Genomic DNA, 121896 nt, shown 5'->3' on the forward strand with positions numbered 1-121896 from the left:
ACCATAGTAACTCATTGTGTACTGCAATTCCCTGCAATTTATCAGATGCCTGGAAAATGGTGGTGTCAGATTTTGAAGCTCTGTAATGCCCATATTCACAGCCCTGGGCTACAGAACAGGGGGTCAGTGTTCCCATGTCTGCACAGGTCAGCTCCTGATCATCTAATTTACAGATACTTTTTGATATGGTTGCATCAGAAACACAAACTAAGCTCACAGACATACTTGGAGTCATTCCAAAGGCCTGTCACAGGTTGCTCTGCATAAAATAAACTCTAAATTGATTAAAGAAACAGCTCTGTCATGGATCTGTTTGACTGATGAAGGTGCAAAAGTATCAGTACCCTATCAGTTGACTTTCTTACCACTCCTGTATATGAGAATTCCACCAAGCATGTCATGTGTCCTTGCTATTTCTGATATTTCCTGCACTTCTGAACAGGACCCTCTGTCACTAAGCCAGCAATGAATAGATTCTCTATGGCTTGTTGCAAAATATTTGGAGGAGGAGAATCATATATTCACACAGAATTATCCCACAGTTATCCCACAACCATATGGCAGATGTTCATATGGTAAGCAGGCACCAGGCAAAACACATACTCTGCATGGATTAATTCAAAATCAGTTCTTCATTTCAAATCTCAGATAATGTTGCCACCAGACCAGAGAAGGTCTGTGATAACTTGTGTACCTGGAGTTCAACATCCACAGTCTTTGATGCACTGCAGAATCTTCTGCTCTAAAAAAATCTCTTAGAGGAACTTTCCCTACTCTGTAAAACCAGTCATTTTCTTGATGGACAGAATACTGCTATCTCTTTTACAAGGTCATTTTGGGAATTAATTAATCTGCAAAGTATTTTGATTGTGTGAATTAATGATACATAATAGCAATTTAACTACCAATCTTAACATTGTGGTTTTAGCAATTAATCAAATGAAGTAATGCTACCCAAGGGTTCAGTAACAGCACATTAATAAAGTCTGGTGCTATATTACAAACAATTTTTATCCAGTTGAGTATTTTAGGATAAAATCTAAAAAGAGGAATGCTAGTGTCTTTCTTCTAAATTTCCTGGCTTTGTTTCACAAATATTCTCCTCCTTGGCATTGTCTCTAGCTTTTAAATTATATTTCATCAATATTAGAAGTAAATAATTAAATGATGTGCACATTAGCTACTCTCTGTTGTGGTGAGGAATTCATCAATAAGAGGCAGGAAGATCGTTTATCTTGGCATTCCAAACCATGTTTGACAGCTGATCTCATAGTACGAAGATAAACTGCCATAGAAGAAAACAGGGATACAGAAGAAACCTTTACCAAGAAAGGAAACTGTGCGATAAACAGGGAGAGAGGAGAAAAAAAAAACCCCAAGAGAATATAGATGTTTTGCCATTGTCTGTTTTGTAAAGCATTTCAAAGTTTTAATTTAACATTTTATTTCCCTTTCAGAAACAAGTCTACAAAGTCCTAAAAAACTTTACACCCCTACCCATAAAACCTGTAATGATTTTCCTCTTAGAACTAGGCATCCAAAATATTAAGTAGATTTAACTTTATAATGTCTTGGTACTCTTTGCATGGTGGCTCTTTCTCTCTCTTCTATTTCTTTACCAGACTTCAAGTTGATCAGTAGCTAAAAAAACCCAAATTCCCTGTATTTTTTGAGGGATAAAAGAATTGGAGCACTCAGGCTTTAGTTATTAAATAGTGTACAAATATTCCTGTGAAACTTGCAGTCAAAATTTAGTGTTTTGCATATAGCCCTTGCTTCTGGAAAAAAGAGTTTATATCAAAATCTTTCAGGATTTTTAAATTAACTTTTCACACCTTGAAAAACTTGGTAATAAAAAAGAATTAGAACTCCAGAAATCAGAAAGCCTTCAACATACAAAATTAGTGTTTCTACTTAGCAAATGAAATTACTCTGGAACTCTACTATTTTTTTTTAAGTGTTAAAGAAGGGATAAATTACATAATAACCAGTGTCAGCTCTACAGCTGCAAGAGCACAATAGGGAAGGGGAGAAATGCACACATGGAGAAGAATGTAAAAAAAAAAAATCTTAAACCACAAAGAAAACAGTTAGGTGAAAAAAAATCAGACCCAAACTATGATTTTGAAAAGCTGTTCACATATTTAGGAGTTCTAGTGTCCCTATTTTTTTTTTCCCATGGTTTGGATTCCCCGGACAGCTCAGATGTCTCATCACACACTGCAGCCTGGGACACTCAGAATGAATTTATGTTGAGCAACGCAGATTTCCAATGATGTTATAGTTGTACTATAGTTATACAATTTCTGTCCTGCTAATAACAAAACCTATATGAAGCAATAGTTGGAGAGGATGCATAATGTCAGGGGAGCTGAGAAACAGTTACTTAAACACAACTGTTTGTCATAGAGATAGCCATGGAAATGGGAGATGATCATAGCCCAGTCCTTTTGAGTGTCCAAACTCCTCTTTAAGGTCTCTTCTTCAGGGCTCCCTATTTTCTGGCTCTCAAGCCTCTCCTTGTTCTTGTAACTGCTGCATAGAGAGAATTCCACATAATATTACATTTCCATAAGGCACTGTGCTGTCATTTCTGCTCTGCACTGACTTCCCAACAATACAATTCCAGTCATATCCCACTATGCCCTGAGGTTTTCAACAAGAAAAGGAATTATTGTAGCAGATTCAGGTAAGAAACAGAATGATTTAGAACTATAAATATATTTAATTTCAAACTTGAAGAAACCTGAAGGGATGTATAGCAGGAACTGACAGAGACAAGACTGTCAGGAAGATGCAGCACTGGGCAATATTGTGACCTCTATCAAGCAGAATTTTTCAGCAAAGTCTGGGAAGAAGTGAAGAAGGAAATAATGATCAGGACACTTTTAAAGCACATGTTGAGAAACCCAGCAGTTTGCAGGATAATGGGAAGAGTTAAGCTCACCAGTTCAGTGAGTTCTTAAGCTCCACTGTGACAACACTAACAGAAGTCTGGGAATTAGAAGCCTCAGAACATCTAAAGAGGTTTCACTAAGCAGTGTTTTGGGAATGGGAACCTTTCACAGGAGCTGAGGGATGAGAGGGAATTTCAGGGCATTCCTTCAGGTGTAAGAGCCACTAACCAGGCTGTGATGGCAGCGAGACAGTTTGGTCTGTGTCCCACCCAGACTAGCATGAACAGCTGATGGTCTGTGCTAAGCCAGCTTAATTTTCCACTAGCACCTCTCTTTTTCAACAGCGGGTTTAAAAATTATGAAAACATTTTGTGAAGTCATTTAATAAAAATCCTAATTTGTTAAACAGTGGCCCATTTAAAGTGTCAGAACTTGCTTTAAAGAAAAATAAGTATGAGCAGGGGTGAGAACCATGGGAGCCTTCCACTTGCTTAAGTGAATAAAATCGAAAAAACCTGTAGTTCCAACAATTAAAAAGAGGTATTATTTTTCTTAAAAGTGATTAATGCTCAGAGAATTACTCAGAGGCCTGAAAAGAAACTGTTCATGGACTTGGCTACTGGAAAAATTATTTTTTATAACTGACTAGCAGAACTGTTAAGCAGCTGGGAAATTAGCTACTTTTATATATTTTATTTCAAATACCATGGAACTTTTTTTTTAAAAACATATCTTTTACTTCTAAAACTAAAAAATGGTTTTGTTTTTTGAGGGGGAAATATAAATGCAAATATATAGAAGTTATTTTAATATTCTTTCATAAGAAAAGTTCAAAAGCCACATAATATCCATAAACTGATGTCCATCATTAAAGTCAAGGTGGGAAGCATCCCAGGAAGTGTCCACTAGATTAAGATTCACGTACAACATCAGGCATCAGTTTGTAGCAGTATAACAAACAAAAAGTGAGAATAAAACTTGAAATAGTCTTAAAGATTAATAACTTTCAGAGATTGTTATAAATCTGAGACAACATTTTTCTATTAAGATTCAATTTAGAAAATAATTATGCAATTCTGAAACACATCTTAAGATTTTAGATTCTGGTTCTGTTTTGCTCTCATTAGATGAGAAGTCTTTTAAAAGCAATTCCTTTGCTAATGCCAGAACCAGACAAGTACTGGCTTCAGAAAACCTCCACTGTTTTTCTAATACAGGCTTCCATTTAGTAAGACATACATGTTTTTTAATTAAATTTCCTATGAAAAACAGTGGTTTAAATTGAGGAAAACTGTGCCTCACAAAAACTCAGCAATATTATTGAAACCAAGAGCTTATTTGAGAAGACAAGATTTTTCACAAAAATCCTAAACACACTCGTTTCTCTATTTCTGAAGATAAACGAACCCTTCACTAATTCCTCCTCAGGTTTACCCATTTGGGTTTTTCTGGGTGAAGAAGAACAAACAGTGCTTGGTAGCACTGGGGCAGCCTGGAGAGGTGGCAGGGCTGGTCTGCTTGTCCATATTCCCAATCCTCCATGCCTCCCCCAGCCACTCAGAGAGAGCCCAGGCTCATTGTCTCTCCTTCCTGTCCTGGGGAGCCAGATAGGAGGCAAGGAGAAGGGAATGCAATTCTCTATCTCATTCTAATCTGGAGTGAGGATTTGAGTACCTGCAGCCAGGAACTGTGGAGTTCTCACAGACCAAGTTGCTCAAAGTTCAGGAAAAGCCAAACAAAAGAGCAGCAGAGGAAAACAACAATCCCTGCTCCACAGAGAGAACCACTGCATTTTACACCACAAACAGCCTGTGCACTTTGGTAACGTCCTGCCATGAGCCCCATGACAAGCACAGGCACCAAATCTCAAAACATTGGCTTTGGAATTCCAGCTGTCCACAACTCTTCAGAGCAAATGTGTCCAATGATATCTGTGTCAGGAGAAAACAACTGCATCTACCTCCAGCTGAAAACAATTGCTGTGTCTAACTCCTCACATTTCCTCCAGACAGCTCCCCAAGTAGCTCACACACCCAACACCACAGCCCAACATTTACCTTCTTCTCACTCACAGGAGCACAACCTCACTCATTCACATAGTAACAGCAATTCTATTTATTTTACTCCTTTTTAGTCAATAAATGCCTCTTTTTCTTTTAATTATCATGTTCCAAATGCATTGATGCCATGTCTTGAATAGGCAGTGTTGTTACCAATGATGAACAATCCACTTCCAAATTTCCTGCAGCCAAATTGGTACCTTAAATCAGTACAGTACCTTTGTAATACCTTAAACCATTTTGCTCATTTTGTTGCCTCTCAGCTCTGTACCCAATATCTTTTATTTCTTATGGAAATATGTAATACAGAAACACAGTAAACCTGAAGGCCTACAAAGCATTTTAAACCATCATAAATTGGACTTGACATGGGAGGCCACCTTGTCACCTCCATACAGCAAAATTATTTGGATTAATCCCATTGTCTACCTGTGATCCAGGTTAAACATGCACAGCTCTTTGCTGGGTTAGGCTTAACCCAGATCATAATTACACCAGATCAAAGTTGGAGTAAAACTGCTGTGGTAAAGTCAAAGTCACCTGTTGACGTGAAATCCAGATGTCCTTTTGATTCTCAGCCATCACCATCTAAAAAGCAGCACAGATATCTTGGCAAGAGAGTGGATAGGTCTTGCAGGCCTAACTACCTTCTCAGGTTACCAGATCTAGTAGAGCTCCAAGGTAATTAAGCTAATATTCTTCTAAATACAGGCATTTGCCCCCCCCCTTTTTGGGGATATTAGTTTTTAATGTGGACCTCCACTCTGTAAGGCAAATATTTGTAGTGGGTTCAAAGACAAGCATTAAGTTATAACACTGTTAGAACTTTTTATGCAAAATGAGGGGAAGATCTGTTTGTTTTCCAATGTGCTTTCTTTAATTTACATTGACTTCTTTAAATTGTGATGTCAACTTCAGAATCCACGTTTGGCAGTTCAGGGTGGGGAAATCAAGCTTACTACAGCAGGAAAACACTTCTTGTTTCATTAGCCTCCATCCAGGAAAACCAACACAGAGCAGAAAGGCCAAAACTGCCAACTCATGTTCCAGAATAGTTAACGGTAAATCATCAGATATGGGAATGGTGAGGGTGGAAAGAGAAAAGAATGGAGTTGTTTACTCTCTTTAATTGAATAAAACACCCACACCAAAAAAAAAATCTAGTTATAGCAAGACAAGAAAAAAATCTTGGCTTATGTCTGCAGCAGCCCTAGGTCTCGGACAGAAGCAATGTTATAATGTATAATTATATAACTTACTTGAACAGTTGCTTTCCATATGCGAAGTAACCGATTTGCCCAACTGCATTTTGGCAAAGGCTGAATCTACCATTATTCAGGGTATAACAATTTTGCTGAAATTGGGAAGTCTTACAAAGATATTTACACTGATGGTCTTTGACAATACTTCGCTTCCTGAGAGTAATACATGGTTTCAACCCCTTTTCCAGAGGTCCTCAGCCATATTTATCTCCCAGGATAGTCAGCACAATTGTGTTCTGACTACACATGACTGAGTCAGCACTACTTTCCTCCCATGATGAAAGAAAGGATGGAGCTCCAAGATTCATGGAAAAGGTACCTTTGAAAGTTTCATTTGGATTTTGGAAAATCCTCTAAATACGCAGATTTGGTTCAGCTGCTCTGTGATCTTCATCTCAGGTTATTTTGTGTCTTCCATATCAGTCAGGAACTGAAGCAAGGAAAAGCAACTCAGTCTTCAGGAGCCTCAAAGCAGCAGCCAGCATTTGCTGCTTTTTTCAGTAGCTTAGCTATGACCCTGAGGTTGATTATACTTCTTAAAATTCTGCAGAATACCAGACTTTCAATATCTGCGAACCTGAACTAACAGTGGTCAGGACTATTTTTTTTTTTCAAGAGTTCTTCTCCAATAGTTAGAACACTAATTGATCTCACCAGGTTCTCAGCCACCCATTCTAATGTCAAGAACTGGGAGATTTTCAAAATAACACAAAGGAAAGTAATAAGCACAGATGTTTGGCATGTGTAAGCAGGATATAAGTTGTTGAGTGTGAAACTCAGCAGAGAAGCCACAAAAACTGTCACAGTTTCACAAGACTGATGCCAAAGTGACCTAGTTACCAGAACATCTGAGTTCTCAAGTGTGAGTCAAATACATATCAATTGGAACTTTCCTCACAGCCAGCCTTTCAAATACTTGACAGGACATTACTCCTCCAAAAAAGTATTTATTTTACAGGTTCCTACTGTTGTAGGAAAAAAGCAAAGGTGTCCAACTTCAAAAAAGAGAATGCAGTGTGAATTAAGAGAGCACCAAGAAGTGGTTCCACAAGTGCCACTGCTGTCTCCTGGGGAGCACAGCAGCCGTGTAGCCTGTAATGTTTTCAGTATCCCAAAGGGAAATTACCTCAGATTTCCTGTGTTCTCGTTTGTCTGACACGTGTTTTTGTTACATTTTATATCTTTAAGTACTTTATATTCCATGAAATCCCTCCAAAAAGCAATTTACCCCATTATATTACTTTCTGCTATCTTTATGTATCATCAACATTTTGAGAACTAAAACTACTGTGGTTTGGAGAATCCATGGAAGGCATCTGGTACAATTAGCAGAGCTAAAAAAGAGAGTGCTTTTGTTGCCAGATGGTCCTCTGCATTTTGCACGAAACAGTTGTTGACTAACACACAGGAACAGGCCTGGGACATGGAAAAGAACTGAGGCATGTGGGTGAGAAGTTGGAATCCTCACAGGCAGACAAAGGAACTGCAGAAGTCTCCATACATCCTGGCCAGGTGCCACAAACCAGAAATGTACCAATGTCACCCCCAAAGGCAGCAGTCCTGAGTGAAGGTCTCAGGTGGGTGGGAAACCTCCTTGAACCATATGACAATTTAAATGCAGCATTCACCCTGTCTTTATCTGTCCCCCATGCCAGTGGTGGGGGATAGATTAGTGTGCTCAGCACAGGAGCTGCTTTGGATCCCCGTGTGTTACTCGGTTCTTTGGACACCAGTTTGGATACCAGCTACTAGCTTGGCTCTGATCTTTATTTTGCAGCTGAGTTTGGAATGCAAACCTTGACCATGACTCCTGGCTGTGGGGAGGAGAGGAAATTTGAGATGGAGGCATGATTTCTCCCAAATAGTAAATACAGTGAATTGTCCTGTGAAAAAACCTTCCCCACAGTGTGTATAAACAGAAGCAGCTCAGGACAGACACTCTTCTTTGAGGAAGAAACAGAAAGTGAGGAAATGCACCACAATTCATGCCTTAAGGAGCACCATTAAAGCAACTAAACAGCTGAACACATTGTCTTATTGAGACACAACACACTTCCTCTACAGAAGTCCTGCTGTACAGTCATTTTCTGAAGTGCAGAATTTTGCTGACTTGACATTCCAGCAAGTGATCTGGAGTAGCTTACAAAATGTTGCCATATTTATGCAGAGGGAATAACTTCAAACTGCCAGCCTTCCACAGGCCATGAAAACAAACCTTCCCCTCAACCCCGCAGTTCCTACTCAGTGTTTTGTGAACTTGAGGCACTGACAATGTATTTTAACCAGTTCCTCAACAACTGCTATTCTAACTTGCTGCCACTGTCAAAAATTGGCATCCTCTGTGTTTTCAAACAGTTGAAAGAAAACTTTCTGTCATTTGATTGTGTCCATTTGATACATATGAAGACAGAGGGGCACACACTCGTAATCAGAAGCTTTGAAAGCAAATAAAGCAAGATGATAGAATATGCAAACCATCCTCTGGCCAGCAATGGGTTAATGCAGTGCTCTGGGCTCTGCCCCCCTGTGCTAGTAATAGGAATCAGGCTTCTAGGGAAGGATTTCTTGGTGACTGGCCAGGAAGAGAGCCTATAATCTGCAAAAGATGGGCTCTGGGGCTGAGTCAGGAGCTGCCTGAGAGCCTTCTGCCTGTCAGAGCCGAAGTCTGCGTGCAACACCCAGGGGCTCTCACCGAGCCCATCCTTCTTTGTCATGGAGGCAGGGCTGTGCTGAAAGCCAGGAACAGCCAAACAAAACGTGCTGTGCCCTACAGCCCTGACTTTTGGGGTTGAGACTGTGGGGATTGTTATTCCAATTGCTTCTGAAGTGACAGTGCTCAAAGGCACACGAAGTGGGGACAGTTTTGTATAGTTTGGTTAACTCCAAACAATTGGCTGCCTTCACTGAAATGACCAAGCAGCGCTGGAATTGCAAAACAGTGAAAGAGAGACAGAAGTTTTGTTACTGGGGAGTCTGGTAAGGTGTAACTCACAGAAGGAAAGCACTTGGAGCAGAATCTCTTCAGAAGGGTCCATACCAACTCTAAAAACAGATTAAATAATCTGGCAGAGTGAGAAAGGCTCCAAAAAGTTCATTATCACTATAACCTGTCCACTAGGAGAAACTGGGATCAGTGCTCAGGTGTTCACTAGCTGAGTCAAAAAGCACTGCTATTTACACAGAGGTCACCAGCAAACCCCCAGAAAATGAGCATTTTGAAATGGGCATTTTGAAATTTAAAGCATTTTAGAAAACCCCCAGCATGAGCATTTTGTGTGTTCATTTCAGATGTCTCAATGAATACACTATTTCTATAAAATCAGAATGGCCAAATACACACAGAGGCAAATACTGAACACCATTCTCTGTCAAGTCAGGATGCTTTAAGTGAAGTAATTATTGTGCTTACTGGTAGATGTCTTTAAACAAACAGACAAAACAAAACAAAAAACTCTCCAAACAACCCCAAACTGTTGCTTCTGTGTATTTTACTCAATAGAATTGTCAGACTGACAGAGTCAAGAAAAATACATAAACTAGAAAATTCATTTGTTTTCATATCCAAAAAGTAACTGTCAGGAAAGATCCATGGTGCATCTTCCTATTTTACACATTTTACAAAATCAGTGCTATCATCTTTGTGCATAATTAATACCAAGATTGTTGATAAGCTAGAAAACATATACCTGTTGGTAATTTCTTCTGTAAGAAATAGATCTGCATTTTTCTTCTGAAGGTTTTATTCATTTTTGCAGTCCTCAGTGGTAAAAGTTTAGTAAGAAGCACTCAAAGATCCAGAGTGCCCTCTCGTGGTCCTGTATCATCCCTGTGACTTCATTTTAGGAACAAAACAAAACGAAAATTATAAAAAATAGAAAGGCTGGGTTGTGACTATTCCACACAGAAATCTTACAGCCATCAAGCCAGCATTCCTAAATGTTCTCTTAACAAAGATAATTTTGAGAGCTAGACAATTAAGTATGCAGATCCAGACTGCCAGATGCCAGTCATGTAAAACGAAGTCCAGAAAATAAAGCCCATGCTTTACCTCCACCAATTCCAGACATCACAACAAAGTGAAATGCAAACCACAGCTCAGATAAAGTTCTCAGTGGTTAACTTGGTTTGATAATATAAACACCACACTGGCATGACACAGAAGTGAGGAGAAGTAAGGAAAGAAGTAAGGCAAGTGAAGAGACACTTCCAAAATTAATTCTGCTGTAGCCAAGACAGAGGACTAATTCCTTCCAGGAGCTCCTGCTCCTGAAGTGGTACCTGCTGAGGCCAGGTTTGAGGTTGTGTTGTGCACAGACCTTCAGTCACATATTTTGGGCCCTATCACTGTCATGCCCCACAGCTAATACAGACTGGGATGAGTCAGTGTCCAGGGTATTTTTTCCCTGTGTTTCAAGAAGAAAGAAAGGATTTAATCCTTCAATTTGTCCATCCCTCAGCTGTTTCATGGTTCTTTGCAGGTTTACTCCAGTTTTCACTCAGGAATGGCAGCTTCTCTACAACAGCAAATGGAAAATTCAAAATTAAAAATGAGAGACTATTCCCCAGTTCAGAGGAAGAACATCCTGCAAGCAATCAAAAGCAGATGGGTATTTTACGCCTGGCTCCAGCAAGCTGCCAGTCATGGCTGGACCAAGAGCTGCATTGGAAGTGGTGCCACTGCGGGCAGAACAGTAAAATATTCTGATAAAGGACGTGAGCTGAGCTGCAGAACACGTGCTGCAAGGTCACCACTGGCACACCGCTGGTACAAAAAGAAAATCTAAACTTGCAGAACTAATTCAAGGATAAACAGATATCACCAACATCAAAGGCAACTAATCCAATGTCTGCTCCCAAGAGCAGCCCAGCAGAAATGCTCACTGAGAATGCTTTAGATCGTTTTCCATGGATCTCGAACTTTTCATACTAGAGGTCCAATAAACACTCCATTTCATTTTTCTAATGTGTCCAAAAGTAACAAAACTAACACTCAGTCTTCAATAAGACTACGAAACTAGTTGTAAAGCAAAGCAGAACTGGAATTAAGAATACATATTTTCTAAATATCAGATCTTTCGGTTCCAATACATTTCACCCTTGGACTATAAAACAATGATTTAATATACTACTGCCAAAGTTACCAAAACAGAGGAAAAAAAACCTCTCTGGGCAATGTGTGTGCAAATGGAACAGTTTATTAATGCTTGCTTAATTGAGAACAAGTAAACAAGGGTCTTAGCCACATTGAACCAATTTCTTGAGGCAAACTTCACGGTCTGAGTTTCCAGAAACACACTGGAAAATTAGCAAAAGGGAATGTCTTTCACTGCTTTGTTTTAAGCCACAGACAACAATGTCAGGCCACACTCACAAAAAGCTCCATTTGACTCCCTCTGGCTGTAAGAATAAACACAGCTTTCAGGGGAAAAAAAAATCAGGTAAAAAAATCTCTGTTTAGTACATATTCCAAACCATTATATGCGACAGAGAGACATCAATACCATTTTGTGTCCTCAAAGCCTCATGGTGGTTTTTACATTCTTTGTTGTTGTTACTGATTATCAGCATCATAATTATCCAAAATTTCCTGTTCCTCAGCTGAAAATCATCACCTCAATGGTGATCAACTAGCACAGCTTTGGCAATTGACCTGTCCCCATTTGCCAGTGTCAGCTGAAGCAAAAAACATGAATTAATAACACAAATGGACAAGAAAAAATGTGTGGTTCCTCTCTGAAAGGTGGTTTTGTAAAATAAATAAATAAGAATTATTTCTTGCTTAGTACCAACTGCTTTCTGCTGCTGAACTTGGATCTGCTCACACTACCAACATCAACACCTTTACTGCTAGAACAGATGCTATGATCTGGAAATTGGATGGGGTGAGGTGCAGACAAAGTAAAAATATGTCAGTGCTTGCTAATTTCAAAATATTCATTTTGGATTGTTAGGTCAATGTAGCATTAGGTATTGTATTCATAACTATTACTTATGATGCCTCAAGGAAAGACTTTTCTGATGGCACCACAAAGCCAAGCTGAGCACACTGCATCTAATTAGGCAAGATTTGCAAAGGAATGTTGAAAATTTAAAGGAATTGTCCTTTACTCTAAAAATGCCACAAGCCAGGGAAGGGAAACCTCTCTTTGAATCTGAAGAATCACTAGAGAAAATATCAAGAGGTCATGCTGGTAGTTCATTGTAACACAAAGAGGTGTAAAACACCTTTATTTGTGACATGAACACCCTTGAGGTCACGTAGAACTTTCACTGTACCAAATGTGTGGCTGATATACATAGAAATGTAGAAGAATGAAGGGAAATGGGTCCACCCCTGGAAAACTCTTGTGTCATGACAGAAAACTATTAGCAGAAAATATTTTTGCTGTAATTGCTAATGCTTACTCAAAAGATCTTATTTTTCAGTGGTTCCACTTAAATGGTTACTGTTGGTGAGCAGAGCAAATGGAAGATTTTAATTACCATAACATGAAAACCACAGGCATCTGAAGCAGCCTTTGGGTTAATTTTCTTATCAGTAATAATAGGGACATCAATGAGATTGATTCAGTTAGGAGAGCTACTTGGAAAAGTGGAGCTTGAAGTCTACTCTAGCTTTTATTGCCAGCTAAAAGACATAGCTAGACCTTTTAGCTGGCAATAAAAGATCATTTCCTGAGTAAACAAGGATGTAATTTAGCAGTTTGCTCCATTTTTCTGCCCCCACACCTCCTTTTTTCCCCAAGGGTGAGCATTCTTAAAATTTCAATCTAGAACAAACACGTGAAAGCGACTGAGTAAGATATTCTCTGGGACACAGAAGAATTTAGAAACTTATCTGCTCTATAATTTAGTGCTTACTCTACCAATAAATCCAACACATACATGTAAATCAAACCCAAATAACTCCTGTGTTTGGGGGTTAGGCACATGGGTATTCATTAGCACATGGCAGTGCCGCAAAACTCGGCAGTAGTGAAGTTTCCTTTCCTTGCAGCAGTTCTCCTGCTAAATACAAAGGTGAATTTAGCTGGCAAAGCAACCTCACCAGAGAGAAACCTCACCTAGTGCAGGCAAGAGATGAGGTATAAAATACAAACCCTTGTTTTTTACATTTCAAGGACAGTAAGGTTCCTTTTCAGTTCACAATTTCTGTTGCCAATTACTGAACTATTGGAAAAATGCTCTGGTCAGTTATGATTTACAGAAGTTGCTCTAAACTACTTCATCTTGTGAGATCTTCCAGGTCAGCTTTGACTGGTTCTCTGAATTTTCAAACTTGATGCATTTCTGGGCAATAGAGTTGTTCCATTCAAATTTATGGAGCGGAACATCCTGGTGTGGCTGCACAGAACAGGAACTTCATCCCAATTTTTTTCCAGACTTTTAGATTCATGGAACAACACCTTTAGAGAAATCAGCCCTTTTGAATGCACTGAAGAACAAGGATGCCCAGATATGCACATTGTGGGGAGGAGGGGGATGACCCCTCCTATGGGAGTGAAACTTGAGCCAACAGCCTTAAAAAGTTCTTCCAAAATGTTGGATCCAAAATAATCTGACTTCTAAAATGAAGTCTCATTCTTTTATGTTGATTTCTATGTTCCAGTTAAAGTTTGTATTTTCACCAACAGGTGGAGCATCAGTTCTGAAGTCCTTATCTGTTTGTGATCTAAAACAACCTAAATATTTACCAAACAGTAAAATAAAGTGTGCCTCACATCCCTGCTGCTGTGAAAGCAAGGAAAGCTACACGGAGTGAAAAGACAAACTATTGAGCCAAGACAGGAAGAGTAAATAGGGAAGTGTGCCAAATAGAAATATAGTGTTTCAGTATCATCATGAAAATATTGGCTGTTCTTAGTCTGAGCTCTACTAAAAGTCTTTTCCCTTTTTAACTGATTTTCTGGAGCAAAAGTTTCTACAGTCAGTAAGAGCAACTTCTAAATATGGCCAAAGTATTATAAAGTTTGATTACAGAGAAGGTAAACAAGACAGACATGTCTCAAAACTTTACACACATGGATCACACTAGAAGAACAATTTATTTTTACTCAACAACACCCCTATAATTTCTCAATTTTGGACAAATTATTAAATTTCAGAGCTGAATTCTACTTCTGTATAAGTGCAACTTCGATCAACTTCTTAAAATAACCATTCCCCCAAAAGTCACCAAAAATAACATTCCCAAGGAACTTCATATTCATCAGGCTGTTATTTTGGGTCTACTTAATAACAAATTTTCTGTCTGCTGAAGTATCAAATTAAGATTTCCACATTAGAATACATTAAGTTTTCACATACAAATTAGCGGAAACCATTTGCTTGCTGAGGTTTTGGCTTTACTTCTGTTTATAAACTGTGTAAAGCAACAACCCTCTGGGCAACATTTGAGGGAAAAATATGAATAATTACTCCTTGCAGCACTGCATAGGTAAAAATACTATCAGACCATTTACAGTGGCTAGAGGGGCAAAAAGTTTTTTTCCTTAGTGCAAAACAAGATGTGTAGGCACTGCAGTTTACAGCAAAAAGAGCTTTGCTGGGCAGAGAGAAAAAGAAGAAAGGAGAATTTTAGCAAGTATAGGAACTTAGCTGAAAGGAGAAGGATATATCCTCAGTTTAAGTAAATCAGCATAAATTCATTGATACTCAGTTAATGTCAGAATGAGAATTTAAGAGGCACACACAGGCTGTGTTCTGGTAACCCAATTCATCAATCAAGTTTACCTTCTTCAATAAATTCCAGCCTCAATAATGACTAAATAAAATCTCTAATCCAATATTACAACTGCTTATTCCTATAATTTGTCTAGTAAAATCACATTACCTTTATTCATTCAAATATTTCTTAATCTTACCAACCATCCCTATTTTCTTCATGCAAACAAATTCATGAGTGAGGACTGAAGGATCAGATCAGGGTGTTTCTTCACTCTGGAAATCTGTTTACATAAAGTTCTCATAAATCCTCTTTTTGGGCTATGTGCCTTTTCCTACTCTAAAGAATCTTTGCTCTGTTTTCTGAATAGGGTTAGAAGAATTGACTGAGCTACTGATACATCCACACAAAACCAAAAAGCATAGACCCTGTACAATCTGTGTCTGTATAATACAGGAGAATTTATATATAATAATATATATATGTAAATGTAGAAGTTATTACAGCATATATTATAGAGTCATACAATGGTTTGGGTTGGAGGAAATCTTCAAGAACATCTCATTCCAACCCATTTGCCATGGGCAGGGACACCGTCCACTAGACCAGGCTGCTTAAAGCCCCATTCAACCTGACCTTGGACACTTCCAGGGCTGGGGCATCCACAGCTTCTCTGGGCAGCCTGTGCCAGGGCCTCACCACGCTCAAAGTAAAGAATTTCTTCTTAATATCCAATCTAAACCTACTCTTTTTGAGAGTGAAGCCATTCCCCCATGTACTGTCACTAAACACTTTTATATATCTTATTATTTCTAAGAGGTTTCTAAATTTTATATATTTTTAACAGCTTTCACACACAAGAAAAAAGTTAAAAGTCTCCTTCAACTGCAAGAGATTTCAAAGAGTGACAACACCCTTCCTGCAGAGAACTATGCTATCTTCTTATATTTTTTATTTAACACAAATTTTATTATACACTTACCTACTCTGTGAAAATAATAATAATTTTTCAAAATAAACTATTTTTGCCTGGCATTGCCATGTGATGGTACAGTCATGACAGGACTCGGTAGATCACAGTCAAGGTAAGAATTTGGTTGGTACTAAGGTCACTGAGATAAGATTTTTAAAAGCACCTTGGGAGGTCAAAAAACACTCAAAGTAAGAGGGAGTATGAGGATACAGGCAGGGTACAACTTATCACATCATTTGTGTCAAAAGCAGATGAATGGAATGTTTACAAAATAAATTGAACTGTAGAAATATGTTACCAAATCTACTTCCCAAGCAATAAAGCAGAAGTCAAATCCTTTTGATGATCTTCTATGTGACTTAAAGGATGGGGATATTGTAACAGTTCATTTTCTTCAATCAAATTCAATCATTTTGAAAAATGGCAACCATGGGAGTTTCTTTTATTGTCTTGGGAGTTAAAAATCCCACCCTGAGGAAAACATCCAAATACAGCATAAGCATTTTTGCAGCCAGTGACATGAGAGCAAAGGTTTTCCTGAATATGCTATTGTTGAGGTCTATGTTCTTAGCTAACAGATGCCAGAAAAAACAGAATTTAATAAATGAGCTGAGACGACAAAGTTAAATTTAAGTGAGGAAATGAATTGGCAAAACCTTTTACTGACATATGAATCTGAACATAATGTAATTTAATTTCACTTCGTTAATTACCCCAATGTATTTAACTTGCTATTTTATATGTCTCTTTTATACATTATGTATTTCTGAAATGTTTTTTTAAAACATATTTGAAATCAATTTATCTTGATTAGAAGCCCCATTTCAATCCCAGTGATATAATACTCATTAAGTTTCAGGGGGAAAAGCAATGCAAAATAAAATCTGTTGCATGATACGTGAAGAAAAGGGGAAGGAATTTCTGAAGGTCATATTTATGAAGGCTTGAGAGGAGATTAAAGTCATGCTGCTGATCTTCTGTTGGTTCTTAAACAGAACCCTCTACAAATATTTAATTACTAATACTTTTACCATGCTAGAGAATGCTGCACATAGATTACTCTGGAAAATTGTTATTTAAAACAGGACATTTGAAATCAAAGAGAAATCCAGTAATTCCCACCAGGGTTATCATGTTTGAAATTCCAGACACCATCTTCAGTGCTACACAGGCAGACCCACTTTAATTCTCCAAAGTTCAACAGATAGAAACAGCTACAGTACAAATTAATGTTAATCTGATTAATTACAATGTTAATGTGTGATAAATATATGAATGCTATATCGATTTTCACTATGTTACCTAAAGCAAAATGATCCGACTGTATAAATTAGAGTTCTAGTTCCAATGGGCAAATTGAATTTAAAAGCATATACACAGATGCATCCAGGAGCTAGGCATTATTTTGCTGAATAATTCTCAGATTTTTCTGACAGAGTTGTAATCATATTCAGGAAATACTTATGTTTCTTGCTTTATAGCTTCATTTTATCAGTTATGTTCATTGGCAATGTCCAATTTTCAAAGCCATTTCTCTGCCTTTTGAGCTGAATAATGAAAATAATCCCTCATCAAGATCTGGCAAGTCACAGTTCTGGAAACAAATTCCTCTCATAGACCCTTGACCAAAGCGGAGTTTTTTATAAGTGTGCTGTAATGTAATTTTGTCTAACTTTTAATCTTCTGATTTGCATTCTGTGGCTCACATTACCAGGAAAGAGAGGCTGTAACATAGCAGCAGTCTCCTGAGTGTTGCAGAAGTTGCAAATGGTTACTGGAGTAGAGTTATGGCTTGTGCCACGTGCTCTGCTGCCTGATTAGAAACTGTTTTGTTGCTGGATTCATGTGCTCTCTGGGATATTTCTTTCATGGCAAACATTTCACTGGTTTCTAGTTCACCAACAGAAAATTGTGACTGTCTCTGCTGACAAACAATTTTGTGTAACACAAAAGGAAGAAGAACCTTTCAGAAGTATTTCTTCATTTTTTTCTTTAAACTGATATGAAATATTGTGATATAAGAAAGCTACAGGAGTAAACAAAAATACTGCGTTTCAAAGCATTGGATTAAATTCATTCCTTCCTGAAGATGTATGCCTTCCACACAAACAGTTTAAGAGGCAAGAGAACTTATTTTATTCAGTCAGTTCTTTTCTATACATTTTGTGCAAGTCAAGTGGTCCAAAGTGCAGAAGGAGTCAAACTTCCAGGAAGGGACTTTTCTGGTAGATGAGAACCTTAGAGAGAAAGAGTTCCTACCCCTAATTTCACAACAGTTAAAGCACTTACTAAAAGAGGAACAGAGACTGTTTGACTTTGGGAAAAAACACAACTGGAGCACAAAGTGCACTGAGGATTTTGGTAATTGACAGAAACCATTTAAATCATGTTGAAAAGAGGTGAGAAGGCAAGGATAACTACACAGAAATAAAAGGAGAGCATGCTGCTTCCCAGTGTCAGCTTAAATTATTCTTCAAAAGCAATCCAGTGCTACAGCAGTTCCCTGATGCTTCACACAGCCTGGGATTTCTTTTCTTCTTTCTCTAAGTAGAACACACTGATGAGCAAAAAGCAGCAGCTTACACTAACATTTACATTTCCACTTCAGCATGTTATCTATTTTTCTACAGAAATTTAATTGATTTTCTATTTCCCTCTAGAAATATTTACAGGAGTTTTATGTAAAAGAAATAGTCAGCCTTGCCTCTCAAACAATAGTAGTTTTGGTTTCCTGTTCTTTCTTTTGTTTGGTGAATTTTTTAATGAATAGATACATTGATGAAAAAAAACCCAGAAAAATCCTAGTTCATAGTAAGGTCAGAAGATACTTTGAACTGTTATATGCAAAACAGGGAAATATCTATTAAAATGTGTTTCTGCAACAATAAAATCAAAAATTCTTTAAGCCTTCCCAGTATTATATTTAGGATATGCACTGCATCTACGTTGAGAGATATCTTGAAGGAGTCTCAGCACAGACCAAAAACTCTTCCAAATTTTTCATATACTAATTCTTATAAATGTATGCAAACTACTCAAACCCAAACAGTTAAAGATAAGTAATTATATAATTTGCAGAGAGCAAAACTGAAAAAGAGCAAGCAGCAAAAGTACCCCAAATGTTATTAGCATTAGCCTCCTAGAGCTAAATTCTTCCTACCTATGTACATTCCATAATAATGCCAAAGCCAGGTTATCCTTCCTTGACATTTCTCTGTATTAAGGGACAAATAGGTTTCTAATTTGTGATCTCATCAACCTGCAAGTGCACAGGTTGTTACTCCACTGAATTCGCTGATAGAAAACAACAAAGACTCCGGTTCACCAACACACTTCAGAAAATCAATTGTTTAAATGAGCTCCTTGATGGAATAATTTCTGGAAGAACTACATTCCACACAATAACAGTCTCTCAGGGCAAACAGGTATTTGTGCTTCTCCATTTCATGGTGCCCTACTTTTAAAATAAGTTTTTCCTTCTTCTGACTGAATCAAAACCAATGACAAAGATTTTTTCCCCCATAAAAATGATCCTTTGTGGCATAATTTTTGCAGTTCTCCTGGGAAACACTGCTGAAGGAGGTGAAGGCTGCAGCCCTGTTCCTCATTTGCATCAGATCCCTAGGAAAAGAGAGTTGATGCTATGGATACCATAACATGAGGAGCTATTTCCTATGGGACAGCAATTACTACACTGAAGGATAGTAGCAAGTGTTGATTCCCCTCTTGCCCCCCTTCTCAATCAGCAGAATCAACAGTGGCTGTCTGTCCTTCCCTCATTCTAACAGGCATGCAAAACTCTGGAGAGGAGGAGGAGGAATAAAGCATAGTGGAGAAAAGGGAGTTCTGGTGATTAAAAAAGATGAAAAGAGCATTGATGCAAGGGCCAGGGAAAGCAACATACTTTCATGAAGGCAAGAGAGGGGGAAAAGCAAATACACAACTTTCTCAACCCCTTAAAACACCTCTGGTTTCTTCCCCATGCAAATTCTTACTAGTTACCCCTCTGTGTATCTCTCTCTCTGACTACCCAACCCTTTTCACTTTCCTTCTCAACTTCCCTGGTTTTTTCAGCACTCTTCTCATTCTCACCCTCCTCATCCATTCCAGTTTTCATTGATCCTATCCAACTGCTTTTCACCACTTCTGCCAGAATCACATCTCCACAAAACTGAACTTTGCCTGCACTGTTGAGAAGCTCTAACCCAGTTTTGCCTTCACTGTCAAGGATCTTTGATCCAGTTTTCATTCTCCCAAATTTGGAAATGTTTATCTTGTCTCCAGTTCTGCAAGGTCTAGAGCAGAAACACTGTGCTCTGTACTAAAGCATTTTTGCCCAAATACAAGTCTAAAGCCAGGCATTAGGAGAGAAGATTCACCCTAACAGAAAGCAGGTGATGTTATAGATACCAGCTGGCCCTATAAGTCCTGCGTTCCTTTCTTCATCCTGTGCTTTTTAAATTTGTCTTTGACCCTTCTGCATTTCTTTCTCACACAGACACAATCAGTCAATCAACTTAGTGTTTTACTTGGTTAATTAAACAGAGATAAATATATAGCTTTTAATCTAAACAAAAAGCAGAAAGTTGACACAGCATCTCTTTTTACCAGGTTTCAGACCACATGTGAAATTATGCACCTTCTCCTCTCACATTAATGAAGAAGAAACTTAAATTGCATTATTGTTTTCATAAATGTGTCTGTAGATATTTAGACATTGATCAAACCTAGTGCTGTTCAACAGATGTTAGGAAGAATGAAAGCCAAAACACTGAAACTGTTGTGTTCCTAATGAGCAAAGTGTTCCCTCTTTTATTGTCTTAGTAGTGGTGCATTGCTGGAATCAGCCAGCCATGATCCATGGAACGATACAGAGATAGTCAAACACTGTGCAGGTGTGCCTCGTTAATGTCAGCTATGGAAAGATGGCTCCTCTGAGACTGGAGATTTATAGAGCTGAATGCTTCACATACTCTGTGCTGGAACAAGCTAGGTGCCACATGGCTAGGCCAAAGCAAAGCCAAAGTTCACAGCTAGACTCTACAACACAACTAGCAATCAACCCTCTGAAAATGGAAAGCAGAACTTCTGCTTGCAAAGTACCATGGGACATACACTCACATTTACTTCCAAGTTCCACTGGAGCTTGAGTCCGACATTTTCTTTTTTTCTTTTTTTTCCACAAGTTTCTCACAGGAAAAGGTAAAAATATTATTGCAAGAAGAAAAAATCCTGTTTTGTTTTTCCTCAGAGGAGAACGTACCATGCAGTCCTGGGATTGAGTCGATCACCCGTTCTACGGAAGAGGGCAATGGAAGTTTTAGCCTGCTGTCAGTGCTAACTGGTGTAGCCTGCAATTCCTCACTGTGTGGCACAGTCATGGCCCTGTGGCTTCCTCAGGCACAGGTTCCTGGTGGGATCCTCTGATCCTTTCCATTAAAATTGTAAAAATAAGATCAGAACAGATTGGGCTTTTAAACTCAGGTGTTATGACTCTTCTTCCCTCCATGGACTAGAATTTGCTGCTCTTATTCCTGAAATTTCCCATGTGGCCCTAATAGGATGACTCATGCAAAAACTGAATAGATCTGATAATGTTTTAATAAGATTAATTCAAAAGCCACAGATTAGCTCAGTATCTATGTCACACAATAGAGCTTTGATTTTTAAATTCATCCACCTTTTCAAATTAAAAAATCTGGAGCCTATTCCAGTTTTAAAAACACACAAAACTGTTTCATTTAGTGCAGGCAATTAAACTGGAGTTTTGGAATTTAAAATATTCCTGACTCATTTTTACTTCCAATTTTTCTGCTCCTTGTCAAACTTTTTCTTTTCTTTTTGAACTAAGTGCTACTGAATAGGCACAGTGCTACTGATAGGCTAAGTGCTACTGAAAGTGGCACAGTAAGAACTTTCATGGGCTTAGTACACAAAAATATCAGCAGACCTCTACCTATTCTCCACAGAAGCAAGTGGGACACAGAAGAAAGGGAATGTGAGAATGTTTTTTGTATCCCTGATGTGCCACTGAGTGCCAAGGAACCTGTGCAAAGGTGGCAGTGTTCATCTGGAGGTACTGCTTGTCTAGTAGGACAGGGAATCCAGGATCCTTTAGCACTTCTGTGCAATACTCCCCTTTCCCCAGCATAGGATATGACTATTGACATCATCTGTTGGTATGAATTGAATTATTACAGCTTATGTTTAATGCAAACATCTGTAAGTACTCCCGTAAATATTAGAAATTTCACTGCACACATGTTGCAAGGTCTGACCTCTTCAAGGAGGGAGAAAGGGAGGTTAGCTTCCAAATATAGAGGTGTTTATCTTATAAATTCTTATTAGGAAAGGCTGCAGTTGTCAAAAATATGCAGTTTTTCACTTGAATGCATATGCATGCATTATGGGTATTTCCAGGCTCACAGCAATGTGAATCACATCTCCAGCTTCAGGAGGGGACTGCAAGACTGAAATGTTATACAGAAAGACTTTTTCACCTAAAAAGCAAAGTCCATCAATTTTGCTGGATTTTCTCAACATATATTACAGAAGTCAGGCTTGCCCAAAGTCAAACAATTTAGAAAAGAAGCCAAAGATTCATAGAAATCTTAATTCACTGCTTGAGAAAATAATTTCTATGACAGTGTTCCCAGCCTGCTGGCTGCATGAGTTCAGAGAGGTGACAGGTTCAAAGGAATCTGGGACAGTGGATGTGATGCTCTAGGTCCATTTTAAATGGCAGATGTTCAGTGAGGGTTACAGATTGGTACGTGGATCCTTGAAAGGTGCTGGAGAGGATGGATCTGTTTTGTCCATGGTTAGTGTATGTTGTGTTACTTTGAAAGGCTGAGCAGCTGGGAGAAAAGCTCCCTGTTCCCATTGTACTGTGCTGTTTTCTAGGCTGAGACAGGAGTGTCACCCCCTCAGAGCAGGTGAACTTGCTCAGCACAGAAAAGGTGCATTTTGTAGTACAGTGCTCTTCTCATATTTAAGAGAGCTCCACAACAGGGAAAATGGATCACAAAGACACCTCTAAGTTCTGGGTCCACTGGACTTCTGTCCCAAATTTTCCTCCTTTGCTTTGCTGTGGTTTCATGAGCTGCCAATACAGAAATAGAACCTTTGTACAAGACTGATGGCTCTGAGGCAACCTGAGAAATTAAAGTGTATCATTATTTTCTCTTCCTACCAAGACCAGCAACATTTCCAGAGTGTTGCCATCAGCAAATCTTTGGCCTGTCAGAAAGCATGCAGCTTTGAAGTGAGAAGAAAAAGATTTAGCTGGGTCTGCCATTAAAGAAAGAAAACAATAGAGGGGAATTAATTCATCTGTCAACACCCTTCAGAACAAAGAATAGCAACCAGCATCCCACAGAATAATGCAGGTCATCCCTGCTGGCACCAGCATCCAGTCATGGATGCAAAAACCACAGGGTATTGATGCATTCAGTGATGTGGATCCATCAATGATATTAACCTGATAAATATAATAGAATGAAACTTTCAAAAGAGTTTCTTTCATCTCAAGGCCAGATAACTCCAGTGGGAATTTTGCACCTTGTGTCCAGGGCAAATAAGACAGGCAGTGATATTTTCTGAAAGCCCCACAAAGAGGGCTTAACTTGTAGCTCAATTAAAGTCATGTAAACCACTCACTCACTCGGCAGCTGTGTGACACCAGATCAGATCCTCAAAGCTCTGACTGCTGCCAGCACACTGGGTTTTTTGCATAATAGACTCCATAGCAGACTGGGGATTTGGGAAGCTCCCTGATCCACACCATTGCCAGGAGGCAGCATTAAACAGATATAAAGCATCTCTCATACATGTTTTTCTAACCTGTTCTTAAATATGTACAAGTTCTCCCTGAGACCTGCTCTATATTTATCTGTCTTAGCTACAGAAGACAATAATTCAATATTTGAGCTCATAAAAACACAGTCTCTGATTATTCCTACCTCAGTGCAGTGGGTTTATACACCATGAGTGAATTTTACTTTTAAATACTTCAAAACTGCTGCAATTGATCAAGATACCTTAAAATTCTAAGATTATCTGTTAATTCTAGTATGAAATTATTAAATCTAAGATTTTCTCCATAGGAACTTCAATAAAATATTCTATTCCACCACTCAAGTTATTAATGAAACAGTGAACAACAATCAACACAGGAGAGAATCCTGAAGAACTCCACTTGGTGTATTTTCCCATTTGCTTGGCATATTTTATGCAGAGAATATTACTTTGCAGCCAAATCTGGATTCACATGGGAGTAATTTAATCTACACCAAATTGTACTCATTTGTTTAGCTGAATGCCATCTGAGACAACCTCAAAAGCTTTTTTAAGGTGCATGTGACATGCTGTTTCCAATCTACACAAGGAATCCTGCCAGAGATGAAAATTTAACTGCTTTAATATGATTTATCTTCAAAGTTCCATTTTTGCTCTTTCTAGTCACTTAATTACCCACTGGAAAACTGCAAATAGATCAGCTGATTATTTATTTGCCTATTTTCCTGACAGTTTTAACTTGGGATGATTCATATATAATTTTCTTTTAATAATTTCATTGTGAAGCCAGGGAGGATTACCACCAACAAATCTCACCTCTTCTTTATGAGTCCCCAAAAATCCTAATATTTGATTTATATTGTATTGCTAAACCAATTTTATCTTCAGAAAGCAAGCTTACAGAACTAAGGTGGATGTATATGAATAAGAAAAGACATGTCATTTCTTAGCATAAAAACGTTCTGACAGTGCATATTAGAACTTTAATGAACCCCTTTAAAATGCTCACTTTTATCTTTCAGAAGATCTGTCAAGACAGGATAGTTATTTTTATGATGAGGGTAGAAGAGGTTGCACGTTTTTAATCCTTAGTGTTATACAGTGAAAGTGCCATGTATATAATGATACTGCCTAGTAATGTTTTACTTAAGTATTATAGAACGACTGACAAGTCAAAAGAGTTAAAAAGAGTTTTTCATCTCCCTTGCAAGCCAGACTGTAGCTATTAGCCAGGTAATGCAGCCTCTTAAGAAAAAGTGGAAAACAAGGTTGCAGGTGAACACCTTTCCACATCCCTGAAGTCTTACTCTATTTCTAAACCAAATTATAAATGAAAGCACTCTTGCTCAAACTGGTGGGCTGTAGCCATTTGCAAGGATTCAATGCAGAAGAAAATTCAGGCATCCTTACCCTACAGAGCACTTGGTACAGCAATGGTGAGCACCAGGTTGCCTCCTGGTTCTCCATGCCTTTCTGTATTTTGTACTACAAACAATTTCTCTAAAATTTAATGAAATGCCTTTTCTGTCCCTTGGCTTGTAGATCAAGCTCTCAAAATGAATTTCTCTCGATTTCAACTAAAAAAACAACATGACCACAAAAGTACTGCCAGTATTCTACACAAGATTATCTGTTACAGCCTTTTGTGGGAGCACAACAAAAGAGTGTGGCTATCCTCTCAGGGCAATAACTTCAAGCAAGAAAGGAAATAAATTCTATTTTAGTTGAAAAACCCTGTGTGTTTTATAACTTATTTTTGAATAAAGGGTGGGGACATGGAAAGTGAAGTTGAGTGCCACAAACAAACTTAGCCAGTCTCAAAATGGGAGTGTGGAAAGCCTGGCAAAACTGCACTTGCCTTTAGGTTTCACAACTAGGGAAAAGCCATTCCACCAAAAAGCACTATCAAAGAGTAGAAATAGAAACCATTAGAGCAGCAATTTCAGACTAAACTGAAGAGCAGATTTCAGCTATTATACCACCCAAGGCCATCACAAGAAGGCATCAGGAATATGTGACAGTCTTTTTCACATGGCAATATCAGAGGCATGACAGAGTTGCAGCTGGCTCCCACACAAAGGAGAAGGCAGCAGAAAATGGAGACAAAAGGCAAGAGAAAATATGTGTACAATACTGCCAAAGAGGTTGAAGTAGCTGCTGAAAGAAGTAATAATAAATCGCTTTATCAGTTTAATAAAGTTACAGTAAGCCAGTTTACACTATCTGGAAATGCCAATAACAAACAGAAAAAAACTTGAAAACTGAGAAGAAAACTCAAAAAGTCTTGCTTTTCAAAGATTAGCTCAGCAAGCATCACAGGACACTTCACCAATGAGATTACATTCCCAGAGCTAAACATTAAATATGTCTCACCACAAAGTGATAATTGGAAGACCTACAAACAGCTGAAGTTTGCGAAAGTGAAGAATTATATGTTTAGTATAACAGCACTTGAAATTGAAATACCAGAAGAAGCATTTCACATGAGTGTAACTTACTGTAACAGTGATTGAGGTGAGCAAAAAAACCCCACCAAACTATGTGCATAGTCCTTTTAAGCACCTTTCTTCCTTTTTACTTCTTTTAGAGCTGAAGTCAACCAAGAACAAGCTACAAGGACAAGCTGCATCTCACGTGTTGGACAGATTTTTACCCACACTATAAACATCAAAGAAAGCATCAAATACTGTTTTTACCACTCAGCACAAACTTCACAGATTCCCCCAGCACATGGACAGCTTCTATCACAAACCAGTACAGAACATCTTGAATTGTTATTATGTTCCATCAAAAATTATTGCCATCAATAAAGTGGGGCTTGCATAGATCCACATAGGCTTGAAGGAATGGTTAATCATATAGATTGATATTAAATAATGATGTTGTCATGTTTGGTATTGCCACCAACTTTAATATTAGAAATACAGAGATATTATACAGATTTTGAAGATCTAGACTTTGTTGATGACATAGCTTTAACTACTAGCTCAATAAAAGGGAAAAGACAAAAGCAGTCTCGTATTACTCCCAAAACATATTTTTCTATTATGAGAAAAAAACCTAAAATCTAATTAAAACCAAGGAAACTGCAACTCAATCACTTCATTAGAACAACAAAGTAATTACAATAGGAATAAGAAACTGATCAAAATTACTTTTTCATAAATCTCCTGGGAAGAGATAGCGTATGGGAAATAGGACTCTTGTCCTATTTTCATAAAATCATAGAATGGTTTAGGTTGGAAGGGACCTCAAAAATCACCTAATTCCAGCCCCTTGCCATGGGCAGGGACACCTTCCACTAGATCAGTTTGCTCAGAGTTCCATTCAGCCTGGCCTAGAATATCCCCAGTGATAGGGCACCCACAATTTCTCTGGGCAACCTGTTCCAGTGCCTCACCACCTTCACAGCAAAGAATTTCCTCCTAATATCTAATCTAAACCTACTCTCTTTCAATTTAAAAATTTTGTCCTGACACTCCAGGCTCTTGCAAAAATTCTCTCTCCATCTTTCTTGTAGACTCCCTTCAGGTATTGGAAGGCACCAATGAGGTCATGCCAAAGCCTTCTCTTTTCCAGGCTGAACAATCCCAATTCTCTAAGCCTTTCCTCACAGGAGATGTGCTCCACCCCTCTGATCACCTTGAGAGCCCTCTGCACTCAATCCAACATTTTGTCTTGTGCTGAGGAGCCCAGAGCTGGAGGCAGCACTGCAGGCAGACTCTCACCAGAGCAGGGCAGAGGGGCAGAATCTCCTCCCTTGACCTGCTGCCCGCAGGGCTTTGAATGCAGCCCAGGACACAATCAGGACGTGGCCCAGAGCCACTTTGAGCCACAGTGGTGAAGCCCTATTAAACCCAAAGAAAACTCTGATACCACAGAAAGAATTCAGACTTCAAATAATCCATTAAAGGTATAAACCAGGCATATTTTAAAAATACTTACTTAGATTACATCCTATTTATAGTTCTTGCAATTGGAATCACTTGCTGAGAATTCAACATAACAAGAAAGAAGTACAACACACTGGATCATTAGCTACAAAAGAACAGGAGTCCATCTGGAAACCATGTAACAGATATTAAAACACTATTTATAAGTAGAACTTTAATTTAAAGTGTTTCTGAGACTCAATCCTTAAAAACTTTCCCATTTATTTCAATTGGGCCAAGTCAGCTTTACAGCATGTATGAAAATACATAGAACCGCTTCAGGTTATTGATCAGACATGCTGCCAAAGCCACACTCTGTATTTGGGATTAAACTTTCCATCATAGCGTTGTCATTAGATTGCAAAGGTTCCATATTGTTATTTCCTTATTACAAGAGCTTCATACCTCCTTGATGCTTCTCATGGGCAGCTCCTCTAAGCACTGGCTCTTCCTTCTTCTCACAGCAGCCAACTGACTCCAGTTCCCCTCTCACCCAGCCACCCCACTCTTTTATAGCACTCTTCTTCTCATTGCTTACAGCTGTGGCCTGTTAAAGCCAGGCCTGCTCCTAATCTTTAATAATTAGCCCAGCTGCAACTCCTTAGGGGTAAGATTACTTTCTATACTACCTTTATTTTCTTATATTCTATCCCCCTACATCATAGTAGGAAGCTCTGCTAACAGAAAAATTCTCACCTCCAGCTGTTTTTTACAGAAGCTTATCAGCCAGCAGTGCCAGCAAGAGCCACTGGAGGAATCCATGTGCTTGAAGAGTGGCAACCACTGTTATGTTGGATACCCTAGGGCATCCAGGAGTTTTGCCTGCCTGGGTCTGACAAATAGCAGAGCTGGGCTGGAAGAGCTGTCCTGCCTTACCAGCAGCTGGAAACCAGCTGGGGTACACCAAAGCACCTAAAATAACACTAGATACCTACACCTCAGGTATCTCACTCATCCTCATTTTTATATTCTTGTCTGTCTTGTTAAGGTACCAGAAAAGGAATCACAGACTGATCAAAATCAGGTACAACTTATAGCCATAACTTAATAACTTATGGGCTAAGACCATGCACACACATCAAACAAACAGATGGAGGGAGATAGTTTCATTTTCATGTTGTTGCTGTTAATCAGAATATCCAAATAATATTAGTTTATCTGTACTCATGGCACATATCACTGTTTAGATAAAAATAATTCATTTGGAGGAATAGGTTTTTGAATAATTTTATCCAGATGTTGGATAAAATTCCAAAATAAAAGAGTTTACAAGTACCAGATCTTATGCCCCTTGTTTATTATCACAGCTGGGTAGCAGGATGTTGTCACCCAAATATCCAGTGTAAGACCACCTTGTTTGACACAGAGAGATGTGGAAGTAACTAGTCCTATTATTGAAGAGAAACACTAAATGGGATTTAAGGCCCAGGTCATGTTGTAGCCAAGATATTATTAGACAAAGAATGAGCATGGGCAGAGAATGACAACAAAAGCAAAGCAAACAATCACATCGCTTCCTCTGACTGCTCTGTTAATAATTACAGACAACCCATTCATTCTTCAAGAACCTGCTACCCATCCAAAAAAGTCCAGGCTGTGTTTCAGCCAACAAGCAAGATGAAAGACTTCACAAAACTACCACACAGTGCCTGGACTGCCAGCTTTGAAACAAACTAAACAAGATGCCAGGAGAAAACAGTGCTAATCTCTTCCCATTTCCAGTATTTTTAGCCAAGTACTGCAATGACTCTCACTGAGAGTTTTGTATCAGTAGGGTAATCTATTTTTAGCCCATGGAATTTCCTGTATCACTTTACTCTGTCAAACAGAAAATGCTCTCAATGAATCCAAGCAATGACATCCAAGCAATGACAGAAGTTACAGAACATTACTTTTTCCCAAGCCTTTTCTTTCCTGCCAAACCTAATAATTTTTTATAGAACCACTGCCTTTCCAGTTTTGTGTCATTTTATTCAATGACCTCACAAGGCTTTGCCTCATACTGTAAAATCCTCAGTAAACATTTAATTAAGGACACAAATAATTGTAACCTATTATTAAGAAAATCATAATGAACATCCAATCAGAATCAGGTGCAGTGCTTATTGTTCTTTAAACATACAGTTGCTGGTTTGGGCATACATGAACAGGGTTTAAGCTGCTTTTCTATTTTCAGAAAAGACTCTCTTACCATATTATATAAGGGTACAAAACCTCTCATACATGAGGAGTATGTGCAACAGCAAGTCAGTCTCCTAAGGCAGTACAGACTATCATGTCCCAATACATTTTTAATAGCAGATATTCTTTTTATCAGTTCCACTGACACAGCTTTGAAGATACTGGATAGCAAAAGCATAACCTGCTAAACCATTCCAAAATAAATGGAGAAAATTTAATCATTCTGCACATTTCTACTCCTATGCCTCTGCAATTCTTCTATGGATAGACATTCCCTAAATTTTTGAAGCCACAAAGGCATATTCCCTTGCTGAAGTGAATTCATTCCTGTCCTGTCAGATGATGGGTGATGATTTCTCAGAGCTTTCAGTAATGTAAAATCTGGAAGTATTTTCATTATTTTCACTTGACATAGCATGTTTTTTACTTGATATACCCAAGTCACTGATGACAACACAGGAATCTTAACTGAAATCTTAATTTCCACCTTCCAAATGAAAACTCTGCCTCAAAATCACCTCCTGATAAGAAATAGTGAATCTTCCCCGTTACTTTGATACTTTCACTGTAGGCATCACTAACAAAAACTAAAAAAACCCCACATTTCCTCAAAGGCTGAAATTCAAGGAAAACAGCCTTTGTGAATGGAAAAACATACATAGTCCTATAAAATGGCCAACTAAAACTATGATATTGTTTTTTCAACTATCAAAATCTTTGGAATTCATGTTTTAGTTTAGCACTTCCTTTTACTTATTCCTATGTGTGAAATAGAGCTATATTTAATTCTCAGTACAAGTGTAGCTAACTCAACTTCTGTTGCAATAAAACTAGATACAGGAGCAATTAAAACTTTTTACAGGAGACTAGTTCAAAAAAATTAAGATGCTGCATGATAGCAGACACAGGAAAGAGACAGTCATACATATATGCATTAAATCCTCAGAAATATTTGTGCTCTGAGATTTTTTCCTCACTGTCCTAATGAGAAAACACTATCTCCCCCTCTTGATTACAAACAGGCTCAGAAAAGTCACTGGTGTTAAAAAGGAAATAATTCGACCCACCCTATTGACAGAAGCAATTAGCATGCTTGTTGTAAGAGCAAATGGATTATGTTAAGGTTAGGGAAATGGGAAAGAGAAAAGATTTGGAGCCCTGGAATCAGTAGAGTGGGAGGCAGCAAGTGAGGTGAGCCAGCTGTGCTCTTACACTGGAAGAGCTGCATTTGGGTTTAAAACAACAGGTGCCCTTTGTCACCTTCAGAATCACTCCAGACACACAGCTGAGGGTGAGTTTTAAGATGAATTATTGATATATGGCACAAATACATATGCTAAGAAGGCAATTCTAATGGAAACTTGTTGAATATGTTTTTCTAAATAATTATTTCTGTAACTTCATAATGTTTTTCCTTTAAAAAAGAGAAGTGAAGGTAGCTTTTCTTATATTTAATGCATTTCCAACAAAAGTAGCATGGTTACTGACTTTTCTGTGTGTGCAAGGATGAAGGATGATGCAAATTGGCCTGAGACTCACTATGTAAAGAGATTCACTTCTGCTTCACTGTTATTTTTGAAAGGAATTTCTTCAGCAATGCCATTCAAAGAAAGAAGTCTGTTTTTTTTTCCTCTGTTGTTGCAATTCAAGTAGTAATAAAACCTAGTAAAGAGAATACTTCAGTCTCTTATTTTGTTCTCTGAAACAGGATTGCTGTTTTTTAAAGAGTTGCTTTTCAGCTGCTTGTTCAGAATCCCTTATACAATTGATTATGCCAGCTTGCCTGTTGCTGATGTGCCTGAGGCAGATTGCTATGTTTTCAGAACAAACAAATATTAAAACATACATAGAATTCAGCTGAATGTTAAAAACAAGGCAGTGGAGTCTGTTTACAGCTCTCAGCAATGTTTTCACAACGATTGAGACATTTTATTTTATTATACCAATGTAAAGCTCTGTTTATCACAGAATTTCTATTGATGTTTCCTCCCTGGATGATCTATTTAAATCATCATTAAGTGATCCCTTTCAATTCAAGCCCTGCTCACTGAAATATAACCAGCTCATAGTAAACAAATGAATGTGCTGGTGCCTTTATCATTCCTCTGAAATAGGCAGCTCCTTGTGGAGCACAGTAAAAGATCCCCACAATGTTAGATCAGGCCAAGCTAAATTGCAGCTGAACTGTCCTTTTGCTCTCAAAATCTGCAGGCATGTTTATGAAACACAGGAAGAAGTCAGAAGCTTGTGTAGGAAGGAACAAGCTTTAAAAGGGCTAATGAAAGCATAATTAGATCCCAAATTTTGTCCCTTCTCAGCTGGTCATCCTGACCTTTCATTCTTTTTAATTAACTGCATAACTATTGTAAGCTTGCTTTATTTACATAAATGTTATTTACATAAATGTAAACAGTGCCTTAGGGTACAGGATGTAGCAAATACTACATTTGGTAACTGGTTACACCTATCTTGCTCTTTCCATGTAAGAACTGCCTTGTACAATCTGGGACATGTTTTACTCCAGCCTTACTGTATCTGAGCAGGGACTTCAGGATGTCATAAACACAATAGCCTGATAGGGCTTAATTGAGAAAGCTGCTGGTTCTTTGCAACAATACCAGGTTTTAGTCTGGTAATTCAAAGTTCTCAAATATCTAAGACAAGTTGCTTTGCCTTAAACTTCCTTTTTGACCTTTTAACTGGCATATCCTTTCGCCTTACACTCTTTTCCAAATAATCTCAGCTTTTTCTTGACTCCAGTCCAAATGTTCTGTTTGAACTCTCTCAGCAACAATTCCTCCTCTACACAATTTGGTGTTATCTGCTCCGTTTTTCTTGTTTTCTTTGACATTCAGCAATCAGCAGGCCTGGCCTGTGATCAAATAAATGCTAGAGCTGAGTCCCCCTGAGCACATGCAGTGGCTGCTGACATCACAGGGTCAGCTGCAGGATACACTTTCCTGGAGCTTTTGCTATAGGGTATCAAATGGGCTGTTAATGGCTCTTGTCCTGAGACTTTATACCCATTCTTGTCCTATTAATACAATCCAGGAAAATTCTATGGGCTGAAATTGCTGCAGCAAGAAAATATTTACCAGTGGAAGAAGATTTTCGAAATATTTATTTGGAAAAATATTTACCATTGGCAAAGATTTTCATTCACCGGTTCTTCACAGTAAGGATTTTAGTTCTGGCCTGTTGATAGCAAACCAGACTCTAAGTAGTTTTTATGCAATGCAGGGTCTCAATGCCTTATCCTCCACACCATGCATAGGAATCACCATGGGAATCTCATGCTCACATTTCCTCTTAAGACTATCTTGTCCCAGTCTAATTTTAAACATTCAAGAATCAGTATGACCAGCTCCAGTTAGCAAAAACTTGAATCTTTAAGTTATTTAAGGTCTTGCTCCTCTATATATACAAATCTAATAGCACTCTGTGGTCAGTTTAGGAATGTCCAGAGAACCATCCAACCCAAACAGTCTGAGAGCCTAAAAACTTGTGAGCTAATGTTTTTCTCGTTTGTTTATCAGGAAATTAGGCTTATTTATATAATTTAAATTCAGGCATGATTGGCCTTTCTAGATACATAAAGAATTAGATCTGATATCCTAGTGGAGCCAAAAGAAATGACATACATTTGGGAAAATGAATACATGGCCCTTACATTTCCCAAATCATACCATTATAACTAGCTTTTTCCTTTACGTACAAAATAACCATACCTCTTGGAGTTGCTTCCATGACTGTTCTATTATAAAAATTGAGCTCTTAAGAAAGATAAGATGACAAATTAGAGCAGCAAATACTGAGTGTTGGAACAACAAGGAAGATGTGTCAGTGGTACAGGACAAGAAGGGAATAGAATGGAGGGAGATGAGCTGTTAAAACTTCTGCAAGGGAAGCGAGGGAAAAAATAGAATCAATACCAAGCCTGAAAGAAGAGTCTAAAGAGAAGGAGAAAAAAAAAGAAGAAGAAGGAAGGTGGCTTATTTTTGTTGTAGAAAGAAATATGTTCAAGGTTTGGGGAGGAAGGAATAATCAAGGATAGAAAGCTATAAAATTATGAGTTATTGCCTGGAATTTCATCTGAGGCTTTGTGACTTCAGTTTCACTGTTAATAATTTAAGTTAATAGACCCACTCGCTATTGTGATAGAAAAATGGCCCCTTAGTTTATAGTGGACTGTTTATTCTATATTTAATACTCCCTGTAGGTGATGGAACACTTGAGACTGCGGACTCTCAGCACAGCCATCTGACATTCAGTATTAATGAGTCAATAAATATGCCCCCTTTGTTATGTGCAAAAGCCCAAGATGTTCTTGTGTCTTTGATTTTTCCTATTCATTAAAAATACACAGCCTTTCAAAGCATTCCCTGTCAAACAGAGATAATGGAGATTTCATTGGACATTGCCTTGTACATGCTGATATATCCTCTAAACAAAAGTGTTGGAATGTTGACACAGGAGAAATCCGGCCAGCTGGAGGGCTTTAGTGAATAATAAAATATAAAATTAAAGCATTTGTAACTGTTGTGTTTAATATAAAAAATCTGCAAAAGTTAATGACTGGATGGGTAATTTAAAACAAAAGCCCCAGCAGGCAGAGAAATATAACTACAAGCTAGCAAGGGGAATTCTTGATCCAGCTCTCTGGAGAGCATAGTTGGAACATGGCATGTATTTTTGCAATATAAAGCAATTACAGGCATCTCCAAACAATGAAAATCCATAAAATGTTCTGGTGTTCTGATTATTTTTTTTTCATTAGATAAGGTTGAAAAGTTACAGGATCCCATTTCATGCTGACAGCTCTCCACATCTGATAGGAACACTAGGAGATAAAAATGCTTAAGTAATCAAATGCTGTGCATATTTTTAAATGTACCCATTATGTTTAGTACAGCATCATGAAAATAAACATGTGAACTTGTAAAAATTGAGAGCTGTATTGGTTCCTTAAAAAATCAAATTCAGGGCCTGTGGACATGCTGAAACAACCCAAAGTACAGCCAGTAAAAGAGGTGAAACATCACAAAATCAAATCTAGCCTGTAATAAGTAATCTAAACTGACTTTTGCAGCCTCCTGTTGATGGTGACCATATCACCCACTGTGGGAAAATCATTCATCTTGTCTCTGCAATGCAATGGAAACTTTCAATACTCAGAAGTAAAAGGGATTTTCAGGAATTTGAAAACCAGGATGTCCTGCTTCCAGATTCACTCTATAGAGACAAATCAATAGCAAACATGGTTTTGTAAAGTTTCTTACCATTCCAGTTAATCCAGATGGGTTAAGCTGTTCCTAATAATAAATTTTAAACATAAATGAAAAAATATACAGATTCATTCATGCTGTAAAGAAGAGGAAAATAAAGAAGCTTTCCTTGATTTACATTTGGCTTTGGACCACATTATAAACTGAATGGCAATATGTGTAGATTTTTTAATTATACCTGAAAAAAAATATTTTTTAAAATAGCACAATAACTAGCTTGAAAAAAATCTGTTTATTTATCTCAAAGTGTGTATCCATTAGAAAGCTTAACTCAGTAAAACTGCATCTGATAGGATTTTCCTGTTATTAGGCCTAAGTTTACTGGTATTTAATATTTTGATCAATGATCTGGAAGTAAATATAAAATTGCAGTGGATAAAATGTGTGGAATCCATGAAGAGTGCCAGACTGGAAGTCTGGGGGATGAGCTGGAGAAGGTAATGCCACAGACATGAAGGCACATTCTGCTCTCCTGGCATCACCTTAGAGTGAGAGAATGTACATTGGTCAGCCTTTTTATTTTTAAAAAAAAAACCAAAACCCAACAACTGAAGCATTTTTATCTCCAGAAAAAGAAAAAAGACAAATTCTGTTTAACAAGAACAACGTGGACAATGGCTGTAGCTGAAGGAAGACAAATTTAAACTGGAGATAGGGTGCAGATTTTTAACTGCATTCACCATTAAAGGATTAGATGCCTCAACTATAAAACATACAACAAAAATGAGTTTATTATTCTACACTATATAAGGACAGGAAGGCAACAATATTGTCCCATTTGACTTCTTAGGAGTTTTTAAACTTAGCAGTTTAAACTTAGCATTTTATAAGTTAGAATGCTGGCCAGCAACTAAAGAGATAGCAAAGTAGGGAAGGAAATCTTTCAAAATGCTCTTTGTTTTCCATTACACCTACAAGGTTGTTAGCTACCTTTGCCCAAAGGAAATCTTCCATGACTCAGCAAACATGAGCACAACTGTGAGTTGAAAATGTCTAGGATTTTGAAAGTTCATGTTCATTAATTGTATCAGATAAGACAAAAGAGATAATGACCTGTGATGCAGAAAAAGTTTATCAGGAGCTTCTTACTGACATATTAAGTGTAAAGTAATTCCAGGCAATTCTGGTCAAATAACAACATACAAAGTAATTTGCAGTCAACTGTTTCCTGGCCTCTCTCCTCAGCTCAGTACTCAAGAAAAGTTCCCATGGTTTCTGGGGATGCAGCTAGCTGGGGCTGTTTTCAGTGGTATCTGCAGATTAAGCAGAATTCACTTCTTTAAATCCTGTACTTGAGAAAACTCTATTATTAAGCACAAAGTATGAGCTGGAATGTTTATGTTTACATCTGAAGAAACAAAAGATTTTTCAAATGCAGAAATATTATTTAAAGGTTATCTATAATATAAGTTGTTAGGTATAATGACTTATTAACTTTAAAATAATTTCTTACAATTGATGAAATAGATACTGGTTTTAAATCTTCGCTTTAATATATGTTAAAATTGCACAATATGAATTTTTTTCTTTAGTCTTCTGTAAAATCGTGTTGTCTGCATTTTCCAGCCTTTAATCAGTAACACCCTGCTGTTACTGTTGGCCTCTTTTGTGGAGGAGATCAAACTGGGATTCTCTCCAGAAATGTAACTCCTTAACCTTTACAGAATTCCTTAACTGGCTAGAGGGCAATTTGTCGTGTTCTCCCTTTACAGAGCTGAAAGAGCTGCCTCTGCTGCCCTGCAGAATGATGAGAGCAATCAGGCCACATCCAACCTCAAAAGAATTCTGGAAAGTAACTTGTTAGTAACTTTATGTTCTGCTTTGGGGGTGCCAAAGAATGCCCTGGACTCACTCTCTCAATGCATTCCTCAAAATTTAGCATGAAATCAGAGAGATTCTTCTTGAAACCTCTATCTTCTAGTCAGATGCTGAATTACCCTTTAAAAATCTGCATACACTCCAAAATTTTATTTATTATGGAACTGATGCAATATAAATGACAAAATTTTATTTCTGTTCTCATGAAAGGCCTTAAAGCTGAGGATCCAAATCTCCAAGTTAAAGAATGTGGTTTTAGTTACTTGATCAGCTGCTGTTTTTAAAGCTCTTTAACTATTCCTCTCTGTTCTGAACATCCATTTTCAGTGACATAAAGAAGAAAACTGGATGCTTTAACCAGTAAATATCCAAAGATTTGCACAGCACCACTTCAGGGTACTTGTCAAAAAAAAGGCACCAGAACTACTAAGATCCAAGAGCTTTGAAGTGTTTGTGTATTAAATTATTTTTTAAAAGCATTTTTGAAATAATGTCGACATGTAGTACATGCAGAAATATTCTAAATGTTTCAAATAACCCTTCAGGAAAAAAAAGAGGAGTATTTTAGAGTTCACTATAAGCTGGAAACTAGAGCATAATCTAAACAATATGATTGCACCTTGCCCTTCCAGCGATCTCCAGTAAATCCATAGCCTGACCTCATCGGTTACCAATCAGAAAACATAAAGCTAAGCTACAATGTGATTTTATGGCATACCTTGTCACTGATTTATGACAATAATGAAGGTCTGTTATTCATCTTAACATAACTGGGCATTAATAAAAGCAGAGTTGCATTAGCTCTGCCTTTATAGATGTTTCTGGAATGTATTGGTATTATTTTGGCATGCTGGTTTAAATGGAAGAGATGTGCTCTGCTGTACTGCAGTTGAATTTTTTTTCCTATAAACCACTTGTGCTTAAGAGAGCTTCAACTAAACATAAGCTGCAGTGCTTTATGCAGCAGGTACCAGATATTACAAAGAGTTTTAAGCTAGTCTATGTTCCAAATTAACCGAATATTTCCTTTTTCCCTGTATATATCATGACAGTTTCCTTCAATATGGCCTGGAGTTTTCATATTGCTTTCCTGATTGGCAATACCTGATTAGCAAAGGATGATCTGATTTCTCTTCTTAATAATCTTCCTGATAAATCCCAGCCTTCTTTCTCAATCAATTACTGAATACTAAGAGGCAGTCACACAGTTGTTCTATGCACATTAAAAATTAACAGATAATTTACACATTAAAACACCCAAGATTCTCTTGAGAAGCAAATGAGGCTTTATCTTGCTAATTTAAAAATGAAATTACATCTGCATAAAGTGCACTGTGACTTTAATGTTCAACTCAATGTACATGTTTTCCTGTTGAAGTCAAAGGTGTTGTAATCAAGTTTGACAGAAGCAACAGTTAATAAAAAGTCCTTTAATGCATTTTGGCCAAGCTCTGGTTGTGCATCTGACTCTTCAACCTGTCTATAAACACTTGTCCCATTTTTTCACCTGGTCTGTGCCAGGAATGTGCTGGAAACCGTGCCACAGTGCATGCCAGGGGGAGTAGACAGTAGATATTAAAGTTTATGTTGTTTGGAACCTGAAAGCTGCAAAGCTGCAGATCAATGCATGGATTGCTGTGGCAAGTTCACCACCAAAGAAGCAGAAATAATTTTCTGAGTAGCCATAGCTACAAAAGAATGATTCTGTGATTTGCCACTACCTGGAATGGATGACAAGTAAGTACAATGAACTGCCCAAGTTCTTAACTACAGCTCATTATGAACAGAAGAAATTTTTGAGAGGTAAAGAAAACTAGATTTAGAGATGAATATAATGACAAAACACAAGGTATTTCCAGTGGAGAAGGTGCAGATATCATGCTTGAGTTCCTGCAGATCTCTCATTTAGTAACTTTCATCTCATCAGAGATGGGCTTTAGCTGACCTGCCAGCACCTAAATTCCCTGTCATAACAGCTGCTACCAAACAGCAGAACCCATGGCATCTGACACTGAACAGAAACATTTTCAAATCTCACAGTGCAATTCTTCCAGTGAAATCTAGAGCTAGTGGCCACTCCAGCAGTTTTTCATAACAAGAAAGAGAAAGCAATTCACAAAAGCCTGACCTGTCAAACACAAATCTGATGCTGCTCCACTGAAAAACACTACAGGAATTCTGGTGCTCATTTTGTAAGCTTCCACTGCAGATTTTCTGTCATTTCCAAACATTTCTGTGTGACCTGAAGCCTCACAGATTTTTATTGACAACTTGTGAAGAATGCAATAAGATGTCTGTTATTTTTGTAAGCCCCAGGCCTTACGACAGGTAGAGAGAGCTCACTTGATGTTCTCCCTTGCTGAAAGTTGTTCTTTATTCTTATATACTATAACCTTGTCACAAGTGTTCTCAGAGCTGATCACATTTCTCTCCTTGCTTATCTTGAATTACCAGATTTTTTTGAAAATGAACTCGAAACACTAATCCAGTGATGAAAAAAATTCATTTCCCTTTCTTTTTCCCTACAAAACATACTTTTTTTGAAATTGTATGCAATGTTGTATATTGTAGGAGAAGTACAAAATTCAGGTCCTCAAATAATATATTTTCTATTTATGAAAGCATGACTTTTGTCACCATTACTTTTATCTGCAAGTCATATGCTACATTCTACACTGGGTTTTGCACAAAAGCTTTAATGAAAACAGAAGTGTTGGCTGCTCGTTTTCTATATTGCAGAACTTCTTAGGATTCCTCCCTAGGAAGGAATTTCATTCTCTAAAGGGAATATGCCTTTGCTGAGACTGGGCTAAAGTCATGGGAGGCAAATTTCATTGAGATGGCTTTCTGATTTTCTGATATTCCTGATAATGATATCTGTGTCTGTATGTATCCTAGTTCTCCATTTCCTGTGATTTTTCCAAAATAGAAAACTCAGTTAGAAAAATGAGTAATGTCTTTTTCTTGATATGAAATCTACAATATTCCTGAGAACGGTTCAGTTGCGACAGACACTGTTAAACAGCTCCATGGGCTGGGTAAATTACCAATATGCAAAATGACTAAGGAAAAGCATCCAGGCATTATGATTTTTGGTTAAACACTAAAGCCTGTGACAGCTCTGTGCAGGTTTGCCAAGCTCTCAGGAATCAGGGAAGCAGGAGGAGGCTGCCTTTCCTTGCATCACTCCCTCACCTCTGACATTGTGGCATCATTTGCATTTTCAAAAAACCAAACAAGCAAGCCAAAAAAACAGCCAAACAAAAAACCCACAAACAAACAAACAAAACCACAAAACAAAAACCAAAAGTAAGGCAAAATAAAACCAAAACAAAAACAAACAAACACAAATCTCTTTGAAGTCTGACACATGCAGACACAAAAACAGATAAAGAGATAAGGGAGGATAAGCAACTTGTCTTCTCAAAGGAAGACATTCCTCTGTGCATCCCATATGAGCAATTCTGTGTCAAGAACCCTCTGTGTCCTTGGAATTCTTACTGCACTGTTATTTCCGGGAAGAACAATCAGTGACATTTTACAGGGGACAGAAGCTTCTGAAAAGCCTGAATTTTTGGCAGCAGGATCAAAGAACAGTCTTGCAAATCCTACTCCCATCATCGACTTCCAAACTACTCCTAAAATCCCCCGCTTTGTGTATATACATTCTATCTGTACCTCTCTTCTCTCTTTATAGAAACACATGCACAGTTTTGAACTCACTTAAAACTGACCCTTATGAAATTATCAGCTTTTTTTTTTAATTTTGAACAGAACTTGTACAATGCATATGGGGAAAAAATATTCTACTTTTCAGCCCAGAGATGGCTTGGAATATATAACCCTGCCAGGTGCCAGTCACAAGTTTCACAATTCTATTTGCAGAAATGGATGTCCTTAACATAGTTTTGCTTCCATTTTCAGAGAAATCCATGTGCAGTTTCACATTATATTGGTTTTGATGGTGTGTGCAGCATGTGCTTGCTGACCAAAGCAAACACTGTATTTGTCATTTAAGTGTCAGAAGTTTTTTTGCAGTCTGCAAATGGTCACCACAGCTTTTCCCATCATGTTAGCAAGATTTTATTAGTTAATCTGAGTTATTTTTTTACTGCTGTTATAGAAGAGCATTGTGGAGTTAGTACATGGATGAGCACAGAACTTGCAATGCCCTCTAGTGTTTCTTGCCTGGAAATTAAAATTTAGAGTGAAATTTTGTTAGCAAGCTTGGTTAGTTGCACTTCTAAGACCCTCGGTAGATATTGAAAACTAACCCATTGTAAATACAACCACACCATGAAACACAGATCCTCCATTAGATGGAAAATAAACAAATAGCTGAGATTGCAGAGACCACAAGAAATTCAAGTTGCACTGTAGTTTGATGAGAATTGCATTATCTCAGAGACAGGGAGAGCACCCTACCCTAAACCACCACTCCATGACTGCCCTGAATTTTATGTGTGTACACACTGGGAAACAGCCCAGATGCTGGAAGACAACAGTCAAGCCAAGACATGACACAATGTATTTACAAAGTTCTCTCCCAAAACGGCAGAAATCATAAAAGCTACACAAACATCAGGATTTTGTCATCTAGCTAGCAACTATCTAAGAAATAACAATTATTTTTGGAGCAGTGGCTGCTTTGATTTGACATGCAGCACAGCAGCAGCAATGGATCATTACAGCACTGTGCCCAAGCTAAACAGCTTTGATCGTGCTTTTATGTTCCAGCAACTCTCTCACAAAGTATCACCCTTGTTCTGCAAGGTTCTGGGAGCTGAGATGTCCCCACCCTCCTGCTGTGTGCACTCAGGAAGATACGTCCCTAGTATCTCTTAGATTCCTAGTCAGCAATTTCTTAGTTCTGCTTCATTAATCTGAAGAAAAGTCCATTTTTAGTTGGTTTTCATACTTCAAACACATCAAAATAGAACAGAAAAAAGCTTCCAAAACAATGTTGTGGCAAACTCTCATTGTGAGGGTTTAACTAGTTGTTGATTTGTTTATTTAATGAATGTAATGATGTTTATTCCAGGAATGTGTTGGCTTTATAATTTTTTTACTTCACAAGAAATGATACACAATTCATTTTTAGAAAGTAACATAAGCAAAACAGTGGCACACAAAGTTGTGTTTGTGGGACAAAGTGACCACAACATTACATCAATGACTGAGAAGGAATGAATAGGGAACTTTTCAGAAATAAATATATAATGCCTAGAAATTGAATTCTTAGGGATTCATCCTCAGGCACCTTCCTGCCCATTGATTTCAACAGGTTTTAGGCAGCTGAAGTCCTTTCAGAATATAGAGATTAACCTCAATTATGCTTTTATTTCTGAGCACCACAAGGAAGCCCAGAAATAACTAGAAACAAAGTAGAAGAGTGGTGAAGTTCACTTTTATCTGGAGTCTCTCATCATCCTCGAATCTAAACCAGCTGAAGAAAAACCTAAAGGTCATATTTTAATTAATAACTCCTTACACATATCTAGAATGTTTAAACTAGAACTTTTTCTAGAAGTCCCTAAAAACTGGTAAATAATGGATAAAGATTTAGAGAGAAGAAAGGTCTACAAGAAAACGGGGCCAAAGACTAATAATAGAAATAGTGATAAGGTTATTTCTTTATCTGACCTCAAACTGATGTTGAGAAAGCCACTGGTTTGTCTGTACAGCAGTGATCTTAAACTGAGGCTGGAACTGATCGTAAAAACTTTGATCAGCACCAGGTGGTGCTATTTTGCTTTTTTAAAATTTTGTGGCTTGGTAAAATATTTACACTTTTAAGTAATAATCTCTGATGAAAACTAAATGAGTAAGAAGGGTATCTGTTATCTCATACTGTAAATTAGTTGTGGCTGCTTTTGGTGTTATGCATTTATATATTTAAGAAGCAGAGGATTCCCAACACACCTGATAGGAAAATTAAAACTGTCTTTAGTCTTTAAAATAATCCTACTTCTCTCACAATTAAACTAGTTTTATAAACTGTTTAATCCATGGAAATTCTACATATGCTTCTCTCATATTCTCACACACAAAAAAAAAGAAAATTAATGTTAATCCAAATGTGCTGTTTTGTGAGGTGGCACATATAAAGTAGGTGTATTTGCTCAAGGATTTTTAAATTACAGACAGGCTGTTCCAAAGCAATGCACCAAAGTCTGTGCCTCCAGAAATTCAGACAAGTCCAGAAGCTGGGGATAAGAGGGAGAGAGAGGTTTAAAATCAATCCTAAAAAATAAATCTGAAATAAATTCAATTCTTTATTTAGCATGTTTGCCATATATTCTTATACTTTGCCCAGATGTTCATATAAAAAATAAGTTGCCCCTTTTTATGGTTCTGATCTATTTCTCACAAGAGCATATGGCCACAAACTGTATTTATAGACAAGCTTACAAGAACTTTATCAGCTTCAGTTTAACAAAGTCTAATCATGTTTTATCAGTCTTTGCAATATATCAGTCATGTAGTAATTTTTAGGGTGGCTTTTTCAACGAGGTTTAGGTTTCTTGTTGGTACAAAAACTGTCTTAGAGGAAGTAATAAGAATCCAGCAAGTTGTTTTAAAGGCCATCAAGTAGCCATGTGTTGCCAACCTATCCCCACTGTTCTGCAAGCTGAAGATTCTTGGCACAAGTGAAAGATTGATATGAAATGAGTGACATCATCCTGTGCTGCTCTTCAGCTTATCACTTACTCCTTGGATTAATGGTTCCCCACAGACTATAAATTTGTATTTCCAGGGGATCCTGTACTGCTGACTTCACCAGTTTGCCAAAAGCTTTGCCTTTGTGGCTGCTTTTGAAGAGAGCCCAGAACTGCAGGAGATTTGTTTGACAAATAAATTGGGTTTTCTGTCTTGCTGCTGCAAGGCTGGGCTGAAGGCAGAGCCTAGAATGCACAGAATGTTTAGTGCCCCTGCAGTCTGACAAGAAGAGATCATTAAACTCAGTGTAGCAGAGCTGTTCCTTCTGCTCTCTGCAGTGCAGTGCTGATGTAACACAAGGCAGGTAACAGGACAGCTTGGGCAACCCAGCTGTCTCCACACAGACACAAAACAAGGAGCTATTCTTTAAGTGATGCAGTAACACCAAAATCTCTCTGTGTTTGGGTTTTTGTTTTTTTTTCAGATGCCACTAGCTTCAATAAGAATAAAAGCAAATCCAGATGTGAATGTCCAGATCTGATTGTGTCAGAGGTGAAAATTAAGAGTGTAGCCTCTGCCTTTTAGAATGTTTCCAGTTGTTTGTGGACAAGAGGCACAGCCAGGAAACATCCCCTTGGAAAAATACCCTACCAATCCTCAGTCTTTTAAACATGGCAACAGACAGGCAGCAGCAGCCTGAGGATGCATCTTCTGGTGAGGGAGAACCTCCCCTGTTGTCCAAGAACAACAATACCCATGCCACAGAACTGCCAACACTATCCACTGTTAATGAGCAGAAGATCAAGTCATACTGATTTTTCTAATTCCTGTAGATTTAAGGAATGTTTCTAGACAGAATGGCAGAACAGGAAAGTAACCTTGTACCCTAACAAACATTTGCCATGGCCCTTACTTTGGGAATTGAATAAAGTACAGTGTCCCTTACTCACAGGTATGACCAAACAGAAAACAAAAGAAAAATAGGAACTTTTTTCCTTCAATTCAAAGAATGAAGTCTCCCAAAACATTTCAATTCTCCCCATCATGTGCTAACATCTCATGGTTCATGACATAAATGACACATCATACATATGAAGTAATAAGCTGATTTCCACCCTGTGCAGCCCATGAATGCTGATTAATCTTTGATCCCTGGAAACACTAAAACTCACTAGCCAAGTCAAGGAGATTAAAAGTGTTTGAATATTGCAAAAGTAGCTTTACCACCTCTTTTAGTCTTTTCCAAAAAGGGATTATGACTCAAAAACTTCTGACCTTGTCAGCATAGGGAATAGTTGCATGATCTGTTAAAGCCTAACATCAGTTGGAGAAAAAACACAGTTTGAATTCAGAAAGAGGAGTATGTCATGAACACAGCATCAGAGTATTTTGCTATTTCTTTTTTTCTTTTACCTCAGCAACACCAGAATCGTTCTGTAACAAAGCAGAAGGGTTTTCACAAGGCAGTTCAGCTGGCAGCAAAAGTACCACACATAGAAGGGGAGCCCAGGTATGCTATTGCTACTTTGTAGGCAGGGTGTCTCTTAAAATTCTCTACTATTGTCATTTCTGTGTGTTTAAACTGGTTGAATTTCCTCCTTCCCCAGTCCCTATTGGTTTGGTTCTCTCTGCATTGCAGGATTTTATAATCTTTCTCCAACTGCACATATTTTATTGGATTCAGAAAAATGTGCTGTAGTGCCATGTTCTCATTGTGTACAAATACAAGAGCTGACAAACTTCAAATGGAACCTTCCTTTTAAGGTGACCTTCCTTTTAAGTTGCCTAAAATCTTGCAGAAAATACAATGCAATTGCACTTTGTATTTTAGTGAAACTGCAATCTACAAAACTCAGTAAAGTAATTCTTGTAAATGTCAAAGGCTGGGGTATCTGTAGGATTAATGCTAGCTCAGACCGTTGTCTTTTAACTTTAAAAACTTACGTGCAATAAGGTAATGCAAATGTATTCAGGAAAAAATATAGGACTCTGAAAGTATCCACTGTATCACTTTTTACTCTCTGCTTCTCTTTCATTTTTCAGTTGTGTCACCCAAAAATATTGAGTCTAGGCATATTAAATGTGAAGAAGTTGTAATTCACACCTAGAAAAACATTCTATTTGATTTTAAAATTAGTAATTTGGCCTGTTTATCAGCAGTGTGGTGCTCTGTGATCTTCCATTTCATAAGCTACACAAAACCTAAGTCACCTTCTCTCATTTTGGCACATTTTGGGGGTCTCTATACTAATATTTATATGTTCTAGTTTTGCTGAGTTGTAAGCAATTCTAGTAAAGACCTTCACAACCAATTTTAAGCCCATGTAAAAGTAAAATGCTAGTAGCAGATGATACTACCATTAAACTCAGCACTAGCTCAGTAGCTTAAGAAACACCAAAAAAAAAAAAAAAAAGGTGTCCCAGTGAGAAGGAGCCCAGGGAAAAAGAAAAGCTGACAAGGAGCTTGGAAAGGCCTTCTGGACACACAGGGTGATTTTGATGGCAACATTTGGGGGTTTTGGTTTTTTCTACCATCAAATTGCTGACCCAGATATGGGGTTGGTGTTGTCCTAAGTGAATGGGGGAAACACACCCCTGTTGTGTACAAATGAAACATTTCTGCTCCCTCAGGGCTTGAAAAAGGCAAAAAGGCTGAAATGTGGATGGTGTAAGTGTTTTTCTAAGGCAATGGTGACACAACCACCAGGAATTTCCCATCAGCTTTCTGAAATCAAATGTGGGTAATGCAAAAAGTTCTTTGCTCAGTGCCACTGTGGAAGCATTATGCTGATCTTGATACTGTACGTACCAAACTCCTTCAATCACTTCTACTTAGACACAAAATCCTGGTGTACATTCAGCTTCCCTGGCACCCTGGTGCCAATGATTTTTATTTATTTTAGTCCTGCTGCTGTTGCTCACCTCAATGGAGGATGGTGGTTCTGCATCTTTGACAGGAGTGGGATTCAGAGGGGATTGTCCTTCTCTTAACATTTCATGCTGGTATCAAAGAGAAAAACAAAACAAAATTTTAAGAAAAGGAAAAAATCTTAAGACACCTAAATATTCGAGTCACACTACTCGGTGAGAATCCCACCTACAGACTCAGGGTAATTCTGCATTCACCCTCTCCAAACTGAGTTGTTGACACCACTTACTCAAGCCAAAGTCTCCAAAAAAGCTGAAGCTTTTGCTCCATGTGGTGGCCACCATCCCACGGAGTGTGGTGCTAAAATATTCAGTGGTTTCCAGTTTGCTATCCATTGCCTATCATGCCAGTGGTCCTCCTCTTAATGGTCTTTCTGGGAAACTACTGCCTTGCTGTGCTTCTGTTACAACCTCAGGCACAATGTCTGAGGGAAACTAAAATTCATGGGTTTTATAACAGATTGCAAGACTTTATTAGCTGCTGATCTTGTGTGAGCTGTTGGAGAAAACCTGGAGATGACCACATCTTGAAAAATTAGAGAAAACTGACCCCATAAAAGGGAGCAGAGAAAATCAATCATGGCAATTCACAGGAAAGAATAAAAACGGTGAAGATGTGGGTTTTATACATTCATGTCCCTGTTCATTCAATATGCTGCATCAGAATTTTACAGATGGGAACCCAGTAAGGAGTCCTGTGATCATCTGAAACCACTTGTAACTAATATTTTGTGGAAGAGGGAATCAAAGATCGGATTGGATTTTGTGCGATTGGTAATTATTCACATTGTTACTTAAGGAAAGAGGATCAACCGGAATTCAAAACTCAAAATTCAAATTCACTACTTTGACCAGCAGGAAAATACACGGGGAAAACCTATTTTCTCACATAGCGGGCGCTGGGGATGAAGCTCTGGGTGGGGGGGAGGTGTAAATCTACGGCTGCAGCTAGGAATTGCTTTACTTTATTCATCTGAAAGTCTGCTTTTCACGCTTGGCGAGTTCCTGACACAAACCACACCGTGTCCCAGCGCAGCGGAGCAGGCGCGCTCTCCCGGCCGCGCTTCCCCCGCGCCCCGCGGCGCGGCGCCGCTGGGCCCCGGGCGCGGACGGACGGACGGACGGACGGGCTGACGGGCGGGCTGCGGGGCTCCGCGGCTCTCTCCACCTGCCCGCGGCCGCCCGCAGCGCCGATGTTCGGGGCGGGCAGGTACAGCATCCCGCGGCCTGTCACCAGGAACCTGGAGGACCTGGACTCGGTGCAGAGCGTCCTGCTGCACAGGTCAGTGCCCGCCGCGGGGAGCGGGGTGCCCGCGATCGCTGCTGCCCGGGATGGCTTCCCCAGCTCGGCGGGCTCTGGCACCGCTGTCCCTCCGCAGGGCAGTGGAGAGACAGCAGAGCCACGGGAGCCCCTGCGAGCTCCTCTTGTCGTGGCTGCAGGAAGGGCGAGGAGCCGGGGCTGCCCCTCTGTGCACGGCAAGGGAAGGGAAGGGAAGAGAAGAGAAGGGAAGGGAAGGGGAGGCTGCCGGCGGGGAGCCGAGGCTCCCTGGGGTTTCCCTCCCTCCTTCCTGGAGAGAGGAGGATGGGCAGGTGAGGGACTCTTACATGTGCGGAGAAACGTGCGGATACTCTCTAATGTGGATTGATGCTGTTGCACCCATGCCGTAAGCGCTTTGAACCCTTCTCTAAGGGCAGGGGATAATGTATTCTAACTCGCACACAAATCCACGAGGGATGGGAAGGAAATCCTTAAGTGGATGTTCAGGAGGCGGCACACTCTATGAGAAGCAGCTGCTTTCCCTCCTGCTTTCACCATCCCTAACGTGCGATTTTCCACGGTATCCCCCCACAAAGACATCTCGACAATAGGATCTAGCCCAGATCTGAAAACCACCCTTAATGGCATTTTCCACGTGCTTAGCTGAGAGCCGCAGAAACTTGACACAGCAAAACGCATCCCATTCAGCAGAATCCAAGAGAAGCTCATCTCCAGTTCTGCTAAAGTGTTTCCTGTTTCTCAGCCACGCTGGTTTATTTCCAGCTGCACAGAAAAAGCACACGGGCACTTCCAGTGCCAGCTCCGAGCAGCTCTTGCTATGGAAACTAAAAAGTGCTTGTTAACTCCGGCTCAAGGCGTGTGAAATCCATTCCTGTGAGCGCCAGGGAGGCAAACACAGAGCTCAGGCTGCAATCAGCCTGCTCCGGCACGGCTCTCTGAGGCTGCTTTATGCACAATGAAATGTGCTCGTGTGCAAACAGAACCCCGTGGACTTCTCAGTGACTTAACAGAAAATGTTCTATTTCAGAGCCGGATTAAAAACGTGCTGCCCCGTGGTATTGCTTATGTTCATACACTCTAAGTGGAATAAGGCTACTCATGCTTGAAACATTTGCATGTTGACTGACTGCAAATAATGGCTTTCTTTCATGCCTGACATGCCTGCTATGCATAGCAGGTGATCCTAAAAAAAGGGCATTTAAAACATGTAAGGTGAAGTAAAAGCAGTAGGAAAAAAATATTAAATTACAGTTGCTTTTCATTCTGCAGAAAACTCTTAACTCTATGAGACTGTTTTTCAAAAGAACGGGATGAGTTGTACTGCTCTTCCCAGATTTTTCATGGCTGTCTCCCTGTTGGTTTTGTGTTCTTCTGAAATACCTTCTGTGATCAGGGCTGATACAGAAAGCTTAAGAAGTCAGAATATTTTTTCTGTTTAATTTATTGAGCACTAGAGTGTTTGCTCACATAATTTCTGTCCCTTTGGTCTCAGAGATAGGTTTCATTCTCTGTAGAGTCTGTTTATATGTAAATATCCTAATTAAAATGACAGCCCAGTGTCACTCTTCAATTCATGCCACTTTGCTGTGGATGGTCTCTGCACAGCCCTGTCAGAGGAGCTGTGAACAGAAGATTTTTTAATCACTGTCTTACAGAGTTTTATGGAAACCTGGTAATCAAAATAATCTTAATTATTAAGGAGTCCTTGTGAAATATGTATTTCGTCCTTCAAGAAACACTTGGGCAGGCGAGGGGAAAGTTGTGTTGTTGTCATTAATCTTTAAAAAAGAGGGAATTATTTCTGGCATATTTTGCTCATGCTGTTCCCTGGAGGAATAAAAAGAACCCAGGAATCAATAGCTGAAATATAATGTCACTCATATTTTTTGGCTAGTTTTTCTTTCAGTAAACAGGTGTTAGCAAGAAACACAACTGAAAAACAAAGATGAAACTATTATTTCCCTCTTAGTTTTATCTGTGTGTAAGGTATCATGTTTTATCTGTCTATTATTTGTGTCTGTCCAGTTGTTGGTAGAGCCTTCCTGGAAATATTAAGTGATGTGAAATCAAGAAAGGAAAAAATGAAACATTACCAAGTCACTTAGGGCGTTCTTACCTCATTATCACTAATGAAGAGCTGCAATTTGAAGCATGGACATCAGTGTGTCCTATATCCTGTCTTCTTTTAACTTTATTCTCCTTCCTTCTGAATATAGGCATGGATCAAGGCAGGCTGTTATTTTTTAAAGCACAACAGCTTCTGAAACAGGTTAAGCCCAAAAAAAAAAAAAAAATAACAACAAGAAACTCTTGCTCAGGAAATAAATTTCCACACGTGAAAGCTGTTCTTTGCAGGAACAGCAAATCAGAACAACCTTCAGGCTTTAATTATGCACTGCTAAGTGCTCATTACCCAGCTGTCCAGTGAGGGTGAGCAGTGCTCTTGATGCCAGTGACACCCCCTGGCAGATTTTTACCATCTGCATGTTAAAACCAGCAACTTGGCATAGAAGGCTCATGGATTCCTTAGTGAGGAGCATCAGCCCCAGCTCCTTGGATTAAGTGTGAAGTGTCTGCCAGAAGACAAATTATTTCAAGTTTCACCCTAATATTTATGCCCAAGAAATGGCAGGCTTTCCTCTCAAGAGGGATTGTGTGGGAAAATCTATGTCTTCACTAAAATAAGATCCTGCTGTGTGAGATATATCCTGCAATCTTTAATTGTTCCCACAGCAGCAGAGAAATTCCACATTCGTTTCAGCAAAGTCTTTAGGTGGCTCCCAGCTACTCCTCTCAGAGGACCCAAAGCCTTCCATCATCCTTCCATTCCCAATATGCTTATTCCTATAAAATAGCAAGTGGTGTAAAACCACTGGCTCCTTGAGAGAGAGAGCCTGTATTTCTCACTTAGTGAGCAAACAACTGGAACCAATTAATCAGCTCTTGAACCCAGAGAAATTTAACTAACACAGCACCATCTGGCATTGACTATCACTTCTCTACAGAAACACTTCAGTGTGCTGCTCTGTGTATTAGAAGTGCTTGCAAATGTAAGCACAATTAGGGAGGGTGGGACAGTGTATCTCACCTTCTAAATGAAACCATAGTAAAACAAGCATTTTTCTTAAGGAAATGTTTCTGTCTCCCCCTCTGGATACGTTTGTAGTCTTAATAACCATGCAACAGCAATTTATCTGTGAAATCAGGTCTTGTTCAGGGACTCCAGAATGGCCCTTCAGTACTTAATATAGGTATTTTTACTCCAGTTGAAGCCTTAATCACATGGATGTGAGTCCAAAACATTTCTGTTAATTCACTTGAAATCACGCTTACTAACGTACGCTTCCCTAAAGCAATTTCAAGCACAGCAATTTCATACCAGCATTCTGTCACTCCTCTGTAGTGTTCCAGGGCTATAAAACCTCACTGCTGAAGCTGTGCAAATATCCCACAGAGCAGAGATTAAATCCAGCCCATGAAACATGTTCCAGCAGTTACTCTCCATCCCTTTCCCAGCTCACCATGTGTGTCCTGATGGGTTTACTGACACAGCTACGCTGCGAGTTGTCTGCAGGGCTGCCATAGGTCTTGTTTTTCATGGATATGAATCATTTAAGTCCTGAAAACCGAGTAAGGGGTTTTTTTGTGTGTGTGTCTCTTGACTGTGCATGATTTTACACGTGTAGACTGCAGGGGCTGTTTTAAGGTACTTCTTTGGGCCTGTCGCATCCTTGCTTCTCCTGAACCGCCCTGCTCTCCTGACAAACCTAAAGAACCTACCTTTAATTCCTCACAGCTCGTTAAATTGATGCAATAGCACATAAAATAAAGCACAGAGGCACCCCACTGCTCCCTCAGAACCTCTTTTTACCTCGTGTTTCCCCCTCCTGATCAGCGTGTGGTTACAACGCTCTGAGCTTTACCGCAGGACCCCGGAGTTTCACTACCGCTGTCTTTTACGGGACGGCTGCTGGGACCTTGCGATCGGGCAACTAAATAAAGTCTGGTGCGGTCCTGTTGAGCCAGGGAAAGGCGTGGAGAGCCGGGCACAGGGCAATTCCCGCGGCGATGCAGGGTTCGCCCCCCGCGCTGGGGGACGGCCCCTCACGGCCGGGCGCTCGCGCGTCCCTCCGTTCCCATGGCGACCGGGGCCGCCGGCCAATGGGAGGGCGCGGCGCGCATCACGTGCCCTCCCGCCCGGCGCAAGGCTGTCATGGCGTCCGGGAGCGGCGCTGCCGAGGGGATGGAGGCGGCCGGGGGAGAGAGCGCCGAGCCCGCGGGAACCCGCAGCGACAGCGGCTCCGGCGGCTCCTCGCTGGTCTCCAGCTCCGAGTAAGGGCGGGGACGGGGAGGGCGAGCCGCGGGGGCTCGGCCGGGGTCGCGCCGCCCGTGCGAGGAGAGAGACGGCGGGAGCGATCCTGCGCTCAGCCGCGGGCGGTGCCTGCGCTGGGTCCTGCATCACCCCGGGGAAGCGCAGGGCAAGGAGGGACTTGGCACAGGCTGCAGCAAGAACGGTGTGGTCTTTCATTTCAGTGTCCTAAGTCAGAAAGGAGTTCTGTATAATACGTATTTTTAAGTTATAAATGCAGCTTCGAGAGTTTTAGTTGTTTGTATGTTTTTTAGTTTGGAGGAAGTTAAACTTACAGGATTGACTTGATTCACTGCGTTAAGGCAGCCGTGGTTGACGCTTCAAATGTGTATTTCACACATCTTCTAAGTCTGGAGATAGTTCTGTAATAATACATTACAAATGCAATCTCCGAGGTTTAGCTTATTTGTATAATTTTTAGTGATGAAAAATCAAAGTTACATGAAGTTAGACTTAAAACATCAGCTTGGTTCCCTGTGTTAAGTCAGCTGTGCTTTACACTTCACATGTCTGTTTCACACATCTTTTAAGTCAGAAGGCCGTTCTGTAATAATACATATTTTAGAGTTATAAATGCAGCCTCCAGAGTTTTAGTTATTTGTATATTTTTTAATTCAGATGAAGTTAAACTTAGAACATCAGCTTGGTTCCCTGTGTTAAGACAGCCGTGATTGACGCTTCAAATGTGTATTTCACACATTTTCTGTCTAAGCCAGAAGATAGTTCTGTAATAATACGTATTTTAAAATTATAAATGCAACCTCCAGGGTTTTAGTTTATTTGTATATTTTTTTTTTAATTCGGATGAAGTTAAACTTACAACAGCAACTCGGTTGATTGCAACTTACAACTTGGTTCCCTGTGTTAGGGCAGCTGTGCTTGACATTTCCAATGTGTATTTCAGGGTCTCATCAACAGCATTTCATTCACCATGCTACTTTCATCAGGCTGTGCAGGGGAAGGGAAAAAAAAGGTTTAAGTGGGAGAAGTTAGAACTGTGTTCAAGCCTAGTTTTATTTGTAGTTGCCCTGTACCTCTGGCTAAGAGACAAAGCTGTTGTATGTACCCCTACCTTACTTTATTCCTATATTTATAAGCCAGTAGTCAGTTGTAACATTTCAGCCTGAAGCCATGGGTTTTTAATAATATTTATGTTTGGGTTTAATGGTTTGTGTGTTTGGGTTTTTTCTTTTCACAATTCTTCCATCTAAAATGCCATTTTCCTGTCATTCTTTATGCATGTTTAGGGGATAAAGCTGTACCACTGATTTCAGCACATAACACATATCTAACACTTGTAGTAATATGTGTAATACTTTTAATAATTTATCCATATAACAATTTATCCAGCAGAACTTGAATCCTTTCTAATTTATCTTTCTTCCATGAATGGACAATTTCAATCAGCACAGTTTTTCAGGCATTTATCCCAAAGAGGAAATAGAGAAATGCAGGCCTTCCAGTCTTTTAGCTCCTGAAGCTTCCAGTGCTAGAGGCAAGTTGTGTTTATTGTGTAAACACTTGTTTTGACACAAGAGAAGACAGATCAAAATTAGATATATTATTTTTTCCTTTCTTCTTGCCTTGCTTGGTTTAAATTTATTGCGATGCTACAGCATTAGGGGGGAAAAACCTCTCATGCAAGGTGCAGACTTCTTGTTTCAGATTTGCTTTTCCAGATGTCTGTGTGGATCTCTGTTGGGAAAGTGAGTGGTGTTTTTTTTACAGTACAGTTCCTTCTTGACTTCTCTCTGGAGTGGTTCTGTTTGGGTGAGCACAGAGTAAACACCAGACATGCCCACAGCATTTTTTTTTGCCCATGGTCCATATTGTTCTAATTAAAATAGAGAACAAAGCTGGAGGACTTGAGTGTATGAACTCATGTCCAGGCTGAAATTTTGACATCTACCCCAAAGAAGAAACAGCTTTTCCAAAGACCACAGTCTTTTTTAAAGAAGGAATAAAAATGCTATCATACATGACAGGAGTTTTTGCTAATCCAGATGTAATTTCTTTGTAAATTTCTAATGTTTTCTTTTTTGTTTGGGTTTTTTTTTGGAGGGGCTGAATTGGTTGGTTGGTTTGGGGATTTTGGTTTTTTTGTTTGTTTTGGTTGGGTTTTGTTGGAGGTTTTCTGTTTGTTTGTTTTTGCTTAGTTTTGCTTACACATGCCAAAATGTGGGAGTACTCCTTAAAAAACAAACCAAGGAAAAACTCTTCTCATGTTATTTCTTGCCTACCACCTTCTGAAAGATGTTGGATCAGAAAGTGTGCCCTTGACAGCCTTTAGGTTTTGTCAGCATTCTGATACTTTCTTGAATAAGAACTCAGGATTTTGGAAATCACAAACTTGGATTTATCCCTCTGGTATAGGCAGATTATCACAAGTGGTGGCTTTTCTTTTAAACTATCTATTTGGGCAAAAAAGCTAATAAATGCAGAGGAGATTGGTGAAGTTTCTTCTTGTCTGCAAGATCCATAGGCTTTTCTCAATAACTGGAGCTCCAGAAAGAAAGTAATGCCAATGTTTGCTGTATTGTTAGTCCAGCCAGATCCTCTTGTTGAGCCCTTAAATGTACTCTGGTGCAATGTCTGTATAATGTTCTCTGTTCAGCTAAACTTTATCATTTATCTGTGTTTTCAAATTAATAATGCTCGATTTGCACTCTTTATTCAGTAAAAATAGTTCTAGTGTAAAATGTAGGAATGTGTGTTAACTTTCGACTACTATATTAATTATGATGTAAATCTCCACTCTCAGTTTTCCTTATATGCTTTTTATGAAAGAGAGAGATCTCTTTCTCATCTGGTTAGGAAGAATTAACTGGTTTTGTCTGTTCCTGAAAATCTTCCATGCAGAACATCCCAGATAATTAAACCTCTGAGAATTCTTCTTACTTTGGCCATCATGGATTCTCATCTATCTGGAGCTTCATGGTTCACCTCAAGGTTCATTTGGTCTGTTGCCCCTCAGCAGGCAGTTTTTGGTTGTTTTTTTTTTTTTTCCTCAGCCAAAGGTATATGATTTCCTTCAGTCTTCTTCCCTTTAAATGTGTTTATAGGGTACATAGCATTTATCTCTTTGCTCTGGGTGTGTTCCAGTTATTACATCTTTCTTAAAACCTGCTGTCCAAAACTGGATGTGGCCTGACACATCACTGTTGCCAAATTAGGACAAAAATTTTTTTGCACTGTGCTGATGATGTTTCTGTTATATCCTAGAGCTGCTTTGCCTTTGCTTTGCAGAAATGTCTTGCTCTTGACTTTGGGTGATCCACACCAGCTGCCAGATCTGTTTCTGTAGCAGTGCTGCTACCTCTTTGCATATTTAGTGTGTATTTTTGCAGATGCTATTTGGAACTTGGGTTTTAAAAACTGTTACCTAGATTTCATCTTAGATTGTTTTGGGGTTTATTTTAATGTTAAATCTAAGTGATCTTTAAAATGTTTATCTTCTCTTTCCAAAGGGCTGGCAGTGCAAATCTGTGTTCCCATAGCATTATAGAATATCCTGAGTTAAAAGGATCCCACAGGAATAAACAAGTCCATCTTCAGGCTCTGCACAGGCCCACCTCAAAAAATCATGCCATGATTATATTACAAATGCATAAAGAAAAAATAATAGGAGAGAACAAACAGAATGGAATTTTTTCTCTTAAGAGAAAGTCCCATCATGCACATGAATATAATTACTAATTAAAACTTGCATGTCAAAGAAATGTTTGTTTTCTGAAAAGACAATACTGCTTTTTGCAATGGCTGTTTTCTTCTAAGGAAAACAGAAGAAATTTGAAGAAACTGTTTTACTGGTGAGAGGGATGTCTCTCCTTGCCATATCCATCATTTATCTAAAACAAGCTCTAATCCTCATGGCAGACTTAAAGCAGTTGAGCTGTCAATGTTCAGGAGGCAACTAGTTTTTTTCCTACTTTTTATTCAACCCTTGCACTCTCTCTGTCCCCTCCCTACTTAAAATAATCAGATCTCACTTGCACAGTGATCTTCCTTATCAGAACTCATTGATCATTCTTCTTTCTTTTCCAGTGACCTTGAGCCTGAGTGGTTGGACAGTGTGCAGAAAAATGGAGAATTATTTTATTTAGAATTAAGTGAAAGTGAAGAAGAAGTTCTGCTTCAGAGCAGCTGTCCAGAAATGCCAGCAGTGAATCATGTCAGGTTTCGTGAAAACGAAGCTGAAATCATTCAAGAGGGATCACGAAAGGAAAGGAAATATGAACTGAAGAAATGGACCAAAATGTTAAAAAAGAAGAGTCTTTTACCAAAGAGTTCTGATAAGAAAGGCAGTGGAAGCTGCAATGAGCACCCCTCTGGTCCTACTTCCATATTGAAGCACCGCTCTGCTCAGAAAATGGGTGTCACTGTTCAGCAGAAATACAAAGATGTGTCTGTTTATGTAAATCCCAGAAAACTCTCCAATGCTGGGGAAGAAGAGCAGCAGAGGCTGCTGGAAGCCTTAGTAGGGATTGTCCATCAGTCTTCATGGAGCAGCAGAAGAGTGGAAAAACAAGGCAGGAAGGAGAAAGCCACCAGAGGAGTCAGTGAAGAGAAGCTTGTGGTACATGGCTTGGTGCCAGGTAGTTCTGCAATGAAAACGGGTCAAATCCTGATTGGTAAGTAACTGAAGGAATAGCTAAGTGCTGCACTCTTCCTTTAATATGAAGATTTTTGGTGTTTTTGCTGTTAGAGACAGCTGACTTGAATATTCTTGAGACGTAAGCAATTGCATCATTTCTGCAGGGGTTGTTTTAAGTCAGTGTCATTGCATCTGATGGTTTGGCCCCCAGTCAGTTTTACTGTGTTACTGACTTTTAGAACATGTGGCATAACCTAAAAGGTGTTAATGCAGCAAGGAGATGACCATCCCTTAGTGTTCAGAGACTGAGCAGCTTGGAGCAAGAAATACCCCACCACCACCTTTGACTTAGGATTTTAGCTGAGGATTTGCTCAGTAGACAAGTGGGACTGGAGCAAACCTATAACCTGGCAGATACTGTATTTAGATTTCCTTCCTCTCCACAGCATCCCCCTTAGATAAAAAGCTTTGCTTACATATGCTTTAAATGGATTTTGTATCTAAAACTGAGGGGAAAAAATACTGAGCAAGATACATTCTTACATTACAAACTTTCTCCACAGCCTTGTTTGGTTATTTCTCTGTTCAGCAAGTCCAACAGCAGCTTCCTCAGCAGTTGTGACTTTGGGAGGCTCCACATCCATGGCAGGGCTGCAGTTTGGGGAGGCAGTGAGCCAGTACAGCCTTTGTGGTGGTTTGGCAGCTCAGGCACTTCCATGAGCTGATGAAATAAGCTGGCAGGAAACTCAGCCAGAAGAGAAATTGGCTGTCTAGTATTTTGCTGGTGCAGTAAGTTACACTTGGGTCACAGAAGGTCTGACAGGCACCCAAATGTGAATGATGGAGGGGAATAAACTGCTGTCAGGGGTAATGAAGGAGCAGAAATACTCCCACTTCCAGCACTGAGGCCACTTAAATCTTGGCACTCACAGGACATCAACCTCAGAGACAGTAAATGTGAGACAGCCAGGCCACATCTGTAAAGGGTGAAAGATTATTTAATTACCCTTGAAACTGGTTGCTCACAGAGTGGGAGAGCAAAGATGTGATGTTGGTTAGAAGATCATTAAAAATCTTAATGCTATAAGTGCAGGGGCATACAGAATGGGTAAATGAAGGTGGTACAGAATGTAATCTTATCCCCCAATGAGTTGCAGCTGCACCAATTACTAAAGATCAGGAGCAGGCCTGATGTTAACAGGCCACACCTGTAGCCAATAAGAACAGTGGCATAAAAGAGTGGATTGGTGGGATCTGGAGTCAGATGGCTGCTGCAAGGACCAGGAACAGTCAGTGCTGAGGAGCTGCTTGTGAGAAACATCGAGGAGGTATGAAGCTCTGGTGATATGGATTCCTTGCACTATAATGATAAGAAAACCCTTGATATATAAGACAACACCCTTGCATTATAATGATAATAGAGCTCTTGATATATAGGACAACATATAAGTAGCACAAATCCCACAAAGTCAGCATGAGTGCTTTTGAAATTCCAGTGTTGTGTGTGTAAAAAGGCACATCAGTGTTTCAACTGGCTGATTGCTCCAGCACAAGTTTTTGGTAGAGATGCTAAAGAATACTCCAGAGGGAAAATTGGATAACTTTCAGATTTTACCAGCAAGAACCGATTAGTCGAGAAGTGGGGGATGTGGGGGAGGAGAGAGCGAGTTTCCACTTGATCTGCTTAAGGGTGTTTCATCTAATTAGGGTAAGAGTGGGTGTTTGTAACCTGTGAGTTAATTTGGGGACACAGATTTGTATATAACATTTTTGTGAGGGCAGGTGTGAAGTCTCAACAGTGTAGGCAAGTACCAGATCCAGGAGATCAAGGTGACCTAACCAGAGACAGTGTTTCATCTGCTGCACTTAATGCTTCCCAGAGGTAGTGGGGATAAAAACTGTGGGGTTTTTTTGTTTGTTTCAAATAGAAGAACATTTAACTTCATCTAAGAGGAGTCTTGCACTTTATTATGTCCCAGGCGATCATCAACCCTTTTTTTGCACATTGGAAATGAAATAGTTTTAAGCATACTGGGGTTATTCAGCTCTTAACTGGGAAAATGAGCTGTTTTCAGTGCCAACAGTGGAAAATATATAATTTTCATATAAAAATACTTTCAAATTATATATCTATAGTGAAGCTGAGTACTCTGGAATTTTTATGTGGTGTCTAGAAATAGGGATGCTTTGCATAAATTAGATGCTCAGATTTCAGTCTTGTCTGCATAAAGAATATACAGTGAAAAAATGCTCCTTCTTGTCAAAAATCTGTTGGGTTTACTGCTTCTGTACTGCACATGACAGGATGGGATAGCTGTGGTGTACACCTAAAGCCTGACTTAGAAGCAACTAGAGTTCAATAGATAGCTCCTCAGATCATCACAGGAGCTGAAGTTGGGCAGAAAGTTCAAGAACAATAACAGCAGAACTTTGCCTTTCAGTTGTTCTTGATCAAAGCAGGTGTTGGGAGTCGTGTGAAGAATTATGGAAACAGCCAGTAAAGGATGTTTTTGTGGTCACTATAAAGCTGAAGAATTAGCACAAAAGGGAGCAGCTTCTTGGGTCATCAAAAAGGAGAAATACCTGATCAGCACAGCCTGATGCCTGCTGGCTGCTCTGCTTATAACTTTGTTTATATCCATTGACCTGCATGTGTATAAACATTAACCTGTTCTTGCTCATCTTTATAATATTTCAGTGGTCCAGACCAGCTTGGCAGTAGTCTTTTGTGAGCCAAATCCAAATTATATTTTCCTTTAAAAATACATGCTTTAAAATGACATCTGGTTGTCTTTCTGGTGAGAATTTGCAGCACTCATTTTGACTCACCAAGTGGTTTATGCTTCAGCATTTTTAGTAGAAGTAACTTCTTTTTCCATCCTTAATAATCACTTTCCTCAGGTGGCTTCCCCTATTTGTTTTGAAGTGTGTGTCCTTTAGAGCTTTGAACACTTCAAACATCTGTTTATTATTTGCACAATACAGTTTAATTTTTGGTTTTAAGGTTGCATATGGAAGTCGTAAGTCTTGTTGCTGTACTTTATTAACCAAGTGGAACGCAGGCACTGACCATATGAAAGTAAACACAACAGTTGTGCAAGCTAAAAAACCCTGCTGCTTTGTAACTCCAAGAAGATGGCACTCTATCCATGTGTTGTTTATCAGTTCCTTTATCCTTTTTTTTTTTTTTACATTTAGCAGGCCAGCATCCATCTTGAATTTTAAAACCAGAAAAGCCCTCATTGATTTTTAAACTTGCTGCCACTTTCATTTTGGTTAAGATGAAATACAGTTGCTTCTATCTCGTGCTTTTTAAGTGTCTTTTGTATGTTTGGCAAAACATTTTCCTTGCTTCAGTTAATTTGCAACATTATGCAGAGTTTGGGCTGCTATGGAAAACTTTGAGCATATCTTCAAAGAGGAAAAGCTTCTCAAAATACTCACATTTAGATCCTGACAAAAAAGGGTTGTGATAGGTAATGCCATTATAATTTGGTTCCCACCCTCCTTTAAATTGAAACATGTTGGCTTCATGCCAGGGAAAGGTTCTTTTAAATGCTGTTGAGCATCATCTTTACCATAATAAAAGTAAAAAATTAATTCCAGTGACACTGACAATGCAGCAAAGCTCTTTTCACCAGCAAAATGTACTCTTGTTATCCTCTTTGAAAGTATCTTACTGCTCTCATAGCCAAATAGCTCAGCATGAATCTTCTCAGTATGATACTTTATCAGCTTGTACAATTGTCAAAAAATTGTGAAAACTCCCCACTGACAAGAAGTAATTGTGTTTGATAGTAAAGATGGGCTATAATAATCCAGCTTTGAACGTGTATGCAAAAGCTACAGCTGCTATTGCAAATTTCAATTGAAAGGTCTATATCCTTAGAGTCCTGTCAGAAAAAATAGCCCTTGGAAGGACCAAAATACTGGGAGAGTTCGTGATTTTTATGTGGAATTAGCATACATGGTGTATTTGTTGAAAAGACTCTCCAGAGTAGAGATGTTGGGCTCACAGGATGGAAACACAGTTTGTGTAAGCTTTGCTGTGTTCTCACTGTGGCATTTGGGGTGTGGCTTTTGTTCTTTTAATCTCTTCTTGAGGCACAGCAGCACTGGTTTGGATGAAAGCAGCCTGCTAACATATAAAACAAGTAATTGATCTGCCTTTCTTCAGTAGGAATGCATTCCATAGTTTGCCTTTTTTGGAAAGGCATATGGGAACTTTTCTAAGTGCTCCCTCCAACTCATTACCAAGAATGGAGAAAACTAAATATCAGGATTCCATGACAAAAGTGTCCTCCATCCTCTCCCATGGGAACAATTTGATTTTCATGATATCAGAAAAAAAAAATGTGCCCTTCCCATCACAGTATGGAAGTGGTGTTCACTTGCCAGTTGGTGTCCCTGGGCTTAATCCAGTGGGGATCTACTTCTAGAAATGGTGCTTGCAGGTTTATCTCTAGGGAAGGGATGGTTAACAGAAGTCACAGTCTTGTGCCTCAAGTGGCAAAAAAGAGGTAGGTAGTTCTGAAATCAACATTCTAGGGATGTCAGCAGTGCCAAAGTCTTTGCTAAACTCTGTCCTTAAAGAGGCAGGAATAATTCCAGCAGCTGTGTGCAGACTGGGTGTTTGATATCAACACACAGTGGTCTTAGTTGCTGCTGACTGGATAGGAGAAGTCTCTTCTGAGGAGAACAAATAGAGACAATTCTGTTTCATCACTCAAGTCAAGTTCAGCCCTGCTTAACATTGTATAGAGAACATGCATGGATGTCTTAAAGTTTCTTTGTGAACTGAGAATCTTTCCACAGAAAGTGACAGCCCTCAAAAGCTTAATCATTCATTATTATGAGATTTAAGTAAAGCTTACTTCATTCCTTGAAAAGAGTCATAGAATCATAGAACAGTTTGGGTTGGAAGGGTCCCAAAGGTTGTCCAGTCCTTTCCCCACACCACACCCATCCAGCCTGGCCTTGGACACTGCCAGGGATGGGGCAGCCACAGCTCTGCTGGGCAGCCTGTGCCAGGGCCTCACCACCCTCACACAAGAGTCTCTTCCTAACATGTAATCTAAACTATTTTCTTCCAGAAGGACTTTTGTCTAAAGATACATTTGTTGACTTAAGGAATGATATCCTGGAGCTGCCTGAAGAAAATTCCTTTCCTCTGTTGCAGTGGAACTGAGTGATACTTTGTTCTGATGTTTCTCCCTTTATCTTTAATTCAGTGATGTTTTAGATTGGGATGGTTTCACTTAAATCTGCAGGCCATTGAGTTAGACCAACTTAAACAATTGCAAAAGCTATTTATTTTGTATATATTCTATATAAACTTTGGTTTCATTTAACCTGAATTATTTAAGCATTAGGTAAGTGAAATTAGATTAAACTTAATACAATTGCATTAATTTTTTGACATAATTAATGTCTGAAGACCTGAATCAATCTTTCTGTAAGTTTTTCACACTGCTAAAGGGCAAGAAACAATTCTCAAAATGTAGAGGTCAAGCTCTTACAAAGTACAACTTGCATGTATTAACTCTTTCCCTGCAGTTGATTATCACACTGAGTAGATCTTGTGGTCATGTCCTGCTTTAAGACTACTCTGGGTTCATCATTTTACACAGCTCATACTTTGCCCAGTGGTGTTATTTATTCTGATACTTCACCGTCTCTATTCTTTGACTACTGTTGTGTGTGGCAAAAAGAAAAAGTAGCAAAAAATGCAACCACCTACCCCTCACTGCCTCCACCCCCAATTCTGGAAAATCCACACTAATCGGTAAAGATTTTCTGTTGTGTATCAAGTTGCTCTTCTTTGATAGTGCTGCAGCATTTTTTGGCAGAGGAGAGGCAGCCTTACAGGGCTGCTTGGGCTGTGTGCTCTGGAAAGCTGTTCCATGTATGGCCCATGATTACATTTTTACCAATTGGATGGAATAAATATTTACTGCTGCAATGGAAGTTTTACATGTGTACATTAGGCGTTGAATAAATAAAACCCTTGGAGTGTGTAACATGTAAATACTGATGGCTCTTCTCCCTTCAAAATGTCTTTGTCTATTCCGCCCTGGTGGTTCCAAAACATTCTCTTGAGTGCTGAGGTGTGGATGTCTTCACAAAGTGTGTGCAGCTCCCCAATTCCCAGGTTGTAGAATCTGTAGGAATTCTACAACAGAATTCCTAAAGATCCAGTCAAACAAACAGAACACAAGCAACTTTTGTTTGAGCAGATGAGTTTAAGATGAGTACAAGAGCAATTTATGCTTTCTCTTGAACTTGTGTATCATGATCTGTAATACAGTGTTCTTAGCGAAGAACGTAGTAATCATGTTTATAATTCTTGTTATATTAGAGTAGCCTGAGTGCTCTGCTTTTCATTACTAATTTTCATGTCCTGGGGCTCTGGCATGGACTGACTGAGTTCCTTTTAAATGCTGTTTAACTTTCAGCTTTTCTGTCTTTGAATTTCTGTTGTGTTGAAGATTTGACAGGCTAAAACTTGAATGTGCATCAAGAAGCACAGATGTTAGGGAAAGAGCTATTTCTTGAAAAAGAAAATCTTTAAACATTTTTATATGTAGAATAAAATGTAGCCTTTTCTTGGTTTTGCGTTCAGGAGTAGGAATGCATTTCCCTTTAATGTAAAAGAAGGGTGAGCAACTGATTACCTGGTGTATTAAAGAGGAATATTGCTTGGATTTTGGAGGTAATCAGTGTGTCCTTACTGATGGTTAAGAAGAATGTTCTGTCTCTTATTGGCCTTGATTTTGATCACTGCTGATTTTGAGCAATCTGCCTTGTACCTGGGAAAAATCCCAGCTGCACTTTGAAGGTATTTTATACCAAGGTAGAACATAGAAATCCTGCTATCTGCCAGTCTTCTTCTGAACTTGAGCATTCTGTGGCCTTGAATGGATTCTCAGGGAGTGGAGAGACCTCAGAGAGTCAGGCTGTGCTTTTCCATAGGGTGCATGTCATTAGCACTGTGTCACTTTGAGCTGAGCAAGTCTTCTCCCTGGAAAATTGAAATGCACACTGAACCTTACGGTGCTGCAGTGCTTTATTTCTGCACTTGATGACATCTTTCTTGCCAAGTCAAGGCTTAAAATATAACTATGCTAAACATGCACTTTTGCTGCAAATCCATGTCCTTTTTCTAATCCCTTTCCACTGCCTGAGTGATGAACACCCTGTTAATAATCTTGGAGAGGATGTGGAGGTACTTTCTAGGGGAGTCTTTGTGCAGCACAAGCAAAATGAAGCTTGGTTTTCAATCTGCTTGTTCAGAGGAGCTCCTTAGTTCACATTTAAGAGTTGGGTCACTTTCAGTGTTGAGAAAGAAGCTAATTTCTTTATTTCCCTATCTACAGAAGATACAAGCTAGAAACTAATAGAGTTTTTCACAAGAGAAAGCAGAGACAACTGAAAGTGCCACCAAAGAAAATCAAGTAGAAAATAAGGCCTATTTTGTTACTCTAAAGTTGAATATTTGCCTCTGTGAAGGAACTAATGAACCATCAAACCTGGTGCCACTGACAGTCACTTCTTGCAGTTCTGGTCATAAATTTGTGTTGCCTCATCTTAGGTAGTTTGCTCTAAGTACCTTTATTGGAAAGTTTTGTAAAAAGTCTCTGGTTAGGGTCTGCAGAACCTTCTGGTTTCCACTCTACCTGCTTTCTCACCTAGGCTCTGCTCACCTTTTCTTTAACCAATAGATTCTTCATTTCCCATGGTTGCTGCAGTATTACTTCTGTCTATCTGATCTCATTTGATTTCTTTTTTCTTCAGCACAGCTGCATAGGACTGTCAGGAGTACTCTGGATGGGATCACTCACCTACATTCCAAGGAAAGGCCAAACAATGATTGGTCAAAGACCCTTTTATTTTTACTTTCCAATTTCTATTCTTTTCTTACAGGTCTATGCAGTTTTATCTCTTGATGTTATTTTACTTTGATGTTTTCTAGTTTCACAAGTTGGTTTTTTTTTCCACAGGTCTCATATCCCTCTTGCACACTCTTGCACACTTTAACATTCATCTTTTTGAGGGGGATGAGACATGGGTTATCAATTAATTACCACTGGGATAATTCTTGTGACTATTTTCCTTCACTTCATACAGAAATCCCAGTTTCATTTTTGTACTTCAGACTGTAATGTGAATTTTAAGTTTGTAAGTTATAATTTGGTTCTGTTTGCTTTTGTAGGTGGTGCCTTTAATTTTTCAAACTTTTTCAAATTTTTCAAATTTTTCATTTTCTCTTGGGTTTTTCCCCCCCATTTCCAGTGGTGGTAAGGGTGTAAGATGTAGAAAACACAAGATGCCTTTAGGCAGGAAAAACTGACAGATAAAAACATGGAGAGGATGACCCACAGCAGGGGCAAGGAATGGAAGAGAAAGGACTAAATTGAGAAATTTGCTCTTTTCTGGTCAGGTAACAAGAGTGGTAGAAGCCTGGATGGAGGGGAGAGGCTTGGAGAGCTGTTACACAGGAGGGCCATGGAGATGATGAGAGGGTTGGAGTGCTTCTCCTAAGGAAGGGCTGAGAGAATTGGGATTGTTCAACCTGGAGAAGCTTCACAGTTCCCCAACTGTGGCCTTGAAGTACCTGAAGGGAGAGTACAGGAAGGATGGGGAGACATTTGTACAAAGACAGGCAGTGACAGGACAGGGGGAATGTCTTTAAACTGACACTAGCTTTAGATTGGGTCTGAGAAAAGAAATTCTTGACTGTGAGGATGGTGGGACACTGCAAAGGGTTGCCCAAAGAAGCTGTGGGTGCCCCATCCTTGGAAGTGTTCTAGGCCAGGTTGGATGGCATTTGGAGCAACCTGGTCTGGTGGAGAGTGTCCCTACCTGTGGCAAGGTTGGAACTAGATGGTCTTCAAGGTTCCAACCCAAACCACTCTATATTTCTATGATTTTTGTCACATGATGTGAGTGTGGCCATAAGGCCTGAGGAGCACTGAGGTAATGGACTAAAAGTGGTAAATGTGGATGTAACAAACAACTACTTAAATATAACAAATGGACATTTATGACAGCTTGAACGGCATGTTAATTTTTTAAATAAGACACTGGTTTGCTCTGTATTGTGATGGAGTAGCAACTGAATTTCTCATGTCTTGTCTGTTCCACCTCCAGGAGATGTTCTTGTTGCTGTAAATGATGTCGATGTGAATTCTGAAAACATAGAGAGGGTTTTGTCTTGCATTCCAGGTCCCATGCAGGTACAGTATACAGTACAGTTGAACATTTATTCAAAAAATCCTCTGTAAAAGCTAGTACTGCTTCTAGCCCTTTATTTTCCTGAGGAAACAAAATTTAGGTGGCCTTCTTCTTAAAACCTCCTCCATTACCTTTTGAATGCATTGCTTGACTTCAGTCAGAGTAGAAATTTTCAGAGTTTAATTCTGATAAAAATCAGAATCAAAAAAATCCTATGAAAATAGGTAGGTGCTGATATCTAGCTGAAAAATAAACATGTCAGCAGAATAGTAGTGGATTTTTTTTTGCCAATTACTGTATTTAAAATGGTAATAATTGCTCTGAAAATACTTAAATAGAACAATTATATCTTCATCAATATAAACAAGACTAACAAGCCACAAGAGAGCAAAAACAAGCCTGAATTAACAAAAAGGAGTGCAATTGAAAACATTTAAGAGCATTTCAATTGTAAAATTTATACTGGTTTAATATTTAAATACAAAAATTAATTCTTGAGGTTCTAAGAGATGTTAGATTGAATACTTTCAAGATCTTTCAAAACTCAACAGTGATGAAACTGATAGAAGTCATTAACAAAAACTGATACCAAAAAAACAGTTCCAACAAATCTGACCTGATGAATGATGTTTCTTTCCCCAAAACCTACTGCGTATAGCTTTTCTTCTAGCTGAATAATTTTGGAACTCTAATGAAGAATTAAGTAGCTATTTCAGAGCTAAGCCAAGAGAATGTTACTTACCTAGGATGTTACTAGCATAAAATGGAATATTTTGAGTTCCTCTGCTTAAATCCACTTCCTGATGGACAGGAAGACAAGATAAAAGTTGAAACTTTTATGTGTATGAGGTATAAGCAGGAGCAGGTTAAAAATTAAAGTGTCTCTTGGTAGTTTTTCTTCAGGTAGAATATACAAGGTAATGATAATAATAGACATTTTACAGTCCAGAGATTTTTTAAAGTGGAAATTTTATGTTTTCTTGAACACAAAGCTCTATATACAAGTTCCTGTGGAAATTAGATCTTCAGTTGCAGTGAGATTGAGTACTGGGGATGTCAGTTCAGGAAGCTTTCCAAGATATCTGACAGCCTGAAGCTTCCCTGAGCTACTGGAGTCGTGGTCAGGTACTGGCAGAGCTCCATGGGAGAAAAACCTTTGACCAAATACAGAGTTGCTGTAACTGTTATTAAATACAGAATGATGAAAAAGGCAGAGATGATCCAGTGGGTGTAATTGCACCCTCTCCAGATGAGGGTGTGGGTATTGCTTGTTGCCCAAATGCAGTGCAGCCCTTGACAGAGCAGCTCTGGTGATGCAGTGGCAGTGTTTGCTCTGTCAGTAAATCTGTCAAGCAGGCAGAGATTACTTGAGATGTGGAACAGTTTGTCATGGTGGCTTTCCAAATCCTTTCATTAAAGTGCAATTATTCCTTTTTCCACTGTGCAGCTTGAGTCAAGCCAGACAAGTGGTGGCTAGAATAGACCAGTGGAGATGTAAATACAGACTTGTGGGTTTTTTGCAATGCACTACACTGCAGTCGTGCTGCTGAAGGAACAGAGGGTTGTTGTAGCTGACATTTTGTAATACAAGCAAAATTGTTACTGTGTTCTCATTCATTTTACCTTGTAGAATATCAAAAATATGCAATTTAAAGCCTTTTTACTTACATGTGTTATTTCTTTAAGTGAAGTCCCTGTTGTTCTGGATTCATGTTAAAATTTGCTGGAATTAATTTTAAAAACTTCACTACCTAGATTCAATTGCACTCTGTGACATTACAGATCTCATTATTGTATTTCCACAATTTTGTTTTTCTTACCTCAGTTTAGACAACTAGATCTAGGCTTGAAAGGACTAGTTGAGTGCATTACTGAGCAGTAGAAGTCCAAGTGCTACATTAGTCCTTTGTTTTACATTTCTGTAATCCAAATAGTTGCTGTTTCCTAGCACCACAAGACAGAGAAGACAGAAGGCAAGATATGCTGAAGGAATATACTCTTCTTTACCCTGATACTCAGAAGTTGCAGAACCATTTTACTCAAAACTTTCTAAAACTATCCAGCCTGAGGCAGACATCTAGAATCAGAAATTTCAGCCTGAAATTTTGAGTTCCAGTTGTGCAGACCATAAGCACATGGCAAACAGATACTGGAAACAGGAAGCAGCAGGCAGCCTTTAAAAGGCAGGCAATGCCCCCAGCTCTGTCTGTGATGAAATCCATCTTCCAAGCCATGCAGCTTTCTTGCAGATGAAATCATGCCTTTCTGGGGCAGACCAGGGGCACAACAGCTCCATTTTCTCCTTCTACATAGAGAAATGTATAATGGTATTAAGAAGCAGATTAAATACAGAGTGACCTTCCAGTCATTACTTTCCAGCTTCCAGCGAGGACTTGTAAAATCAGTTTAAGGTTTCTATGTTCTCCTTTGTTTCTTAAAATTCCTTTGACCTCCACAGCATTCTGGAGCAGTGATTTATGTGACTGATTTGTATTATGTTAATTATCACTGGCTTTCAAATTGCTATCTAACCAAGTGCATGTCAGACCCCCATGTTCCTGGGTTGTGAGAAAAAACTAATTGTTCATGTCTTACCTGCCATGGCTGTGGAGAGCTCTGTCCTGTTCCACTTTGTCACCTTCCCTAAGCAGAAAATGGTGATCCCTGTCCCTCACAGTTTGCTGTTCCTGCCACCTTCTTGCCATTTGATTCAATTCTTCTTGAGAAATGTTCTAAGTAGAGAATGTGAGCATGATATATAGAGTGGAATATTAATGCTTTTCTCATTCTTCATGTCATTTTCTTTTCTGTTTTCTGTTGTGCATTGAACTGATTTTCTTCAGGAGAAATGGAATCAAAGCTGTGGAAGGTTTCCCAGTCAGTGCTTATAAAAGGGGACTTGAGTAGTCAGATTTAATCAGATCCTATGCACTGCTCAGGATGAAGATTCATTTCTTCTCCACAAAAAATAAATGCATATATATATATATATTTAGGATATGTTGAAATGCATTCTCTTGGACCATTTCTATTCCAGTGATGTGGGAGGCAGCATGGATGACTCCAGATTGAGAGAGAGTTAAAGTTCTGTTCAGTCCAGTTTGTTTTGAGCTTTTCCCTGGAGGATCGTATGGTTGTGTCTCTTAAGACAAGACTGACTAAGTTTGTTTTTATTTTAATTGAGAGGCTAAAAGATAGACTGCAGCAAGAATGACATCTGTGTGTCATTAATGTAGACACTGTAGCCTGTGTCATGACTAAATGTCCAGAGACAAGATGCAGTAGAAGTTAAGAGAAATAACTATTGAGCCTTAAGGAAATCTGTAAGAAGTTAGACAAGGTATGAGGAAATATTCTGAAATATATGCAGATGGCGTGACAGAGAAACAGAACCAAGTCTCAGAATGCTGGAGAAGAAAACACGCACTCCTGAAACTGTCAACTATCAAGTTACTGGCTCTTAGAAAGCAGCTGCTTCTCAGCAGAGTTTGATTCCTTGTCAGGAATCAAAACTGGACTTGGTGAGGAGAGGGTGAGGGATGAGGTACTGTCAGAAAAGAAAGAGGTGGTGCAGGGCTCACTGCAGTACCAGGGAAGAGGAGGAGAAAAAAGGCTGCTAGCAGCCCAAATAGGAGAGGGGAAAATCAATGGAAAATGTTGGGAGAGGGAGTGAAGTGGAAGATGGCAACCAGTGACAAATGTAGCTGTAAGAGCTGATGATGGCATTTCTCTCTGAGCCAGTCTGACAGGAGTGGGTGTTTTAAAGCATCATTATTTCTTGCTGGCACTCCTCTCCTGAAGTTTGTGTACACACATACACAATGACAAAAATGATCTGTCTTTAAATGTATAAATTATCTGCTTGGGCTTCTCAAAATTTATTGCAATCGAGACAAGAAAAATGGATTTTGTTGCATCAGTCCTCAGGCTAAATTGCCACTGATTTCAACAAGCAGGATTTGGTGTGATGTATTATGTTCAAAACTTCCCATGTTATAGTATTTCAAGGCAGATAAACAGTCTGGAGTAAAAACACGTGAAAGAGGAAACTAAGAGCATGCCAACTTAGTCCAAATATATCTTTAGTCACTTTCATAAAAAATAAGGTCTCATCCAAGAACATAAATGAATTTCTTCTCCTTGGAACTAGCATTTTTATGCTCAGTCAAGAGATAGGTGTTTCTCACATCTCCTCCTTTCATACTTAGGATAATGTGTTCATTCACAAAAAATGAAAAAAATCACTTTCATCACTGCTGAGACAACTAACAAATGTAATTTTTTTGAGTCAGGGCTTAAAGAAGTGGGTCTATACAGCAAATTTTGAAACGTGTTTCCACATCAAGTTTGGATTTATGTTGTTTGTGTGTCAGGAAATTCTCATTTATTCTAAAACTCCTGGATTGAAACTTACTTGGGAAATAAGGGACAGTAAACATCATATGATTTTTTTGCAGAATCAGCTTGATCATGTAAGCTTTAAAGGTTTTGTTTAGGGGAGAGGATGTTGTGTTTGTGTTCTGATCTTTTTTCTTCTGAAGACATAGCCCAGTAAGGGATGTAAGCAATTTTTAGGCTACTTGGTAGTTGTGTAAATTGTTAAATACAGCAACAAAACCCTTATTTTCTGATTTTACAGTTAAAAAAAGGAAAGTTAACATACTGAAAATGAAAGAATTGCTACCATTACAGTTTTTGCAGTCCAATGTAAATTTAAATGGATTTCCCTGGGCAAATGTGTCAGTGCACTCAAAATGGCAAAGAAATGCTCAAGAAAGAGCCTTCAGGATATGTACTTAGGAAACTGCTGACATTTTGAAAGAAGTCAAATACTGTGTGTGTTTCAAAGGCACAGTAATGGGTTTTTGTGCTCAGACAAAGCCAGAGCAGTAAGTATATTTTTCCATTCTCAAAACCATAAGAATTAAGTATGAAAACACAGCAAACCACATGCTTACTCACATGGTTCATAGACCATGTAATAGCTGGCTTTGTCCTTTGTAATAGATGGTTATGTAATGCTGAATGTATCGTTGGTTTTCTTGAAACAGCAGGAATTTTGTTTGCTTACATCTTCCTCGGTAAAGCTGAGGCTGACAAAACCTAACCTCTTAAAGGGCTCCAACTCCATCTGTTTCATCTGCTACTGCAGAGTAATTGTAAGTACAGCCTCATTCTCACAGTAATTAATTACCTTAATAGGTTAAACTGACATTTGAGACCTCGGTGTTTGAGGCTGAAGAGACTTCTGAGCAAAGGAACAAACAGACCCAGTCAAGTATGAACAACCTGGTTCGGCTGCTGTGGGGAGAGGAGACTTTGGACCCTCAGCAGGATGTGCCTCACATTGTCATGTTCCTCACACTGAAACTGGACTCTGAGACATGCAAGGATGAGGTATGTGCCTGAGCTCACTGACCACAGCAGCTCCTAGGACGTTTGATGTAAAAGGATAAATAAAAAAATCCTCCTCATGGTTTGGAGTTGGGAATCATCCATAAAATAGCCATTTTGCTAGAAATAAGGTGTGAAATTCCAGCATCACTGCTGACAAACTCCTGACTGGCCTTGGTCTCAGGTGAGGAGCAGCCAGGTGGTGACTCCACAGCCAAGGTGCATTCCGCAGCGCCTGGCTGTCTCTGGGATGCTGGCCTGGAGGTTTTCAACACCAGGATCTGCCTGGTGGTCAAAAAAATATCCCCCTGCAGGAGCTATTGGCAGTCCACATCCAAAATCTGTCTGGCCTCTCCTGTTTTGAAATGCTAATGTACCTTTTCTTAGAGGGCTCTGGCATGTCTGCTGGTAGCAGTCAGCTGCTGATTCTTGCTTGGGCAGCTCTTAGAGCCACTGAAGTACTTTTTATTTATCCTGTAAAGCTTCCTTTCACTCTTTGCTTATTGTGTTCCTCGGGAAAATGTTGCCAGTGTGCATGTAAGTTTGTGTAGTTGTTCAGGGTGTAGTCATAGCTACAGATATTCCTCTCCAGGCAGGGACACAGAGCTGAGCTTGGCCTCTTGCCCGGTCTGGAAATGACAAGTGGACAAAGTGGACTTCTTAGGAACAGACATTTTGGGAAAAACTCTTCTGCTTTTGTGTGAATTCTCAATTTTAGCATTGTGTCTCTGTGATCTTGTATTATATGTGCTGAGGAGACATCAAACAAAGCACAGGTTTTTCCAGTGCCCAGGAACTAAGATGGCAGGACAGTGATGGAGTGGGGAGCAGAAAGAAAACATTTTGCTTTCTCTCCCTTGGAATTTATCCTTAGATTGAGACACCTTTACTTTTTTTCAATAGTATTTTTAACTGGTACAAATCTACATTCTCTTGGTGGTGGGTAATAGAGGAAAAGTGTTACAGTTACACAAAATAGGGTTTAATTTTATTTTCTAGAGACAGGGCTGGGAAGGAAAACCCTAGAAAATTACATGATACCATAATATGTACTAGTCCAAGACCAGTATTTTCTTGACCACATAAGCTTTATGAAATATTAAAAAAAAAAAAAAAAATTCAGGGCCTCTGGCTCCTCTCTTACACATGTAAATGCCTGATTGCAATTCTGCACTTCACAGTAAACTGAGTGCTGGTTTCTTGCCCCATTGTTCCTTTACATTCTCCCAAGGAGTGGATTAATCCTGAACACTGAGCAGAGGTAAAAGAGGGATTGTACTGCCCTTGTTGTCCCTTCACAACATGGAATAATTGTTTTCTGAGAAGTCTTGGCAATTATGCAGCCCCAAATATGCTGAGAGATACTTTGCTGATATAATGAAGCTCTTTATAACATTTCCTTGCAAAAGAATGCCACCTTCTTTAAGGCATTTGTCTTTAAATTTCATTTTCTGTACTTCAGGCAGCTTGTATGCTGTAGATGTACTTTCCTAGATTTAGTTTAAATAGTACTTTAAAAGCCATCCTACCCAATAGAAATACAATGATCCTTTAAGCAGCTGCTTTGCCCATATCCAGGGGAGGCACAGTATGCAGATCACATCTGTGTAAACTGTGGCAACTGCAACTTGTAAATAAGTATTCCACTCAGGAGCTTTTGGCACCTAAAATAGAATTAATGAGCTTTAAGACTTGTAAGCTCTGTCTGCTCAGCTATACAGGGAAGTGGTATTGGGAATCATTTGGGATGTGTCCCTATGGTAACAGTTTCTCAGTGAGTAAGGTCAATTCTGCCTTTTTTATATTTTAGTTTAAGGTAGGTATTGCAATTATACATTATTTGTAGCAGTGTGCAGCACTCACATCTTTGTCTATGACCTGATTTTAGCAATAGCATGTCTTAAAAGGAAAAATGTTCATTTTCCTTCTGCTGTTACTGGAAGATCCTGTCCAGGTTTGGGGGTTGGGTTGAGGGAAGATTTACACTTTAAATGAGCTGTTTGTGTTTATTAATTCCATTGTCATTGGCCTGTGACCTTTGGGCTTGCTTTGGAGACAGCTGATCTGGTGGCATGTGCTGGCCCTTGCTAAATCGCTGTATCCATACATGATAACGCTTCTGCCTGTTTGTTACAGTTGGCTTTTCTTTCTCTGGGAATGTGTTCATGTCACTCTCAAACAAATTTTGTGTAAAGGCCCCAGTTCATAGTGATGGGGGGGAGAAAAAGTCTCTTTCTAGCCCTTTGCAGTGCTGCAATTAGAAAACAGCAGGGTCTCTCCACTTGAGGGATTGATTGCAGAAAAAAAAAGATCCTTGTCACTAATGAGTATTTATAAATAGAGTTAATTAAATTGGATATAAATGAAGAGTTTGTCAGGTCCTTCTGTAATGAAATTTTGCATTCTTTTAGTGTTGACGAAGGAAAATTTTCTAATGAGTGTTGGCGCTGGCTAAATGTGATTAGTGACATAAACAGGGAAATTAATCATGCCTGCATTTCATTTGTTTGTGGAGAAAGATAATTTACTATAATCTTTGCAGTGGAGAAGATGCAAAAAAAAAAGAAATGGCCCATCATGATTTGGCAGAAGGCAATAAATGAGGGGCAATCATGTTTGCTTATTACTGTATTTTTCTGTATTTTTATAGTTGTTGAAATAATACAAAGTTCTTGAAAGTGCCTGAATGAAAGAATGATTTTTTTAAGGGTTAAAAAAGAAAAATATCTCACAAATATTTATCTCTATAGAGCTTTAATTTCAAATGACTTGTGTATGTTCAGATGTTTAATGAGAAATCTTAATGGTGTATTTTAAAATTTGAGCATATTCCTCAGTTGTGTTTTATGCTATCCACATAAAGCAGCCAGGTAGGGTTATACAGAGAGACATGAGTTTTCATATTCTATGTTAGTTTTCAAGAGTTGTATGTCTGATGATGGTTTAAGTCAGACTTTAAACATTGAAAGAACTGTACCAATACTTGCATCAGAGAATGACAGAATTGTTTGGTTGGAAGGGATGTTAAAGATCATCCAGTTCCAGCCCTACAGCCATGGGCAGGGACACCTTCCATTGGACCAGACTCTTCCAAGCCCATCCAGCCTGGCATTGTCACTTCCAGGGATGAGGCATCCACAGCTTCTCTGGGCAACCTCTCAATAAAGAATGTGAGGACCTCAGCACCCTCACAATAAAGAATTTCTTCCCCTCTCTTAGCATCAGATGTATTAACGGTGTACTTAAAGCTGTAAGATGCAGTGGCCACACTGTTTTTCATTTTACATCTCTCCATGTAATAATTAATCTAAATAAGTCATGCTTTTCTATAAAATACAGAATTTCATACTGTAGAAAAACTGTCAGAAGCATTCATACGCCTTTTAGAACTTTCCAGTATGCCCATGCAGCACAATGCTGGTTCCAATGTCTTAGAAAAGGGTATGATAAAAGATTTCATGTTTAAAAAAAAACAATTGTTACCACAAAAAAAAAAAAAAAATCATTATCTTGTTTTCTGTTGGGATTTTTGGAGGGGTTTTGGTTTTGGTTTACTTAACTAACAGCTAACTTTCTTCACAGCAAGAAATTATTTATCAGTACCCCATATCAGAAGCATCCCAAAAACTGAAAAGTGTGAGAGGGATATTTCTCACACTGTCTGACATACTGGAAAGTGTTACTGGTACCGAGATTATCAGGTAAAAGTGTTTGAAATGTAATTACTGTTTGTATTATTTTATACATACATGTACAGCAAACAGGGGTCATGCATCAAGTTCTAGACAAACCAGAGCAACTCAACCTGTTTAGGCAGTAACTCTAACTACAACAGCATGCCTGAAGTTGGAGTGCTCAGCCTGGATGTAAATTGATTTGGGGGAGTTTTGTTGTAGTGGGTAGCAGTGACTTGGATTTTTAGTTCAGTGAAATGATTTTCAACTCCTTTATAACTTCATAGTGTTAACAGAAACACTTCCGGTTTCATTTTTCTAGTTCCTCCCTGTTCTTATGTGAAAAACTTGTTCAAGTTGTTTACTGGAAAGAATCTGACAAGTTGCTCGTAATTGGCCTTCCTGAAGAAAAGTGAGTTTCAAAGGAAAGGTTTTGTTTTCCTTTAAATTTTATGTCCTCAAATTTCTTTTGTGTATTCTTCTAACAAAAAAAAAAGACAAGAAAGGGCTTAAAATGTTCTCTTTTTACTGTAACTAGTTTTTATGTCTGTAATTTCACTATTTTGATTTACTTTATTCACATCTTTCATATATCCATTGTTGTAATTTCTTTTTATTTCCTCTGAAGAGAATAAGATCCCAGAAATATCTGTAAGTTAGAAAAGAGTAATATCCTAGGATTTGGTAAACGCAAGTTCTTTGCAGAGGCTGCTGAATGACAATAGTAATATTACATATTTACATGTTCTAGGAGGACTAGTTATTCATCATTAAGATGTTTTAATTTTTATTTGTCAGTGTGCCACTTTATCAGCTGAGGAACATGATTCAAAATGTTGTCAGGACCTTGACATTCATGTACAGTTCTTTGGACAGGTGAGTTCTTTCAGAAATATTTTCAGTCACTCATTTTTCTTTGGTGCTCATTGAAAAAGACAAATGTTAGGATTAATTTTAATGTTTCCAGGGAATATCTTGGCATATTCCTTTACACTTGTATAAAAACAAGAATTCTGTTGGTCTTGCCTTTTGGTTTTAGTCTTAACATTAGTAAGACACTGTTTCAGCAGGCTTTGTCACTTCAGGTTTTGTCCTTGATCAGGTTAAATCAATCCCATAATCCAAGTCACTGTGGATGTCAGCAGCACTCTGCAAATGTTACCCCTGTGTCTGTGAAACATACATGTGTATCAGTGTCACATTTTTAACAGAGCAAACACTTCTCCAGAGTGAGTATCTGGAGTGCCAAATTCCATTTGGCAGAGTGAGTGTCTTTCTCTGCATTTGGAAATCGCCCAGGAGACTTTCAGTCTGACAGTTGCATAAATAAAATTGCCCAGGTGGATTACTCATGTTCTTGCATTTAATTCAGGGTTAATGTGCGTATGCCATAGTGAAGGAAAAAGAGCAAATCTCAGTTTCCAAAAGGATGAGGCTGATGTTTCACTCACCTTTAGCTGTTCTGTGGTGGTGCTCACAGGGGTCCCAGGACGAGGGAAGAGATGAGAATCTTGACTCCATGTTTCAGAAGGCTGATTTATTATTTTATGATATATATTATATTAAAAGAAAATTATATATTAAAACTATACAAAAAGAATAAAAGAAAGGATTTCATCAGAAGGCTAACAAAGAAAAGAATGGAATGATAATAAAATCTTGTGACTGACCAGAGAGTTGAAGACAGCTGGTCTGTGATTGGCCATTAATTAAAAACAACCACATGGAACCAATCACAGATCCACCTGTTGCATCCCACAGCAGCAGATAACCAATGTTTACATTTTGTTTCTGAGGTCTCTCAGCTTCTCAGAAGAAAAATCCTAGCAAAAGGATTTTTCATAAAACATGTCTGTGACACTGCTCTATGGTAACACCATACTGGTTTAATCTGTTCTTTGTAGGTACTGCCTGGATATCAGCCTAGTGGTTTTTTTTCATGTTAAAACACTTTTTTTTTCATGTTAAAAAAAAATCCAAATGTAGCATGATGCTGTACAGAGGCTTGTGTATCACTGAGGGTTATATAAACAAGCTGCACGTTTCTCAGTGTTATTCTAACTTGAGGTTCATGTTTGTCCAGTGCTTTTTGCCAGGTGGAAAATGTTTCTCGCCTGGATCATTTTTTCAACCTGTTCTTCCAGCGTGCCCTCCATCCTGCAAGGCTCCAGGCTGGCAGCAGCCCCATTGCCCAGCTCCAGGATCCCTGCAGTGCCCTGCTCCAGGGCAGCCTCCCTGCGCTGCGCTGGCTGACGCTGCCCCAGCAAGTCAAGGTCGTGTCCTTTTCACATCTCTCCAGGTTTTCCTGGCCATGACAGGCCAAAAAGTCAGTGCTCTTCCTCTCTGATTTACCTAAGTGCTCTACCCATCCTAGATGGTCCATTTTCCTAAAATATTCAAGATTCCCACAGGATTGCTGCTGTGAGTCTAGTTCGGTGACTTTAGAGTTACCTAGGAAGAGTAGAGAAAGCAGCCCCTGGTATGTAGCTGTATGTTTAATTTTAACCATTGAAGTATTTTGGCAGGCAGGAAATATTATTCTAGAACCCCATTTATGTCACTATAGGACACTAAAGAACGTGATGTGGATACTGCTGTTTTCAAGGTAAAAGGGACTTTTTAATTTCTGACTCCAACATTTATAGATTTCTAAAAGTGCCAGTGGATTGGAGGGTGAAAGTGCCACCTCTCCAATGACACTGGACAAACCAACAGTGTATCAAATTTCTCTTCCTCCATAAAAGAATGCAGAACAATAAGTTATTTACATGAAGTGTGTGAGAAAGTTCGTTACAAGAATATAAACATCAGAAGGCTTAGAAAATCTTAAAAAATCAAGGTGACACATGTACTTCTCATAATTTAGGAGAGTGATAAATGGCTGTTGCAGAGTTAAAATAAATACCCACGTGTCATTTGTTGACAGGTACAGTTTTTCTGCACCATTTCACTCTGTATTTCACGTTACCTCCCTGTTAGAAACTGAGTTGTGCTTTAAGCTGTAGTAAGACAAAAGGTAGATCACAGTAAATAACTTTATTTTGAATTTAATTACAACTTAATAATTATGTAAATTATGATGCATTTTAATAATTAAACAATCAAATAATTTTATGATTTGATAATTATGTACATTATAATAATAATTTAATTAGAACATTAATAACATTTTAGCTGCCAGTTGTAAGCCTCACTTTCATTCGGTTAGTATCTGTGACTCCAGTTTAAAATATGCTAGTCTGTGCCATTGTTTCCAAACAGGTTTTTCTTTGCTAGTGTGGCTTTCTCCCTTTTCTCCTTTAAAGGAGAATTGTCTTCTCCTTTGTCTTTAGTCACAGACTGATCATTATTTAGTTCTTTCCACCCTGCACTGCTTTTATACAATTTGTTGATCAGGGGTCTTTCCATGCTTTTTTCTTATTTCTCAAGTTTCTGTAGAGAGGCTCTGTTGTGCCTTGGTCTCCAGTTCAGCTTGCAGGCTGCTTTTTTCTTATGAAATAATAAGTTTTAAAAGGACTTAGGAAACAGCATCATTGATACTTACAATACAGGCATCACTTTCCAGAGTTCTTTGAGATCATTCCCATTTGCCAGAAAAGTTTTGCTGTTGCAGAAGATGACATTTCCAGTCAGAGTTTTGGTGAAGAGTTATTCTATTCTATAAGGAATAGAAAACTAAAAATGTCAGTTCTTCAGGCAGAAAGCCATTTAAATTTTGACTGGGGAAAAGCTGAGAGGATGATTAGGTGTTGAGTGCCAACAGGCTTGCTGACATTTCTCTGTTTGAAAACTGGCTGTATTTCAATTGGAGGCAGCCTGTTAACACAGCTTAAGAAGTTTGCAAGCATGTGATTTAGGTTCTTTTCATTAAGTAACACATTTATGTCATGAGTTTCAGTGCCTTGGACCAAGAAAAGTACTCATAGTTAAACTTGATTTAACCAACAGCTCCTGCAGTTACAGAAATAAAGAAGCTTAAGGTAGTTCCAATAGAACAAAAATAATGTGTGAGAGAGTTTTAGCGACTTCATAGAGACAAAAAAGTTAAATCCATTGGATAAAAGATTTTTCTGAAAACTCAGTTGGGATGCAGTAGTGTGCCAGGTTTGTCTCTAGCCCTCATGTTTTAAAGCACACTGAGAGAAAGAGTGACATCCCCTTTGTACCAACACTGGGCTCAGCAGGCACACAAGCAGAGAAATGGTACAGTTCAAAGAGCAGGGAAATAGCCAGCAATTAGAAAGGATTTGTCTTAATTCTGGCATCCCCAGCTGTTCTTGATATTTGATGTTACAAATAAAAAAATAGGTGCAAATTTTTATCCAATCACTTTAAATCCCAGTCTGAGACGACAAGACAGTGTGAGATGTGCTATTACTGGAAGTTAATGTGTTGGAAATCTCTATTTAAAAGGGTTTTTTCACTATTTCAGATGGAAATTGACACAGCACTGAGTGATCTGGAAGCAGCTGACTTTGCAGAGCTGGTAAACATTTTGGTTTTGTTTGCTTTGCTCAATATCTCCTTGCCTTGGTGTCACATTCAGTGGTTAAACAAAGACTATTTCAAATTCCATCAACTTCTTTTAATGAAATGGGAGTCAAAGCAATTTATCCTGTATTTGTCTCCATGCTTAATATTATAACATACTATAATCCTATAGGATTATTCACTGAAAATCTGTGTTTTTATATAATTTAAATCCATGGGATGTCTACAAAAATCACAGAGGTGATTGTTGTTACATTTCTCCTTTGTGTAAATAACAGTCTCCTTCCCAAGCAATTGTGAACCAACTTGGAAACATCTATGGATCAGAATTTAATTTTCCAGTTTACAGAAGGCAATTATAAATTCTGCTTAGTTTTAATACTGTTACAGAGGGTAATAATAATATAATTTACTTAAGTAACTCTTAGCTGTGCAAGGTGCAAACACATTGACATTTCAGCCAGCTTTACTTTGTAATGAAATAGCTGTCTTGAGCTCCAAATTATTCTAAAATTACTCTAAAATTCTATTCAAAAGAATCCCTGCACTGAACAAGCTGGATGATCATTTATAGAAATCAGTGTTTACAAGTCACAGTTTATTGCACAGATAAATTGCACAGAAATGGATTATACCTACTGAACTTAAAATCCAGTACATCTGTCTAAAAACAGTGCTGCTAATGGGAGAGCACTGGGTATTAAAAGATGAATGAATGGGAATATTCTGAGTAAAATGTCAAAGACTGGAAAAAAATGCTTTGACTTGTAAGTTTTACTCTAGGAGGGCCCCTGGTGTCAGTAGTTATGCTCAAGCTACTTCGCTGTTAACTGTGAGAATGAACATATCCTAACAAAAATAGTTTATGAACATATAACAGTTAAATAGAAACTAGTTATTTTGAGCTGAAATTTTTTTAGAGAAAATTTTAATGACATGAAATTCAATAATGGAGGCTAAAAATTGGGTATTTCCCTGAAATGCTCAGTATTAACTGCTGTACTGGTAATAAGAGGTGGTCAAATATGAAAGTATTGAAGTATTGATTACAGTTGGTCAGAATTAATTCACTTGCATTTAGTAAGTAAAATAAAAATGCAGAATTAAAAATTTTACAATGCTTTTTCCTCCCCCAACAGTCTGAAGATTATTATGACATGAGAAGATTATATGTGATCCTGGGCTCTTGTCTCTTTTACAAGGTAATATTAATGATTAAGACCTAAAGATTAGGAAAAGGTATCTAGAAATCTGATTTAGTGTTTCAGAATCTCACAAATCTGAAGTGAATATATAACTGGTTTAAGCATGTATTTCTAGTGATAGACATAAAGCTCAAACACCATAAGAGAAAAAATCAGTGTCAGGAGATGCTATGTACTGTGTGAACAGCAAGAACAAAAACACTTCTTTAAAACTGGAATTTCTTGGTGTAGTCCAAGGATTGGAAAGAGAGAGTAATAAGAAAGTAGTATGAGTCAGTTCAACTGAGATTGTAGGATATTTTAATGGGAATTCTTGTTCGCTCCTATGTTTTAATAACAGGTGCTCTATCTCGAATCTGTCTTTAAATCTTTTAAATCTGTCTGACTTGAGAAATTGTATTGACAGCTTTTTTCACTTTGGCCTCATTCGTAGCTTTATTTCTCTTTGGTAAATGGAGGCAGTGTAATCAACAGTACAAAGAGGAAGGCAGCAGCCTTTGCTTTAAGAAAACTTGCATTTAAAGAATTTTATCAGGCAATTGTTTTTTGTGCTGGGGGTGTCATGAGAGAAGTGGAACTGCACAGTATCTGCCATAACAGCACTTCAGCTGTAAAGCCCTTAGAGCTGGAACCACTGTACTATGGATTTTCTTTGGAAATTTTATTAATTCCAATTTTTTTTAATTTATAAAATTTAACAATTTTATTAGTGAGTGAAAGCTCACTATTTTTGGAGAGAGAATTAAATGAGAATTTGAGCACCTTAACACTGTAGCTGTTTTGCAAGCTTGGAAAGCCCAGCTCACCTTTGATGACTTACATATATGCTGATGGTTGATTTGCTTATATTTAGTGTTTTGATTATTTAGAAGTGGCCCAAAAGCTTAATCTTGTACAACTGTACACTAAAAAGACAGTTTGTGGCCAGAAACCTTAAGAGCTCAGTGCATGTGGAGCAGGGATATCTCTGTGTTACAAGTACTCTGAAATGCTGCGTGGTGGTGTTGTATCCTCACTGAACACACTTCCTTTTCTGTGTTTAATGAAGGGTTACTTGATTGGCAATCACTTGCCAAAGGAAGACCTTGTTGATGTGGGTTTCTACTGCCAGCACTACTGTCTGTTATCCCTGGCAGCAGAGCAGAGGATTGGGCAGTTGGTGATTTGGCGGGAAGTGTTCCCGCAGCATCACCTCCAGCCGGATGAGGAGTCACATTTCACAGGATACAGGGAACCTGAAGCAAGATACTTCTTACTGATAGTTGGCTTGGTGAGTTGATGCTGCAGCATGCCCATTCTCTGAGCCTCTCCTTTGCTCTTGTGAGCTGTCTGTTCACTAGATCAACACTTCCCATGCATTTCGTTGGGTATCGCCACATTTCTCTTCACAGAGAAACGCAATCCCAAGAATATTTCTGGGTTTCACATTCTCTGAACCTCGGAGAAAGGAAAAACCAATTCTTATCTCATTTGCTGTTCCTATGTTTGTTCACAAGTGGAGTGCATTGTGGAAGATGGGTTACCTGAAGAGAATTGATAATTGGATTGTGGTGTGAGTGTTTTGATTCACAGACCAATTAAATCCAGGTTTGTGTGTTTCAGGACTGTCAGCTGACAGTCACAGGATGTTGGGCAGTTGGAGTCGAGTGTTTGGCAGGTTCAGTTGAGATGTAATGTAATATAGAATAATATAGTATAATAAGGTAATTAATTAGCCTTCTGATAAGATGGAGTCCTCCTCATCATTTCTCCCTGCCACAGGAGTCATTTTGTTCTGATAGTTGGGTAATTTTTTCAAAATACTCAAATTGTAGCTGTTTCATGGGATAGAATTTCCCAGGGAGCAGCATTATTTATACATCTACAAACCTTGCAAAATTTAATATAAATTCTCATTATTTTTATGCCTTTTCACTTCACTTGAAAATGTTTCTACCTTCACAATCTCGTCTTTTCAGACAGCTCACATCAGAAATGTCTGGGTTTGGTTTTCTAATGTGGACTTTGTTTCAAGAAAACAGCTATTGTATTTGCATTGCCCGCGGACCAAGGAAGGAATGATGAATCTGACTCCATATTCTCAAAGGCTAATTTATTATTTTATGTTACTATACTATATTAAAGAATACAATACTAAACTAAACTAAAGAATACAGAAAAGATACATACTGAATGCTAAAAAGATAATAATGAAAACTTGTGACTCTTTCCAGAGCTTGGCGCTGACTGGCCAATGAGTCAAAGTAACTCACGCCAGAAAGCAATGAAACAGTCACCTGTGGGTAAACAATCTCCAAACACATTCCACCTGAGCAAAACACAGGAGAAGCAAATGAGATAATTATTGTTTTCCTTTTTCTCTAAGGCTTCTCAGCTGCTCAGGAGAAAAATCCTGGGCGAAGGGATTTTTCAGAAAATGTGAACGCCACAAACAGGTGATGAGTTTGTAAGCAGTATTTTCTGTTTGTATTTACAGAGACACTTTGTCCTGTGTGTCCTGCTGGAGGCAGGGGGCTGTGCATCCAGAGCTATTGGGAACCCAGGACCAGACTGTATCTATGTAGACCAGGTCAAAGCAACCATTCTCCAGCTGGAAGGAATAGATGCCAGCATCGAGGAAAGGCTGGATTCTCCCTCCATGCCACCTTTAGCCTGTGCTGACTGGTTCCTTCCTGCAGCACGGGAAAGACTGGAGAGCTTGAGCGCCTCACCAATGCTGAGCAAGCTCCAGAGCTCCTGCAAGGCTGGGAGCACTGCAGGGAGCAGGAGGAGCCTCTTTGGGGACGCTCTGCACACCCCACGGAAGCAGAGCCCCCCGAGGAGCAGCGGGGCGGCCGAGCAGGGCAGCGAGGGGCCCGCAGAGGAGGAGAGCACCAATGCACAGCCTCTGCTGGAGCAGGTCAGAATTGAACAGCTTCTGGGGTCTTGGGGAGAGGGCAGGCCCTCCAGACTCAAGGTGACTATTACAAAAGGCACATTATGAAAGAGTAAGTCCCTTGAATTCCCTATAAAGTAATTCTGTTGCCTTGGGAAGCCCCGAGTCAGCCTCAGAGCCATCACACTTTTTTATTTTATCATTGCTTGTAAATATTCGGGGATTTCACATGACTGAAGTGGGCACAGCTGTTTTGAAAAAAAGCAGATGTAATTGGAGACTATCCCCAAAATAACCTATCATAACTAATTGCTGTACAATTGTATGACCCCAAAATAACCTATCACAACTAATTGCTGTACAATTGTATGACTGCTTGTAAGTTCAGTCTAAAATGGGCTATAAAATACATTTATATAAATTGATATAACTGGGCCTTATTCAAAACACAACACTGTCCTTTCTGTTGGTTTGGCTGGATTCTGTTCTTTCTTTAGCTGTGTTCTCTGTTAGTTCATCTGTCTGCTTGTTCTTCAGGCCACTAGGAAAAAACACAGCCTGCCAAACCCATTTCATTCAGGAAACCTGAAAAAGAACTCTTCAGACAAAGATACAGAACTTCCTAATGCTATGAAGTAAGAAACTATTTTTTATTGAGTATTTCATTTTTTAGGCCATGCTTAGATTGGTTTTTAAATATACATAGATCACAAAAGTCCCCTTGTGATTTTATCCCAACGAAAGCTTTGCCATGCAAAGATTATCAGAATTGAATCTGTTAAACTGAGAGCTTAATTAAACATAAAATTTGAAATAATACAATAGAAGACAGCTGTTTCTGAATAATATGTCAGTATTGTGCACACCTGTTCCACATCTGTGTGACCTTGGAATTTCAAGCAGGAGTTTCTGGACCACACATGTAGTTACCTTGTGCCTCCATGTTATCTCTAGGTAGGTGTACAACGAACAAAGCTTTTATTTCACTTTCCTTTTTTGGAGACAATTTTTGAGAACACAAATTTATGTGGCAATGCCTAACTAGCAGCACAGTTTTTTAATTTGTTGGTTTTTTAAATTGAGTATTACAGTCAAAATCAGCAGGATTTCCTTGGTGTGAAGATAGAAACCTTTGAATGCCTGTATCCATTCTGTACCCTACTGTAATTAGAAAACCAATTCTGCCTTAAGAAACAAAAGCTGCAAATTATTTTAATTATTTTAATTAAATGACTTCTCCAATATTTTTAAGGTTGACATCTGGTCCTGAGAACACCCTCTTCCACTATCTGTTTTTGGAGACAATGCAAGGAATCTTTATTACTCCAACTCACAAAGAAGTAGCCCAGCTCGGTGGCTCCATCCACCCTCAGTTAATTGAGAATTTCTACCAGTGCTGCCTTTCAATCCGTTCCATTTTCCAGCAGTCCATGAAGAAAGAGGTATGGAAATTTGTACTTCTCTTTGTCCAATCACATTCTCAATTCAGTATTTCAAAGTTCTTTTCACTTCATTATTTCAGTGGTGCACGAGCAGCTGTTTTTGCATGTCTGCAGACTCTAAACCAAAGTGGAACAGTGTCAGTTGTATTTTTTAGGTCCTAAAGTAACAATTCAAGTGAGTTAAGTGAGAAAAGGGGAAATAACAGTACAGATTGAATGAAGGCAAGTTTGCAAACAGCAGTATAGTTTTTCTTAATGTTTCTTTGTTGTTACTGAAGAAGTAATTTCTGAGTCCCGACACAGCTTGGCACTGATTGGCCAATGAGCCAAAATAACTCACACCAGAAACCAATGGAACAATCACCTGTGGGTAAACAATCTCCAAACACATCCCACATGAGCAAAACACAGGAGAAGCAAATGAGATAAGAATTGGTTTCCTTTTTCTCTGAGGCTCTCTCTTTTCCATTTCTGGCTAGACCCATATGCCTTGTAAATCTAGGAATTTTTAAGTGTTAAAGATAGTGTTAATTTGGTGGATTGGTCACATGACACTGGGGTTTGGCTGAGTAGGATTTTGGCAATGAGCCATGTATTTTGGGCATTTCTGTTGGGAGATGCAGAAACCCAAAAGCAAGCAGAGAGAATGAATATTTCTTTGCATCAAATTGCCTTTGGCTGTAGCCATTAAATAGACATTTTATAGTTCAAGCCATAAATACTGGGAATTAGAAATAACTGATGGACATGTCTCTTTCAGCAAAATTTGCTGTAGGTTTTTTGCAGATTGGCTCCAGCAATTAATGCTGAAATTGGCAGGCTGTATTATGGCACAAGGAGAATGTTAAAGAAGAAATAGAAATTTGCCTTGTTCATTGTACATGATAAAAAATCAAATACAGAAATGTACTATTGTACTGTGTATTCTTTGTCATCTGCCAAATATTGTTACAGTTTGGGATCTAGAGAGCTGCACCAGTAATGCAAAGTTACTGTAAACTGATCAATAATTAATTTTTCCTCTATTTTTGAGAACTGAAAATTCACAATTGTACTTTTAAAATGTGTACAGGAGTCTTGAATAAATCTTAAATTGAGAAAAAATAAGCTCAGTGGTCTTAAACCCTAAAATATGATGTTTTGACCATGTTTTCTAGATCTTCAGTCCCTACATCTTCAATATTGCAGGCAGATTGAGCAATGTGGGTTCTCCATCTGCATATGGCAGACAGAAGTTCTTTGAGTTGTTTTTAAAAAAACCTTTTCTTTCACCTTTGAAGCAAATGTTTCACTGGCAGATCCAGAGATGAACTGGAACTTTTGCAAGGTTTATTCAAAGGCTTTTATCAAAATACAGCTCTAACAGCTTGAGAAAACACAAAAATGTCTTTATTTTCTATGCTTTTATGCCCTCATACTGAGTAAGAGTCAGAAAATGCTCTGAGCAAAGTGCTTCATCTGCTTATTTACAAAAAGAAATTCCTGCCTGGCCAAGTTTATTTAGTAGACTTTTACTATCACGGTTCTTAATTAGGGAGGCACACAGAGAAATAAAGACGAGAGCTTTAGCTGTTGTGACACACTTTTTCAAGTGCTGTAGTAACTCAGATGTCTTATTAGAAAAACAGTGTTTAGCTAGAAGGAAAAAAAGTCAAAAAAGGGAGCATGTGTCGAATTCCAACTTGCGTAACAATGGAAAAGCCTTTTGATGCCAAGTAACAAAACTGTGGAGAAAAGAATCATGTAAGCAAGTCAGTTATATCTTCTAAGCCTGGCTTTTTGACAGCAGAATCATCCATCAGAGAGTCCTGAACAAATCGCATGCTTGTATTTGCCTGTATTTATGTCAAAATGTCTCATTCTCTACTAACATTTCACCAGCTGTTTTACAGAAAAAGAAGAAGGCAGGCAGTGGGATTTCAGATTTCAGTAAGGCAGCTGAGGACCCAGGTCTGGTAAGAGAACATGGACTTCTGTTTGAGTGCTCTCCTGAAAACTGGACTGACCAGAAGAAACCACCACCAACAATGAACTACTGGGTTGTGGGGTAGGTTTAAAGACAAATTTCACCTCCAGTTTTTCATTTGGACTATGCCACTGTGTTCTTTAAAAATAAATGTAACTGTAGCGCATCACAGAAATGCTTGAGCTGACTGAGGTAGCTTTAATTTAAGGACACTGGGAAGTTGCATTGATGTGAATTTCCACCTTTTATTAGCTGCTGAGTCAATGACATAAACAAATAAGGTGACAGTTATAATTACTGTTATATTATAAAAGAGGCTCTTTCATTGGGAAGAAAAATGTTTAAGGAGAAAGAAGAAAAATAATTGTTTCCTAGCATGAATGTACATAACTGCTGTTTGTGTGGAAAAAATTAAAAGATTGAAAAAATGTTTATACTACTGTTGATACCTTTTAAAAAATAATTATCATAAGAGCTTATCTATTTTAGCTCTTTCCCTAGGAGAGCTCATTGGATTAATATGTGGAAATGTAACTACCCAGATGTTATTACATTTAAAAATTAGTAAATATGGGAATCCTGGGGCTTGCTCCCAAGGACCTTGATTGCAGCTTGTAGCCCACAGACTTGGATTGCTGCAAACAGACCCAGAAGATCCTGAAAACCTGAAGATTTTTTTTCCCTACACAGCCTCAAAAACACTGAGTAGAGAATAACTTGTTTTAAAAATCTGAGATATTGAAAGAGGCAATGCAGGACAGACACCAAAATTTGCCAACTGTCTTACACAGCAGCTTGTTTTAACTTCCTACTGAAACCTTACAGTACAACCAGAATCTGTCATTTGGGGAGAAAAAAAATAACACCTGTGATGATTTTCTTCTTTCTTTTTTTTTCCCCAGGAGACTCATTCTCCATCCCAAACCTCAGGAGTGTTACGTGTGTTTCCATGACTCGGTGACAGAAGCTGCTGTGGAGCTGGCCTTTAAACTGTCCTTCGGCTTAGCTGCATAGCTGAGCTTCCTGCATACTCAGGCATCCTGCAGGGTGGTCTTCATTCTTTAAAATATCCCATATCAAGGGAAATGAACTCAATTTAGGTGCCACCCATGGGGTGTCTTTGAAATGCTTTAAAAAATCAAATACCTTGTGGTATGAAGCAGTTAAAACTTCAGTGGTGCTTCTGATGAGCTCATCAATTGAATGCTTTTTTTCAGAGAACCAAAGTTCTTATTTTTATATGCTGTCACTTTTTGTTTTACCCTGGTCATAACTTTATTATATGAAAACACCACATCATTTGCATGTTCACTGCTGTTCAGTGTACAATATGCAACATAAAATGGTAAGCTGATCCTCAAAGTACTCTGTGAACATGGAAATTGGTGATGGAGGAAAAAATAGTTCTCCAGTAACTTAAAATTTTGCACCTCTGAGGGCCTGAAAAATACCAAATGTTTTCAGTAGCATTGTGTTAATCAAAACAGAGAGAAATCTTTAAGAGAATTCCTGGCACTTAGCCTCACAAAACGGATGGTTTACTATTTTTGCTGTCCTGCACACTCGAGGACTATACTGTGGTTGATGTTTTACTTGACTCCATGAGTTTAACTATAAATAATACTTAGATTTGTTAAAATGCGATTTTGAAGACACAAAAAAAGAAGAGGGGCGGGCAGGGTGGTTTTAAGATGTGCATGGACTTGGCTTATTTTATATTCATAATTTCATAATAGAAACGTATATTTGTTAAAGAACAGTAAAGCGTTTTTTGTTACTTAATGTATTTTCTCTTTTCTTTTATTATTTTATTCTAATTGTTTTTCATGAGTGCTTTTCATAAAATGCATAACTAGAATTGCATTTCAAACAACGGGATCAGAAAGTTTTAAGTGTTCAGGAAAGTAAATTCAATTTCATGGGTTCTCATGGCCAAATCTTTAGATCTTGTTCTCACTAGTAAATGACACAGTTTGGGGTAGTCCTAAAACAGTCAATCAAATGCTTGCAGTGCTCACAGGGTGATTCACAGCTTGTCTTTATCACTCAGCAGTTGCTTCAGTTCCAAACAGCAGAAGTCTTGGGCCTGATGTGCAAGCTGTGATTGAGGACTTTGCTAATCAGCTTTCTCCAGGATTTATGGTTCCCAGCAGATGAGCAGCAGTTCCCAGCCCCAAGCTGGCTCCACTTCCAAATGGGGCTGGTTTGACAGTGCCCAGTGGCTTCTGCAATCTGCCATCTAGAACTGGGGCTGGTGAGTTTTCTTTCCAGGGAAAGGCCCTCAGGATTTTTCTCTGGGGCCTATGGCTGGGAGAAAAATCTCCAGCCTGTGGCCGGCTGGCTCCTGAAATTCCGCGATACGCAGGATGCTTGCCAGAGCCAAGCTGGCACCAGTGGCAACTCGGGCTGGTTTGACAGTGCCAAGTGGCTCCTGCAATCTGCCATCCAGAAGCGGGGCAGGTGGGTTTTCTTTGCCAGGGAGAAGGGCTGAGGTTTGTGTCTGGGGGCCAGTGGCCGGGAGTGGCCAGCTGGCTCCTGAAATTTTGCAGTATGTGGGATGGTATTTCAGTCTCAGCCTACAAATCACATCAGCAGTGTGTTAGCTCTGTTCCCCGTGTATAAATCAAGTGATGGGAGAGTTACTCTTCTACACCTCTGAAAAGTCTAAAATACCTGAGGTTTGGGCATTAGATGGAAGAGGGAATGTAGAGTAAAGCAGGCAGTCTTTGCTCCAGTGCTTTTAGGGGTTTATCTTAATGTCCAGGAGAACCTTTTCTTTAATTTAGAAGAGTAATGTAATTCTGAAAGTGCCACCAAGTTTCTGATACGTGTATCAGCTGTCAGGCATTGCTTTAAGATGGAGTGTGAGCACCCTCTCTGTCAGCAAAAATGCACAGGGAGGCTGCTGCAGGAGAGCAATGTCTGCACAGCCCTCTCAATACTCTGCTTTCCTGCACTTCCCATTGCTATCTCTAGTCCTAGAAATGGGTGAAGTAAGGAAATTGAAAATCTAGGCTGTTTCTCATATTACTGATGGTTTACTTGTAGATTGAGATTTTCCAGTGCTAACACCAAATTCATACACTGTTGGTAAATTTCAAAATAAATCCATTTCTCCAAAAAGAAGTCCTTGAAAAAGAAAGGACCTCAAAAGGAAGACTTTTGGCCTTTGTTCCAGCTAATACCAAGCAGAAGAGATGTATAATATCCTTGGTGTAGTATAAACTTTGGAAATGTCAAAAATCTCTAGTTGTTTTTAAAAATCCATTTCTTTCTCTGTAGAATCTCTGGCACTGTTTGGCAAATGTGACACACTATTTCCCACCACAGGCTCTAAAGGTTGCTTTTAAGGACAAATGCAAACATATTTTTCTGTCCAAAGGGGATAAAGGAAAACAGGTAAAAATAATCTTTTGCTTATTAATTTTAAAAAACAAAATAGATCTGGTCAAGAGCTGTGCACTTCTTTCCCTCAGCATGGTTGGTAATTAGTGGTGGTAGAAAGAGGCAGGTTTCCTGTGTAGCCTGTTGTTACAGCAATAAAATTTGGGGTTTGATCTTAAATGATTAATGACTTGGTGAGGTCCCTGCAAGTGTCCCTCCATTCAGATGGATTCCTGAAAGGCCAACACCTGTGGAATTAATAACAAGAGATCTTGGTCTTGGAATATGAAGTGTTGATACTGGCATTTGGCAAATTACATAAAATTCATTCATATCCACGGAATGGAAAATAAATTCTTCATATCTGATTTGTTTAATGTGAAAATAGATGGAAAATCTGCTTCATTTGTCTCTGTCTTAAGTTATCTCTTTGAGGATTTCTTTGATTAGGTTTTGATAATGTAAACAAAAATCCAGTGTTCTGTGTTTTCTCTTGTTGACAGTTCTTTACTACAGTGCCAGAAAATTTCCTTGCCACAGGCTTTTCTGGTAGTGCTGACCAAGAGGAATTCTGTCAGTCACTAAAGTTTGATTAATCTCCTGATATCACATGCAAATTCTTAAGCAGTTCTTTTTCAATTACAGTAATTTTGTATATAAAGAGTTTTAAGGTTGTTTTCTTTCTATACTTACAGTGGAAAAAAGTGAAACAGGCATTGTGTAAATAACATTGTTTATAGTTCTTAAAATCTCCCTTCCATCTCCTGCAAGTGCTTCCAGATGGCTCACATGTGTATGTGAGCTCGTGACTCAAATTTTAGAAACATTCCATGAATAGCACTCAAGATTAATTTCCTTAAGAGTACAGTATTTAGCCAAGTGCCATATCCACTGTTGAAGCTCAGGGTCTTTGGATGCTGTCTTACATGTTCTGTTCAGGTCAGGAAATGGGATACTACAGCTGCAGAGTTGTTCCCAAACTGGCAAATAAAAAGTGATTTTGGGTACAACCACGTGGTCTGCATTACCTGCACAAGATGTGCCCCTGATGCAGTTAAAGACAGCACAGCTGTGTCAGAGCTGTAAAAAGTTATGTAAAGTGTTTCTCCTACTGTGATCAACTTGTACCAGTGAAAAGATTTAAAAAGTCTCATTGTAGCAATTGCTCTGAGACTGTCATGTTTCCTGATTATTTTGTAAATACAGGGTTTTGAATAGATCTTGTTCTTGGTGCTCTGAAGTTTCATTTAGTACAAAGGTCAGTATTCTAATATTGTAATGCTGTGTTTTCATAGCTGTATGCAGCCATCTTTGTGTTTCAGTTTGGGAAGGGCAAACCTGGCTGCTGGCAGAGCAGCAGGAGCCAGATCCACTGAGAGATCAGCTCAGTTGTCAGAGCGTGCTGCTCCTACCGGGGAAGGCACTGAAACCTCTGCAGTGGCAGTGCCAGCTTTACCTTACCAAAGAAATGGATTTTTAAAAATGTGCCTCAGGTGTTATATTTACTTCATTCTAGAGGCAGACCAATGCACAGCAGTATTAGAATCCTTTCTGTTAATTAAAAATGTACCCATGTGCAATTAGAAGCATAAAAGTAATAAGAAATGCACAATCTTTAAAGAAAAGGAAGTGGAGTAAAAGAAAATTCTCTGGAAGTAGTGCTGAGCACGGCTCAGCATTTGTTTAGATTCTGAAATTTTGCGTTTGTTTAGATTCTGTAGGGAAACATTTTAACTGAGTTTTGCCAACTTTGGGTGCAGAAACCAGAGGAGTTTGGTTTTTCCTGACTTAAGTGTTATGGGGTGTCATTTAAAGAATTAATGACCATCCTTGTTCTGTATCAAGAATATCAACTGAAGATTTTCTCAACTGGAGATTTCTGGGTGGTTTATGTCTCTAGATATATTTCATTCATTCAAATAGGTAAAATTATTTCCTGAAAAGCATGTCTGGAAGGGTTTGCAGTACAGAGAGAAATCTCTGCTGTCTCTGGAGCTGCTAGCTTTCCTGATTTGCCTGCAATGAACAACTTAACTCTGGTTCTTGTCTGTGCAAGGTTATCCCAGGAATTGGCTGCTTTGCTTCACCTGTTGCTCCCTGTTCCTTGTACTTGGGCTGAATTAATAATTTTGTGATGCCTTTGGTATAAGAAGGTGCACAGTTTGGAGTTCTTCCTTCAAAAGTTGCTTTATTGCCTGCCATGTTTTCACCTGTAGAGAATCCCAAGAGCTGGAAAACAGATTTAAAATCCACACATATCATTTTAACTTTTTTAACTTTGTCACACAGATTTTTTGATTTTTGCTCCACTATAGGGAAAAGCTGAAACAAGTAACGCTTCTCTTAGATCTGAGCAAGAATATGTGGGGAGGAAGTGAAAGCTTGGTATTCCACAGAAAAAAAATATTTCCAGGGAAAGAGGAAGAGAATTTCATGCATAAGGATTCTGCTGACTGACAGCAGCTTTGGAAGGGCAGTTATTTGAGCTGGGAAGTGTTTCAGCAAATGGAAGTCACTACCTGTTGGAATACTCTGTCTTCACCCCTGCAGGTCTCTATGCTTTGTTAGGAAGAGACAAAGCAGTGATCTCCTCTGTTGAAATGTCTCAGCTGGGCAGGCAGTCTGTGCTGGGTGTCTGCATGCATAACAATGTGCATAAATTTCTCTTCTATTAGGTGCTGCTGAGCAACAGTTCCAGGAACCGGGGACTGGATTATTACAATTACAAATACAGATGGGCTGCCTGGCCTGTGCAGGGATTGGGTAGTTCAGTAGAGGGAATTGATGTACACCAGGCCTTCAGTTTTGGATGTTATGGATACCACTAAGGGAGCTTTTACAAACAGAAATGAACACCTTTTAAATCTTTATCATCACATTTATTAAGAATTCATGAGGGTGTTAGCAACAGCTTTTCCATTTACAGTTATTTGTGCCTGACAGACCATTACTGAAGAGCCAAAGCCATTCTACAGTAGCAGAAATTGATCAAAATTACATTTCTTATCTACTGGATTTGATGTGCATTTTACAGAACTTGTACAGGCTTCCACTTTTGTTTTGTAGGATTATATTCAGTTCACAGCTTGGTGAAAGCTTTTAGCAGAAAACTAGGATTGGTTTTCCTACTCAGAGCTAGGTATTTGGAGTAGGGCAGGTTTGTGGATAGGATAATTTTACTAGGTTGTTCAGTAGCATTTGAAGTACATTTAATAATGCTAATTCTTGCTGTGAAGATTACCTTCAAATAAATAATTCTTAAAAGAAAAAACATGAAAATGCTCTTGAGAAAGCAGGAGTTGTTCCCTGCATCCCTGAGGAAGTTTTTTCACCTGATAACAGGAGTTGTTAGTTCTAAAGTATTTTGTTTCAAGGATCTCCTCTCTTGGTATTCCAGGAAGTCAAAATAGAATCTGAATAAATGTTGGCATAGAAATTGCTTAGGTCATTTCAGAAAATACCAGGGATACTTGAATTCTTACATAATGCCCTGCACACCTCTGGTAATCTGTCCTAAATATCACAAACCTTGAAGCTTACCCCATTAGTACTATTGATGTCTTCTGTTCAGACTAAAGGTGATTTCACTGTTTTATGCTTTATCTGAGCAGCAGGCCTGCAGTTCATGCTGGTTTTATTTCAAAGTGCTGTGCCTCTTGAGGCTTTGCCAAAGGATTGCCTCTGCTTCTGGTCATTAACTTGCCACTAGGATAGAGAAGAGTATCAAGATTACTAAAAACACAAATTATAATAATTTAGAGTAAGGTAATGGGTTTAGTAGCAGAAAATGTGAGAATGAGAGGATTTATACGTGGGTGTATAAATCCTTGAGTGAGCGATCATTGTTTCATTCATGTTGTTCTGAAGCTGATTGGTATGATTTTAACAACTTGTCATGCTGCTTATTCTGATCCAGGTGGAGGCCTTGAATTAAATAGATCACCTGTTATTCCTCCAGTTAAGACTGTGTTTTCCAGATGGGATAACTTTCTGAAACAACAACCCTACTACAATTGCTGCTTTCAGCAAAAGTGGTTTCTGTCAGCTAAGCAGCAACAAGTATTATCAAATAGCCTCTCATTTGCATATATTCATGTTGATCCTAAACAAAATATGCTAAATGCTTTTTAGCTAGGTAATGCCTGTTTTATACTGATGAACATAAATATTATATTTATTGTGAGCATATATTTCCTATGTGTGTGTCAGTGGCCTGAGTTAGACAAGACTGTCTTTCTGCCATTATGGAGGCCCTAGAACTTTACCTTGACATTGCAAGTGGATTTGATTTCACATGTAACAGGTTAAATCTTCAATATTAGTTTTTTAAGAAATGTCTTCTCTCCAATATAATTTGACATAATGAGAGGAATTCAGATTTGTCTCTCCCAAAAAAAGTGTGCATGTTTTTTGCTAGTGAAGACAAAAAAACAGTGCTGGTTCCTAATACAGCCCTTAATATGTTTTAGAGGACTCTATTGATCATTTATGAACTGCAATCTACTTGGTAAAAAACTATTTCACTCCTACTAAAGAAGGAAAAAAATGAGCTGTGCAAGTTTTAACAGCACTGAAAGAATTCAGAGCAGCCTTAGGACGGGAGTGACCTCATTTAATTCCTAAGCCTTCTACTTGCCCAGTAGAGCTTAAAAAAAGCATCAGAAGAAGGATCACAGCTTTTCTAAATTTAGCCATTGGTACCAGCTAACACAGAGTGTGACACCAGATAAATATTTAATGGTCAAAAGATCCTCCTTTGGAGTGATCCATTCGGAGAAAAGTTCCTTAGTGTTCTTTACTACAGAAAGACCAAGGAATCCAAGAAAATACTTATTTGCCTCTTGTTTGAAATTCTCAATGCTTCCATTTTGTTCACACTAAAACAACATTGAAAAGGCTATTACCAGGCTGGCAGCATTTAAAGCCAAAACACAGCCCAAAAATACAAACAGCCAAGCATACAGAGGCCTAGAACACTTAGTACAGTATTTCCTGAAAAAATTTAAAATGGCTGAGGATCCTTCTCAGTGTTGGGGATAAATCTTAGCATGTACATTAATGAGAAAACTCTTATTTCTGAGGTAGTAATTTTCAAACGTTGTGGAGTATTGATAACTTAGGACAAAAGAAGCATTTAGGAGGCATTTAAATGTCTGGTTTCAAAGAAATTAAGCCCAGCAGTGTTCCTAAGATTTCACCCCAGCCATTAAGTTTAATATGAAACCCTTGGCTCATGGAATTTGTACAAATGGATTCACTTTCTGGTGGCTGTCAGGAATGTTTGCACAAGTCTGCTGCTCCCCAGAGCAGCTTCAAACCAGCTGCCTTGGGTTGCACAAGCACACAGGAGCATTTGCATTTAATCTCTTTGCCCCCGAGGTTTCTATTCAGTCAGAGTCAGCCTCAAGTGCTGCTGCCATACTTTAAACCACCTTTTTTCCTAACAGGGATGGAAAAAGCAGAAAAGGAATTGGAGTTGGGGATCTGCCTCTCTGGCTACTGTAGATGGGACTGGACCTGGTTTGCCTTTCTGATCCTCATCCTAGCAGGTAAAAATGAGATAATCAAGGCAGGTGGAGTAGTTGTGTTACAAATAATTCTGTGTACCAGTGGTTTCTCTTGCCTCTGGAGGTTTTAGAGGAAAAGAACATGTTTTCATTAGGAAAATTCTGGTTGTTTAGGAGACCATTGAGACTGTGATAAATGGGGAGATAATCAATGTTAAACTAGTTTAGTAGTGTTGTGCTTATTTTTAATCTCTCCAGTGGAACAGAACCGTGCAGCGCAGTGTCACATGCTGTGTCACAAAGACGTCACATTGCTGTGTGAAACAGTATCGTTTTTAGAAGCAAATAAATACTTGAGGGACTTTTCCAGCCTGTAGGTTTATTTTGTGGAATTTTGAAACATAAATATCCGATACCAATAAAACGCGGGGTAAGGAGAGACACTTGGGGTTCGAGTTTACTTTTCTCCCCAGGGAAAGAAAATAGACAAGGCTGTTTCTGGAAATACACAGAGCCCAAGCCCAGCCGGGGATGTCACTTCCATAGGTGTTGGCAATGGGTGGGATGAAGGAGCAGAGAGCCTGACCTCTGCCTCTCCCTGGCCCAGGAGGCACCCGAGGCCGTGCCCACCTCTGTGGCAGACACAGCTTCCACCTGTGAAAAACGCCAATCGCTTGTTTGTAAAAGTTTAGAAGTTTAATAGTAATAAAATGTTTATATAATTAGAGCAATAGAAATTTGAACAATTGTGATTAGGGCAATACGAGACAATAAGAGTTACAGACAGTTCGGTTATCTCTTTCTGGGCAAAATAAAGCCCGAAAAAGGACCCACGTTAACAGAGGATTAACCCTTAAAAGCAATAACCTGTTGCATATTCACACATCTCATACACTCTGTATAAATTCTATTCAAATAAAGGATTCTGTCTGGTCAGTGTTACTTTCTTCCTCTTAATCCTGACTGCGTCTTCAGAACTGAGCGAGGCAGGAAGAAATTTCTTCCTTCCGATAAGAGATTTTTGAAAAAATTAATACAGCATAACTTTCTAACATAACACATGTGATATTCCTTTTAATATTTGCGAAAAGCCAGTCATAAAACACGCATTTTTCACACAGCGCAGGGCTCGCCCCGCACCTCGGCCCTCTAGGGCTCTCCGTGAGGGGCTGCCCCCCCTCAGGGCGGCTCGCTGCCACCACGGCCGCGCCACTGGCCCCATGGCCGCTCTGCACTAATTGCTGCGGATTGTTCTAATCTCATTAACGCGGCCCGTGTGGCACCGACAGCCCCGAGCCAGCCGCGCTGCCCGGACCCTTTAAGGCGGCCGGGGCGGTCCCAGCGCAGCGCTGACGCTCTGCCGCTCTGGGCGGCACCGCTCCCGCCCCGTTCTCCCCGCCCCCCCCATTCCTCCCGTTCCAGATCCTTCTGGAAGGGCAGCGCCGCCCGAGCCCTGCCGGAAAGAGCCGAGGCGGCGCCGGGGCCGGGCGGGCTCCCCGCCGGCGGCGCCTGCGCACGGCGGGCCCGCTGCCGGTTGGTGCCGGCGCTCCGCAGTGGGGGAGCGGCGGGCGCGGAGCCCCAGTGCCGGTCCCAGCGCTAGAGCCAGCGCCGGGCGCAGCCATGTCCGTGGTAGGCATCGACCTCGGCTTCCTCAACTGCTACATCGGCGTGGCGCGGAGCGGCGGCATCGAGACCATCGCCAACGAGTACAGCGACCGCTGCACGCCGTGAGTAGCGGCGCGCCCGGGCCCCGCCCGCCGGCGTCCCCCCGCGGGATCCCCGGCGCGGCGGTGCCGGCAGAGCCGGGGGGCGGCACAGAGCGCCTTGCCGGGAACGCGTGTGCCGGGAACAGCGGGGTGTGTGCCGGCTTCCCGGCGGTGCCGGCGTGCCCTTGAAATCCCGCGCTGCGCCGCCGGAGGAGCTCGGGGCGGTGCGCTCCTCGCTGGGCTCCGCTCTCCTGTAGCCAGGGATGCCCCTAGAGTGAGCGTGTTTGCCCGGCTCCGGATCGGCTGCCAGGGCTGGGAGCGTTCCCATTAACAATTACACGAGTGGTGGCCAGACTGAGGAGGTGGAGGAGGAGGTTGATTCAGCGGCGCGATGAGTTCTCTTTCTTTGAACCTGTTCGTGCTCGCAGCGCATCTGCCGGCCCTGGAATAGCGAGGTCTGGCGGGGAACGGGGGGGGCACCGGGCAGCGTCCGTGATGATGGGAGACGCAAGAGTAGGTGGAGATATTGCTCCTCTGTTTCTATGGGATACGTCTAGGATTTTTTAGAGCTCCATCTGTGCATAATTTTGAAGGAGGATTCAGGGATTCGTGTAACACTCATGAAAATCGGGGGTTGGATGGTGCTTCTGTTTTTACAAAGGGGCTCGGAGCCAACAGAGAAAGCTGTTTCTGCTGTGCGAGACTGTAGTAAGTTCAGCACGGCTGCCCCGGTCTCGGGGGAATGTAGGTTTGCTTTCTAAAAAGTTGGTTTTTAAAAGTACAAAGAAGTTGATGGCCGAAGAGCATGCCGTCTGTTTTAATGGGAATACTCTTGAAAGTTCTTTTTGCTATTTAGAAAAATACACTTCTCATATGAGGTCTCAGGAAGTAATTATCCTTGTGCACCAGATATGCAGTGAGAACTGAAATTTTCTGGCCTTTCAAATGCAAAGTATCCCATGAAATTGTTGCCCAGCAAATCCTCAGGCAGCTGCAGTTTCCTTTTCCCTTGTGATGGAGAGCACTTCTGATTTTTAGCTCTTTTTGGAGTGTGTTCTGTGCAGGTAGGCTTACCTGCATTGAATATTTTTCACACTAATGTCTGATAACTGTACTTTCAAGATACTTGCAAAGTGATTGTCAAAGAGGTTCAAGTTAGCAATTACAGCATCTGGGGTGCACATGCACTTAAAAACAGTGCCTATCACATTTAAGTGACATTTTCATTGACCTTTCTTGTCCAAAGATGTGGTAATACAGGAGACCTTGAGGAACATTTTTTCTAGTGCTACTGTCTTAAGAGAAATCAAACAAAGGTAAATAGAAATGTAACAGGTTATTGCTGTTATGTAAGTTTCTCATAGTAGCTGAATCTTTACTTCGAGTGGGATTTGAGTGATACAGACAGATCTAATTCTTCAATCATCAGAACTTCCCTTATTGCACACAGCAGCGCAGTAAATAAACTTATTTGTATGTGGACTTATTTAAATGAACTTATTCCTGTGGAGGTGCTTTAGTTAATTACATTCTGTAATCCAGCATCACGACAACCTTGTATCATCGTGGAAGCTTTAGCACAAGCACTTTAGAAAGAAGGGGAAAAGATCCTGCCAAGAACCTGGATATTTCCTGGCTTTTGGCCCTGTATCTCTTGAAAAACTGACACTTGATTTCTCCTGACCTGGGAACTTCAGCAGGGCTGTTGAGCACATTTCCAGTGCTTCTGGCACATTCAGCTCATGGCAAATGGTCCTTTCAGGTGCTCTGCCTCACCCACTGTGGTTTTGTGGGAAAACAAGGCCATTGCTGATAGCTCATAACTTACTTCACACCAGCTGTGATTAATGTGATCACATGCTGTAATTAAGGTGATGTAATAAGGAATCTTGGAAACGACTGAATTTTTTTGAAGCCAAGGAGGGCACATTTATTTTTTTGGCATCTCTGCTTCCCAGCTGCAGGAGGGAAAAACCATCCATCCCCCTTGTGCTGGAAGTAATTGAAATAAACCATGGCAGGAGCTGTGCTGGCTCTGAGCTGCTCCTGCAGGGGGTAACGTGCAGGTGGTGCTGGCTGTGAGCAGAGGCAGATTCCTGCACTGGAAAGGTGTGATGCAATGGCATTCGTTTGTAAATCATTTGCTTGCCTTGGAAATTACTCGTTTATCTGACTTCCCCTAATTATCACAAGGAGGAATTGGGGAACTGTAGAATTGTAAAAGTTGTTCGTGCAAGCTGAACTGCCTCTTTGAAAATGTAGGGAAATGCCTCGTGTGTTTGCAGCAGTTAAATCTGGAGAAGGTTTTGGATGTCACAGAGAAGAGGTTGCTAGAAAATCCTGCCAAATTGCAGTGCCCTCAGTGATGGAGGGGAAGCAGGAAGCTGTGTGCTGGAGCGACCTTTGTGCATGCATTAAACAATTACATTTGAGCTCTGTGAAATCCGAGTTTCTCTGTTACTCCTCAGTGGTCCTGGCAGAGTCGTATTTCAGGGCTGTGATGCGAAGGTGCGTTTAGTAAGTTCCAGAATAGAAAAGAACGTTTCCAAAGGCAGTGCTGAGAGGCCAGATGGTGGCTGGGCTCTGAGGCAGCCTTTGCTGATCCAGGGGCTGTTCTTGGTCGCCAGGAAGCTGCAGGGAGCTGTGGGTTAGAGCAGTGCCTGGGAGGGAGCTGTCCCCAGGTCGGTCTCTCCCTTTGTGCCCGTTCGCAGTAGGGACCTGGGAGTGCTCAGCTCTGGAAGCATTTCACAGCTCGTTCAGCTCTCTCGGTTTCTGGGGTTTGTAATGGTTGTTTTAGGGTTGTTGCTGAGGGCTCTTAGAGTGTGAATGCGGCCCCGTGAGACTCAAGGGTTGTAGAGTTGAGAGATCCTGGCTGGTAAAGTTCAGGGGTTTGAATGAGATCTCTCAGGCTTCTTAGGTTTTAACCTGTGACCCAGAAGTAACTATCAGTGCCTTTCCTTCGTGATAAGAACTGTGGAACATTTCAGCTTTCACAGAATTCCTTAAATGCCATTAAAATGGCAACAGTTGCAATTGTGTGCTGTTTCTGAGCTAATTTACCAAGAACAAAATAACCAGAATTTCGCTTCAGCTTCTGGTGCTTCGTGCAGTAATGCTATTATTTAACACATCCTTGTCCTGCTGCTTGAATTTTTGTGGGTGTTCTAAAATACCACAGAAATATTTTATGATGTTTTCTTTTAAAGCTGAATTTTTTTTTTTTTTGCTTAGAGCATGTATATCTTTAGGATCCAAGACCCGAGCCATCGGGAATGCAGCAAAGAGCCAGGTAAATGCATCAAAAACTTTTTTTGCACCTGTAAACAAGTTCATCTTGGAGAAGATTGACCTGTAGTTGTTTATTTTGATAGCTTTAAGTATTGTGTTCGCTGGGATTTGTTTGTTTTGGTTCTTTCTTTGGTCAGAAGGCTGTCCTGAAAATGACTAGGTTAAAACACTGATGAGAGAATGGGTGTGGGGAGGCTTTACATCCAGATGGGGTCTGAATTAGAGGAGGACTTTAAAGGAAGGGAAATGTGTTAATTTCATTTAAGGTTCATTTAAGGTTAATGTAGGTAATAACTTCATTAGTTCCTGCAGGCAGCCACTGCAACAATATAGGATCTTAAATATTTTATGCTGTATCAGACAGCTCCTCTAAAATAAAAAGCACAGTGCAAATTGATGGCAGCAAGTTAATGGATATTACAGAGAGAAGAAAATATGAATTTTTCTAATAGGGACCATAGATGAAAAAGTAGGTGATTCTTTCACTCTCCTCACACTTTGCTTTTCAGTGAATGTGATACAGGTCAGTGTGTGCATTAAGCCCAACATGAAAAATTCCTTTCTGCCCAGTCTTCTGTATCAGGATGTTATGGGTAATGAAAATATCTTTGCCACAGATCATCACCAATGTAAAAAATGCAGTCCATGGCTTCAAAAAACTGCATGGAAGAGCATTTGAAGATCCTTACATCCAAGCTGAGAGGGCCAAACTTCCCTATGAGCTTCAGAAGATGCCAAATGGCTCTGTAGGAGTCAAGGTGAGTGAGTGCTTTGGGTGCAATCTCTCTGGTGGTAGAGATGAGCACTTTGGGCCCTTGTCACTTAACTTCCTCTGTGGTCACTTGCATTTTCCTTTAGAAAATCTGAATTTTAGAAATCTGAACATTTAGAAATTTAGAAAATATGAAATTTAGAAAATTGCTGTGTCTCTGTATAAGTCTGTACTTTCTCCAAGATGTCCATTGAGGCTTCTTGTCAATCATAATAATTTTCCTTAGTCACATAAGCTTTTCACTTGGCCTTACTGGATTTATCTTCAAATCTGTGTAATTACAGTGTGAGATTATTAGTTCCCATCAGACATGCAGAGGCCAGGTGTCAGGAAAACAACATAATGCTCTGGATATGAAATTTGAACGAGTTAGCTTTAATTTGCTTCCAGACTTAAATGGCAGGAGTGCTTGGGATTGCTGGAGAGATGATAGCTGGTTAGGAATTCAGGACACTGAACCTCCCATGGAGGCTGAGGATTCAGCCACGTTTCCTGAGCAGGGCAAGACTGTTGGAATTGCCTGGTTTACACCTTCCCTGCCTCCTGTGCTTGAGTGACTGTTGCAGGAAGCAAATGTTCCTTGGGATTGCTCCAAAACTTTTATTTTTAGCCTGTGTTATAGCACAATGTGATCCTACTTATATTATGCTCTTTTTTTTTTTTTTTGCTGCTTTTTTTTAAATTCAAAATACACAAGCAGCAGAAATACTGTATCATTGTGAATAGTTCCTTGAGATAATTGAGGTGTTAAGCTTCTCATAAAAAAAACAAACCAAAAACCCAAACTGAACTGCTGAAGATTTGTTGTAGGGAGCACAGATCAATAGAAAGGGAGTTACTTGTGTCTAGAGCCTGGTGTTCAGTGGGTCTCAATGCTCAACATTATGAATAAAAATCCATTATTATGACTTATTAATTCATAATAATTATTATGAAGTTGCATGTCTTGAGAGCAAAGATGGGATGATTGATCACAGAATCCCAATTCTCTGTTCCAGGTGAGGTACCTGGATGAAGAGAGACTGTTTGCAGTGGAACAGATCACAGGAATGCTGCTGGCCAAGCTGAAGGAGACTTCAGAAAGTGCTTTGAAGAAACCAGTGGCTGACTGTGTGATTTCAGTAAGTTGTGTATATTTATTGCAGATTTATACCAGCTAGGGCCATTTATACCATGGTAAGAGGTTCAAGTAGCAGATAGAAATCATATCCCCAAAAATGGGCCTTTGTGGCAGGTTTTCCAAATGAGAACACTTCTCGAAGCATGTGTGAGGAGATGAAAAGGTTGTTCAATCCAGAGTATATTTTCAGAAAGGACACAGTGATGCAGTCTGTCTGTCTCCAAGGGCTACAGGCAGTATTTCTGATTACTGTAGCTCTTGTTACAAGTGGGAGCTGTCCTAGGTGTAAGCATTTCCTCCTTGCTTCCAAAGAACCTTCCTAAATTCCTGTTAAGTTTCTTTCTGGTTGCATGGGTGAGCACTGTTGTAATGCAGTTGAGAGTTGCCTGAATTTAGGGCTCTGAGGGTCATGCTGATAATGTGACACACCCAAACCACACTTGGCTTTGTTTGAAAAAGTCGTTTTATTTTGTTGGATCCACAGTCCTGTGTGTGCTTTTGACATGGTGTTTGTTTACTGGCCCTGGTGGGAAGTTTGGGCCCAAAGGATTGCAGTTATCCCTCCTCTGTCAGGCAGAGCCATGGGAACTGCAAAGCTGTGTACTTGAGCTGTTCAAAACCTGCTTTGATCTTTTTCCTTGCTTCTTTAAGCTGGGAGAATACCTCCCACACACCCAGGCATCCTTGGCAATGCCCCACCAGTGGTAGCCAACAAAACACCCAACAGAATGGAGCTCTGCTCAAGAGGCTGCTGAAGAGGTGCCAGCTGATTGCAGCCAGATCCTAAATGGGCTCTGATGGTGCTGGAGCTATTTTTGGTGGCACTGAACCTTGCAGCACACTGTAAGCTGGCAGTGACAGCTGAAAAAGGGATGCAGGTTCAAGCTGGATTCCAGTGCTTCTGGCACTGACTTACTGTGGGGCTCTGTGTGAATATTTGTTGGGTTGGCTTTGTCCTGCACAAGTGTTTCCAGAAACTGGTGATGATTTTGAGGTGAAAGACTCATTCAAACAATCTAAGAAAACATTTTTAGGATTTTTTTTTGCATGTTAAAATCTGCTTTATTTAAAACAACCCTAGATGCAACTTCATTTTTGGCATATTTTGAATTTTTAATTAAAATATGCACTAGAACAAATTAGCTAGCTGATTTATTCAGACAGCTTTAATAATTTGAGGTTAGCTTATAACAGTTTCTTGTGGTAATGACATTTATAGGATAGCTTGATGGGCAAGTCTGACTACTCTAAATTAAAAAATCCATATCCTGTAATATCCAATGTCATTATTTTTGGAAACAGGTCCCCAGTTTCTTCACTGATGCTGAAAGAAGGTCTGTAATGGCAGCTGCACAGATTGCAGGATTAAATTGTCTGAAGCTGATGAATGAAACTACAGCAGGTAAAGGGCCAGGCCTTTTTTTTGTCCTTTGAGGCTGTTGAATGCCAGGGTGATGACACCCTGCTCTTACACAATTGGGAGTTTGGGAGAGAGCTGTCCAGGCTAGTACTGCCCATTCCAGTTTGGGAACTGGAAACACAGCAGTGAGGTGGTGTGCAGCACTTGGGAGGCACCATGAGAGCTGGGGTTTGCTAACCTGAGCACAGTCACACTTGGGAATGGCTTTGGAAGCAAACCTGGCATCTGTGCCTAAAGTGGTGGCAGTCCTGTCTGCTGTAGCAATGGCACAACTGTTTCTATAAAGTAATTTACTCCCTTCTTCTGATTTTGGTGAATTCGAAGGCAGAGCATAGAAGTCCCTAACACTTCATGGGGACTAAAGTTGGAGCTGCTTAAATCTGTAATTTTTATTTTTCTTGCTTCTCTTTGCTTTTAGCAAGTCTGAAAAAGCTTTCCAAATGAGTGCTGGTTGTGGAAGTATAGATTTGTGTAAATGAATCTTCCAAAACATTTCCTTTATCTCTTGGGCATGCTTGAATTTTTCAAAGCTAAGGCATTTCAAGGGAGAGGTGTAGGCATGAGTGTTAATCTGTGCAGTTTCACAAATTGCAGTGTTAATTTGGCTACAAGCAGAATTGAAATACAGGGGGAGTCTTTACTAGTGCTAAATCTTCACATCTTTTTCTCTTGTCAGTGAAAAATGTGTTTTCAACACGATTTTGATTTTTTAATAAGATTTATGAATGTCTTTAGGAAGGGTGAACATGGGCAGTGTCTGTCTCTTGGTGGTGCTTTTAATGCATGGTCTGCAGCTGTGTGTGCCTTCCCCTTACCTTCCATGGGTTGGTGTTTTCCAGTTGCATTAGCCTATGGAATATACAAGCAAGATCTGCCAGCCTTGGAAGAGAAGCCAAGAAATGTGGTCTTTGTAGATATGGGGCATTCTGCATATCAGGTTTCCATCTGTGCTTTTAACAAGGGAAAACTGAAGGTAATCTTTTAAGTTGTACATTAAAAGCCTGAAGTATTTAAACTCAAAACACTGCTCTGTGGAAAGATTAGTTTTTTAAAAAATAAAAAGTCTATAGAAAATATTTTTTAAATGTGGAATACAGAACCTTTCTGTTGCATTTTGGCTATTTCATCAAGTCAGTTTTTGTAAAGTGCAGAAGTGTAGCATCCTGAAGTGTGTTTTGGAAAGTGCTTGATCATTAAGGACCCTGCACAGTTTCTGTGTCATATCCCTGAAATATTTGCATATTCAGGGAGCTTCTTAAGTGTTGCAGTTGTGCAGCTGACTCACTTGTGGGAGACTCTTGTACTGTCTTGAGTCACTGTGAGATGTTGGTGGTTTTTTTTGTGCCATCCATGACAGTTCAAAGTCTAAATCCAGTGGGATGTGAAGCAAAGCTGCACAGTCTTTGCTCCTGGTTTCAGACTTTTTTGTCTGTGACCTACTAAAGGCTGAGTGCTTTTGTGGGCCTGTCTCTGGTAGCCAAATGCCCTCTGAAGCTGTGTGGAAGGCAATGATGGCACTTCTTGCTGTGCTGAGTAAATGGCACAGCACAAACCTTGTCTGATAACTTCTGATCTTCTTTGACTTCTGCCAGGTCTTGGCCACTACCTTTGACCCTTTCGTAGGTGGCAGGAATTTTGATGAGGCTTTGGTAGATTACTTCTCTGAAGAATTTAGGACAAAATACAAGCTGAATGTAAAAGAGAACCCCCGAGCCCTGCTGCGATTGTATCAGGAATGTGAGAAGCTCAAGAAGCTGATGAGCGCCAACGCCTCCGACCTTCCCCTCAACATCGAGTGCTTCATGAACGACCTGGATGTCTCCAGTAAGATGAACAGGTACTGGGTGTTGTTGCCACTCTGGGCCAGGGGGTTGTGGTCTCTGAACAGCCTGGTAACACCAACACTCTCCCTGCCCTGCAGAGCTCAGTTCGAGCAGCTGTGTGCTGCCCTTCTGGCCAGAGTGGAGCCTCCTCTAAGAGCAGCCATGGATCAAGCCAGTAAGTGCAAGTTACTTGAGGTGCTGCTAGTAATCCAGTCGTTCCTGATCTCTTTAATGATTATCTTTTCAATGTATTTTTGTATTTATTAGAATTGCAAAGCTAAATACTGAAAAGTTAAATGTAAGTTCCATTCATATGCTTGCCATGAATGCATGATCCCATTCCCGCCTCATTTAGTGCACATGCTACTCTGCAACCTTGGTTATTGACCCTCATTCACCCTTGGTCATGGAAAAGGTTGGCACTCTGAATTTATTTAAAAAAACCACCAAATAACCAAACCAAAATGATGATGGTAAAAGATATTCTTTACTGCAACCTTCTGGCCAGCCTGTTCCATGTGGTACTTACATGTCCTCACTGACCTGGTCATTTGGCAGTAGATTCTTAAATTGAATTACCTAAAGCATGTGCCAATAACAAAGCAATTTTTTTTTTTTTGCCTAATGTAGTGTAAAGGAGAGAAGTAGACTTTAACAGGGAAGGTTTTAACCCCAATTCCAGCACCTTCAACTGAAAGGGAAGAATTCTGCTGATCTTGTGACTTGGCTCCATAGCAAATACAGGAATTAAAAACCTGAGTAACTGCTGAGCAGAGCTGTTCAGGGACTGGCAATTGTTTGAGATTACTTCATACACATATCCTGATTCCAGAATCAAAAAGTTAACCTTCAAAGCACAGTGTGCTATTTTTCACATATATTGCCTTAAAAGGTTTTCTTTTCTCTTTTGGCAAGCAAAATTAAGCCAGACATAAAATGAGATCTATTTGGGTTTCATTTTGTTGGGTTTTTTTGGGAGAGGTGAGATACTGTCCAGTAGTGCAGAAGACCCAGTTTCACCTTTCTGAGTTCATGCAGAGCAGAAAGGGCATGCACATGGACAACACGCTTCAAAGAACAGCTGTTCTCATTGATGCTTGGCTTCTGCATTTCCCAGGTTTGTGCAACTAGAAAACCCTGTAGCCTACAGGAGGGACAAAGAGTTTTAAAGATCTTTTCAGCCATGAAATACATTCAGCGCTTGTCACAGTGTCTAGATAATAAGAGAATTTTTTTTTCTCTTCTTTTTTTTTTGTCCAAAGATAGCTTTCTGATACCTTGATGATAACTTAAGGGCATGCACTCTCTTTTCTAGAACTTCAGCGTGAAGATATCTACAGTATAGAAATAGTAGGTGGGGCTACTAGAATTCCAGCAGTGAAGGAACAGATCTCTAACTTTTTCTGTAAAGAGATAAGCACCACGCTAAATGCTGATGAAGCTGTTGCAAGAGGCTGTGCCTTGCAGGTATAGTTCCTGAAATAAAACTTTAATATTGCTTCTTTAACAAAATGTACTAATGAAATCGAGCTAACCACAAGCAAAAGGTACTGCAGCTGAGACAAGATGTAGAGTCTTACTTGTTCTTGCACTAATTGGAATTCTGTTGCATTCATTAATTTGCTGTGTCATGTTAGAAGGATGGGCTTGTTAAAAAGACCTGTTAAATTTCAGAACCCAAATTCTGCTGTTCCACTTCTGTGTTGTCACTTGGAACCTTCACTGAAAATCACTGAAGAAATAATACCTATTAATTTAGTTAAGTCCTTCAGTTCAATTAACTCTAGGAAGTTTCTGTTAAAAAAGTCTGTGATAAGCAGGACCTCCATATGACCTATATGATAAGTATTAATTCTTGTACTTGCTATTTATTTGACTACATGGATATAATAAATTTTGGTCTCCTTTTTTTCCCTAGTGTGCAATTCTTTCTCCAGCTTTTAAAGTGCGTGAGTTTTCCATCACAGATGTTGTTCCTTACTCTATAACATTGAGATGGAAGTCATCTTACGAAGAAGGAACAGGGTAAGTTGTACAGTGCCAACAAAACAGTGTGTGTTTAGATATAAAGAAAAATGTTGAAATTCTAATTTTCTTTTTTAGCATTTTACCTTTTGGGTTCCAGTTACTGCTTAACAATTTGAAATACAATTAATTAAAATGTTGGGTTGAAGTTGCCTAATTTTTAATAAATGTGACATAAAATGCAGAGTCCAGCTTTGAGACCTAGAGGCCTTCAACCTCCAACTCTTGTTAAAAACTGACTTAAACCAAATTACTCAGTTGCTTGGTCAGCAGGACTGCTGATTGTTAACATACCTTGACTTTGATTATCCATGAAGTTATGCTTATAGGTTTAATGGTATCTAATGTTTTTTGCTGTAGGGAGTGTGAAGTCTTCAGTAAGAACCATGCTGCTCCATTCTCAAAAGTAATTACCTTCCACAAGAAAGAGCCTTTTGACTTGGAAGCTTATTATACCCATCCACATGAAGTGCCTTATCCTGATTCCAGAATAGGTAAGGACATGGGAATAAAACCCCCATCCCTAGCTCCTATTGATACTGGAAAAAGTGGTTCTCCTCTCTTGTGAGATATGTTACTTCCACATTTTCTAGCTTACAGAAAATCTTATGTTCTTTAGAAAGACTCAGCACAGGCTTCTTGATTTAAGTGCAGTGAGCAAACCATATTGACATCTCTGTTTGACATGCCTAAAAAAAATTCTGCATTCATCCTTCTGTCTATCTTTACAGTTACTGAATGCTTCAAAAGAAGTAGGCACAAAGAGTTTAGTGCTCTATTGTCTGGTTCTTTTAGTCTCTATAAAATTGATTAGGATCTTATGTGCCTGCCAGCCTGTATTTTTCAAAGAAATTGGATCAAAGGAGCTGTTGCCTGTCTGGACAGATAACTTGTTTCATGCTATCTGTCATGTCTCTTTCTGTTAATCTGAGAATATAAAATATAGGTATTTCCTCAGTTTAAGCATCTGTAGTAAAGTCAAAGAACCAGGTGGCATAAATAAGTTAGCTAATGCTACTTTTTTTGCAGTTATTAGTACACTTCTTTAATTCATTGTTTTATTCACTGATTCATGAATCAGGTACAAATTTGCTGCTATCTGTTTGGCTGTCTATGCAAGAAGTCTGTGGTCCTGAGGAAGAAACATTCTCCTTTACATGTGCACATCATCTACACTTAAATTTTCTTCAAGTTGCAACATAAAGCATCAACCCCACTGCTTTCAGAAACCTTGCTAAGCACTATTCATTTTTCAAAAAGTGTAGTGCAGCCGTGTAATGAAATTTAAGCAGAATATTTTATCTCTGTTAACGTTTTATTTTTCAGTGTGAAGTTTGAGTTACGTGGACAAAAGAAACCATTTGAGATGAAATCAGAGTAGTTTCTCTAGTGTGGTGGTTACAGAAGGCAACAGAGAAGTAGAACACCTAGTAAAGTACTGTCTTTTTTTAATGAATACAGATAAAGCAAATTTATCAGTGAACTGATAATAATTGGGGAACCAGCTTTTAGTTGATCTACCTGCAGCTTACATTGTAGGATTGTCAGCTAAGTAGAAAGTTTCCAAACAGTGAACTTGCTGTTTAAATTAACACCCTTAAAGGAATGTGTTTGGGGTTTTTTTCCCCCTCTTCCTCTGCACTTTGGGACAACACAATTAAAGCCATTCCTGTCGTTCCCAAGGGCGTTTCACTATTCAGAACGTGGGTCCCCAGCACGACGGTGACAACTCCAAGGTGAAGGTGAAAGTGCGAGTCAACATCCACGGGCTGTTCAGCGTGGCCAGCGCGTCCGTCATCGAGAAGCTGAGCGTGGAGGGCGAGCACAACGACACCCCCATGGACACCGAGTCAGCAAGTAAGAGCCAAGGCAGAGATGAGGAGCTGGTATGTAAAGCTTGTAAACGTCTTCACTGTCATTGTGGCAACAATGAGAGCCGATAATTGCAGGGTAAATGGCCCTGCTTGGCTTCTGGTGGTTACTGCTTCTCCACCCTTAAATTACTTCTTTGGTTATGTAACATGTTTCTTTGTGTTTATTGCTTGAGTGTGGCAATAAGAACAAAGAATGGAAAACGGATTCTAAAAAAGTCATAAAGTAGTTTTCTCATTGTCCTTTATCATCTCTCTACTAGTCTTAGCGTTATCTAGTGTTGCTAGCAAAAGGCAGAGTATTCAATAAGATCTGTTGACAAATTAATTCCAAAGGTTTTTCCTCACAAAGTATATTTTCAATGAGTAAAAAATATATGGTATTTCTCTATACTACATGGAAAACTGCACTGCCTCCTGGAAGCAGCTGCCAGTGAGGTGCCCCTTTGCAGTGCAGAGCTGAGGACTGGGTGCCAGGGAACACTTTGGAGCTGGAAACAGCAACACCAACGCTGCCCCTGACAGCCTTTCTCCTAGGATTTGGCCTTAGCTTCTCCCACCTTAGCTGGATATTCTACAGGAATCAGAGCAAATGGTTACACAACTAGCATTACATAATTGGTATAAGCAACTTCTTAAACACTACACTGCTTTCCAGGAATGTGGGCATATTTGAAATGCTGAGCATGGTGCAGCTCCATACATGATGTTGGTGATCAAGTGAGCAAAGGTTGGAAGTGCTGGAGTGGCATTTAGTGTAAGAGGCACGTGGAGCTTACTGGGAGTGTGCTGAATTCAGTGTGAGAGTAGCTGCTTCCGTGCTCAGGCTTTCCATTTGTAGCACTTCATTCATCTAACACATCTTCTGTTTCACGATGGTGCTTGTCAGCAATTACCTTTCAGTATTGAGGATCATCCCCTCGACTCTGAGGAGGAGGTTTGTCTTGTCTGTGTGTCCTGTTGTCCCCTCTCTAGCTGTTTCCTGTAGGCAAAGCAGTTCCTTTCAGTTGTTGGCTTTTCTGTGTGAACAGTAAGAACAGCAAATTAAGATTTAGATATTACTCTTTTCCTACTCTCAGGTGACAAAACTTTAAATTTGGTAGTAGTCTTTTTGTTCTCCACTTTAAAGTGCAACATAGGCACCTGTGCTAGAGTTTGAAATCCTTAAACAATTGTTCTTATGATTTTGCAGAACTAGTAGTAAATTATTCTCCATTCATGTGTAGTTTGTGAATCCAGAAATATTAATTCCTTGTAATGGAGGCAATCTTGGACCTTTCAGACCTTAGCTACAGCTTGTTGGTTATTAATGCTATGGGTCTCTGAGCATTAGAATCATCCTGAAAACACCAGGCTTACTCATTACTGTGTCATTAAAAGTGGTTTTGAGTGATGACATGGAGCTGTATTACTTAAACCAAGTGATCTGCACTGGTAGTTTACCAATCAGATTGTTTAAATTAGAATAAGGCATAAGTTATAAACTTACTGAAAAATTTAAGTGAGGCTCTCTTTATTTTAGGTGGCAAGGAGGGACAATAGTTGCTCATATACTCCCAAGAGGCTACTTTGGGATTAAAAAAATTAGCTATGGAAAAATTACTTTAAAAAATTAGCTACAGAAGCTAATTTTTATTGATTTCACAGTCTTGTGAGACAGATGCAGGTAATAATTGCAGTGATTAAATTACTTCTGCTTTGGGTTGCAAGTTTAAAGTTTAAGGCAAAAATGACAGGAGGTGAAAGTTCTGGCTGTTCCATAGAGAATCCATTGTTGTTTCCTGTGTTGGTGGTGTGTTGCTACAATGTTCTTTGATTTCATTTTATATGTATTTGTTTCTAATTTCAAGTGAGTATTCACAAGGCTTAGTGTAATTATGTAATGGGGACAGACAGCAACATCAAGCAGCAGAGTAGAATTTTCATTTGATTTGAAAGTTTATTTATAAATACAAATACTACATCAAAATGCCTGTTTAAACATGGTGAACCATACATTTTAAAGATTGATTGTGAAGTTCATATGTTGTCTGGGATTTACTGCAATTGATATCAGTCCTCAATCTTACAGCAAACCTTTGCATTCAGTTATGTAACTCTCTGCAGGATAAAATGCAGGTTGATCAAGAAGAAGGTGTGCAGAAAAGTCAAGCTGAACAACAGAACCAGGCAGATGAGGAAACTGAAAATGCTGGAACTGAAACAAAGGTTTGTATTCAGTATTGATAGGACATTTTTTGCCCAGTATTCTCACACTTAACTGATTTTGCTAGTTGGAAAACATGGGACTGTGTTTAGAGGACAGCTGTATTAAAATGGATAAGTAAGGAATCCTACCATAGCACTTTAATTTTCAACATAGCATGATTAAGACTTTGAATGCTGTTTAACCTGGTTTTATAATGAAGATGGAATTTAGGGAGATTAGGAAACATTGTGAAGAATAATATGCAGTGCTTTAAGCTTTTGAACAAGTTTACTTAACAGTTCTTTAAAGAAATTAATTTCACCTGTTTGGATCCAAACTAAGGTAATGGTGATTTTGAATACAGAAGAATAATTAGGTGCTTAATTTACAGAATATTAATTTGTAGCTGTCTTAACAAATATCATTTGTCTTTCTTTCTTGATCATAAATGTAGTAATACTTAAGATTCCTGGAAGTTCCTTAGTAGTGTCACTCTTTTCATAGGCTCCTTCTGGAGAAAAGCAAGATCATCCCTCCCAGCCAAAGACTAAAACAAAAGTTAAGAGTATTGACCTCCCTATACAGGCAAGCCTCTGTAGGCAGCTGGGACAAGATCTGATCAATTCCTATATAGAAAATGAGGTAAGCAGCATAAAGAGGTGACTGCTCAAACTAATGTCACTGTAAATAAGTATCTAAAAAATATTTGCAATCATTGACTTACCTAATTTAGAATTCTTTAGAAAGTTGCCCATAATTGTAACAGGTTTTGGTTGTGGTTTGGGTTTTGGGTGAAATGACTCAATTTCTCTGGATTTAGCCCATTCTGGTGGTGCTTGTAGTGATGACTTATATAGAGGTAAACATTTTTATCAGTAATTGTGAATTATCAGGCCTTTGCCAGCTTCTCTGGTACAGTTTGAAGGGCAGCCACTAAGCTTAACACTTAAAAATGCTTTCAGTTTTCAGTGTGCCTTTCTCCACCCTAGGGGAAGATGATGATGCAAGACAAGCTGGAGAAGGAACGAAACGATGCTAAGAATGCTGTTGAAGAATATGTGTATGAATTCAGAGACAAGCTGTGTGGAGCCTTTGAGAAATTCATCACTGAAGAAGTAAGACCTGTTTATACATTTCAGCTCTTGGGAAAAGTTCCTTTGTGTTGATAAATTTGGAGTGTGTGTTCTGTGGAGGCTGCAGGGGTCTCTTGGACTAGTTTTGGAATAGGAGATGGCTTCAGTGAAGTTCAGGTTAATGTTTACACCTGACATTTGACTTGCAGAGTTCTTTACTGCCTGAGAAGCTCTTCAGTGGCAAGGAAGGATCAGGGATGCAGGCAGAAAGTGAAAACCCTATGGTCAGCACAGGAAAGTAGGACAGATAACCACGAGGCTCTGAATGGCATGAGTGGGTAGGAGTAAAAAGGAAATGAACAGATAATATGGAACACTCTGCAGAGGTGCATGGACTGCCTTAAATAGCCTCAGGACTGATTTTGGAACTCTGGTAAACTTCACCTGCAAATCACATGAGTAGGGTTGTCCTGCCTCTCTCATCACTGTAACATCTTGGCTTTGAAGTCTGTTAATTACTGTTTTCCTTCACTCTCACTTGGAATATTTTAAGGTGATGAAGCAGTCCTTTTTTGAGTAGGGTGGGTTTGTGCCAGGGAGAGAAGTCTCATTTGATGTGTTCCTTTCTGACTTGGAGTGTCCATAATTTGCTCTGTAGGACTCAAACAAGCTGACCTTGATGTTGGAGGACACAGAAAACTGGCTTTATGAAGATGGAGAGGACCAGCCAAAACAAGTATACATGGATAAGCTTCAGGAATTAAAGGTAAGGTTTTTATTTGTTTTCTAGAAAACTCATATTTAGAACTAGAAATACAGTTTAATGTGAGTTGTGTTCCTAATTTGAAGATGGTTGAAATGAAGCAGACTGTCACTACTGGTAATAGATTTAATTGCTCTGGGAATTTTCTGTCAGACTTCTTACAGTCTGAAAGAGGCCTCTGAGTAGTTTGACTGCACTCCTGGGTAATGAGAATTATGTTCCAGAATTATTCTGTTTTCCCTGTTCTCAGTGATCTTCTTTAGATGTATAGTAAGACCAATTTTTGGGTCTAATATCCAACAATAAAGGCTCTGGGGTGCTTTAACAGTAGCTTCCATTGTATCATTTGTTTATTGATGACAAATGCTTCAGATTTTAAGGATCTGATGGGGAAAATACGAGTTCTGATGAATAACTGCTTACTTTATTGGAAGTTGAAGTATGTGTCTAGCCCTTGGGTTCCAGCTGTTTACTCTCCAGTCACATTTCCTCAGGGGGAGGAATAATTGATGGAAACAGTAGAGTAGATCCAGGCAACTGCTTGGATTCAAGAGAAGGAAAAAGCAAATGGTGGATAAAGTTAGATGTTTTCAGATTAACTACTTAAAAATTAAAGCATCCCTTAAAGCCTAACTGGTTTCTATTCCAAATGCTCTTTTTGCAAAAAACCAGCAAAATACCAACCCTAGAAAGAACAGTTACTATTCCTGTGTTTAACCTTCTGCTCTTTTTTTTTTTGTTTTTGTTGTTGGACTAAAGCAATATGCAAAGACTTGGCTCTTTGAAGGGATGAGAAAAGGAGTTTAAGGCAGCCTTCCTTCCCATGCTGCATTGTATTCTTAGAGCAGACTAAAGGAAATATGTGTTTTGTAAAGATCTTTGTGCTTATTATTCCAGAAATTTGGACAGCCTATCCAGGAAAGATGTATGGAACATGAAGAGAGACCAAAAGTTCTAAATGAACTGGGGAAGAAGATTCAGCTCCTTATGAAAGCAGTAGAAGCATACAAAAATAAGGTAAAGCCAGATGCTTTAGCTACACAATGATTGTAGGTGTTTTGAGTTTGGCTGTAGAGTCTTTAATTTTTAAAGAAATCCTGTAACGTACCTCTTGCACTGCTTTAGAAGGGCTGTTGTGCTTCTGCTCCTGAGAGCTTTAAACTTGTTCAGCATTGCTAGCAGAAAGAGCTGCTTCTTGAGAACATAAATCAGAAATTTTTGTGTTTTTGTGGTGGCTGGTACCACCTGAAATGGATCTCTGAACTTACAGCTGTTACCAGTGTTTCTGGAACTTCAAAAATTAACTTAATTGGGTGAGCAGCATATTTCAATTGGTGATAAAAATACCTCTCTCTCCCCTTAGGATGAAAAATACGACCACCTAGATCCTGCTGAGATGGAGAAAGTTGAAAAATACATTAATGAGGCTATGAATTGGTTGAACAGCAAAATGAATGCCCAGAACAAACTCAGTCTAACTCAGGATCCAGTTGTCAAAGTGGCAGAAATACTAGCAAAATCGAAGGTAAAAAATAAAATTGTACTTGTTGCATTCTAATCAGTTTTTCCTGAACCAGATTTTAGCCTAGATCTGAGCTAGAATTATACATCTGCAGAGATTTTGAAGCTATTAAAAGATCTATACAGAGAGGGCAGCAGTTAGAGCACTCTTCAGTGCTGGCTCTTGATTTACAGTAGTACCTCTGCACAAGCCTTTTTAAAATACCCTGGATTACAGCACCAGGTTTCTACAGAATGGGTTGTCACATACAGGTTTGTAGCAAATCAGAAGCTCCTCAGGTAGTGAAAGGTTTTTTTTGAAGTTTCTAGACTTTGCAGAATAGAGAAGTCTGGTCCTTGACAATGACATTCCAGGCCATTAGGTGTTGCAGTGTTGTGAGGATCCCCAGGATGAGGTGAGAGCTGAGAATTGACTCCAAGTTCTCAGAAGGCTGATTTATTATATTATGATATTATATTATATTAAAAGAAAATTATATATAAAATTATGCTAAAGAAAGAAAAGGAGACATCAGAAGGCTTGACAAGAATGATAATAAAAACCTGTGACCAACTCAGAGTCCAACACAGCTGGCTGTGATTGTGCATTAAAAAACAATTCACATGCTGGGTAAACAATTCTCCAAATCACATTCCAGAGGAGCAAAACATGAAGCTGAAGCTTCCCAGGAGAAGAAATGCTGGCGAAGGGATTTTTCATAAAACATCATGGTGACAGTTAGGGACAGTACAAATCAGAGGCAGTGTAGTTGGGTGCAGTTGCTGTGCCACCAAATGACCTTGCTGTCTCACTTGTGTCACAACCAGGAATTGGATAGCTTCTGTAACCCCATTCTGTCCAAGCCCAAGCCGAAGATAGAAGCTCCCAGTGAGGGGCAGGCCAAAGCTAACGGGGAGCACAACGGGCCCATGAACGGACAGAGCGCTGCCGAAACAAAGCCCGAACCAGCCAAGGACAACCCCCAGCAGACCAAACCCCCCGGAGAAATGGAAGTGGACTAAACCTTGCATTTCTTTTACTTCATTAAAATAGTGCAAGTAACCACAGGGTCCATTCTTTTTGTCTGGTACACACCTCAGATGTTCAGTTATTCTTAGCCAAACTTCTGTCATTTGTTGCTGAGTAGTTTTGAAAGTGTTTTATATTAAGTACACCTCTGATGTTCATTTCCACTGATGCTGCTTATGTGGAGCTTTAGCCAAATGTAGATTGTATAAGTCAGTTGAAGCTTTCCCAATATATTTTATATCAAACATACAGAATTGATATATAAATGGCAACAATCTACCTTATTTAAAGCTTTTATTGTGGATAAACCTCAGCTCCTTTATTCAGGAAAGGATACTGTATTGCACTACTGATGCTGAAGTGTAGATCTAATCGCATCTTTATTTTGGAAAAATATTGGAATCGAAGTGGCAAAACCTGTCACTTGAAGCACTGACCTTTTCTAGTTATTGTATTGTTATAATTTAAATATTAAAATAGAGGTTAGTTGGCATACCAGTCCATCTTGTTGATGTACCATGAGAATTGTACTGTCTTTTTCATAGGAAATAATCGGAGCTTAAGCGTTTTTTGGGTTCCCATCCCATTACCAGTCTTCACTGCAGACTGCTCCAGCACCGTGGCTCTGCTGGGTGCTGGAATCCCTGGGCTCTGCACATTGCTGTACATACCCTGCTGAGCTTAGGGGACAGGGTGATGCTGGTGAGAACAGCATGAGAGGGGAGAACATTCAAGGCCTGCTGCGTAGCTTTCCCTTGAAAATGTCTTATTTGCACATGGAACTATTAACACTTCTTTTGTTTTGAATTCAGTTTCCATCTGATTGTATCTCATCCTGGGGAGGAGAAACAACAGGAACAGTGCTGTGCAAACTGGGTATCAGCACCCTGATTTTGAGGTGGCTTGCTCTTTGGTGCAAACTTGAAAGAAATGCTGAGAGCTTCTTTAAGCCTTGATGCTCAGCACATAAATTTTTTGGTCAAGGACCAAAACAAAAGAGCTTAAAAACTGGATATTATTACCCCAAAGGTGGAATCTACCTGATGAACTTGCATAGCTTACTACTTAGCTTTGGTCATTTAGCTCTCTAATGAAAGTGTCTACAATGTATTACACAGTAGAATCACTGTTTTCTTTGATGTCTTAAATGTTGTCAAGGTCCAATCTATGTCCCAAATATATTCCAAATGCTTCTGTCAGTCACTGAGGTGCTGCAGCACTTGCTAAAGCCAGTCACTATTGACTTCAAAACTCTTCTGTTACCAGAATGGCAATGGGCTAGTCTAAGTATGAAAAGTGGTTTCTTTACCTAGCATAAGAAACTAAAATAAGTTGCAGTGTAATGCTTTCAGTCCCAGAAACAAATTCAGATGTTAAGCAGGCACTCCTGCAGCAGTTCTCCCATAGGAGGTGTTGCTGTTGTAAACAAGTGAAGAACCACAATCTGGTTTCTGGCTTTGACAGCCATTTTATCTTCAGCCATGCCCTTCATCTTCTACCACTGTTCATACCAAAAGTAACTTATGACCCCTGGGAGAGGTGGATTCACCTCTCCCATATACCTTCACAGAAAGAGGAAGCATCCATTCATCATTGTACATAATCTATCTGCCAGACTAGTTCAAGTGCTGGAATTGTATCTTCGTGACTGACATCAAGTGACTGAGATGCATCTACTTTGCTCTCTTCCATGCAATCAGTGTGGATGGTCTGACACTGTAAGTTTACATGTTTCATGTCCTTGAACAAAAACTGAGTGATTTTGAGGAGAGCTGTTCTGCAGCTCCTCTGTGACCTCAGTCTCGAGTTCTGCCACGGTAGTCACACCTCTGGTGCTGAGGGGTGACAGTACTGCAGCATCAGCTGTCCTTTCAGTCAGCCTGGACTGGCTTGGGTCTTGTAGGCTTTAACACCATTTATATCCTAATGGCTTTTACCACAGCAGTGTAATGAGCAGCATTCTCAAGTACTGGCTTTCTAAAATCCAGCTACACGATAATTTGTCTAGGTAGACTTCTTGGTATCTGTGGTAGAAGAGCACAAAACTGCAGAAATCTCCAGTGTCAGCTCTCCAGTAGCTAAAGGCTCATGTGCAAGAACTGAGTGTCCTCTGCTCATGGCCATCAGATGCTTAATACCACATCACAGATGTTTGAGGCAGTGCTTAGGATAAAGGCTAGAATAATTCAGAATTCTGCACACTTAAAAGCAGACATGGTTCAGACAAACAGTTGTAGTTAGGTTTTCTTACTAGAATAGGAAGTTTTATGCTGTGCATCAGGTCTGTCTCTAGATCCCTGCTGAAGAGGAATGCAGCCCACAGAAGCTGGCTCTGAGGTCCATGTTAGGAATCCCATTTGGGATGGCAGAGTTGATCTTTCCACAGCGAGGTTCACATTAATGTATGACTTGCTCATATGTAATTTGGTTCCTGTTACAAAGAGGAGATTTTACCAGGACAGATTTAAGTACTTAGACACTAGGCACAGCTTGTGGTTTTGTGTGTCAGACTCAATGAGCAACGTCCCTCTGCCTCCCCTGACAGCCCCAGAGTGAGTGTCTTGGGAACACAAAGTTTTGGTAGAGAACCAGCAGCAGTCTGCTGCTCTGCAGCTTGTATATTGTAACAGCAGGTATTTGTTGATAACGTCTTACTTGAAACTTTCTGCTAAGGGCAAGATACATTTCTAATATTTGAAAATATTTGAAAATATCCCTCAATGTCCCACAAAAAGAAAAAAAGGAAGCAACACTATCTTTGTAAAGGCAGTAGAGTTTGTTTAAAAAAGAAAAGTTTTGTAAATCAGGTTCTGAAGTGTCATGTAAAGATCTAGTTAGAGACCAGCATAAATACATTGGTTCATTTTACCAGTAAGAGCTTCCTTCTTTCCTTTAAAGAGGACTCATTCTCTCCTGTGTGGAGCATTAATGGACTTGCTCAAGAAAGGACTTCAAAATTTATTTGTTTTAATTTTCTTTACTAAACTAAGCTTAGTCTAGAACTGATTAATGAGTTCCTTTCCACTTTTGTTATTACGGTACTTTAGACTCCAAGGAGTTTCTTCGAACTTCAGATGTAACATAAACACTCAAGTTAGGGTTTTATGCTCTTTCTTGAAGCTGCTGCTTCATGACAAAATACCCCTTGATTGTGAATGAAGGATTTGATTTTGTAGGTGTGAATTTGAACTAAGACTCCTCTCCCTTGCTGGCTTCTGGCAGTGTCCTTGCACTGCTTAAACACAGCCTTTGGGGCATGCTTGCAGAGCAGTGAGCAGCTGGTGCTGACTGCTCAGGGGCAGCTGGGAAACACCCAGCCTGTATTCCACAAGCTGTATTCCCTGCCAAGGCCCCGGGGCACAGCAAGGGGGAAGCAGTGTGCAGTGTCTGCAGTGCAACTCCAGCGTTCTGGACACCCTGGGGTCTGAGGGATGGAGATTTTGCTTCTTCCACCTACAAGTGGAAGCTGTTAAGGTAAAGCATCCAATCTGTGTGTTGATGAGATTTCTTTGTATCTTCAACATTTGAAATTCCTTAATGTTTTGCAACATCTCTGTGTGCTGAGCTCCAGTCTCTCCTACAGATGGCTAATAACAGTTCTCAAATACTCCATATTTAAGTGGGGGTTTTCATGTAAGGATCATGTAAATGTAATTTCAGGAAACAAGCAAGGAGCTGGCAGAAGGGTTTTCTTCCCAATTATCTTTTGACACTGGTGTGCAAAATGAACAGCCTTAACAAAAGTTGGAATCTACACTTTTCAGAGCTCTGGTTTTCCATGCCTGTCAGTTAACCAATGCTAGCATCCAAAACACAAAGCCATGTTGCAAACACCCTGCTGGTTTTGCTGGTTCAAAGCACCTGCCCAGCTGCTGTAGGAAAAGAAGGTAAATTCAATTCCCGTAGATTCAGACATCATGAAGCTCATTCCTCAAAACAGGACTTCTCATTGCTGTGTAATCACACTGTAATACTTCCACACTTCTGGGAGCCCTTCTCAAGTGAAGCTCAGATGCCCAAACTTGAGTTGTGGGCTGGTATAAATACGATCTGCCTGCTCTAAGGATGCTTATATGAATTGCTACTAGCTGTGAGGTTATTAACTGGATGGAGGAATATTTTGTTGCCTCTTACACTTTTGCTACTCTTAGGTTTTCTCATCTTCCAGGCACCAGGAGACAGAAACTCTCAAAAGAGGTGGTAAAAAACACGTGGCTTAACAAAAGGCGTTAATGCCTCATAAATGATAATTTCAGCTCCCAATATGGCAGTTGGAGTATAAACACAAGCTCTTAAAAGTGGGTGGTGGCTGACTCCTAGCTGAATTCTTCATTTTCTGCACTTCAAATTTGAACACTTCAACCACTCACTACACTTGTAAGTGACAGTGAAAACAACTAAATGTGACTGTTGGCACTGCAGAATACTAAACCAGGAATGTGCTTGATGTGACTGACTTGATACAGCTGCTAAACTTTGGTTTCCTTCTTTCCTGGTCAGAAGGAAGCGTGTCAAGCAATGAAAGTTGGGAATCATTGCAATGAAATTCATCAAGAATAATTTTTAACAAAAATGCAATCAAGAGCTATACCCACCAGCCACCTCTACCAAGTGTTGAAATAGTTTAATTAAATTGATCAAAAAAGGTGGTAGTCCCTGAATGTTGCAGTGCTTGGAAAAGTTTCTTTCCATAGTTGATAACCATAACTCCAGGGGATGAGGGGGGAGGAGCTGGGAGCATCAGAATTTCAAGCAGTGTTTAAGTATGGAAAATGTTTACCATGTATGTAAATGGGATCCTTAGTAGTGACAGATCATGTGCAAATTGACAAGACTTGGATTTATTTTTGAATGGCAATACAGATTGTCAAGGTTGTGTATAATTATAATAAATATATAAACAGCTACTTGAACCAGAAATGACCACCCAAGACCTCATTTTTGCATCAGTGTTTTTAAAAGCAGCTTTGTCTGATGTCATGGGATGATACAATTGGAGTTTGTCCAGAAGGCCACAGGTAAGATAAAGGCATTTTTGGTGCCTCACCTGTCCTGGTGGTGTTTCTCTCAGCTTTTTTGGCCCAGGCTGCTGCAGCAGCTCAAACACAGCACTGCTTTGCCTCTGGGGAACTGCAGTTATTTTCACAGCTGCCATCACATCTCTGTGTTAGGATAAACACACATTCCCAAGTTCCCAGTAATTCATGAATAACTTACTGCAACATACAAGTTCCAGGTAGTTTTCCTGTGCCTTGAACTGAAATTGATGGCTTTGGGCACAGTTGATTCTCTGAGCAGATGCAGAGCAGCAAGCTGTGGCATTCCTCCAGGAATTTTTCAATGTGCTAGCAGTGTAACAGGAATCCCTGTGTCCTCCACCAGGATGCAATGACTGTAGAATTCTGCATAACCAACACAAAAGCACCAAAACAACATAATTCAGCA

The 121896-nt window shown here is 39.4% G+C and overlaps 2 protein-coding genes across 4 annotated transcripts; both read left to right on the top strand.

Annotated features, from left to right (window-relative positions):
• The first annotated feature begins 47564 nt into the window (after positions 1–47564).
• On the top strand, positions 47565–90699 carry INTU (inturned planar cell polarity protein). 2 transcript variants are annotated; one of them, XM_030948070.1, is made up of 16 exons: positions 47565–47740; positions 56151–56737; positions 65851–65936; positions 71137–71331; positions 74911–75029; positions 75325–75414; positions 75801–75878; positions 77086–77275; positions 79435–79488; positions 80633–80695; positions 81747–81968; positions 83175–83597; positions 84111–84208; positions 84826–85015; positions 86908–87062; positions 87884–90699. In XM_030948070.1, the coding sequence occupies exons 1-16, from the start codon at positions 47652–47654 to the stop codon at positions 87993–87995; spliced, it is 2751 nt and encodes a 916-aa protein (XP_030803930.1). In that variant the 5' UTR covers positions 47565–47651; the 3' UTR covers positions 87996–90699. The 2 variants fall into 2 exon arrangements, with proteins under 2 accessions (XP_030803930.1, XP_030803928.1); XM_030948068.1 differs by lacking the exon at positions 47565–47740 and adding an exon at positions 51938–52069.
• A 6631-nt stretch (positions 90700–97330) lies between these two features.
• Positions 97331–121364, top strand: HSPA4L (heat shock protein family A (Hsp70) member 4 like). Of its 2 annotated transcripts, XM_030947215.1 has the most exons (19): positions 97331–97599; positions 100810–100867; positions 101484–101624; positions 102637–102759; positions 104061–104160; positions 105018–105151; positions 105771–106015; positions 106100–106176; positions 107317–107468; positions 107920–108026; positions 108387–108520; positions 109710–109912; positions 112004–112105; positions 112590–112727; positions 113075–113200; positions 113817–113924; positions 114819–114938; positions 115285–115446; positions 116250–121364. In XM_030947215.1, exons 1-19 carry the CDS (start codon positions 97493–97495, stop codon positions 116442–116444), a joined length of 2532 nt encoding a protein of 843 aa, XP_030803075.1. In that variant the 5' UTR covers positions 97331–97492; the 3' UTR covers positions 116445–121364. The 2 variants fall into 2 exon arrangements, with proteins under 2 accessions (XP_030803075.1, XP_030803074.1); XM_030947214.1 differs by lacking the exon at positions 97331–97599 and having other exon boundaries at positions 100151–100867.
• Positions 121365–121896: the final 532 nt, after the last annotated feature.

The sequence above is a fragment of the Camarhynchus parvulus genome, chromosome 4 (genome assembly GCF_901933205.1).
Source record: "Camarhynchus parvulus chromosome 4, STF_HiC, whole genome shotgun sequence".
Taxonomy (NCBI): Eukaryota; Metazoa; Chordata; class Aves; order Passeriformes; family Thraupidae; genus Camarhynchus; species Camarhynchus parvulus.

What these genes read in the sequence shown, in the direction of transcription:
- INTU (XM_030948068.1), top strand. Translation starts at nt 51,951, where the DNA reads ATGGCGTCCGGGAGCGGCGCTGCCGAGGGGATGGAGGCGGCCGGGGGA. An exon ending in CAGCTGACTTTGCAGAGCTG is followed by an intron (nt 79,489 to 80,632) that starts GTAAACATTTTG and finishes CTCCCCCAACAG; the next exon opens with TCTGAAGATTATTATGACAT. An exon ending in TCTTACTGATAGTTGGCTTG is followed by an intron (nt 81,969 to 83,174) that starts GTGAGTTGATGC and finishes TTGTATTTACAG; the next exon opens with AGACACTTTGTCCTGTGTGT.
- HSPA4L (XM_030947214.1), top strand. Translation starts at nt 100,691, where the DNA reads ATGCTATTATTTAACACATCCTTGTCCTGCTGCTTGAATTTTTGTGGG. An exon ending in TTATCCTGATTCCAGAATAG is followed by an intron (nt 108,521 to 109,709) that starts GTAAGGACATGG and finishes GTCGTTCCCAAG; the next exon opens with GGCGTTTCACTATTCAGAAC. An exon ending in AAATACTAGCAAAATCGAAG is followed by an intron (nt 115,447 to 116,249) that starts GTAAAAAATAAA and finishes TGTCACAACCAG; the next exon opens with GAATTGGATAGCTTCTGTAA.